This window comes from Barbus barbus (genome assembly GCF_936440315.1).
Source record: "Barbus barbus genome assembly, chromosome: 33".
Classification (NCBI taxonomy): domain Eukaryota; kingdom Metazoa; phylum Chordata; class Actinopteri; order Cypriniformes; family Cyprinidae; genus Barbus; species Barbus barbus.
In genome coordinates, this window is record NC_136761.1 from 21,110,128 (window position 1) to 21,216,993 (window position 106,866).

The following is a 106,866-nucleotide window of genomic DNA, read 5'->3' on the forward strand; positions in this document are numbered from 1 at the left end:
GTAGTGTAGAGCCTTTTGTCCTTTCTCCTATTTTGTGCTTTATTCTCAATGTCTTTCTGTCTAATCGCATCAAATCATCAGGTTTTACACATTTTAGATTTTCTTGGCAAATGTCAGCAGTTACGTTGTCATGATAACATTTGATCATTTGTGGGAAGATTTTAAGTCAGAAATGGCATATTAGAATGATTTTCCACACTGTTTTTACCAATACAATATTTCTAGCAAATTATATAACAATTTTGGGTGAAAATTTCATAGTATAAAGTGAACTTTTTAGTTTTTTTTAGACTATACAGTACTATATCAGTAAGTAGTAAGTAAGTTTTTAAAAACAAATAATAATATTAAAAAAATATTTCCTAAGGATAACATGACACTGAAGACTGGACTAATGGCTGTTGAAAATTCAGCTTTTCCATTAAAAAAAATAAATAAATAAATAAAAATATTTACAACAAACACTGTGTGCGCATAATTGTATAGTATATGTATTCATTTGTATTCCGTATTAATGACATAACGTAAAAACTATGTAAATAAATAATGATTACGTGAAAATATTTAGGGTATTAAACATGTATTATTGATTATTATATTACCATTTTATCTGATAAAACTGTTTTTCTTTTATATTCTCTGCACTGGAGTAAATAAACTTTTCATAAATCCGAATATACAAAGATTACTGAAAAGAGGTGCTCTACCAACGAAAGAGGAGGTGCAGCCAAAAATCAAAAAGCCATGTGCAGCACTCACTCTTGTTGAGATCAAAACTTTATTGGTTAAAAGACGTTTTGGCCATTATCAAGGCCTTCATCGACATCAAGAACAGCAGTATCAAACCATGCTTTAAACATTCTTGTAATCAGCAAATAGTGTGTCACTCTGCCAATTAGGGGAGTGGCTTCCAAACAAGTTTTAAGTAGAAGAAAAAAAAAGGAAAACAGAGAATCAGTAAAACATACCATAATCAATTTCTTGATTGAGACCTCTGGGAAATAATGTGCCTAATGTTGGGTACACGATTTTTATAAGATCTTATAAGATCTTCAAAATGTAAGAGACCACAAACATGAGGACTAAAAATCCTAGATTTAACTGTTTTGCTCCTACAGTGGATTTCCGATTCACGATCGGGGCGCCTCCGAAGTTCTCCGAAGCAGATTCAGTCACACTTAACACACCTCACACCACAGGAAAATCTGATAAGATCATCTTTAGAGCCACCAAGATAATCGGGACATTACCTAGGATTGTCGGAAGGGGAGAAATCGGCCCAAAATCAGCCCGATCATCTTGTGGTGTGTACCCAGCTTAAAATAAAAGTCCAAAAAGTCTCCCTAGAGTTACGTTTCACAACAATATTACCCCCTTGACCTACTGAATGGACTTGTTCAATACCAAAGTAAAACAAAACTCACAAATAGAATGTGAATATTCTTTAAAATGCTGTGCTACTGGATTGCTCATGTCCCCACATCTTATAGCCCTGCATAAATCGGAATATTACATCTCATATGCTAAGGTCTCGAGTCAGTTTTGAGTAAAAATGTTATGTAGAAATTTAGCCTACAACTTAGTCATCATTAAACAAAGATATATAGCCAGTTAATGACCAATCGGGGACAAGTATTCCAGGCAGACATCCAATGTCATTACGCGATTAGTTTAATATTAAACCGTGTTTCTTCAATAACTTTTTTTGTTTTGTTTTGATGAAATGCATTAGCAGCGTTAGCACTCTTCACAGCTAGGTTTTAGATTACTGTGTTTCCTCTCTTGCCACCTCAGCGAGGGGATAAAGCCAGCTGCCTCTCCCGCTAATCTCAGCCTCTGCGGAGGGAGACGCGCTGCCTGCGTTTGTCTTATTACCAAACGCACCCTGAGACTTGAAGTACCAAGGCTCTGATATGTTTACCTTTACTCTTTTGCACACGCCATTTGAAGCTTCATCTGTGTATTGACACAGGGGGATTAGGTTGGTGTGAAACAAGGCTTCTTTATCAGTCCCAGCTCCGCCACCCCTCAGACGCTCCATAATCCCTACAAAGAGAACCAAGAGACAAACAGACATATTCGGTATCGTCTCATACATTCGCCATTTATCTCTCTGAAGTATTTGCATTTGACACTGCGGCTCGCAGACTAAACAAACAAAAGATTTTGCGCGTGCACTTGAAAAGTTTATTTTCAATTAACTAACGTTAGCTACTTAAAAGTTTTATTCTGCCTCTTACCTAGGCGACGGTTTCCATGGCAACACGGGGCATTTGTTTGACATGCGGTGACGGGCGTAATCCCCGCTGCCCTGCATCATCTCCTCAACGCCCTCCATCTCTGACTGGCAGTGTGGAAATTACATTGATTTCATCCCAAATTAATTGCCACCGTTTTGACACACCACTTCATCTGTCTACTCAACACACCGTGTAGATTTCATCAGCACGAGGATGTCCTATGCAGGTTACCCGCAAACGCACACACATTTGAGCATAGCGCCAGCAGCAGGTTCTTTGTAATGACTTAAGTACAAAAAAAATGTCTGTCTACCTACTCGAAAAGCCATAGGCATAGTTGCATCTGGGTGATGGATGAATTTATCTTACCGTAACGTTACTTGTCTCCTGCCTGTCTGTTAGGGCTTTCGTGTTAGCATTGAGCTACATCACAATGACGTGTTCAGATCCAGAGCTCCCTATCAAAATAGTCACTTAAAATACACTTAAAATCGCCTCGATGTTATTTACATACTGTTGGTGTGGTCACATCAGCCAAATTTCTCGGCACGCGGATAAATTTCGCGCGAATTCCTGTAAAATGAGTGGATTAAATGCTGTATGTCATTTTTTACTGTAGCCTACTAAAGCATAAACATGTATGGTATGTTATTATATTTAGAAATGTTGGACGTTCGTCGAGTATTGGGGAAATATGATCGCACTTTTCGACTTGCAGCAGTGATTTAATGTCAAAACTAATTCCCAAATTATGAAAAAAAGCATAAACTAAAATAGCACAAGATGTAATTTGTGTTAATGACATCTCCAACACCACTACATTCAATAGGGTCCAAAGAGCATGGTCAGTGTCACTAGTTAAGTTATTTATTTATTTTTTTTCAATATTTGTAATACATTTTGATGTCAAAAGTTGTATCTGTAAGCATAATTTAATGAACCTTATTGCCCATTGTTAGTTACTTGCATTAGCCTAAATAATGTATTAACCAACATGGACACTGAAAAAAACGATTCATTGAATTTACTAATTTTTTTGTAAGTGGTTGCAAACTATTTATTTTAGCTACATTTAAATAAATTTAGTTGACTAACTTTCAACAAAAAAAGGTTATTTAAATGTATTTAATTAAATTGATTGCAATCACTTACCTTAAAAATATTTAGTAAAATCAATGAATCAATTGTATTTATTTATTTTAGTGAACGAAATGAGACGTTCTCCATGTTTTGTCTATTCAGTGAAAGTCAAAACAGACATATTTTTATATATCTTAACAGAATTTTAATTTTGGAGTGAACTATTCCATTAACTCTTTTAGACCAGTCTGCATGGAGGGGAAAAACACACTAGCGTCTTTACCTTTTCAAGAAATGGAAGATGCTGATAAGCGCTAATACATCAGACATGCCTATCATTTTGTGATTGCATGCCGCCATCTAGTGGTTGCATGGTACTACAAACTAGCGATAACACGGCTTGATTAGAATGTTTTTGTTGTTGCTGTTGTCTGATTGATTTTTGCCAGTTCCAGTGCAAAGCAATGATATTTTGAATGATTTATTTTTATATTACATTTACTGTATAATGTGTATCTCATAATTCATTAAGAGTTAAAGACAAATCTCTCAAAAAAAATTACTGATACAGGTCCCTAGATTACACCAGGGAAAACTCATTTTAAAATAGTCTGCCCGAAGACTGCCTTAATTCCAAACACATCAATATATGACATAAAAAAAATAGACAAAAAAGAAAGAAGAAGTACTTTGCATCAGAGTCCACTGATCATTTGAAATAAATGAACAATCATCATTTGCCATTGAATGGAAATGATTGCTTTTCAAACAATTTTACAAAACAAGAGGATATAATCTTGATTAGTGATTCTGATTTGATTAAATTTAATCAAAGTCTTTTTACTTACACAAGACATTTGATTTGAGGGCTATAGTAGCATCCTTCTCCTTTTTTACCAGACTGTTAGTGAAGAATAAAGTCACTCTAAATTGCACTTTTACTATCCCAAAGCAACACCACAGGATCTGCCACTTTCACATACGAATAAACCAGAAGGGTGAGAATTTGACATTGTCAGGCTTACCACCACAATGCTGAGAAACTACAGACAGATGAAGCAACAGCATTTGTAAGTGATTTTTCAAGCCCTGTATCCTGAGGATGGAAGGTATTAGACATCAAGAGTGCACCTTAGATATGTAACAACACATCAGATGCATCAATCAGTAAAGTCTTAAATTACTAAAGCAAACCTATTCTGATTTGAATCCCTTTCATTAATATTTGTCTCTCTGAATCACTCGATTGCGGTCATGCGATCATGGATATTGTGTGGCTCAGCATGACTTTGACCATGGAGGTGTGATCATTTAAAGCTGTGATGAAGTGTGAAGTGGAACATAACTGAGGCCTCTTTAAATCTCAGTTTTTGGATGAACCTTTTTGTGTCCAATCTGTCCTGCAAAAGTTCCCAAATTTACACTTCTTCAAATAAGACAAAATCTAAAATCAGTACATTTAGGTATACTGCATTCAAAACATGGTTGAAAGAAAAGCACCCACCTGTTAGTAACTGGTTTCAATATGGCAAAATGACAGTAATCTTAAGAGCAGTGCACAATATATCAAATATGAAAAACCTAAAAATAAATTAACAGTGCAGGTGGGTGCATGTTAACCCTTGGACATCCAGACATTAGGAGCTAGACATGTATGAGATTTAAAAAAAAAAAATGCAATGGCACAATCACCAGAGTGTGAACAAAATCAGTTTCAAGCCCATATAAGTGTTACATCACATGTAACATTTCAGTGCCACATTCCGAGGAATGTTAAAACTGCACAGAAGAAAGGAAAATTATGAACATAACTCCGCAGTCCTTAACCAAATATCTGAAACCAGATTAAGGCCCATCACAAGGCACAAGCACACAGAAATAATCCAATATGATTGACACAAAGAGGTTTGGAGAGCTACAGTGATCAACCAGATAGCTAAAACCTTGACAACACCACCCACAATAAGAGTATTTTACACTACCATTCATACGTTTGTGGTATGTAAGATTTCCTTTTTTTATGTTTCTGAAAGGCTGCATTTATTTAATGAAAAATACAGTAAAATATTATTCAAATTTAAAATAACTTTTATATTTGGATATATTTTCAAATGTAATTTATTCCTGTAAAGGCAAAGCGGAATGTTTTCATTACTCCAATCTTCGGTGTTACATGATCCTTAAAAAAATCATTGTAATATGCTGATTGTTTTTGTTTTTTTCAGTATTCTTTGATGAATAGAAAACTAAAAAGAACAGTTTAAAATAGAAATCTTTTGAAATATTCATTTTCAACTTTAAATCAATTTAATGCATCTTTGCTAAATAAAAGTATTAATTTCTTTTTAAAAAAATCTTACTGACCCCAAACTTTTGAATGGGAATCCCTTCCTCGGTCCTCTCTACTATCATGCCAGCAAGCTTGCAACACGTTTAATACTACAAATGAAACTACCACAGCTAGCAGCTTTCATTCATCGAAAAAGAAGTGCGTTCTCCTCATCTGTTACGGAGGATAATATTATTTCTGATTCTACTAAAACTTGTGGCTGGAATTGTGAGATTTTGGGGCTGTAGTCATAAGTGTTTCATTCATGCATAATCAATGCGCTCCTATTCAGTCATCAGTCTCTTGGGACAACTGTTTCCCTCTAGGCCACAAATGCGAGCTACGCATTTAAAAACAAATCCTGGCTAGGGCCCAGTACTACTGGAAACATCTCAAATGTATGTCAACAAAGCTAGCTGCAGCATTTGGCATCCACTCTGATAATGTTTAAATGAAGCGAACAGCGTGAACCAATAAACCGCTGTTCTGTGTAGAAAGAGTCCTTGATTCTTTGGTGCTCGACTGAAGTAGGAATTAGTTCAATGACTAATTCAATGGTTGTACAGCCATTGGAACAGGTCATCTCATTTTTAAACCAACCCATATCATAGCTTTCCAAGCACAAAAAATCTTGTGTATGGATTATGATCAGAAAAATATTCAATTCTGTAGCAAGAGCAAACAAATTGCTCGGTTTAAATCAGAAGAAAGTTCAAGAAAATTCATGTCTCCCGTGGTGCATGCATGTGATGTGATCAGATATATGGGCACATAATTTGTCTCCATCCTAGCTCTGAGAGAAGTATTCTAGTACGATACGTAGATGACCCAGTCTGTCCTTCAGGGAGGTCAGAGACAGAACGGTGGTCTGATAGGCTGGATCTAACTGCAGCACTGACAGAAGCCACCAGCACCAGGCCGGCCCATTAGCAGATGCCTGCAATGCACAAAAACACATTCATTCTCGTTAGGGAGTAACTATTAAAATGCACGATCTGTAGTTTTGCTAATAAAGCAATATTCTGTGGGCTCTGACCTGTATATCGTCCTCTTTCTCGGGCATGATTCCGTACTGCCGACTGATCTGCTCCTGAATGCGGCTGTTTAGACGGTGGTACCACTCTCTCGCCTGCTGATACACACTGTCATGGAGACGCTGCAGTAATTCAAGCTCGACACCTTCGACCTAAACACAAATGCATGCAAATGTCAGGTGGACAAACAAGCAGAAGTTTTACTTCAGCTTCAGGATTAAATAACGCTTGTGTAATCATTATGTAGATGGGTTTGAAAAGAGCTTGAATTTGTTGACTAACAGGCAGTTAATCACAAGCTCCTCTTCCTACTCTTGCACTTAACTCTAATTAACATTAAGTATTTACTTGATATTAAATTTGCAGTACTAACAAAAGGTTTGTATTTACTGTCATTATAAGCAATCCATCACAGGCTCAAGCTTGTGATGGCAGTAATAACTCTCTCTCATGAATCTTTAATAGATGCTTTACATTAAATGCTTAATCATGACACCTTATTTAGGTGGTTAATACACATAACCATAGGGAAAATGACTAGAAGATTAAAGCGTTTAACATAACAGAAAAACAGAATGCCACATTTCATTAATGTTTTAAAACGTTTAATTGATGGAGTCATAATGAATTCTCAATATGATCCACCTTTATGCAAACAGTATTTAAAGCTTCTTTACTAAAATGTTATGTTTTAATGTAAAATACTGAAATATTAACTATAAATTTTAACTATAGAATAAAATTATAAAATATAAAATTAACTATAGTTAATAATATACAGTACACTGTACTATAATATAATTAGTTGTGATTGATAGTTATTATGACAGGAAAAGCTTACTATTATCACAGTTTACTGTGGGAGAATACAATACTGAGTTTTTAGAGGAAGTACATAGACATTAGGGTAAATGATAGAATGGAAGTGTGCCACGAGGAAACATCTCAGGTAAACACGTGCCAGATCTCTATTATGACAGGAACTATAACCTTTAATGCGAGAGGTGCAATTTCCTTTACATCAAGGGCTGTTTTACAGAAACAACTGATCTTAAGTTTAATCTTAAGCTAAGATCTGACTAAACTAACTGAAATCATCATGATTACTAAACAGATGAAGTAGAATTCTTGAATTTCAGATGTCTCTGTAATAAAGCCCCATGAGAACAATTTGATTTACATTACAGACAGCAAATTGTTGTATAATCTGGTTATATGGTTTAGATTTTGAATATCTGCCATACAGTCTGACTTCATGCGTATTAATACCACCGTACTGCAATAAAGACTTTTCCAATGTCATTTTTCTTGGCCTTAGTTTTGAGTTAGGGCAGTCTGTAACCTCTGACCTTATGGTCCTCCAGGTACTCAATATCAGCTGTGTGGTAGCCATCTCTCTGTCCCCTCCTGAGCACTCGGAAGCGACTTCCTCCCACTGTTTCCACATAGGAGCGACCATCAGGAAGTAATTCCAGATCCAAAATGTCCAACATGCAGCCATAATCTGCAAAGCTGTGACAGGGAATTCTGGGATCAAAACACTTCCATATTTATTCCATATACACATATATACACTACTAACCCCAACCTTTTGAAAGCAAAAGTGTATATATATATATATATATATTTATATAACTTTTCTTAAAATCTGTAAGGGTGTTATGATAGACGCTAACTGCATGATCTTTTATTTGTTTACCCTTTGCCATGCTCGTAGCTGCACATGCCAAACTTTTTGGTGCCTGTCTCCATACATCGCCGCATCATCAGACGGTAACGAGGCTCAAAGATGTGCAGCGGACATGGGATGCCAGGGCACGCCACCGTGCACACAAAGATCGGGATATCCTTAGTCAAACTAGAGATACGAGAGGGCAATTAATAAATAATTCTGCTTTTGCATATCTTTTCCCAATTTCAAACAACTTCTGGACTACTAAAACCACTGCTAGACATTTCAACCATCTCATTTTGTCCCATCATTTTGCAGATACTGGAGTTGAGCAGCATAGGAATGCGAGTTGATAGTAATGTATAGACAGGACCGCTGTTTTTTGTTATCACTGAGAGGGGCACTCACTTTGAGAGCTCTGCCATCTCCGCCTCGTGCACCTGTTTTCTTTCTGCCAACTGCTGGGGGAAGAGGCGGGACATGATCTCCTGCAGCAGCACGGTGGGGTTGTACTTCCTGTTCTTAAAATACTGGAATAGGAAGTAATGTGGTGAGGCTTAAGCTTCTATACAACATGATTTATTCTGAGGCATGTTTCTACATGCTTATAAATGTTAGAAACATGTAATCATTGTAAGAGTCTGTGTTTTAGTAGTACCTCCTGCAGTGGTTGTTTACAAAGTGGGCAGCGTAGATTATGGTCCAGACTTCTCTCAATGCAGTTTTTGCAGAAGGTGTGTCCACAGGGTGTTGTCACCGGCTCATAGAATAACCTTTTAATCAATCCATCATGACAGGAGCAAAGATAAGAAGTAGGAAATTAACAAATAATTCTGTTTATGCACAACTTGTGTAAGTGATGTACAGTAAGCTGAGAGACTGTTAGACATTTTAACCACCACCAAGAGGATCATTTTGCAGATGCTGACCCAGGCCTCTACAGCGGTGGAAAATTCAACTGATAGTAACCGTAATATTTTGCAATACATTTGGAGAACCCCAAAACAAGAGTAAAATAGCGTTATTTACCCTATATTGAATTACACAGGATTTAAAGTATTACAAAAGTATTGTCTTGAAATAAGCAATTGCATGCTGTAGTCTAACATTTAAATACTATAGCAAAGCTAAAGGAAATGAAAGTGTCAATTAGCAGGAAATAATGCCAGTGAAGGATGCAATATAAATCTCCACTGACCTGATGCAGAGAGGGCACTCAAAATCAGTCACTGTCAGAACGCTGAGGCAGGACTCTCTGCCCACACTGCACATACCTACAGAATCAAACAAACTAAATCAAGCTTGAATAGATGTTATTTTGATTTGTTGTCGAATCATGCTAATGAGGGTGTAAAATTAAGAAAATAGTTTGGGCCTTGATTATGAATTCAAATGTAATACTATTTATATTAATAATATTTATCCATCCATCCATTCTCCAAACCGCTTATCCATTGTAGGGTTGTGAGGATGCTGCAGCCTATTAATAATAATTATTATTAACCATTTAATAATAATCTAAATGCATAGGCCATTGTGTTTACCTGTTACTAAACAAACAACTTACAAAACCCTAAGTAATCTAGAAAATCTAAATGAATATCATGTTTAATATGATTATATACTAACCACATATTATTAGCTTATTTTATACTTGAGCAATAAAGTGCTCAAGGCTGTGCTATTTTGTTCATATAGCTATGCTAATATGCTATACTATGAATGCAATAAAGTGCCAAACCAGTATCATAAAAATGAATGAAACCAACACTTACATACATTATCATGTATTCTTTATTTAATGCTACAAAAAAAGTCAAAGTAACTAAACTACAACCTTTCCGCATTTCTGGACTGGAGCTATACATTTTTAAAACTGTGAAATTATTATTGAATTATATTTAATCCTAAAACAATGTTCTAATATTCCTAAACGTTGCATGTTCAAATGTAAATGCATTACATTTGTTTTGTAGTAGTGATTATGATATCTTCACCTCGGTTCTGTTTCTCTTCTCTCTTCATCATCAGTTCCTCATCATCCTCAGCCGTGGGGAGGAAGGACACGGCCTGACACAGGCTCAGACAGCACTCGCCGCTGGTGCCATGCTTCACTTTAGTTGCATTCTAGCACAGAACAGGAAAGAGCATGAGAGTGAGCAAAAACTTGTCCTAATTGATGAAAAGCATACGAGCGGATTGCCATGCTGTAAAACCAAACAGTGAAATGAATTAAATGAAATGAGTTAATTTCACTCAAATAATAATGAAAGTCCATTGGACTTGATTGAAATACGTTCTATAAACTCAATGTCATTGTAGTAAGATGAACTTAAAATGATTGCGTTTTTTAGTTCCCAGCATGCTTTGCATCAGACAACGAGGAAAATAAATGTAGGAATTAAGCGTTATTTTGTGAGTTTTTGCACAAGATTAACATAGAGAGACATAAGTTAGTACTTAAATGTTGTGTTATGTTAGGATTTACATAGGTTTCTGTTATGTTAGATTTGTAGTGTTACCATTGTGGTGAAGAGAAGAGCCTGTGGTTAGGTTGATTTGGTTTAAAACAAGTCAGACTGAAATAAGCCTTATTTGGTCAACTTGTTTTATGAAACAGACCCCAGGTTTTACAGTGTAATAAATATTTAGAAAATCATTATAATAATAATATCTTTCTGTCTGATATTTGTTGCTCACTTTACCAATGTTACATTTCAAAAGTGTCATTACACAACAGCATTAGTGCTGTGCATAAACACCTCACCTGCCCAGGATCACTTTGACCTTCAGCGTTGTAACGCTGACCATCTGGACACGAGGAGCTTACAGAGCTGGTGATAGGACAGGGATTTTGCAAGTATTCAGACACAACATGCAGGATCCGTGGAACTTCTTCTGGTACAGCCATGCCCTCTGCTTCCAGGATCTGCATACGAGTCAGAGAGTGTATCATTGAAACATTCATTTATGTTTTTAAGCAGAACATGCTCTCTTGATGCTGAATCACTCAAAAAGATTCTATAGTATAAGGTATCTTCAGGAAAGTATTTAGCAGTATATGAACTGTTCGTCAAACGTGATTTCTGAAAAAGTCACCTTCTTAATCTGATTTTTTGCAGGGGCAAAATCAGGATGCTGCTTCAGGCAACGGTAAAACTGGATGAGGGCTTCAGGCTGTTTGCCCATTTCAAGAAGCACATTCCCTTTACGAAAGAAACCCTACAAAATTCAAACACAAATTATCTCAGGTAACACTAATTTATTAAATATTTAATAAACAACAGCAAAATTCTCAGGTAGAAATGTAAATCTACTATTTTACATAAAGTTTTCAGCAGTGTTTTATTGTGCCATTATATACCATTCAAAAAACTGGGGTCAGTAAGATGTCAAATATGAGTCTCTTATGCTCATCAAGGCTGTAATTATTTGGTCAAATATACAGTAAAAAAGTAAATATTATTACAATTGAAATAATAATTTATTCCTGTGATGGTAAAGCAGAATTCTCAGCAGCCGTTTCTCCAGTCTTCAGTGACGTATGGTCTTTCAGAAATCATTCTAATATGCTGATTTGGAGCTCAAGAAACATTTTTGTGGTACTTTTTTTTTTTCAGAATTCTTTGATAAATAGAAAGTTCATAACAACAGCATTTATTTCCATTTAACTTAATTTTCTGAAACATTATAAATATAAATTGAACAGAGGTGTATGCCAGTATACTGCTGTGAGAATAATGTCAAATCCCACAATGTGCTCTGGCCAGACCAACAGATATTTCATAACCATAATATCATGTCATGAGAACGCACAGACATTTTAGAGATCTGCCGTGAGTATGCAGAATAAATAACAGGAAATAAAAGCAATAACCCTAGATGCAAATGTGAAATTGATACTGATTTTGTTAACACTGTTCCTAAACAAAAGTCTTGTTCCTATATGCAAATAATCAGCACAGTCAGCAAAGACAGCCCTCACCTCAGTCCAGTTGGGTCGCACACAGCACAGGTCATCCAGGTCACGGAGGGCATCAGAAAAGCGACGGAGGCCCATGCAGGCCTCAGCGCGCCACACTTTCAGACTCACATCTTCAGGGGCTGTAGATATATATGAAAAAATGGCCCTCAGTCTAATTTCAAACATAGACTTTTATCTGTTTTGAGCATTTTAAATATGCATAAACAAAAAGGGCAACCTAAATACACATTTTTAAAATAGGAAAAAGTAATGGAAAAAACACTTCCGGAACCAACGCAGCTAAAAAAGAAGGGGGAGGGGGGGGGGGGGGCATTACTGGACTATATGCCAGTCCATGGCCGTCTAATAGCATAATCCAAAAAGAAGGAAAAGAAAATGCCTGATGCTTAAAAATGAGATGCAACGGATGAAGTTCAACTGCTATAAAATAAGCAAAGGAAGAGGTGGATGAGCGTGCATTAATCAAAGATTAATCAAACACAACTACAAAGGGATCTGACAATGAGTGGAAATCCGACATTTATATGAATTATTGCATAAAGAGGAGGAAAATGTATTTACGTCACTTACATATGTCCACTCTGACAGATGAAATAAACAGGTTGTTACCCATACAAAACCAGATTATGTCATAGGATCCTTGGTTACACAACAGGGAAAGTATATGTGCGGCAGAATGCTGAGTGTACGGAAACTGCCTCTAATTGGATTCAAAGAGTTGACAGACATCTTGGGTTTCCCTTGTAGGGTTTATGTTACCAGACAGATAATTGCAGTCATTAAGTGGCTGTAAAATGATACGTAATTCACTAAAGGGCAAATGGTACTGTTGCTGTTAAGACTAATGCTATATCTACAAGAGAAGAACCTTACAATATTATTAAACTACACTAGCTCAAACCGCCACAGAACACATTAATTGCACCCGATTCTCCACAACTGTATTTGTGCTTCTTACAATATGTCTCCTTTGTTTAGATTATATACCTAAGGGGACTTGTTATTTCACCAATGTGTGCCCTAGAGGTGTTTTCATAGCCTTATTTACCCTAGGCTTCTCTGTGTTAAAGACATCAGCCACTCACAACATGTTTTAACCCTCTTTCTGTGCTGCTCATTAACCCTTTAGAAGACCTGAGATTATGAAATCACTGTTGCTTTCAACAACCACGGCTCTCCGCTCACTTGTGTGTGAGTAGGTGGATCACAAAGACAATATCTAACAGTCTTCAACTAACCCACGCTGTGTTAAAATGCTGCAATCTAGGGCAAATATTTCTAGAAACAACAGATTTCAAACTCCTGCTGCATATGGCTTTCATTATCTCTGCCTACCTGTGTTTATAGGCTTCAAAACATGCATTCAGTGTATTCATTACGTCATTTCTCTGGTGCATTTTATGAACTGACATGGTTCATATACTATATTTCAGTTACTTGTTCAAATATCATTCAAATCGTCATACTTCTGGAGGTTTTCCATTACATTAAATGCATTACTTTTTCATTAGTGAGTGTGAGGTTCACAAACTCATTGACCTACTTTATCAGAATGAAGTGTGCTGTCATAAATGTCCTATAAAAAGCAAGTGCCAATTATTATTATGGGTTATAAATATCCTGTACAGCAAGAACAAGATTACAAGGTTACAGTTTGCTTTGATTTGACATATAAGCTGTCTTAAAATCTAGGGAGCACCCTATCTAGACTGTACTAACTAGGAATCTTCCATGTCACCTAGCGCACTAATGAAACAAAAATGCTATTATGCACCAAAATACGTGTTTAATTTTTTATGGTGATATAAATGTAGCGCAATAACTGACCCTAACTATACACTAAATCATAATAAATTATTTTGCAGAAAATACTGATCTGTTGAATAATAATGTCTATTTACACTTTGTCATATGAATAAATAATTATTAACGCTAAGTCCCGCGAGTCTTAAGTACAACATGCTACAATAACAATGTTTTGGTTTATTTGGAGCCAGACATGATTCGTAAGTAACTTGCTGTTCAGTGAGTCAAAATTCAGTAGCCGCTTCGGTTATGTTTTGGTTTATTCAAATGAACTGGTTTATAAGAATCATTCTTCTGATACTCTGATTCGTGCTGTATGTTTTGATTCACACACAAAAGACTCATGCGAGTCATTAGTTCGAGTCATTAGTTCGCTGGTTTTGCTGTATCTTTTGATTCACAAAACAACAAACGACTCATAAGAGTGATTCGTTCAACAACACTAGTCGCACTAGACGTTTCGAACGCACGTTAGAGCACTGTACATGAACTAAACATGATAAAAAAAATCACTCTGTTGCCATTTCATTCATTTTTGAAAGAAAATGAGTGAATTGATTCTCAGTTGTCAACCTTAGTTTTGAGACACGGAGCATCTGCATCTTGCAGTTTGCATAACCGAAACGTGACACAAAACGTTGTATAAAAACACCAGTGTGGTTGCATAAGGTTAATTCCCCCGGTAAACGGAGTTTGCAATGCATCCTTACCCATCTCGATCCCTTCATCAGCAATACGCAGAGCTTCTGTAAACTCGCTCGTTTTCAGTTTCTCTTGAATGTGACATTTCATCTTAGTCTCTTCGGGGCAACATTTCTCAATGACGCTGAAGAGTAACACGTTGTTTTTGATGTTTTTCGCATCTCTCTGTTTCAGTCGGTCTTTGCATGTGGGGCATCGCGGGGGCAGGAAAGCTCCCAGGCATCTCCTGCAGAAAGAGTGACCGCAGCTCATAGTCACAGGCTCGCTCATGAGGAACAGACAGATCGGACACTCCAGCAGATCCATGCTCGACTCTTTCATCCGGTGACACCTTCAGAGTCGAACAGCTTGGTGGCTTTTGTCAAGTTAAACAGCTCGATCTTTTAGCATGAAAGGTGACATGATTAAAAAGTTAAACGACACGGGTAGTTTTAAAGCTCATTTCGTGAACACTGCTTTTATAAGCTTCCAAAGGCCAATGAGTTTCTGCGAAATTGTGCCAAGAGCATGCTTTAGGATTCCCTCTCCGACTTTTTTATATGGCAATACATTTAATATGTATGATCATCCATTGTCAATCATATCTCAGTCTTTGTTGTGAGAATAACGTTTTCCCTTGTTGTGCATGATGAATTGCTTCACCCCTCTTCAATCCGATCAACGCGACTCCTCCGAACTCCATCAACGCAGTGCAAGGACAAAATAAAAAAAGCAACCGATGGATCTGTTTTTCTGATTTTACGCTCGCGAGACCAACATTTTTCTCTTGTGTAGCACGCAGATTGTACTGGGTTCGCTTCTGACACCATTACATTACATAAATAAAAAACACGTGACACGTTGTGGTGCTTCCCATTGGCTCCCGCTCCGCGTTCCACCCTGTTGTGAAACAGCAAACTCCGCGTTTCATAACAGAGAATCTCTCGCACTAATTCAATGACAGACGCCTTCAAAGCAAAATGCATGGACATATATGGGTGTTCAATAATTATGATTTGATAAAGAATTGCTTTCTTGCGTATTTCAGCTTTTGTAGGAAGAAGTTTTGCTTTAGAGATTTAAAAAGCATCCAATACTACAGTCGTAGTCACAAACCATTACATTAATATAATTAAACATGAATCCTAATTTGTTTACATAAATAGTTCTACTATTCTTCTACACAAACTAACTTTATTTTAGGAAATCCTTTCATACTAAATTAAATTAAATCTTAATCTTGCATGTGCGCATATATGTTATAAATGTTTAGTGGTATATTGGCCAGCAAAAAACAAAAAACATGAATTTACTAGCCAAGGACATGGAAACAGCTTATTAAAATGACTCTACTAATACAGAGGCTTTGTGATGACTTGCCCAGGATACAAGTATGATTTGGTTAAAATGTTTGTCACTCATTAGACTAAAGTGCATTTACACAAGATTGCGTAAGTGCAGTAAAGGTTTTATAAGTTTTAGTTTTCTCCAACTAAGCTGTATCATATAAACGCGTGACGCTGTGAGTGGCTAAATCACATAACAACATCGCATAACACAACATATTTTTGTAATTATCTTTTGTAAGGCAGTGGAACAGGTTCTGTACCAGTAGTTTGATTAAATCGTTAAGGTTAAAGCTTATATACATAAAACACGTGAGCAGAGGTTAGTTATATTACAGTATTATGTGACAATAATAATTTTTAAAAAATTATCTTTCTTTTCATTATATACACGCACATAAATGGGGAGGTATTATGCATCCAAACATGCTTTTTTTACAGTTGCATGCGAAAGTTTGGGAACCCCTTGCAGAATTTGTGAAAATGTGAATAATTTTAACAAAATAAGAGAGATCATACAAAATGCATGTTATTTTTATTTAGAGCTGTCCTGAGTAAGATATTTTCCATAAAAGATGTTAACATATAGTCCAAAAAACAAAAAAAATAGCTGAAATTATTAAAATAGGTGGGTAGTAACGAGATACATTTACTTCGTTACATTTACTTGAGTAAAGTTTTTGGGTAACTAATACTTTTAGAGTATATTTAAAAATGGGTACTTTTACTCTTACTCAAGTACATTTTTAGTGAAAAAACGGTACTTTTACTTAGTTACTGTGGGCGACGCTCCTCTCGTTACTTTATCTTATTGCAATACGTAATAATAAAGTTAAAAATGCTTCAGTTTATTCCAAACGCGCCGTCTACTTTTCTCTGGTCAATGAACGATGCCCGTTCGCGAATGATTCATTCTTTTGAGTCAATTCTGTTCGAAGGCTCGAACAAACCTGTTGGCAAACCAGTGAATCGGTTCGTGAATCAGTTTGAATGATTCGTTCAGTGTCGCCTGAAGCGGTTCTCTCTCAGATAACAGAAAGTTTAAGAACATCAAGAGCGATGAAGACGTGGCTTTGGATCTACAGTCAGGATCCTGAAAAGGCTATGGTTTGCTAGCTATGAAGATCTTTATTAGATGAACAGTGCTGTCGGTTCCACAGGAATAGATTCGATTGCACTGACTACACGATACCACTACCAGTTAGTTATAAATGTACCTTATACATTAAATACAATCCAGAATTTATTCATTAAATAAGCTGTCACAGAGTATGAAATGAACACCCGCCAAACCCGCGTTAGTTCCAGGAGGAATGCCTTTGCTTAGACACAATTAATATTGATATTTTCACAATATTTACGCTTGCAGAAATAAAGGCCACATTTGTTTACATTTTGCGGAACAGACGGAAGAAGATCCATCATATGCATTTATTTCGTTATGTTCAGATGTTCTGTAGCGGTCTTGTGAGGAGATTTCTCTATTCTCCGTGTCAGAGGTTATATACATATATAAGTAATACATAATTAATAATTCATTAATAACAATTAATATACTTAATAATATAATTTAATTCAGTGATGCAAATCTGAATCTTTATCAGCTGTTACTCCAGTTTTCAGAGTCATATGATCCTTCAGCAATCATTCTAACATATTGATTTATTATCAGTGTGGTTGAAAAAAACTGCATATGCTAGTTAGGTATGTTTTGAAGCTGGGATGCTGGTTTATGCTGGTCATGTGCTGGTCTTAAACTGGACCATTAAACCAGCTCAAACCAGCATCCCATGCTTCAAAACATACAGCATATGCTGTTTTTTTTTAACAGGGATTTGCAGGTTTTTTTGGAACGTGACATTTTGTTAAGGATTTTTTTTTATGAATAGAAGGTTAAAAGAACAGCATTGATAATAAATCAACATATTTGAATGATTTCTGAAGGATTATGTGACACTGAAGACTGGCGTAAAGGCTAATAAAAATTAAGATTTGCATCACTGAAATAAATTACATTAAAAAAATATTTTGAACGGCAGTGTGTATGTATATGTATATATATATATATATGTGTGTGTGTGTGTGTGTAAATTGTATCTAAATATCTATATATCTAAATAAAAATAAACTATATTCAGTATATGATCCAAAGTAACTAGTAACTAGCCACTTGAGTAGTTTTTTTTATCCGATACTTTTTTACTCTTACTCAAGAAACTACTCAGACTATTACTTTTACTTGAGTAAATATTTGAACCCTTTCCAGCAGTGACTGTATGATTTTGAGATCCACCTTTTCACACTGAGGATGATTGAGGGACTCAAACACAACAATTAAAAAAGATCTCAAAATCATACAGTCACTGCTGGAAAGGGTTCAAATATGCAAAAGATGCTGGAAAACTGAAGAGTCTGCAGGACCTGGAGGATTTTTCTGAAGAACAGTGCTCAGTTGAACTGTTCAGAACAAACAAGGGACTCATGAACAACCATCACAAAACAAAAAAACAGTCGTAGATCATCCAGGTAACCACACACAGTATTAAGAACCAAGGGTTCCCAAACTTTTGAATGTGGTTATTTTAATAATTTCAGCTATTTTTTTTGTCTTGTGGACTATATGTTAACATCTTTTATGGAAAATATCTTACTCAGGACAGTACTAAATAAAAATAACATGCATTTTGTATGATCTCTCTTATTTTGTTAAAATTATTCCCATTTTCACAAATTCTGCAAGGGGTTCCCAAACTTTCGCATGCAACTGTATATAGTTTACAATGTGCCTGTTTTATTTATGTGACAAATTAACACAAAAATACAGTGAGAGATATGAACATAAAAAGACCAGTAGGCCTTTATTATTTTACACATATAGTTCTACTTCATCGACTGTGTAATCTGGCAATTTTGTTAAATAGTAAAAATGTCTGTAGTCCAAGCCAATTCCAAGTTTTGTAACAAAGTCAAAGAGTTGATAATTCCTGAATGACAACAAAAAATCCTTAGACAGCTCAAGTCATCTCATCAATAATACTGCACATTGCAGCATCCTTATCCCACACTTTGTCCTTCTTACTGGGCGCATTCTTGTCCGTTTGTGCAACCATGCAGCTAACACCCTTCTCATCTACATCCATAGGCTCAGTTTTCAGTCTGGATTCTCCAGCTGACGCCACGCCACCAGCCTCTCCCATGCTGGAGCTGCTGGGTTGTGGCAAATCATCAGGCAGCGAGGCAAGACACCCCTGGATCATCTCCACCACCCGCTCCAGATGCTTCTGGAAACGCTCAGCCGTCTCCAGCCTCTGTCTCTTCTGAACCTCCATCATGACCCGTAGCGTCTCTCTGGCCTGGTGGGGACGGTACTCGTTGATAAGGTGATGTATGTGGACAAAGAGGAGTTTCAAGTCCTCCAGCTTCTCCTCTCGCTTAATGCTGCCTGGGCTTTTGATGAGGATGTCCAGAAGGTCCAGAAAGTTGACCAGGATGGACATATTTAGTTTCTTCAGCTCTCTTTTGTGGTCAAACTGCATAGGGTGAAGGCGCTCGATGCCTTGGCTCTCCAGTGGTCGAATAATGAGATCATCGCATTGGAACTGATTGCCAAACATCATGTAACTGTCTCGAACAGGAGGAGGGGGTTTGGGGGCCAGTCCTTTTCGCACATTTTCATCCGTGTACTCCTTGATGTACTGCATCGGAGGCGGTGGAAGAGCACTGACCTGCTGTGGCTCCCCCATTTTGAAACGCTAGTCGAGAAAAACGAGAAAAGAATCATTAAGTTAACCAGTAACATTATTCAATAATGCTATTATTTGTTAATAATAGCATTTATTGGGGATACAAACAATCATTTGTTATAAACAAAACTTGCTTTGAAAGAAAAAAAAAAAAAAAGATCAAATTTACACATTCGCTGTCCAAGAATATACTACAGTAAAACAAACATATCGGAAGACTTTGGCAATGCAGTAAAAGAAAACATAACTTAGTTTGTCAACAATAACTTACTGGTTTAATAACCGCTAACAGTTTACAAGCTAAATGCTACGGTTCGCCGAATAATGATTCAGAGATTAGCAAAGCGACTGATTTTGCGGGACTCATCACTAAAAATACTCACCGAAACTACTGGCTTATTGAACAAAAATACTGTCAACTACGTAAACAGATCTTCAGTAAACATAAGCAACGCGATCAAGCCCTCTTGTCTTGCATGTCTCGAGTTGAGATTTCTTCAGGTCTAAACATGAATGGATTTGATTGGTGCACAGTCCCTTAACAACGAGGTACTTCATTGGTCAAAGACGGATCAGGGCGGTCCTAAGCGAAGCGTATTCAATGACGTCGTGGTTTGAACCCCTCACTGCAGAACGAACAAAGATCCAGGGGGCGGGGTTTAGGTAAATGTAATGTGGGAGGAGTTTAATCGGAATCTATCCACGCCCCCTGGACCTTGTGTTCTGCAGTGAGGACCATAAATAATCTCATAAATAGACCAGTCTTACAAAAAAAAAATTTGAATGAAATAAAGAACAAAATAAATAAAATGAACAAAATATTATATATATATATTTTTTTTTTTTTTTTTTTTTTTTATTATTATTATTATTTATTAAGGGTGTAATGGTTCACAATATTTATTAAAAATCAAAGAAATTTCTCTGGCATTTCTTTCTGGAATTTCTTTGGCAATTTCTTTCAAAGTTTTTATTTATCAAAACTAATTTTTTACTTGAGCAATGATGGAGCTATACTGGACCCATCTTCGGCGGTGTCTTCTAAGCAGCATATAAAACAAAAACAGCTCCGGTTTGAAGTATTTCAGCTGATGTAGCCTATTGTCATGTAGCAGAGTAATCTTTTCCAATAAGTTTAAATGGATTTTTACCTTTTATGAGCATTTTATAAAGCGTTATAAGCTTATTATATAGTTTTATACCTTTATAAAGCCTTTTTTTTTTTTAAAGTGTGCATCACCTCTTGAGTAATTTTTTTACTCAATAAGACATTTGAGCTGTTACCAAGCAAATTAAGTCAGTATTGACAAAATTAATCTTTTTAGATAGATGAATGCAACATAGAAGTTGCATCTGAAAGTGGTGACCCATACTCGGAATTTGTGCTCTGCATTTAACCCATCCAACGTGCACATACACAGTAGTGAACACACACCCGGAGCAGTGGGCAGCCATTTATGCTGCGGCGCCCGGGGAGCAGTTGGGGGTTCGGTGCCTTGCTCAAGGGCACCTCAGTCGTGGTATTGAGGGTGGAGAGAGCGCTGGACATTCACTCCCCCCACCTTACAATCCCTGCCGGCCCGAGACTCAAACCCACAACCTTTGGATTACGAGTCCGAATCTCTAACCATTAGGCCACGACTTCCCATTTAGATGCCTTTACACACTGTTTAATGCAGCTCAGAGGGACATGTAATGCTTTAACCCGCAGTTACAAATGCATAAATAATGTTTTGATATTTTAAACATAAAATGTTGACAAATGATGTTTGAAATTAATTAAAAAATGAAAAGATACTTTAAATGTGAAATTAAAACCGCCGGTAGGTGGCAGCAAGTCACTGTTAATAAATAAGTCATTGCTATTGAACCGAATGTTGTTCAGAGACACAAAACAGTTCTGTGGCTGTGTTTGGAATCATTTTTGTTGTCGAAATTGAGCAAAAACAGGCTAAATGCTGTCTAAAACATATGTCTATTAATTAACTTCTTGCTTATTGAACTGTTGTAAAAATCATGTGTAATCATGCTGATTTTTGGAGAGAAAAAACGGCATTCTCCAGTGATATTGATTAAGTATAACGTACCGTTATAGTATATGTACTATATGTACCGTTACTCTCAATATAGGCCTATGTATGTATGTATATTACATTTACCTATTTAAAAAAACATCTTGGCGTTAATGAGAGAAGATTGATATTGTACAAGGTGATGGTGATTTTTTTTACATTACTTAAACTTCTTGTTTGTTCATTTGTTTTTTGACAGTTTGCCTATGATGGACATTTGCTTCAGGCAAGGACTGCAGGTTACAAAGGTAGCTCTTAAATGGGTGAGTAACTGTTAAAGTGATTCTTGTTTTATCTTATATGTGCGGTCTTTTATTTTATCTTATTGTGTGTATGTGTGTGTTTCTTTGCATTCTTCCTGGCATTTTCTCCTTTATTTTTGTATAATTTATTTTTGTAAAATTGTTTTACTTTCTTGTTTATTAATTATTGTGTTGTATATAAGATTTTTGAATATCTGAAAAAAATTGTATATTAGTAGAATACACTAGTAATAGTATATATAATAGTATAATGCTGATTAGGTTGGTTGGAACTCAGCTTATTATTTATATATAATATATATAGATATATACGCACACACATTGGTCAGGCTCATGCACCTCCTACAAAAAGTCAAGAAAGCAAAAGAAAAAAATCATGTATGTTTTTTTCAGAAAAAGAGGGGTAATCTATAAGATTTTTTTTTAAAGCTACCTGTAAATATGTTGGAAATTTTTATCCTTTCTTCGCATAATTTTATACTCTTTTAACCTACACAAAAACTCTCATTTCATTTCATGCTTTGTTGTAGCCTATAGCAGATGTGTCCAGTAATTAAGTTACTTTTTAAATGACTGTTTATTTCACAGTGATGCGGTTTTCTTATTAATGTTTGTGGTTAGAGAATTTTTCAACCTCTACCTGTAATGTCAAGTTTCAAGTTTTTGTCTATTATGTCTATTCTTCAAAAATATTATATATGAATATAAAACTCAATTTTTTTGTAGGATAACATATTAATGTTTCTTCTCTTTCCACTGCCTCCATGAAGAAATGTAAGCATAAATGCTCAAGTAAATCCTCCTTTTCACGTTTGGATTTGTTTACACAGTGTGCCAGTTAGAGAGAGAGACATATGGATCTATATGCAGCTCCTTTATTAAACAAAAGGGACACAGGGAAAACTAAACACAACTTCAACCAGGAACAGAAACCAAACTAAGCTGGCAGTTACAGATGCTCTCACACAGATAGTAACAATTTAAATTACCTACACCGTTTAATATTAAAATGCAAACCGCTTAATAAACATTCTAAATAATCTCTTAACAAAGGAGGAGAAAGAGCATGTGTGTGTGTGTGTGTGTATATATATATACTGTGACGAGTCGGCTGCCTCCCCCCTGTCCATCATCACCACCCCGTCCCGTATTCGCCGCCCTTCACCAGGCTCCCGACGCACCTGACGTGAATGGAGCCTCATCACCGCCGCCGTTTAAACGCCGAGCGCGCCTCTCCTCGAGAGACCGGTCTCTTCCCCGTGCATGCACGCTGGTGTCCTCGTGGGTCCAGGAAAGGGAGCGTAGAGGGAACTACCTGCCGCCGCCAGAGACGCGAGCGGCCGGACCCGCAGTCCGGCCGACACTGCACCCGCGATACGGCCGTCGGGCAAGGACGCCGGGCCGTGGAATCCCGTCGAGCACCCGGGGATGAAGGAGTTGGACGAAGCCGCCACAGAAGCCGCCGTCACCCGCGCCCCGGGACCTCCAGACGGGAGCGCGTGCGGCCGCCGGACTCCGCCCCTTACCTGGACCCTTCCCTCCTGAACACTGCCCTCCTTCACGAGCCCCGCAGCACAACGAGGACACCAGATCCCTGTTTATTTTGGACACTTTTCCCCCTTTGGACACTTTATTTTGATATTGTTTAATAAAAACCTCTCCGAGGCTTGACGCCACGCCCACTGTGTCTGTCGTTGGCTCCTCCCGCCACAATACATATATATTTTGGGGACAAATTTGTACCCAAAAGTGAGGTAAACCTGACAAAATCTCCAAAAACCTCCCTTTGGGGGCGTCCTCATTTGTAAAACGGGTTTAAAAATAAACTAAACAAAGTTTTTTGAAATTGTAAAAATGCAGAAAGTCTCCTGTGAGGGCTAAGTTTAGGTGTAGGGCAATAGCACATACAGTTTGTACAGTATAAAAACCATTACGCCTATGGAATGTCCCCATTTAGATAGCTAAGTAAACATGTGTGTGTGTGCATGTGCGTGTGCGTGTGTGTGCGTGCATGTGATTGCTTGGGAGTTTAACTTGTGCAGTCTACCTCAGGAAGTGGCTTACCTAAAGTGTCAACTCCGGAAACCTATGCTTTATACATCAGTGTAAACTCTACAAGTGTATAACTAGTGATTGCCACACATCATTCGCCATGAGTCAACCTTCCATGTGGTAGTTAAATATCCAGATTTCACCATGTACCCAAGGGTCATCCTAAAGGAAGCACTGTACAAGAAATCACAACAGAAGAGAAGAACGTCACCATGCAATTACAAAGAGAGGACTTTTGTGCTAAACACACAGGATCTGAAATACTTCGAAAATCGTCCAGGGGTATGTAGTCACACCTTCTGGAGACATCACTGTAACTGTTACTATTTTGATTTGTAGTATTTGGAAAGTTACTGCTTTTTATTAGATGCAAAATTACTTTTTACACCTTTTTAATAAGTTAAGAACATGTCTGTGATGAATGAGCAGTACAATAATGACATTCCTTTGTATTAGAAAAAGCCAACTCAGAAAGGCTGCATCGAACTGTCTCATATCAAGTGTGTGGAGATCGTTCGCAGTGATGTTCCCATTCCCTGTGATTACAAGTACCCTTTCCAGGTGAGAATCAAGTGGAGTTTTGCTTTAAGATTTTGTTGGAGCAAAACAGCTCATATAGGAGGAAGTGTCTGTAAATGTTTTCAAAATCATATCTATCAGTGCTGTTTTTTTTTACATTGCTTAAACGTTTTGTTCACATATTTGTTTGTTGACAGGTCGCCCATGACAGCTACTATCTGTATGTGTTTGCTCCAGACAACGATTGTAGGTTAAAATGGGTCAGAGCTCTGAAAGAAGGTAAGCAGCTGTTACAGAAAGTGACATGCATCATGAAAAGAAAAGCAAAAAAGGGTTTTAAGTGTAGAGTAGAATATGATCTTGGTCTGTTTTCAATGCTTTTGTTTAAATGTGTACTTTATCTTTTGTATTTTATGTTATTTCTTCAACCTATGAAGCGACACAAAATAACAACTTGTTTCTGAAGTACCATCCTGACTTCTGGGGAGAAGGGAAATGGAGATGTTGTCATCAGACCGAGAAGCTGGCGACGGGATGCAGTGAATACTATCCCAATGGAGGTGCAAACTCTTTCACGTTAAACACTTTTAAACAGATGCTTATTTCAAATCAACATCATAGTCGCTCCACCATATATGAATGTAGTAATTATAATGTGGAGAATGATGAATCTCAGTCCATTTCTATCAGTTTCATAAATTTATAAGTGTTTCATTTCATCCCACAGCCAAACCTCTTCCCCCAACTCCAGATCCCACGGTCTGTCATTCATTCTCTGTTTACAGTTTCTGACTCCTATGCTTTTGTGTGTTTTCATATTTTAAACCTCATTTTTAGGATTGAAATTTGGAAATAGCGTCAAATATTTAAGATTATTCAAATGTTTCTGTTGTTTTTGCTGTTTAGTATAATCAGGACAGTGTTTGGATGAGATGTTGTAAATTGAGCTGTCTTTATTTATCCACTAGCGCCGATCTTCAGATCCGGAGGACAGGATTGTTGTGGCTTTGAGGAATTTCAACCCTGTAGAAGATACAGACCTGCCTCTGCATAAAGATGAAGAGTATTTTGTCATTGACAGTGCAGAACCAAACTGGTGGACTGTGAGGGACAAAAACGGGTAAATATCTTAAACAATTTTTGCAGTTAAATGTATTATAATGCTTTCTAAAATAGTCCCTCAACTGTGAAGTTTGAAAACATTACATTAATATGTTAATGAATAAAAGTTTTTAAGTTTGCCAAATTAGATCGTTAAACAAAATGCCACACCCTTTCCGCTCGCCGTGATGAATATCAGACACAAAAACCCATTCGATAAATAGATAAATAGATGTGAACCATTTCAGCACTGAGTATCAGTTCCTCTACAAATAATGATTGCATCATTTACCTGTAGCATCATTCCTGGTGTATTATATAAACAACATGATAAAATTGCATTATTTACATGATCTGGCAGATAACTGATTTGAGCTGCTTAATTGACATTTTAACTGTTTAGAAATGTTACAATGATATATAAAGGATCAAGTACTTAAAAAATTACAAAAAGAATGGTTAGTTCTAGTTTATATATGGAAAGCGTAAGACCCCCATACAGTTATTTGGATTTGAAAAGGCAGACAAAGGAACCTTGATATTTAGCATTAAACAATGGCAAGTGGCCTTGGTGGAAAGTTGTGTGAATTATTTATTTTATTTTATTGTATTTTATTTTATTTTTTATATTATTATTATTTTTTTAATTTTTTTTTAGAAATGCCTCAAGATGTTGCCATTATACTAAAAAATGCCTATAAACTTAAAAAAGGTACAAAAAATGTTCTATATAATATAATATTATTCATCCAAGATTATGTGTTAATTAACTAAAAAAAACATTTATATAAGAATAAACAATGACGGCAATATTGATTTTATATAGCACTTCTTCTATGAAGTTAATAAAGTTTTGTTCAGCATAATAATGACAAAAAAACAGGCAAGAAGCACAGAATTGTGGGAAAATAATGTTTTTTTAATTAAAACTCAGTAGGAAATAACAGAGGCTTTTAAATCTTACAAGTAAAGTTTTTTGTGCTCTTTTCTCTCCTGTTACAGAAATGTCGGCACGGTGCCGTGCATATATATTGCAGAAAAAGTATCAAACAACATCGATAAATTTGAGTAAGTTCTAATCCGTATGTTTCAAAATAAAACATTTGATGTGAAAGATTAAAAAAAAAAAAAAAAAAAAAAAAAAAGTCTTGAGTTCATAATCTAAGCTTAATCAAGCATACAGTAATGGTTTTGGTTTTTCCAATGCTTTGTGGTTTTATAGATGGTACAATAAAGACACAACTCGGACCGAGGCAGAGGGCTTACTAATGAGAGAGGTAAGGCAACCAACAAATGACAGTCATAATGTCAATGAATGTTTCCATTTCATTAATCAGATAACCGTAAACTTAAACTTTGTTAAACACTTATGTCATGCCACTTCAGTACATTTTCACAGTTTTTTGGCATTGCAGAAAGTTGAGGTTCTTTGCAAACCTGCATGAGCAACGTCTGCAGACGGTGCAGGCAAAAGCATGCAAAGTTCAAACAAAATCTACAGCCCTTAAACCAGAATGTGGCTGCTGTGTTTCCTGTCAAGACAATCTTACATGTTATGTTTTAAATATGAGAGATCTCAGACATACATGTGAGATTTGAAACAGTTCAATATCTGTCACAACCATTATCAGTAACTAGCATAAACAGTCCCTCTACCAAATACATTGACACATTTATCTATACCACTTTATTTGTCAGAATGAAACAGAAATCATAATTCTGTGTATACTTTCTCATTTATATTGGTAAGTGTTGATATTTACAGTTGAATTTATGGTTAACATTAAAGGTTTTCTTTTCAGAACAAGGACGGGGGTTTCATGGTTCGTGACTCTAAACACCCAGGTGTATACACCGTGTCAATATTTTCCAGAGTTTCAGGGTAAACACTTACTTTGCTATGAAATTAATGTTACTTACAATCACTTACAAAGAAATATCTAACAGTTTTATGTGATCATTATTTGATCTTACACTGGTGTTCTGAAGTTTTTAATGAATGTCATTCATCTGTAGGACTGATGGAGAGAAGTATCCTCTAGTTAAGCACTACCAGATCAAAGTACAAAGAGAAGGTGAAACGGTCATGTATTACTTAGCTGAGAAATACGTGTTCCCGACCATTCCAGAGCTCATCCGCTATCATCAACACAATTCAGCAGGTAAGTTGGGAAAAAATCCATGTAAAGAGTTGCAGTATATTGCATGCCAGTATTTTGAATAGCGTTCGTTACGTAATATCTCGTTAGAGGCACTGTCTTTTGAAATCTTAAAAGTTGGTAAAGCTTTAGATTTTAATGTCTCAGTTGATTCTATCATAAAACTGAAGAAAACATGCATAAGAGTCTTCACTTTGTCCTGTGCTTGTGTTTGTGGCAGGTTTAATAACCAGATTGAGGCATTGCGTGTCTAAAAATGTCACAAACCCAAGGATCAAGGAGTTGTCATCAGGTAAAACACAAGCTGTCATGTAAAATTATAGTTGTGCTGAAGTGTATTTCTATTTCAAATAAATGTTGTCCTTTTGAGCTGTTTAACTATCACAGAAAAAATCACGGTTTACAAAAATATTAAGCATTACAGCAGTTTTCAATATTGATTATATTAAGAAATGTTTTTAGAACACCAAATCAGCATATTAGAATGATTGCTAAAGGATCATATGACTCTAAAGATTGGACCAAAGCCTTGGTCAGCATAGGAGACTTCTTACAAAAAAAATTTAAATGAATTTTGTTTAAAAAAATTAAATTTGAACTGTGTGTGTGTGTGTGTACCTACTTAACCATATTTTGGGGACAAATTTGTACCCAAAAGAGAGGTAAACCTGACAAAATCTCCAAAAACCTCCCTTTGGGGGCGTCCTCATTTGTAAAACGGGGTTTAAAATAAACTAAACTAAAGTTTTTTTGAAATTGTAAAAATGCAGAAAGTCTCCTGTGAGGACTAAGTTTAGGTGTAGGGCAATAGCACATACAGTTTGTTCAGTATAAAAACCATTACGCCTATGGAATGTCCCCATTTAGCTAAGTAAACGTGTGTGTGTGTGTGTGTGTGTGTGTATACGTAATCAGATTACTTTTTTCAAGCAACTAGTAAAGTAACACATTCATTTTTAATTTACAAGAAAATATCTGAGTTACTTTTTCAAACAAGTAATGCCAGTTACGGTACTTTGTTTTCCCATTTATTGACTGACAAGTCCTCCTGTCCCCATGTTGAGAGAGATCGGAAGTACAGAGGCTTTGTGTGTGCTGTGTAAACATGATGTTACTGTAGTTCTAGACTAAATGTGAACATGCATTAATTCATCTTACTCTCCAAAAGACAGATTCAGTATTCATCAAAATGAATTAAAACAGTGAAATGCAAACTTAGAATATGATGCAAACCTGCTATAATTAAATATGTTAAATGTATCTAATCCCATTTTATTAACCAGATGTCTTTGCCGCTGACCTTTGATGATCCAGTTCAACCATACTAATAAGCAAAAATGATTTTAGATAAATTAACATTTGTGCTTCATTGTTTTGTTTTTTTATTACTAAAGAGTGTTGAACCTGCTCCTGCGTTGTACTGTATGGATGTGAATTTACTTTTCCTTCAGCCTGAGGCTTATTCCTTTCACTTTTTGGTGTGAAAGAGCTTTTACATTTGCTGAAAATATAACTTTTTATATTAAAAACAAACAAGCAAGCCCTGTCCAGATTTAAAAAGTAATGCAAAAGTAATGTTACTTTTTATTTTACTTTACTACTTTTTACTTTTTTAACGTTACTTTCCATAAAAAGTAACTAACATAATTTTAAGTAACTTCCCCAACACTGATACAGTATATGAAGGGTAACCACTTCTTTGTAAGGTGTAACAAAATCCGTCTCTTTTACAGATAAATGGGAGATTCACCCTGATGAATTGACATTAAGCGAGGAACTGGGCAGTGGGCAGTTTGGCTTGGTCTGGAAGGGAAGCTGGAATGAGCTGCAGGTGGCAGTTAAGACTGTACGAGAGGGTTTCATGTCAGAGGAGGAGTTTAAGGAGGAAGCACAAGTGATGATGTGAGTAACTCATGCTGTGTGTTTCAAAGGCCATGAAGGATCAAAAGTGTACCATCTCTTACATAAAAAACAAATAAACTTAACATGTGCAATCATATGTTAAAATCACATGTGAAACATATGAAACTCGTGTGAAACCCGTGTGATCACATGAGAATAAATATGGACGTGTGGACAATATGTAATCACGTAGTCACATGTGATCACATGGGTTTCACCCATTTAGGCCATGAAAATATTCCAAAAACGTGTGTTTTATATGTTTCACATGAGTTTCACATATTTCAGTCGGGGTAGTCGTGGCCTAATGGATAGAGAGTTGGCCTTGTAACTTGAAGGTCGTGGGTTTGAGTCTCGGGTCTGGCAGGGATTGTAGGTGGGGGGAGTGAATAACCAACACTCTCTCCACCTCAATACCACGACTGAGGTGAGACCCTTGAGCAAGGCACCGAACCTCCAACTGTTCCCCGGGCGCTGCGCCAGGTGTATGTTCACTACTATGTGTATACTTGGATGGTTTAAATTCCAAGTATGGGTCACCATACTTGGCCACACACCACTTCCCTCCCTTTTCACATGATGTGATTGCACATGTGAAGTTCATGGGTTTTTTCTGTAAGGGATGAATTTATTACATTGCTCATTGTCTGTCTCCATAGGAAACTGTCCCACAATAAGCTGGTCCAGTTGTATGGTGTGGTCACTCAGCGCTCACCCATCTATCTGGTATTTGAATTCATGGAGAACGGCTGCCTGACAGACTACTTGCGTGCCAGAAAAGGCAGTTTCTCCCAGGAGGTCCTGCTGGGGATGTGTTTGGATGTGAGTGAGGGGATGACCTACCTGGAGACCTCCAACTTCATCCACAGAGACTTGGTAAGTGTGAACACGGTCTTTAAAGTATCAATTCCTTGCTTTTTTGGGACAATTTGTTCTAAAATCTTCCTGTTTAAACAGGCTGCACGAAATTGTTTGGTTTCTGAAGATAATGTGGTGAAGATATCAGATTTTGGAATGACAAGGTGAGTAGCACCGCCTCAGTATTGCGGATTCCCACGTCACTGCTTTTTAAGACCTCAGCGTAATGGAAAATGCCCACCTGTATCTTCAGGTTTGTTCTAGATGATCAATACACCAGTTCTTTTGGGTCCAAATTTCCAGTGAGATGGTCCTCTCCAGAGGTGATCAAATTCGGGAAGTATAGCAGCAAATCAGACGTGTGGTCATTTGGTGAGTCCATATTAATGCACTGAGATGATGTTAATCAAAATCCACACATTTGATCTAAACACATATTGACGTCTCATTTGCAGGTGTGTTCATGTGGGAGGTGTACAGTGAGGGCCGTGTGCCCTATGATAACCGTAGTAATGCAGAGGTAGTGGAGACCCTAAATGCAGGACTGCGGCTCCTGAGACCCCGGCTCTGTCCACAGAGTGTGTACGAGTTAATGCAGTGGAGCTGGAAAGAGGTGAGTCCTGCATTAAATGCATCATAAACCTTCCGGCATATAAATCATCCTTGAACCATAAGTTGATTTGAATATTTATAAAATGTAACGTCATCCCGTAAGGGTGGTTTTACTGAGAAATCCTGTTCTCGTGAATAGGGGCTTCTGAGGAAGTTTTTTTTTTCTTTCACAGTTTTATATGTGGATTATGTAGGGTATTTTTGCACACAATTAATGTGTTGTTTTATTACTAAGCCTTCCTACTGTGTGTCTTTTGTTACTCGTGTAATTCAAAGCAGGTAATGTTTTTGTATCCTGATCTGTTTATTTAGTTATTTGTCTATGCGTCTTGTTAGTGGCATTATTGCCACGGCAACATAAACATAACAATGTTTGTTTAATAGAAACCTGAGGATCGACCCACGTTTGCTCTGCTCCTGCATGAACTGGCCTGCCTTGAACAAGAACCTTGATCCTGATCACACCCTTCCCTGTACTGGCTTATAGGGATAGTTTATTCAAAAAAGGACATTTTGTCATCATTTAATAACCGTCATGTCATTTCAAACCTGTTTTTTGTGGAACACAAAAGGTGAATTTTGAAGAATCTTTGCATAGCAGTTTTCCATATTTCCATATATTTGACCAAATAGGAAAAAATGCACTTTAAATTGTGTTAGGTTTTGACTTGTGAGATTATTTTGGGTGTTCAGATCGAAGCTATATGATATAAAAAATTAATTAATTAATTAAATGAAAAATTAAAACTCTAGATGTGCCTTACTTTGCAGCTTGGAAAACTTGACAGATTATGCCATGTTGTTGTATGAAAAAATAAAAAGCTGCTTAAAAAGTCTTCTTTAACATTTAATAGGTTTGAATGGCATGAGAATGAGTAAATAATGACAGAATTCAATTTTGGGGTGAGCCGTCCCTTTAAATGAAAATACTGTATATTGTAAAAATCACATGTTGTATTTATTTGTATATTTAATTTATTTCACAGATTTTTTGTTTTCATCATTTATTCCACATTATGTCACTGAATTGTATTTTACCTGTGTTTTTATACATGCATGTCTTCTGCAAATACAAATCTGTCCCTTAGGAGGCACACATGAGCCATATTTTTTCACCCCCAGTAAAAGGTTGCTTATTACTTTTGCAGTGTATTCAACAAAACACCACATTTACATCTATGTACTGATTCTGTCAGTGATACTTTCCTTTAGTCTAAAAATACTAAACTCACAATTTAGTTAAGTAAAAGTTAGTAATACTAATCTATTTGAGATGATTTTTTGAAAAATGTAATTATATTAAAGCTACCTTACTAACCAAGTCTACAGCCTGTTTATTATAACAATCATTGCATGTTTAAGCACATGATGCAGACCTGCTGTTAATGCTGATTGGTGCATAGTAACACAAATGCCTTCACTGGTTACTGTGACAACGGCACTGAATAGAAACACTCCAGCATGCCAGTGTTCACTGTATGTGCAGCCTTAGGCCATAGGCACCAAATAAGTGCATATTTATTTAATGAGTTTCCAGATAGAAATACATTTTATTTAAACTAATGCAAAGAAATAAAGAAACAGGGCCCGGGCCCAGTAGAGGACCTTAGTGGGCCCCTCATCACAGACCCTTAGTCCTGGGATCAGAAGATTTGAATTTAATTGATTCAGTTTGTCATTTGACATTCTATGTTTATCTTTTTAATAAAATACATCCTCATAAAGGTAAAAGTGCCTCTGAAAATCAATTCCAGGAGGCATTGCCTCTTAATAAAAATGTTATCAGTGAATTCACCTTAGTATATTTCTAGATTATTTGTCTCTTTATATTCCTGTAAACTTAAAACATTGTTCATGGCATAATATAAATCGACCACAGAGATAGAGTGCTAAGTGGGTCAGAAGTACAGCACTCGATGCAAATTTATGACCATGCACACTAATAGAAAACACCCTAGAATTTGCACTTCTCTTTCCCTCTTTGTTCATAATCATATTAAAATTAATGCACGACTTGAAGAAATTTAAAAATCGACTATGCAAACTGATGACTCACACCAGAGATGCTGTTTTAAATGGGTGCCTGTCTCTTTAAGAGCATGCACTTGCAGCCATTTTCTGCTCTTTGTGTGGGGTGGATTAGCGGATAGAGACCGAACTCAGAGCATCAATTCTACTACACCGAGCGAACGCTGTTCCTCAGTTCCTCCCCGCTTTGCACTGACCGCCCGTTAGTTTAAGAGCGGACATGCAATTAGCAGGTAGGTAAATGTGATTATTTTCATGAATTACAGAGATGAGAGCGCTCGCTCGACGGTGCGCGAGAGATGATGGCACCAACCTGCGCGTGTAACGTTATTCCCCAACATGATGCTCAGTCATATTTTCACAACGAAAACGGCTTGGCTTTTATGTTGTTTCAAGCCAGCCGCCTTTATGTGCGCGTTTGGAGGCGTTTGACACTAATTTGGTGAATATGGTTCATTATGATGGAGGTGCTGATAGCATCTCTCCGCTTTATGGGTGGGGTGAGGGGGGTGCGCGTGCACGTATCTCTCACACATCTCATATGTGATATAACGCGCTCTATCTTTATTTGTTTACATTAGTTCACAGTTAGATTACTTAACTGTCAGTGGCGTTTCATTCCATCATAAGCACATTTTGGCATGTTTTATTCATTCTCTCCGACCGCTGGGGGCTGTTGCTAGGTTATTGCCAACAGAACCGTTATTTTGACGCCTTTGATGATTAAGAAATGCTCAGTGTGACACATTAAATGACTGATTCCAGCTTTTTCCTTTAAATGCGTTGATGGGGTTTGCTTGTGTTATGATTAAGGACTCATATTTTGAGTTTTTATGTTGTAGAATTAGGTTTAGTGAACGGCCAAGTTAATGTAATTTTATAAATGATAATTTGCAGCCTGGCGGCCAAAATAAACGATATTGTGAGGTAATGACCAGCTTATTGTACGATTTCCTGCTTATTATTATACTACTAGTTATGAGATAAAATTCTACCGACATAAAATACTGATATTATTGAAAATATTTTAAATTAGTGTCAACCTTCCGCAAAGAAAAATAGGCCATTACAACATAGACTGCTATTGGCCAACAACAAGACCAGCACTGCAACAATATTATAATAATATATTAATCTGCAATACAAGTTAATTTATGTACATCTCTTTCTCTGTTTTTCTTCCTCAATCAGCTCTGTATATCTTTTACCGGTTTGTTGTTTTTCTGAGTGACGTTTTCATTTTCTTTCTTTATAGATATATAATCTAGCCATCTATCAAAGTTTTATTTGCATAAAATTTAAATTGTCCCCAGGGCCATTTTACCACAGTCTGAAGCTGTTAACCATTTTGCAAAAATAATTTTTAGACTGCGGAGTGATACTAGACACATGAAAGTAGTACCAGTATATTTGCCTTGGTCAGCTGTACAATATCCAGTTTATTGGTCTTTGTATAAACATATATGTTTACTGTTCAAGTACTCTTGATAGAACTGTGTAACTGTTAGATAAATAAGTTCATTGTCATCCAAACCTTAAAGTTGTGATAAAACTGAAGTAGCGACAGATTGTGACATACATCCAAGTGAAAAAATCAAAAAATGTAAGGTGGGATTTGGTTCTGTCCATCGGTAATCTAAAAAATGAAACTCATTTGAAATAAGATCAATAACATTTATCTAGAAAATAGGGTAAATTTTAATTTCATGTTGACTTTAACTGTAGCTTCCTGTAGAATCTGTTGTCATTCATTAAAGCATGGTCATATTATGCACAGGTTCTTTTTAAAGGAAACAAGGAACCACTAGCTTCCTGAATACTAATGAAAAACCATTCGCATTATTTTTACCTGCAAATGTAATCCGTGTTAAAATGCGTGGTGTACAGCACTCATAATGAGACTGTTTCACCTGCTATCGGATATGATGCATGCCTAACTACATCATCAACCACATTTGCTTCATTTTTTTCTCATCTCAGGAAATTACAATTGAATGATGCAATCATGAACAGTCTAGAGTATGTGGAGGGGTTGTTTCAGTGCATCTCATCTGTACATAAGGGAGAATCTTTCAGTCAGCCATCAATTACACGTCCCACCTGCCTGTCTAGTAATTGTAGCTCAAGACTTGCAGAGAGGGCGGGAGTATGATGTCCCACCGAGTGGTGTGACCCAAATGTGATGCTCTTTCAGCACTGGAAGCTCTTATATGACCTTTTTGATGTCTAGACCTTATTTATGTGGCTAGACCAGTAATAGTCAGCTACAGTGCCTCAAGATAACTTTAAATTATTTAAAGACAAAAGCTGTGTTTGTGTGTGTGTGTGTGTGTGTGTGTATAAATGTTTATATGCAAGTATAAACTCACACACATTTAAATGAATTGAAACTAAATCCTCTAGGTGTTTCTATGCATTTTATTAATATATATTTTGTAATAGTCTTGTTAATTTCTAAAAAATGTTATGTATCAGGTAGAAATTGTGAGTAAAATGTTTTTAAATATCTTTATCCTTAAAAGGATAGTTTACCCCAAAATTAAAATTGTCATTAATTACCCTCACATCTTTCCAAAGCCGTAAGACCTTAGTTCATCTTCGGAACACAAATCAAGTTATTTTTGATGAAATCCGAGAACTTTCTACACAAAATGTATTCTTGTAGCTTCATAAAATCATGGTTGAACCATTGATGTCACATGGACTATTTTACAAAAAACAGTCCAAGAGTGTACATCCAATAGGCAAAAAGCTCAATGTGGGTGCTCCACCACACAAGAATATGAACCAAAAAATCAAAGTGGGCACACCATAGCTCCAGAAATAGAAAAATATTTATGTTCTCACCACAGGTGACGTTTTGAGCTTAGATGCTCTTCGTTAGACGATAAATTGTTTGTTTTAACAATGTCCTTCCTACCTTTCTGGGCCTTGAACGTGTCAGTTGTGCTGCTGTCTATGCAGGGTCAGAAAGCTCATAAGTTTGGAACAACATGAAGGTGAGTAATTAATGACAGAATTTTTATTTTTATGTGAACTATCCCTTTAATCTCTATAGTCCATACAGTAAATCATAAACAACTAGAAAAATCATGAGGCCTTCAGATATTATTGTGGGGTGCCTTGGAGTCAAAAAGGTTAAGGTAACCCCTAGGATAGACGATGGAAAAGGATGGATTTTAAATCCAATTCTTCTGTTAGAATTGGTACCCTTAATCACATGTTTGTAGTATCTCAGTGAAAGGCATGGCTCATGCATTTATGACAGTGGTGGTGCGATTTTGTCATGCTCCCATAACGTATAGGAATGTAGACAGTGCACCCCACCATACAATGGCAGTCAGCCAATGTGGGAAAGTTTATTCTAGTATCTCAGCATCCTTTCCCACAGGCACAGTCTCTACCTCTCTCTCTCCCTGTCAGATCACTTCTTCCACCCGGAACGTGGTGGTGTCATGGAAGATTTTTTCCAAGAGTCCCTTTTTGAATGACAAAGATTCAGCTCTGAGGTTGTTATCAGTCTGAACATGTCTCACACTACCTCACGTGATCCTTTTCAGCAGATTAAAATGTGCAGGAACCCCCAGGGCTCAAAGTGCATCTGCTTTTTTATTTTTGTTCTGATGCAGACCCGGTCTGGTTGTTAAATAAGACACAATTAGATACAATCACATTTATGAAGTGTGACTATGACTTTATTCCAGTTAGGGTATAGCCTATGTGATTAGCCTATGTGTTCAATTGTGAGGCAAGTCTCTCACGCAAAGTATTTATGTGCTGCTGCCTGTGTAGAGCCTTCCAAATGAGTCACTTGAGGTTCATGATGACTTGAATGCTGCATAGTCTTTAAAAAAAAATAGTCTGTCAACACTTTTTGTTCTGTAGTTTATTTTTCTGTTGTAAAAGGGGGAAGATATTTGAATTACTTCCACTTTTGGATGCTTTGGATGCACAAATTGTTTATTTTTGTCATTATTGTAGTGCTTCAATCCTATTCAGTTACTTTAGATAATTACATAAAAGACTGTTGTGAATATGTGTAGGGCAAGTGCAAATGTGTAGTGTATAAGCTAACAGGCTAATTTGTTAGTACTTAAGCTAAATAAAACGGACATAATTGGCCGTTACAATGTATTTCTAATGGCATATATTGTAGGAATTATACTCAGGCTGTAGAGAATGGGACCGATTTGTTACAACAACACTCCTAGATTTTGGAGAGGAGCTTAAGTTTTCTTTCAGGCCAGAACCTGAACAAGCTTTGCAGAAGCTGCTCGGAAGAATAGGAGCTTCACATATTTTAGAGTTCCTGCTGTTGTCTAGATAAAAACTCTTGTAGTACATAGTTGCACAACATTGTGAGATACAGTACATAAATGCTGAAAGGAAACCCCACCCATTTTACAGGAGCATAGATGAATCTGTATTGTCAAAGTGCTGTTGAGCTTATCTGCATGCATTTGTTAGTGACAAAGAAAAATGGCAAGTGACATATTAACAATGGGCTGTTCCATTAGGAGCTGTTTCTGGTAGCTTTCACCACATACTAGCTCAGTAACATGACTTTGACTGATTTGACTTGGCCTACATCCCTGGACTAGATTGTGCTTGTGAAGATCTGATGTTGCCCCTTCTGGGGCCTTCAGCATTGTGATCAAGCACTGTTTCCACCCTGACCTACTGTGAGAGGTCTGAGACCTGAATTATTCTGTCATGTGATTCTGCTGACCTCCAACCACCTGAAACTAACATAGGGTTCAACCCACCAAACCTTTTGAAAGTGCAGTTTAAAGTTGATGATGTGTGTAATTGTGATGTTAAAATAATTTTATCCCAGCTTAATGTGGACAGATAACAATAAGTAACCCTTTTATAATTTGATTTCCCCCAAAATCTGTTTGAAAAGTCATTATTTTTCAAATTGCATTTGACGGTGATTGTAGAGCCTGCAGACATATTGTAAATTATAATTTTTGGTCAATTTGCTATTTGTTATTTTTGGTCATTTTGTTTGCACAGTGAGTAGCCTTTAATCTGAGTGTTGTTGCTGTGATGCGTCATCATTGTTCTCTTACTGAATGCTGTTCACACTTCATAAGTGCCACTTAGCTCCTTTTTGTTACTGTTACTCACCACAGGCCATGTTTTTTCCTGCAATGTGCCATGTTTAATGGTCAAACTAACACCGTGTTTCCCTGCTGCTCTGTCAAACTTTGATGAAGGTAAAGATTGAAAATCGGCCTCCTCCTTGGACAGATGGCTGACAGGCCACTTCTTATCATCTGTTCCAGGACAAATTAATCGTGTTTATTATGCATAAACATTCTAAGACCTATTTTTTTATTTATTGGCGCTGTGGAATAATAGGTATGTTGGACATGTGGACAACCTAAGTTTGAATCGCCTTTCTCTCTCAACATTTTTTCATCCTCCAGAAATAAATATTCTTTTGACAGTTTTGCCCAAGATTGTCCTATGCATTCTGCACAGGAGCAATTGAAGTACCATCTAATTCAAAGCATTGGTTTTGTGAGGCAAAAGTCAAGTCAGCTTTGGGTCAAAAATAGGCATTACACCTCACCAAACCACACTTCCTGAGAATGCAAGGGTCTTGAGATGCTTTTGTAAAAGTTTTTAAAACTATTTGTATCTTGACACAGCATTTCAGAAATGTGTCATTCATGGTGTTAGGTACTAAAAAAAGAGAGCGACGCACCCGTAAACAAAAAAACAGAAATAGTATCAAGACTTCTAAAGACACTTTTTGTGGCTAACTTTCTGTTGAATGATAATCTTCTATATAACATAGTAATTTAATGTCATGAATTACTTAGTTTTTTTTAGGTTTTGTTATATTATGTTACATTGAAGTGATTTTAAACTGTCACATGCAGTAAACCATAAAAGAGAGCTCAATTCGTTATTTGTAGCTTATTACGCGTGTACAGTCAAATTCACAATTTAAAAAAAAAAAAAAATGTTGGCTTATGTAAACACCTTAAGTCAAGTCACCTTTATTTATATAGCGCTTTTAACAATACAGATTGTGTCAAAGCACTTAACAGTATCAAATTGGAGGATAGAGTGTCAGTAATGTATAAACACTCAATTTCAGTTAAAGGCATTTCATTATTGAATTCAGTGATGTCATTGTCTTGCTCAGTTTAGTTTAAATAGTATCTGCGAAATCAAATTGACGCTAATCGCTAGAATTTAAGTGTCCCCAACTGAGCAAGCCAGAGGCGACAGCGGCAAGGAACCAAAACTCCCTCTGTGACAGAATGGAGAGAAAAAAACCTTGGGAGAAACCAGGCTCAGTCGGGGGGCCAGTTCTCTTCTGGCCAGGAGATTGTTTATTTGTTTACTTATTGTTTTAATAAGATTTTAAATGTATAAATGCATTATATTTTATATTGTTGCAGTTTCTAACAATAATAGTATTATGTAATTAGGTATTTTATTATATTTTTAGTTATTTTCTTTTATTTTTATTGTATTTAAGTCGAGGTCTTCACTGGGGATATGTCCCCGGGGCTCATCCAGGTGTCCCGGCCCCCGCCGACGATCAGGGAGACATCATCTCCCGGCACCGATCCACCATCTGATCTGGACACGGACTGAAAAACAGAATAAGAAAGAAACAGACAAATATTAGCAGTGTTTCCCCTGCCATTATCTTAGGAGGGCGTCCCACCCTCCCAACGGCACCCCCCGCCCCCCTTGAAGGTCAAGTTCATTTTATTTAATTTTATATTCTCTATAGCGCCAGATCACAACAGAAGCAAAACGACAATTTAAATATGACTTCTGCCTGTCTCTGTGTTAATGTATGGCGCAGACGCACGGTTTTGTTTGTTACTCGTACAGAAGCACGCGAGGCTTGCAGTGATATTTACGTGTGCCACCTCACTAAATGAGGACATGAACAACATCTCCAAAACTGCTCTGAGAGTCGCTTCATGAGCATTTGACCGTTTCATTTGAGTAAAACTATCCTCATATCATATTTGAGTGTATGTAATAGAATGTATGTAATAGCCTACTAAAATGATTAAAACCTTATTTTTAAGGAATAATCATAAAATGTCTTCAGTGTTTTAATTTTAATATTAAATCCTCTTTTTTTTTTCCAAAAAAAAAAGATTAGTTTAATATTCATTAATTAAAAGATGAATTAAATGAATGTTTTTATGCTGGAAAAAAAACAAAAAAAACCTTGCCCCCCCAAAGCCATAAACCTAGGGGAAACACTGTATTAGCGTAGATGCCGTTCTTCTTATTATGATGTAACGAGTACATCATGTGTTATGGGGAGTGTTCCTGGTTGCGGTTGATCTAATTCAGGGGTTTTCAAACTGTGGGGCGCGCCCCCCCAGGGGGGCGCCAGCACCTGTCAAGGGGGGCGCGAGCATCAATTAATTCAGAGACATTGCCTTGAAGATTTATGAATACGAGCTTTCAAATCTTCAAATCTTGGGTGTTGGGGGGGGCGCAAGTGAAATTAGACAAACTTGGGGGGGGCGCATGTCCTAAAAAGGTTGAAAACCCCTGATCTAATTAATGCAGCCTAACAATCCTTTAATGGATTTGAATAATAGAAGTGTATTAGTGTGTTATGTGTAAGCCAGGTTAAAGAAATGTGTCTTTAATCTAGATTTAAATTGACAGAGTGTGTCTGCCTCCCGAACAGTGTTAGGTAGATTGTTCCAGAGTTTGGGCGCTAAATAGGAAAAGGATCTGCCGCCCGCAGTCGATTTTGATATTCTAGGTATTATCAAACGGCCAGAGTTTTGAGAACACAGCGGACGTGGAGGACTATAATGTGATAAGGCTAATACATTAGGCTAATACACAGGGCAACTTTATCAGCAGTTTTGCCCGACAACTTTTTTTTTTAGCAATATTGTTTGGACATTTTCCCACTGAGAATGGGTAACACATTTCTATCTGGATACTTTAGATTGGTCGTGGGCCCTGTGTCTCACCTGCCCGTTGACAATAATATTAACTAAAGTTGCCTGGCAACATTGCTCAAAAAGTTGCCCCGTATCATCAGCATAAGGTTATGTCTTAAAGGTGACATTTCATGAAAATCTGACTTTTTCTTTGTTTAATTGCCGTAATCGGGTCTAATATAATATATAGATCTAATATAAACATGCAATTTCTTTCCCACTTTCCAACTGTTTTTGTAACTCGTGTGTTTTTAACATGAACTTGTGTGTATTTGACAGTTTAAGCGCAATAAAACATGAAAGAGAGCTTAGTTTAATACTCACTTGACGTGTGACAGCTGCTTCAGAAGCGTGCACCTAGAAAACTCTATATATCAGAAGTTAATATAGTTTAAAACGCATGATTTCAGTGGGATAGACATGATAATCAGAACCAAACAGATGTTTTTTAGTAAAGTATCTGAGATACAAGCTGTAACGGCACAGCCCTATTCTGGAAAAGGGGGTGAGGAGCAGGAGCTCATTTGCATTTAAAGAGACATGTACGAAAACAGCATGTTTCTGCTTCCACTCAAAATAGGCATTTTCAAAATTACATAAATGATCTGTGGGTTATTTTGAGCTGAAACTTCATAGACATATTCTGGGGACACCTGAGACCTATATTACATATTGTAAAAGGGGACATAATAGGTCTCCTTTAAGACACGTGATGTTTAAATTACTGTAGAGGATTATGAAATTTATTGATACCTTAAATATGGTGATTTATATATCGTTATCGTGAAATAAAATAACTCCTATCAGGATTTGGTTCATATCAACCTGCTTTATATTATTTTAAATATTCATTTGATTTCAGAATCTGAGGCTCTAATTAATAATCATTTTTTAAATGAATCAATACATTTCTTAAGTAATAAAGTTAGCACAACATGCATAGCATGTAAAAGTTTCATTAATTATTTTTCTTGGAATTTGCTGGCAGTGCTTGTGTTTGGAGACTAATTGAATTCCTCCAGTGAAACCGAGTGAAAGACTTTAACTAGAGAGATTTCTTCAAGGTCATGACTTTTTTTTTCTGTTTCATAGACTGTGTTTCACTTAAACATGGAGTTGAGTATTCTTGTCCAGCATCCTTGTCTGATGGTGTTGAAGCTCATTGTCTATGTTTGTTTCAGATTGGGCTGTTTTGTGAGTGAACCTGTGTCGCCATGACAACCCACGTGACCCTGGAGGATGCGCTGTCCAATGTGGACCTGCTGGAGGAGCTTCCCCTCCCAGACCAGCAGCCATGCATCGAACCCCCACCGTCCTCCATCATGTACCAGGTACATTTAAACAAATCCATTTTGTTATATTTGTTGTTGGATGTAGAGTTCACAGTAAATTTGGACATAACTGGACTGACCTTCTGTCTGTTACTAGGCAAACTTTGACACCAACTTCGAGGACAGAAATGCATTTGTCACTGGTATTGCCCGCTACATTGAACAGGCCACTGTGCACTCCAGCATGGTGAGTAGAAGGAGGACTTTGTGTGAAAGCACATTAGAATTGCTGGTCATGTGACCAGAGCAGCAATAACGAAAGGATGTTGCATTATAACAAAGCTGCTCTTTATGGTTCTTTCTGAAATCTTTATCAGAAGGGCACTGAGAAGCAGAAACAGTCATTCAGTTTATCTGATGTAGGCTTTTCTTTGTTACAGCAAAATTTAAATCAGCCCAGATTAGGGATGGCTCGATACCATAATTTTGGCTTCGGTACGATACCAGAATGTAGTACCTCGGTATCGATACCATAGGTGACAAATAACCAGCCTCAAAAGATAAGTGAATTTAAAAAAATATATTATTAATAATAATAATAATAAAAACAGATTCATATGTTAATACCTTTTGTATCAAACTGTAACAAAAAACCTAAAGGGAACATAGGTTACATTTTGATGTTGGAGAAAAAAAAAATAGGCTAACTGAAGTAATAAGATGAAAATATATTCAAATCTTATCTTTTCAGTGCAAACACAGTGCAAACTAAATGTCTCCTAAAAAAAAAACCTACCGGAAACATAGGTTTCATTTTGAAGAAAAAAAATAGCACTGAGGTTGTGCAATTGATGCAACAAATGTTGCTTTATTGTAAAGTGTTATTCTAATGGTGCGTTCACACCGGACGCGACTTGCGTGAATAAATCGCGCTATTCGCGCGTAGTTGGACGCGTGAACATTTTGGGTTTACTCGCTTCATTCGCGCGTGAAATTCGCTTCATTCGCGCGTGAAATTCACTGCACAACAGATGCGAATTCGCATCATGGGCGGGGCTTCTGCCAGGCGCACAGGTATGACTGCCACAGAGAGCATATGTATAGAATTTGGCAAATAAAATCACCTTTATGTGCTATGGAAACACTGGACGTGTGTATTTCAGCCGAGAATGTAGTTGTTTAAAACTCAAATCTGCGGTTTATTTATAAAAACAGCCCCTATTTGAAAATGTGCTTCGCCGATTTCGGAGCCGTGAGCTCCAGGCGATCACCGGACGCTCGTGCTCATGTATGCCGAAGAGAGGAGCATAACCTCGGCTAGTCCTTCTGACATTTGCCGCTGGCTCTGATGTCTCTGTAGTGGATAAACATAAGATGTCCTTTATTGTTGTTTTGATTTCTGCCTCCGCTCTTAATCACGTCACTACTAGAGCAAGCTCCTGATTGGTTGGCGCGGCGCGAAATATCCGCCAAAGTTCAGTCAAACGCTCGAAACGCTCAATTCGCGCCGCGCCATTCGCGCCGCCTCATTCGCGCGAATCGCACCGCAGGATGTCTAATCGCGTCTTTGCATTGACTTAACATGTAAATCACTCGCGCTTAACGCTTCATTCGCGTCTGGTGTGAACGCACCATAACAGTCAAAGTAATGTTCAAAATCATGTTATTATTTCTCTCTCTCAGATTGTTTTCAGATTTCAGACTCAACCAAAGAAAAAGCATTAAATATAAATCTCACTCTCTCACTTGCTTCATATTAGCGGTCGGCAGCGCGTCAGAAACATTCCCTTCATATCATTGATACTAAAATTAATATAGCAAAACTCTTGCTCAATTCATATCCAATTAAAATTTGATTGTATGAAATGCAAGTGTATGTATTACGTGACCAAAACTTCATTGATTCTAGCGTGTCTCGCATGCACATTTGCGCTTACTGTATTACATCTGAATGTGCGTTGATCAGATGTAAATAAAAGATCAAATCTGAATTTATGAATGATGCACTCACCTGTCGATCTCTTAATTCTTTGAAAAGATCAGGATGAGCAAGCGACAAATGCTTAAAAAGATTTGATGTGTTCCTGTGGCAACATGATTTAGGCCTATAGCAACGCTTGCATACAGGTGCAGTAAGGTCAGTTCCTTCACCTTTGTCATCTGTTTTTTATCCAAAGCAATGCCATATTTCACTTCTACTGTTCTCTTTATTTATTAATTTTGGGTGCGCTGAGTTTCATCTGTTTGATCCATCGCGTTGTTCTGTTGTCACATTTACCAGTTGCGCAGCAATTTGGGAAGCACTGCCACCTACAGGTGCATTTTGCAACAGCAGCATATGAAATACCGAATTGAGCAAAATTATGATATCGTACCGTTTGAAATATAATATATACCGGTATTTTTCCAGTATCGGTATACCGCGCATCCCTAGCCCAGAGCAGTGCAGCTCCCTTCCCAAAGCTTTTACTTGCAAAAAAAATGACCATGACATTACCATATTCAGTGTTGGGGGTAACGCATTACAAGTAACGCGAGTTACTTAATAATATTACTTTTTCCAAGTAACTAGTAAAGTAACGCATTACTTTTTAATTTACAAGAAAATATCTGAGTTACTTTTTCAAAAAAGTAACACCAGTTACTTTTTCCCCATTTATTGACTGACAGTGCGCTGTGTGAACATGCTGTTACTGTAGTTATATACTAAATGTGAATGTGCATTAATTCATCCCACTCACAAAAAACAGATTTAGTATTCATCAAAATGAATTAAAACAGTGAAATGCAAACTCAGAATATGACGCAAACTGCAATAATTAAATATGTTAAATAACACAAATGTATCTAATCCCATTTTATTAACCAATGTCTTTGCTGCTGACCTTTGATGATCCAGTTCAACCATACTAATAAGCAAAAATGACTTTAGATAAACTAATAATTGTGCTTCGTTTTTTATTGCTGAAGAGTGCTAAACCTTCTTATCCTGAGTTTTACTTTACAGATGTGAGTTTACTTTTCCTTCAAGATACAGGGCTTTTACATTTGTATTAATGTAATTTCTTGTATTAAAAACAATCAAGCCCTGCTCATATTTAAAAAGTAACGCAAAAGTAACGTAATGCATTACTTTCCATAAAAAGTAGCTAAGTAACGTAATTAGTTACTTTTTTAGGGAGTAACGCAATATTGTAATGCATTACTTTTAAAAGTAACTTTCCCCAACACTGACCATATTGTGAGGTACTTTGATAAAACCATGTTCTTTCAACATGTAAGCTGGCAGTGTCATGGTGTTCTGTGAAGCACCTTGAAGTAACAGTTTACAGTTAATACGTTTTCTTTTTTGTCTTTGTTAATAAACAACCTAGTCTCATGCCTTTTCTTGACATAGTTACTAAATTTTAATCTATTGACTCGTGTTCATAGACACGAATTTGCCCTTTTTTTCATGTCACTCAGCACGATGTGTAATGTATTTCAATAGGGATTGTCTCGGTGCAGGGTACCCCTTCAGTGTTTAAATCTTCACATTTGTAAAAGTAAAAATTATTTTTATATTTATTATTTTGGAGCACCTAACACCACTCCTTACTAGAGCCCTGCATTTCAGCGCTGGCCCCGACTTCTTTACGCCCCTAGGGCCGGGCTTCTGGCCAATTTTCACATCATAGTTTAGACGCGGGCCGGGCCTCAGGGCTTTTTTAGGCTTCTCCTTATTTTTATATTTTAGACATCCATAAATTAGTGATGAAAAAAATTGCAGTGCTGGTGAAAACAACACGAGACCGTGCTACTGCGACTGTTGAGAGCGGCTCAACGGTGTTTGGTGTCCAGCTGAAGAGTTCTGCGTTCAAACACATGCATAGGCTAAAGCTTGCCACAAAGCCAGAGCAAAAGTACTTACCATGAATGTGTCTGGGGGAAATAGTAAGGAGATATTTTAATTGTTTTCTGAGTTTGTTTTGCAAGGATGAAGCTGCGATCCTGACTCGCCATCTCCTCATTAGACGCGCCTTTAGAGAGAAGTGCATCTTTGCAGATTGTGATTCTAATGAAAGGGTTTTTGTTTTCGATTTCATTTCATTAAGTAGTAATTTTAAAGCTTTCTATAGATAGCCTTTATGATGTCTGTGAGGCATGTAGGCTATTCACTGAGTTTTTGTGCTGAGTTTTGTGAAGCACACCTGTTCAAGGCGAGACGGCAGAAAGCACATCATGTTTGTTTTCTTTATTTTATAAAAGCACAACATTTTGTTGATTTTGTGAGTGCACGCAAATTAAAGTAGACCCTTTACAGTTCAGAATGATGTATTACTCTTATCTTTTATGAGCAAAAATGACGGCGTATCCACTGAAAAAAATGTAAGTGATTGCGCTGGCGTCTCCGCGTCTTGCAAAGTGCGCTTTAGCTTTTTGTACTAACTATTGGATATAGCGCACATTTATCTAAGTTTAACATTTAAACATTATCATATGCCTGAACTGTTTTATATTTTTATATTTTATTTTAGGCAAGTCGTGATGATTTGAGAAGGCTAAATTGATCAAACACAGGCTACGATCAGCTTACTGTATGCCGCTGGCAGCTTGGTCGTTACTTTAAAAAACAAAAACTTATAACGAACCAAAATGCTCATTACATACAAAACTGAACTATTTTAATAGCTGAAACAGTATAAGCTGTTTTGGGAGAAGGGGGAAAATAGTCGGGCTCGGGTCGGACTCGGGCCGGTTATTCTGATAAGCTGTCAGACACGGGCCGGACTAGGGCCTGAGCGTCTCCGGCCAGGGCCGGGCTAGGGCCTAAATTTGAGGCCCGTGCAGGGCTCTACTCCTTACCCTAAACCTAAACCTACCCACTTCTCAACAATATAAAACACAAGCAAATGTAAGTACAGGCGCACATATTAATGGCAAAAATTGACAACAAACAGTATAAAAGTATTACAAACATGTTGCTGAATTCCAAATCTTCCGAAGCCATGCAATGTCGTTATATGAACAGACTGAGTGAAATTTAAGGTTTTATCACTGAAATAGTCTTGCTCCTTGAACGCACGCTGTCACGTCTCGTTCAAAAAATACACATGACGCAATCGGTCACGAGACACAAGATCCAATGCCATTTCATGATCAAAGTTGACGTAACGCTTGCTTTCTCGGGCACCAATTTTGAATGTGCACAGTAAACAGGCAGTATTACTGCAGATTGCGGATGAAGGCAGTAATCGTTTTGCATGCGTTCTTCAAACAAATCAATTGTTTTACTTAGGAACACTTTTTTAAAAAATGTTTTACTTTTAAATAAATAGCGTTTGTTGTCATATCCTGTTATATCTTGTGTTTTATATAATATACAAATGGGTAGGTTTAGGGGTGGAGTTGTATTACGTGCTCAAACGTGTAAATTGTGTAGATTAAAAATAACAAAAAATGAATAAATGTAAATATTATATGGTGGCTGATTAAATAGAAATCACCGAACATGTTGCAGTGGCTGAAAGAAAAACGTGGTGCAGGCACAAAAGTTACTCCCTATTGAAATGCATTAGATTGAAAATCATTTTGAACGTCAAATTAGCATATTAGAATGAATTCTGAAGGATCATGTGACACTGAAGACAGGAGTAATGATGCTGAAAATTCAGCTTTGTATCAAAGGAATAAATTACATTTTAAAATACATTCAAATAGAAAACAGTTCTTTTAAATTATAAGAATATTTCACATTATTAATGTTTTTACTGTATTTTTAATCAAATATATGCAGCCTTGATAAGAAAAAAAACGAATAAATACCATGGTATATGAATGATACAGTGGCAAAGAATGAGTACCAATTGTTATTATCTGGTTCTGTCATGGTATTGAAACAGTGCTTTTTTTTTCTTAGGTTTTGTGACTTTTAAACTTGTATTTGACCGGGGAATTGGGAAAAATTGGAATAGTTGATAAGTGGATTTATTAAATCCATAACTATTAAATGGTTTACTACAAAAAAACTTTCCTATTCCAAATCCTTTTTGACTATGACACATGAGCACTTTTAATTGTATGTCAAGTCAGTCTAAATTTGAACTTTGCTTTCATTATGCCAAACATGGATTGCTATGTGTGAATTTCTGAAATGAACATCCGTTTATCAGAACATCTCAAACCATATCAACAGATTTGCAACAGTAATGACTATTTAAGGGTCAGGCATGTGAAAGCTGGGCTTTTTTTTTGTGCTATATCAAAACCCCATCAGTTTCAATTCTCTTTTAGCAGAGGCGTGAGGTAGAGAACTCAGGTCAAACACCTTTTCACAAAGACACCCTTGTTTATGCTTGTTTTGTACAGTTTTGTTTCTGTGGGGGTTTGTGCTGGATAGAAATGGTATTGAAGGAGCTACTCCACCTCTTCCTCTCACAGCTCAGTGGCTCATGGATGTGCGTGGACTGCCAAACAGGAGTGCACATTACTCAGTAAAATAGAGAAGTCCTCAAGAACTGGAGGTCCTCCTGTTTGCTTCAGCTACCTTCTGCTAAAGCTCTAATGAGCGCATAGAAGTGGACTTTGTATGCTATACATAAGTGGCTGGATGAATTTAGATTTAGGAGTAAATTTGGATTTAGGAGTAAATGCAGTGTTTGCAAGGTGAACAGTGTAGGCCTGTACTTTCCTCACACCTCAAATTTTCCTATGTTCTTTGTCTCGTCTCACTTTTATACATTTAAATCAACTTAACATATAGACTGCATTCAGATGTTTTGTAGATGATTAATTAGTAAGGTCGACACGTCCAGTGCTTGCAGTGATGAACAAAGGACCACAAGGGGGTTCGGGAAAAATTCAGAGAAAAGAATTCTAAAAAATAAACTATTTAAATAAGTTAAATTACCAAATTAAATTACCATTATTTCACATTTTATTACGTATTACCTTATTACAATTCATGCTTCTTTCTATATGCTAAATGTGAAATTAATCAGTTTTTTTCTCCAAAAAATTCATTCATAATCCTATTGACATAAAATGCAATAAATAAATATTGTAAGTAATATTTAATACAATATTTACAATTTGTTTATATGTATATATATATATATATAAGTGCTGTCAAATGATTAATCGCATCCAAAATATTTTTTTTGTTTTATGTATGCTGTGTATATTTATTATGTGTATATATAAATACACACACATGCATGTATATATTTCATAAAAATGTTATGTTTATATATTAAATATATTTATTTATAATACATGTAGTACATGTAAGTATTTTCAAAATATATGCTGTATGTGTGTGTATTTATATATACATAATAAATATACACAGCACACATTTATTATGCAAACAAAAACTTTTATTTTGGATGCAATTAATTGCGATTAATCGTTTGACAGCACTATATATATATATATATATATATATTACAGCTGTTTCTGAGAAATACAAACTTGTGCGATCTATGATCAGGGTCAGCTAAAGCTGCAACAAGAATAACCTTTCAAGGCTTCCTCAAGACTGTTGTTGACTAGTTGTTTAGGCAAACCACTCACTAGTTTTGCAAATATCTAGTTTGCAAAGCACTTATTGTAATACTTGCTGAATGCTACTGAATTGTGATTGGCAGAAATCCAGGTTACATGATATATTAATGGAAAGTAGAGCATAATTAGGGACTCTTATACCCAGTCTACAATAAAATGTATGCAGCACGACATGACAAAACTGAATTGCTGCCACTCTAATCAGCAGAACGGTCTAGACTGCAAGGGCTCTGGTGATTCTAGATTTGGCGTCTCTATTTCTTCCTCTGTCTGTAAACTTGATATACCATCATTGCTGCCTTGCAAGTGCTGATAATTCCTGTAAGAAACCCAGATATAGCATATATATGGAGCAATAATGGTCACTTCCAGCAAAAAAGTGTCTGATGGATCGTTGTTTCAAAGCATGAGCTCAGAAGAATTATTTACCGCACATTTACACAGAATTTGCAGGAGATTATATGGCTGGTTCCTGTAAAGTTGTTGTTCATTTTCCTCTTTTTCAAACTGTGTTTTTCTTCTCAGAATGAAATGCTGGAGGAGGGGCACGAGTATGCCGTCATGCTGTACACCTGGAGGAGCTGCTCCAGAGCCATTCCTCAGGTACACAGACACGCACGTGACATCCAATGCAGTAACAGTGCTCCGATGTGAGGTGTTTTCTCAAATGCATGCACGATTTGGCCTACTGGCCCACATACAATTTTACTATCAGGTGTGTCATGGTGGAGAAGAGGAACTCGATATGAATGGGCTAGAGTATCATCTATCACGTTTTATTGAAGTTTGTGAATGTTGTTGCCAACATTCAAAAGACTATGTGTGAAGCCTTGTCTTTGTCTTGTCTAGTTTTTATTTTATTAAGATATGCTCTCAGTCTGAAGAGAATCTGAACCCTTTTTCGATTGTTTAGCTAAAAGATATGATTGAAATGACACAGTTCAACAACACGATTGCCCTGCACTCGCTGCGGGGAAAAGGCTCATTATTCATTATCCGAGTTCTGAATCCTGCCAGTTTAATGACGCCCTCTTGTGCATATCAGGTGAAGTGCAACGAGCAGCCAAACCGAGTGGAGATCTATGAGAAGACTGTGGAGGTGCTGGAACCTGAGGTCACCAAGCTCATGAAATTCATGTACTTCCAGGTGAGCGAGGACTAAATCTCTTTGAATGTCATGATTATTCATCAAACAACATCTCTGATAAGAAAGAGGGAGAACCACTTAATTGCTCGTTATTTATTTCTTATATCTTTATTTTTGCCTTTATTTTTATTTACTTAAAGAAAATAACAAATGCTTGAAGGCAACATTCCATTTAATTTCTTAATATTTATATTCATATTTAACTTTTCAAATAAAGGAGTGTATTAAATAAGTAGCATAGCATAGTTTTTGCTGTGCTTTCAAAATTGGAGTTGTGACGTAGCTAGTTCATGGCTTTAACATTGCTATCCCTCCTTCTAGCGCAAGGCCATTGAACGTTTCTGCAGCGAGGTAAAGCGACTATGTCATGCTGAGCGCAGGAAGGACTTTGTGTCTGAGGCGTACCTCCTCACTTTAGGAAAGTTCATTAACATGTTTGCTGTGCTGGACGAACTGAAGAACATGAAGTGCAGTGTTAAAAATGACCACTCTGCTTACAAGAGGTATAATAGTCATTCTTAAATTTAAAAGAGTTACTAAAATACTGTGACATACATATGCATGCAATATTTCAAAAACTTCCATATTTCTTCTTTCTTCTTTACAGAGCAGCTCAATTCCTGAGAAAGATGGCTGATCCACAGTCCATCCAGGAGTCCCAAAACCTCTCTATGTTTTTAGCCAATCACAACAGAATTACACAGGTACATTTAACTTCCGATATGGTCATATTTATGTTAAAGGAATAATCAATAAGAACTAAAAAACACCAAAAAGGAACCATAAAAGTGTTCCATACAGCTTCTGTAATTATACGTTAGGCTTGTGTGAGGAACAAGTGATTTTTCATGGATAGTCTTGACTTCCCCCAAAGCTTCTCTGTTCATCATTCATTTGGACATTTGCGTGCAGTGTCATGTTTTATGTGATGTTTGTCCAGTGTCTGCACCAGCAGCTGGAGGTGATCCCAGGTTATGAGGAGCTGCTGGCTGATATTGTCAACATCTGTGTGGATTACTACGAGAACAAGATGTACCTGACACCCAGTGAGAAACACATGCTGCTAAAGGTGAGCTCATCTGTTCCTGCTGAAGCTTTTTAGACCTAGCTGAAAGATCTTTATAAATGAAGGCATGGCTCTGTGTTTCAGGTTATGGGTTTTGGCCTATATTTGATGGATGGGAATGTCAGCAACATCTACAAGCTGGATGCAAAGAAAAGGATAAACCTTAGCAAAATCGATAAGTTCTTTAAGGTGAAGACAAACGTTCTTGTTCTCTTGAAAACTGACAGTTTTTTGTCACAATCCTCTGATTGTAACATTTGTTTGGGTTGCCTTCACAGCTTCAGGTCGTGCCCCTGTTTGGAGACATGCAGATCGAGCTGTCACGATACATAGAAACAAGTGCTCACTATGAAGAGAACAAGTCCAAGTGAGTGATTGACTGCGTAAGATAAAAAGCACTTAATGAACATGATCTTGTAACCACAAGTGCATTGTTTTTCATCTGATGCTAGTTTTGGCTTACTTTTTCTTTTAAATATATTGATACTTTTATTCAGTTTCAAGAGTTGCATCAAAAGTGACAGTAAAGACATTTATAACGTTTTATAAAAGATTAAGATTTCTATTTCAAATAAATGCTGTTCTTTTGAACTTTCTATTCATCAAATCCTAAAAAAATTGTCAGTTTCTACAAAAATATTAGGCAGCACAGATGTTTTCAACATTGATAAATGTTGAAATAATAGAAATGTTTCTTGAGCAGCAAATCAGCATTTTAGAATGATTTCTGGAGGGTCATGTCACACTGTTTTTACTCATTTGGAATAATTACATTTTCAAATATATTAACATAGAAAAGAGTTATTTTACATTGTAATATTCCACAATATTACTGTTTTTACTGTATTTTTAATCATTAGGGACTTCTTTCTAAAAGTGAACATCTTTTTAGTAGTGTCTTTTTACCTCTCTCTCTCTTTTTAGTAGTGTCTTTTTACCTCTCTCTCTCTCTCTCTCTCTTTCTCTCTCTCTCTCTCCTCTCTCTCTCTCTCTCTCTCTCTCTCTCTCTCTCTCTCTCTCTCTCTCTCTCTCTCTCTCTCTCTCTCTCTCTCTCTCTCTCTCTCTCTCTCTCTCTCTCTCTCTCTCTCTCTCTCTCTCTCTCTCTCTCTCTCTCTCTCTCTCTCTCTCTCTCTCTCTCTCTCTCTCTCTCTCTCTCTCTCAGGTGGACCTGCACTCAGAGCAGCATCAGCCCACAGTATAACTTGTGCGAGCAGATGGTGCAGATCAGAGATGACCACATCCGCTTCATCTCTGAGCTGGCGCGCTACAGTAACAGTGAGGTGGTGACTGGATCAGGGCTGGACAGTCAGAAGTCCGATGAGGAATACAGGGAGCTTTTTGACCTGGCACTCAGAGGACTGCAACTTCTGTCCAAGTGGAGCACTCATGTCATGGAAGTGGTACGTTTGAGATCATATAAACAGTTTTAAGCATTCCAGTTCTCCATCTATCTCACATTTGAACTGTCTTCTCTTCCTCTAGTACTCTTGGAAACTAGTCCACCCGACTGATAAGTTCTGCAACAAGGACTGTCCGGGCACAGCTGAGGAGTATGAACGCGCCACACGCTACAACTACACCAGTGAGGAGAAGTTTGCCTTGGTGGAGGTCATTGCTATGATCAAGGGTCTTCAGGTCCTGATGGGCCGGATGGAGAGTGTGTTCAACCAGGCCATCAGACACACAATATACTCTGCCCTGCAGGACTTTGCACAAGTGACCCTGAGAGAGCCACTCAGACAGGCTGTGCGCAAGAAGAAGAACGTCCTCATTAGGTAAGATGTACACCACATAAAAAATACATACTTTTTTGGGCATTACTTATCTCCTTGCTTCCATATAGCGTACTTCAGGCAATTCGTAAAACCATCTGTGATTGGGAAGGAGCAAGAGAACCTCCTAATGACCCCTGTCTGAGGGGAGAGAAGGACCCCAAAGGAGGATTTGACATCAAAGTTCCTCGTCGCACTGTTGGCCCCTCGAGCACACAGGTCAGTTAAATTGTGTTTGCAACATAGATGATATTTAATGCTATTTGTACAGATTGTTTCTGAGTAGTATGTGTTCCTCCCTGTCCTGTAGCTCTACATGGTGCGCACCATGCTGGAGTCTCTCATCGCCGATAAAAGTGGCTCTAAAAAGACTCTTCGCAGCAGTCTGGATGGCCCCATTGTTCAGGCCATAGAGGACTTCCACAAGCAGTCTTTCTTCTTCACCCATCTCCTGAACTTTAGTGGTGAGACAATAGCAACAGTGTTCTATATTGCAACCGTATCATCTTTATAAATCAATAGTATGTTAGCAACAGAGAGTAGACTGAGAAATGTTGCATTAGTTTCATGATGTTCTCATTCTCTCCTGACTGGCTATCAGAGGCCCTGCAGCAGTGCTGTGATCTGTCCCAACTGTGGTTTCGAGAGTTCTTTCTGGAGCTCACCATGGGCCGTCGCATCCAGTTCCCCATTGAGATGTCCATGCCCTGGATCCTCACCGACCACATTCTGGAGACCAAAGAGCCCTCCATGATGGAGTATGTGCCACACATACAGTTTATACTGGTTATTAAGCTACACTAGCATTCAAAAGTTTGGAGTCAGTCTTGTATTTATTCTGTAAGGATGTGTTAAAATGATCGAAAGTAACAGTGAAGACATTTTATAATGTTACAAAAGATTTCTGATTCAAATAAATGCTGTTCCTTTGAACTGTCTATTCATCAAAGAATCCTGAAAAAAATGCATCACAGTCTCCGTAAAAATATTATGCGGCACAACCAATTTCAATATTGATAATAGCAAGAAATGTTTATTGAGCATCAAATCAGCATATTAGAATGATTTCTGAAGGATGATGTGACATTGAAGATTCAGCTTTGCCATCACAGGAATAAATTACATTTTAAAATATATTCAAATAGAAACCAGTTCATTTAAATTGTAATAATGTTTCACAATATTGCTGTTTTTACTGTATTTTTGATCTAATCATTGATCCTTAATGGACGTAAGAGACTTCTTTCAAAAACAGAGAAAAGTCTTGTTGTCAAACACTGACGAATTGTGTCTGTTAGATTATAGCATTTTTGAGATTAATCTTTTTTTCCCTCAGATATGTGTTGTATCCGTTGGACCTTTATAATGATAGTGGTTATTATGCCCTCACCAAATTCAAGAAGCAGTTCCTCTATGATGAGATAGAGGCCGAGGTAGAGTGTCACAGACTTGTTTATTATTGTCCTCCATTCAAAAATATTTTAATAAAAACTGAAGCAATCTCTTTTTCATTATAGGTCAACCTGTGTTTCGATCAGTTTGTGTACAAGTTAGCTGACCAGATATTTGCCTACTACAAAGCAATGGCTGGAAGGTAACAATATCCCTGTCTCATCTTAAATGTTTCTCAAGTTCAATTTCAGAGGTCAAATCAAAGCAATTATTCTGCTATAGATCAGCTGTTTCTTTCTCTTCTTCACAGTGTCCTCCTAGACAAACGCTTCCGTGCGGAGTGTAAGAACTACGGTGTGATCATTCCATACCCGCCTTCAAACCGCTACGAAACACTGCTCAAGCAGAGACATGTGCAGGTGAGACATTATACCGATTACCAATAAGAATGGGCAACTCTGTTTTAATGTTGAGCAAACTTACTATCACTGAATACTCTGTAAATGATAAAACATTTTTGTGCTTTTTCAGCTGCTGGGACGCTCCATTGACCTGAACAGATTGATAACCCAGAGGATCTCTGCAGCTATGTACAAATCCCTGGATCAGGCCATCAGCCGCTTTGAGAGTGAGGACCTCACTTCCATTGTGGTGAGAAACTCATGCTTTTAGACTGTTTTGGTATTTGTTGTCATCATAATCAGTATTCTTAGGTATTACAAACATGCAGACAATTTTCTTACCCATTTGGACATCTCAATATTAAAATAACAAAGGTGTCTTGATTTAGATTATCAAAGACTCTGAAATTGTTTTGTTCCTGTGTGTTTCAGGAGCTTGAATGGCTGATGGAAATCAACAGGTTGACTCATCGCCTGCTGTCAAAGCACATGACCCTGGACAGTTTTGACGCCATGTTCCGTGAGGCCAACCACAACGTGTCTGCTCCATACGGCCGCATCACGCTACATGTCTTTTGGGAACTCAACTTTGACTTCTTACCAAACTACTGTTACAATGGCTCCACCAACAGGTCGGTGAACATAAGTTGTAGATACAAATTCGTACTAATGTGGGTCAATATAGATGACCATGTTGACAAAAGTGTTGAATCTCACGGAACAGGTTTGTGCGGACAGCTATTCCCTTTACCCAGGAGCCTCAGAGAGACAAACCTGCCAATGTTCAGCCTTACTACTTGTATGGCTCCAAGGTCTGTAAGCAGCATGATTAGCTTGTGATACTGAACCAAAGACTTAAATGTGTTACATACAGTGTGCTGATGAACATTGATGTCTATTTCTAAACATCTCACTCTGTTTTTCAGCCTCTGAACATTGCCTACTCCCACATCTACAGTTCCTACAGGAACTTTGTGGGTCCTCCGCATTTCAAAACAATCTGCCGTCTTCTTGGTTACCAGGGCATCGCTGTGGTGATGGAGGAGCTGCTCAAGATTGTCAAGAGCTTGGTATTTTGTCTCTCTGTTTAGTGTACATGTAGTTTCTCTTTCATGCACTCCTCACTTTTTTAACATTTCCTCCATTGTATTTGTCCTGTTCATCTGTCTTTTCCAGTTGCAAGGCACCATCCTGCAGTATGTGAAAACCCTCATAGAGGTGATGCCCAAGATCTGCCGTCTCCCTCGTCATGAGTACGGATCACCAGGTGAGATCAGAACTAATAACACTCCAGTTGTGTCACAGTCTAATAATGAGTACAGAGAAGAAATATATTAGCTATTATATTTTGGTGCAGTATTGTACCATCAAAGACCCTCTACCTCCCCTAACTCCACCTGTCTAGATCTACTACAAGATTTATGTATTTATGTATGCCTATTCATGCAGCAGCATATCTTGCATGCATCCATCAGAGTGTAATTAGAATAAATACAAAGAATAGGATAAAAACAAAAAAAAATAAGAATATAAAATTGTGCACTGTAAGCCTCTTTTGATAAAAGTGTCTGCTAAATGCTTGAATATAAATGTAATTATATTAGAGCTGTCAATTTGGTATTAATTTGTATAACACTTTGTAAAACATTTTATAGCTTGTTAATGTTAAGAAGACTGTAACTGTAGCATATGAATGTCAGATCCTAGCCTGGAATGGTTTTGATGTTATGTAATGTGGAACATTTGTCAGGCATCCTGGAGTTCTTCCACCATCAGCTGAAGGATATCATTGAGTACGCTGAGCTCAAGACAGATGTGTTTCAGAGTCTGAGGGAGGTGGGCAATGCCGTTCTCTTCTGTCTGCTCATCGAGCAAGCTCTGGTGAGACCCCCTCTAACTTACTCTTCCTTTTTGTATGACGTAGTGTAAATGCATAGTTGATCGTTTATCACTTTACTCCTAATTAGTTGGTCTAAAACTTCATCTCAAAGCTGATTTCTATTTTAGATTTAGTCTTTCAGACCTGCCAACCTGTACACATTTCGTGCCTTTTGACCTCAAAGTACAATTATAACATTTGAGACTTTTTTTACTTTACGTTTCATTATACCCTTATGCTCAAATTGACTGTAACAAAAATATTGCTTTCTCATAGGGTTATCCCTCTTATCTCTCTTTATTGTTTTCTTCATGATATGGGGTGTATATGGGAAAATAAGTGCAAAGCAAAATGGCGTGAAAGAATATGAACTAACCTTTGGACTATTGCGGTTCTCAAAATACTTTGCCAAGGTTGGTAGGTCTGATCTTTCATAAAATGGCTTGTTTTCTTCCAAATAATTATGATTTGCTCTATGCAAATAATTTTTGTAATGAAAGCATCCGATTGGTGCACCAAAATTCAAGGGCCAATCCTTAATGTGCCTGGCTTTGCTAATCAGCTGCATAAAGAGGCAGATTTGAATTGGTAGAAAGTGTGTATTGTACGCTGATGTGTGTGCGTTTCTGGATCTGAATATTAATGAATTACTGTGTGTATGTTAACGAGTGTGTGGGTGGAGGACACTGCTGCCATCTGCCCCTAAAAAGCAACTTTATTTCTCATTACATGCTGCAACAACTACAGGTGGTAAGGAATTAGGCCTCATTCATGTAACCGAACCACAAACTGACTGAACGCACACTCTTCGTGGTTTTATACTTTTTCTTTAGTCACTTTTGTGCCTGCCGTGTTCTGCCATGGATTCAAGGATGCTAGTGTCACCTGGACGAGAGAATAAAACCCGAAATGTAATACGGAGCTGTGAACTTCTGGCACTGTCGTGACGTTTGGCCTCTGCACACTCCCTCTGGGTTAATATTAAGAGGCTTGTTTAAGATCATTTCCTCTAAAGGAAGTCTTCCTTGCTTTCATGGCAGTCACGACTCATATCTGGCTGCCTGTGACGTCCCGTGCAGGTGCACATCTGCTTCCATACACTTCTTCTCTTCTTCTGACTGTAACTCTTCTGATGCCTGTTTCTCTTGTGTTTCTGTTTTGGTCTCTCTCTCTGAGGCATAGTGAATGTGTCGGATGATCATTGCACGCTGATCTCTCATTAACATTGTTTCTGTCAGGATGCTCTTCTGGTCATCTCTCTCTTGTTTGGGTGTTGTTCGGTGCTTGTTTTATTCGTGTGAATGAAGTGATTTTTGCTCAAATATGTGTACCTCATTGATTTGAAGGTCATTGCCATAAGACCTTTATAGTTTCATTTTGCATTAGGGTTTACACCACCTGCCACAATAATAATTTATCACATATTTTTTTATCTTTCTGGGTTTATATTAGTAAATATTGATGTAGAGATTTAATAAAATGCATATTAATAGTTAGGGATGTGCAAAACTACTTATCTACAGTTGGTGGATTGGGCATCCACATGACCAAGTTTTTTTGTTCCGAAACATCTAGATGGAGTACAACAGACTGAAAAGTAGAACATGCAAGTCTCAATAAATTTTTTTAAGTTAACATCTTAAATGTTTCTCAAGGCATAAAATACTGACGGAGAAAGTGGGGCATGTCGCAACAACCACAGACAATCTGCATACATGCACAGACCGACTTCAAAAAATAGTTAAATGAATAAAATCAAGAATATGCCACCCTATAACCAACATATATATGTAACATAACATATATTCATGTAAATATGTTTTTTTTATTGCACAAAACTATCAAAGTTCTCACAGAAATATGTATATGTATATATTTGTCAATATTTATTTATATAAATATTTGTCTTTTATATAAATAATATAATATCTAATAAATATGAGACTATGCCTGATAATAGGAATGCTGTTCACTGTAGGTGATTTTAAAGGAAATGTTCTGAAATAGTTTCAAGTTGTTTTGAACTGTTTCGAACTTTCGAGCGGAATTAGAAAGTGCTATTTATGATCCAATTACTGTATGAGATCCTTTTATCAGTTCTATAATTGGTATAATCAGTTACCAGCATTCAGACTGAGCTTCTCAGTCAACATCAGTTCTACATAAATATCATCATATTTAGGATCAAACTGTTTCATTTTCATACATATTACGACTAACCCATTTTCACACTGATGTGTGTGATGTTTGTGCTATGCAAAGCTTGGTTAGGATTTCATTTAACAGTGTGATAAAGAAGCGTTTTTCATTCATTCCTCATGTTTTTGTGTTGTTTGTTTGAACTCAGTCACAGGAAGAGGTTTGTGACTTGCTTCATGCTGCACCATTCCAGAACATTCTCCCAAGAGTCTACATCAAAGGTGAAAAATTACATTAAAAACTACAAGATTATGTTCCTCTTCAGTGCTTTCTTATTAAGAGGTCTTATAGATACATATATATATAAACTTTATACCTGCTGAAATCTTCCTTTAATGATGAATTTTACAGAGGGGGAGCGACTTGAGGTGAGGATGAAGAGGCTGGAGGCAAAGTATGCTCCTCTTCACCTGGTGCCCCTCATCGAGAGACTTGGGACCCCACAGGTGAGGCACTCGCAGATAAGAATGTCAGTAGCAGAACATATTTAACACTGGCGCATTCAATTTTTTTTATATAAAAATGTTTTGTAACATTGTAAATGTCTTTACTGTCACATCTGATCAGTTAAATGCCTTTTTGCTGAATAGAGTAAGAAAAAAAAAAGAGTCTTACTGACCCCAAACGTTTGAATTGGTAATATAGGTTTATGCATCTATTTGGTCTCCATTTTAACATGCGTTTTTTTTAATAATCTTTTTAGCAAATTGCAATAGCACGAGAAGGAGACCTGCTGACGAAGGAGCGTCTGTGCTGTGGTTTGTCTATGTTTGAAGTCATCCTGACGCGCATTCGCAGCTTCCTGCAGGACAGTGTGTGGCGAGGCCCTCCCCCCACCAACGGCGTCATGCATGTGGATGAGTGCATGGAGTTCCACCGCCTCTGGAGCGCCATGCAGTTTGTGTACTGCATCCCTGTGGGCACGCACGAGTTCACTGCAGAGTATGCATATACATTAAACATGGGTGTTTTTTTTATAGTAAGCAAGCACTTGATTTACGTTTACATCAATAACTGAAATGTTTTGGGGGGGTTTTTGTGTTTAGGCAGTGCTTCGGTGATGGTCTGAACTGGGCTGGATGTGCCATTATTGTGCTATTAGGACAACAACGTCGCTTTGACCTCTTCGACTTCTGCTACCACTTGCTGAAGGTCCAGAGGCAGGACGGCAAAGATGAGATCATTAAGAATGTGGTACGTTTCTGATTTCATAGACTTGAACTATTAAAAAGTTACATAAATCAGTGCAGGAAACTCTTTAACAGTCTGCAATGCAATATACACTAATGTTAGATTAGTGTACCCCTTTTACCCCTTTTTTTTCTTTTTCTTTTTTCTTAAGAAATTCATTTTTATTCAGCAAAGATGTATTTAACTGATCAAAACTGGCAGTAAATGCATTTGTAATGTTATAAAATGTATGTTTCTGCTTTTTATTCATCAAACAGTACTGAAAAAAATGCATCATGCTTTTTAATTATTAAGCAGCACAAATGTGTTCAAAAATCAGTGTGTCTTGATCAGCATATTAAAATGTTTTCTGAAGGATCATGTGACATTGAAGGCTGCTAAAAATTCAGCTTTGCCATCATAGGAATAAATAACATTTTAAAATGATTAAAATAGAAAACGGTTATTTTAAATTGTAATAATATTTCACAGTATTACTGTTTTTACTGTGTTTTGATCAAATAAATGCAGCCTTGGTGAGCACGAGACATCATCTTTCAAAATCATACACACCCCAAACTTTTGAAAGCTAGTGTAAATGTTCCAGCTTGTAGATATGGGCTTCTGTATTAAATGTTTGGTCGTGTAACTTTCAGCCCCTGAAGAAGATGGCAGACCGCATCAGAAAGTATCAGATTCTCAACAACGAGATCTTCGCCATCCTCAACAAGTACATGAAGGCTGTGGAGACAGACAGTTCTACTGTGGAGCATGTTCGCTGTTTCCAGCCTCCTATACATCAGTCTCTGGCCACCACATGTTAAACAAACTTTATTTGACTTCCAGCTATCATATTCTTCCTCTGGTGTGACATTGGTCTCAAACGTAGTCTACAGGGCCTTAGAGCTTTCAAGATTGCCTCGGCTTTATTTAAACAAGAGACGAACCTCCAGTCTCGCCACATGGTTAAAAAAACAGTAGATTTCTCAGTCTGCCCCAGCTGTTATCTAACCCTTATGAATATCAACACTCACTATCTGTTTTGAATGAGATTTGAAGTGAACCACTTTGAGAGATTTAGGACTGCCGAAAATATTTCCAAGTCACCAGAGGAAGTTTTAACAAATGTTAAGTTCTATAAAAAAAAAAAAAAGTAAATATAAATGACTTGATTATAAATAACTATTAAGAGAAAACATGATTAATGTCTTGTTTTGTTTTTCTTTTTTTAACCTCATGCCCATACAGATTTAATTTATAATAGTATTTGCACGTACCTCACAAATTCCATATATCCTAATATTCTTTGTACTGTAATATACAGACCAAAAAGCAAGAGTACAGCTATGGATACAAATATCCATAATAATTTCCCCGCTTTTGAATTCTTTTATGGCCAGAATTGTTTACAGCATTCTGTTCTCTTTATTGTATTACAGCACTGGTTTACAGATCTTTGCATTTGTAACATCACTGTAAATATTGCGGTTTGAAGCTGTCAAGAATTGCGTATAGTACTCGTTCTAATTTTATTGGTACTTAAATGGTATCAGTATTTGCCTCAACTATTGAAAAGTAACCTCACTTATCTTTTCTGTCAGTTTAATCTCAGTCTTTGGACTTTTAATTTGATCTATTTTCTACACAATAACCATGTGTAAACTAGTGAAGCAGTTCTGAAGTACTAATAACTGGATTTGTGCTGTGATGACATCTCTTTAATCACCTCTTATTGTTACAGACTGCAGTAATACTGCATTACCTTGACCAATAACGGACAAAAAGGGAAAGCATTGGACATCCGCTGTTTAATATCAAGGTTACTAAAACTTGCAGAAATATTTCAGTATTTCCCCTCACAGGCCCTTTGCTTCAGCAGTGTTAGACAGATTGGCAAGCGTTCTGTTCAGTTTTGTAATTTTATGTGGCTGTTGTAAATGTAACCTCATGAATGCTCATCATATTCTGTTATTTCCTTTTTTCCAGGAGATTGATTTTAATCTGTTTTTAAATAACTGTTGAATTAAATGGGTATTTTCCAGTTATCTATTTATGCATAAGTTGATTTTTTTTTTTTTTTTTTCTTGCTATTGGAAGGATTAATATGTGAACGATGATGGAAAAAAAATGTTTTGACTTTAAGGAAGTGCTGTTTTAAAAACTCAAAGCATGACCGGTGTAATTTATTGTCATCATGGATCTATTTGTGACATGAGATTTTTGTTCATGTTGTACAAGTGATCATGTTTTGAAATACAAAAAAGGAGAAAATAGTACAATGTACAACAAATGGTTCTGAACAGGAATTATAATTGTTGTATTTCCATGAAATAAAAAAGATCTAACGGAAACTGGCTTGTTTAATTTATTTGCATTTAACTTCAATTATTTAGCATTTCATATAAATCCTTGAATTGCCCCAGTATTATATAGACTTGTGCTCTAGATAATCACAATCAAGCATCTTTCAGTTTAATTAAAATTCCTTTTAACTAAATAACCATGGCTTTCACAGTATTTTATGCCTGCCTTTGATATTTTTGTTACCAACACGTATAAAAGTAGAGAACATTGCAATGCTCACTTAATGTATTAGCCTCAAACTTCTTTTAGTCGTTAAGAAAGAGTCTTAAGATATGACTGTTAATGCCCAATTGGTGATTTAATCAGTAAGTTCCTGGCTTTTCTCACACCTTGGGTATGTCTGAATAGGACGTAATGAATTGCCTTGTTTTTAAGGGCATTTCATCTAATGCAGGAGGCACTTAGCACTAGATAAACATTTCCTCCACATGGGAACGATGGCACAGCTGGAAATGTGAGGAATTCAGAGTGTTTTTTTGTTTTTCAAAACTGTCTCTTCCATTTTTGGAAGTTTTAAGTAGCCTACCGTATGAATATTTTGGTCTCTCCTTTGTCAATATGCATACGCAACTCATAAAGTCTGTTTTGTAAGAGCAGGAGTGTTTCTTGAGGCCTCTGATTGGCTGAGCTGAACTGGCAGGCAGATGAGGGTGGTGCTTTTAAATGGCACACAGAGTAAATGTTTGCTTTCCATCAATAAAGATGACACCCAACACCCCCAATCCGCCAAACAGCTGTCTCCCACAATGGAGAGGACCATGATGTGGAGTGAGAGAAAGGGAGAGGGGCGAGCTGTGACCACTGAATGAGACACAATGCCATCCTTACAGACTGAAAAAAAAGAGAAAGAGATGCACATGAATATATTTCTAGGTCAAGGGTCTTTACAGTCTAAGAAATAGATTTGAACATTATTGCTCCCTTAATTTCAGGAGCTTTTACCTCTAAGAAAAGACAAGTATTTTTTAATCATAGAAACATATTAGGTGTGATCATTTTATGTCACATCACATTAATAGATGTATTTGAGAATTTGTATTAAGCATAAAAACAAATCTTATTTAGTTGATAATATATGTATATCTAGGCCTAGAATATAGGTATTTTTGTCAGTTTTGTCTTTTAATTTGCTGCCAATTATTCTGTTTCCAAATATAATTCCACATATTAGTTTTTATCAAGGTATCAAGGATGAAGAAAGATTTATCAAGCAAGAAAGAAAGAAAGAAAGATTGTAATTTTACATTTTCAAGAGATAATCTGGCCATTGTTGTGTAGTGTTTACTTGTTTAAGTCGTTTGAACACAATGTTTTGGGCTAGGCCTGTAAACTGGCCATTTTGTGGTAGTAATATTCGAGATGATGTGTTTATTGAAGGCGTGTAAAGTGAATAAAGCAGTGTAGTAGTGTTCCGAGGGCAGGAGGTGGGCAGGACGCTGGTCAGAGGGCGGGAGATCAGTGCTCATATATGGGACTCAGTCCGTGAGGAGCAGCACACTTCAAACTTTCCCGACTGGACACCTACAGCAGTTTATACTGTGGTGGCTTTCCAAATGCTCTGTGATACTCTTTGAGATTTAAATATCGAATTAATCTACTCTGTCATTTTGCATTATTAACTAAATAATTATTTAGTTGAATAACAGAAGACATGATTGAGGAAGTGAAACGGGAGAGAAGCAATCAATGGATGTCATATTACTCCGGCGAGGTATGTCCCTATTTGAGAAAACATTTTATTCAATTTAGGCTACTTGTAATATATAATTTATAATAAATGATATTTAATAATATTCTTAACTTTCGTATTATTATTATTATTATTATTATTTATTTATTTTTTTGCTGACTCTCTAAATAGGCTATTTAAATTATCAATATTTATGTATTCCCCAAAACAAGTTACTAATATTTGAGTTACTAATATTTTTACTAATATTAGGAATACCTTAACTATAGCTGATGTAACAAATTTGCCTTTAGTGTAGGCTAAAATGAATCTTAAACTCATCAAACTTTTTTTCTTAACTCTAACTCATTCAAACACAATTTTCAGCTAAAACACAACAGATCAGAACAAAACCTTTTACAATATTATAGTCTAGAAACAGGAGACACGGTCACGTTAACCTTCGTGTGTGTGTGTGTGTGTGTGTGTGTGTGTGTGTATATATATGTAGCCTATGTGTGTGTGTGTGTGTGTGTGTGTGTGTGTGTGCGTGTTTATGTGGTTTATGAGGACACAAATTTGTATAATGACATGGGTATGACAGAGGTATTACAATATGAAGGTGGGTTATGAGGGGACTGCCTATGTCCCTGTAATTCAAAAGGCTTAAAAAACATACTAAATGGTCTTTTTTTGAAAATCTAAAAATGCACAAAGTTTCCTGTGAGGGCTACGTTTAGGTGTAGGGTTGGTGTAGGGCAATAGCACACACAGTTTGTTCAGTATAAAAACCATTACGCCTATGGAGAGTCCCCATAAACCACAAAAAACCAATATGTGTGTGTGTGTGTGTGTGTGTGTGTGTGTGTGTGTGTGTGTGTGTGTGTGTGGTCTCGCGGCAGTTAATTGATTGACTCTGTGATTGTGTTGAATGTCTCACGCTTTGACACTCGTGTATGACTTATACAATCGGCCCAGCACGGGCTCATAACCAGAGGGGCGTCTCGGAATCCGAAACACGAAAGCGGGCTTCTGACTTGAAAGCGCCGAATTATTACGAACGCTGTCCATCGGGAAAAAAAGATCAACTGAAAACAGCAGTCGCGCCCCCAAATACCCCTCTGTCATGAGATAGAAAAAAGGCGGACGGTGAGTGACTTAAAAAGAGACAAAACAAGGGTGAGAAGAATAGCCGGATAATGGGGTTATCGGCTGGGTGGGTGGTCAGAATACATTTACATGGCGTTACCCAAAGCACCGCTAAGGTTTGGTTTGGTTGGGAAATAAGGGATAAACAGGGATCTATGGACGCCGACCTCAGCATTAGGTCAAAGGTTTTATTTCGTTTCTACTAAACAGTTCCATAATCTACAGAATTTTACTAAACGAAAAGGTTTTACCTTTTTTATTTGTCACTTTCACAAGTCCAAATGATGTCGAATATTAATACGCTTAATATTAATATTAATGCCCCAAATAATGCAAAAAAAGGTCAAAAAGCAAGTAAATTTGCACTATAAAACAAATTTGCACTTTTCAAAATTAGTTGTTTTTTTAACACTTAGCCTATTTAAAATGTTTTTTAACTAACTGTATTAAATTTGATTGCTGTTAATTATAAAATCAAAATAATGCACAAGAACATAACATTTGTGACCCTGGACCACAAAATAAGGGTAAATTTTTTAAAATTGAGATTTATACATCATCTGAAAGCAGAGTAAATGCTTTCCATTGATGTTTGTTAGGATATGACAATATTTGGCTGAGATACAACTATTTGAAAATCTGGAATTTGAGGCCTCAAAAAAAAATCTAAATATTGAGAAAATCACCTTTAAAGTTAGCAATGCATATTACTAATCAAAAATTTTGTTTTTATATATTTATGGTATAGGGAATTGACAAAATATCTTCATGAAGCATGATATTTACTTAATATCCTAATGATTTTTGGCATAAAATAAAAATTAATATTTTGACCCATACAATTTATTTTTGGCTACAAATACCCATGCTTTTTAAGACTTGGTTTTGTGGTCCAGGGTCACATTTAGTGAAGTTATTAACATAATTTCGGGAGGAGTACACCCATCTAATCTTCCAAATAATATCCAAAACTGCTTCTTACCACTTCTGTTGTTAGTCCTTTCGGCATCCCTCCTCCTCCCCATCTCCTCCTTTTTATGCATTTTTATTTATTTATCTTTCTGTCTATGGGGGGCTATCGGAGCTCGAGTAGAATAGTCTCTCTGAGCCCTCCATTGCAGACATCTAGCCAAATCTGCTTACCACTAATGCTAAGATTATATGGGCACACGAACTCATGAAATATTATTGGTGAGACATTTTGTTAGATATAGTTCTCTACTATCACTGTTTTAGTAGTTTTTGGTCAAAGAAAAACCTATTATATTAGTGACACATTCAACAATAACTGCATTTGATTGAATATTTTTAAATATATGAAATATTCAATAACTGCTTTAAAAAAAAATCACTGCATTTTTAAAATCTGAGCTATTTTTTCCAAATTTTTAATGTTTTTTTAGGACCAAGGCTTTGGTTTACTTCTGACTGTGGTCCTCACTTTACAATAATAAAACAATAATACAATTATATATATATTGTTGTTGTTTGTTTTTCAAATCTAATGTTAATTTCTCATATTTGTAGGTGTTCTATGGAGCAGACAACCTGCCATTGGGCCCCAGAGGATATTCCCCCCCAGAGCGTCACTACCAGAGTTACGGCCCACCGTGTGATTCAGCAGCTGTGGGAAACACCGGGAGACTCGGAAGCCCAGTGGGAATACTGCCTCCACCAAACCCCAAAGGATACACTGAGAGCGTCTCCAGTGACCCTGAGTTTCCGGCACTGAAATCAGTTTACAGACGAACCTTAAGCCATGCCAAGCCACCATATTCCTACATCTCTCTTATCTGCATGGCAATCCAGCAGTCGCCAGCCAAGAGACTGACTCTGAACGAGATTTACGACTGGATCCGCCAACTCTTTCCTTATTACAGACAGAATCAACAGCGATGGCAGAACTCCATCCGACATTCCCTGTCATTCAACGACTGCTTCGTGCGCGTACCGAGATCGCCAGACTCTCCAGGGAAAGGCTCGTACTGGGCCCTGCACCCCGACTCCGGTAACATGTTCGAGAACGGCTGCTACATGCGTCGCCAGAAGCGCTTCAAGTGTCAAAAGGCCATGTCACTATCGAAAACCTCGGATGGGGAAGCTGTGAAATCGGAAGGGAAGAAAAAAAAGGCGGCGGTCAAGTCAGTCACTTCTTCTTGTAAATCGCCTGTACCACCTCCAGTTGATGCCACAACACAGCATTCAGTCATATTACCAGTGTCCTATTCCACAACCAAAGCACCTTCTCCTTCCTATCATCCTCAGCACCTTACTCCCTCACACACTTTATTTCCTACCCAGCCTCCAGAGATCTCAACACACTTGCCTTCTCTGAACGTCCCGTTCCCAACAATGCCCAGTCCCAGCCTGCAGTCTGTTCCACAAGCCACTATGGAAACCAGCTTGCATTGTGAACCAACATCCCAACACCACATTTCTGTCCCACGACTTGTGGACTTCCAGTACTGCGAGACTCCTGTGAACTACCCGGTTTACTGCCAGCCTAATTCCCATCCCAACTTCACCTCGTATGCTGGAGACTCTGTTTACTACCCTGGATTTAGCATGTGTTCTGCTCCTCTTCTGAGTTCCTCCTGATCAGCCTCCTGTAGTGTATTAAGGGCTGTTAAAATGGTATTCATTTCTGCTTAGATGCTTATAATTGCTGTATATATTAGTTGATGGACACCTCATAGCTGGAGAAATACCTGTTATCTGATGCTGAAGAATTCTTTGATTCTGTGGGAATGTGAATTCAATTGAATCGAAGGTGTTTTAAGATACATATGAATGTGAATTCCTTGCTGTAAAATTTTGTAAAATTTCAAGTAAAATTTTGAACGTTCCAAAAGGTGTTAATTCTGTTATTTGCGTGTTTGGTGTGACGTGCAAGATTATAATCACACTTTCAGGCTTTCACATTATTTTACTGCTGAATTTTTATAATTCCTCAAGAGAGTGTTTGGGGAAGAATCAACTCAACAGAGGCATTGTCCTGCTCACATTGTAAAAGATAAACATCATTTCCTGTCCTGACATTTCTCACACTAACCTGAACAAGACAGCCACACTGAAAACTAGTAGCCCTTTAGTAGTAGCCTCCTTTAGAAACCAATTATAAAATGCACAGTTTGCATGAAATAGACCAAACCCTGAACAATAATAAATATGTTGTTATGAAAAATTATGAAAAATAATTATATAATATAAAATAAATTGAAATATATTATGTATATAATTTTACTTGTAAATGTTTTTTTTTTATTTATTTATATTTATGGCATGAAAATAACACAATATCAAATAAATAATACAGGATCATAATGCACATTCATTTATGAGTAAATGAGTTGGAAATAAAAATTCATATTTATGGCACTGACATGTCTTAAAAGGCAGAAAAAGAAAACAAAAGGCATATATAAACAAATATATGGGGATTATGTATATTAACTTACTAATGAATGAGTTTGAAATAAAAATGCATGCGTATGAAAAAATGCTACATAAATTACAAATAAAAAATTAAATGATATGATAAAATAATTGATCAAATTAATTCATATAGAAATTAATTTACAAGTAAATTATATCAAACCATTTATGACACTAATATGTCTGTAAACAGGCAGAAAAACCTGCGTGCTGCATGAACCCATCAAACTACAGATTCACTGATGATATAGGATAGGTTGTTGGTTAGTGTCCAGACATGGCTTGACATTTTGATTGTTTAGTGTGGTTGGTGTGGTGTCTCATGGGCTGAATGCTAGCAGTAGGAAGGTTGCGACCCCCTTCATCCCCTCCTAGCCTAACCTTTGATTCCTGGGTAAGCAGGATTGTGTTTGAGTGTAAGAGAACAATAGGAAGACACTGGTCTTAATGGTGGACCTCCCCAAAGCAGTGTCTTCTCAACAATGGGACACAGGGACACCCACAGCGATCTGAGCAGAAGCCACAGACCCCTCAGTGTGTGTCCGAGATTCAGAGAGAGGGCGAGACGTGAGGAGTTCATGAGCTTTCGGGGCTGTGATCTGTTCCTGCGCAGATTATTGTCTTCTTTAGGAGTCGGCCCGTTGACAGATTCCGCTGTATGATGATATATGATGGATGACTGTGCCATGACTTTCTAAATATCTGAAGAGTCTGGCTATGTGTGTATTCAGTTCTTAGCATTACAAGGGTGTGAATGTGGATCTGTAGGGTGTGAAGATGCTGTCTGCAGGTCATCAGCAGGCCAGCTGTGGATGCAGACTGTGAGGGGGATGGGGGCAGGAGGAAGGGATCTGCTGCCAGGTGACTGTTGCTGAAAAGGTTTGTCAAATTCAGTTCAGTTATTCTGATTAGTCTCATTTATCATAAATGTATAAAGTGTTGAATTTATGGCATCAAAAACATTATATTTATATTAATTTACAGTATTATAATTAAAAGAAGACTGTGAGATAGTATCTGCCAAAATCCATGTATATTATTGAAATGAAAAGCGTTCAGAATTTTGGGGTCAGTATAAGATTTTTCTCTTTTTTGAAAGAAATTAATCATTTTATTCAGGAGGGATGCATTTAATTGATGAGTTACTGTACTGTAATGCCCTTTATAATATATAAATATATAATAATTAAAAAAATATGTATTTATGAGTAAACTAATTGGAAATAAAAATACATAATTATAACACTAACATATTTAGACAGGCAGAAAAAATTAGATTATTTAATTAGAAAATTAGATATAATAAAATAATTAGATAATATAAAAAGATAAAGGAGTATATTTAAAGAATGTCTCTTAACAAGCAGAAAAAAAGAAAACAAAATAAATTATTTTTAAAAATATATGATAAAATAATGATATATTATACATATTAATTTACTAGTAAATGAGTTTAAAAATAAAAAATATATTATTAACATTAAATTGATTGGTGACAGTAAATAAATATATAAAAATTAATATAAAATAAATAAATAAATAACAAATAACATAAATAAGCACATTTAAATTAAAATTTAAAAAACTGTTATTTTATTGTTATGTTTATTGCACTAATATTTCACAATACTACTATTATTATATTTTTATTCAGATAAATGCAGCCTTGGTGAGCATGAGAGACTTCATAAAAAAATAAAAAAAAATAAAAAAACATCTTACAGACTCCAAACCTTTGAAAAGTAGTGTGCATGAGAAAGAAATGTATAAAAAAAATCTTAAAGAAATAATTTAATAAAATTATGCATAGTTTCTAAATAAAAAAATAATAAATTTAATTCAATTCTGTGCATATTTATACACTGGTCATGATTCCTTTTAAGCTTCACGCCAATTCTAATGACCTTTTTGCTTTGACTTGTTCATTTTAAATGCTCCTGTGTTGTTACAATTTTTAAAAGCACAAAATTCAGAGGTCATAAAAATGCGCATGCACAATAATTCTGTTTAAAACAGTATACAGCATGTCATTCTGCAGGACATGTTACATCCCAAAAGTATCAACGAACCAAATGCAGAAGATAATATTTTATTTTATATAAGCATTTAATCAATGGCTGCTTAAAACATCTGATGGGGGTTTTGTTCCGTTTGTCAAAAAGCTGGCATGTGATTGGCTGGAGAGTGGAAGCTGCCCTGTTGGCATGGCAGCGGCCGAACAGACTAGGCCATGTTGTTTACACAGTGGCCAGCTTTTTATTGCCTGTCTGTGCCTGCACGTCTCCGTTAGTGTCCCTCCGTCTCCTTTCACAAGGGCTCGGGTAAATATGCCTGTTCAAATATCCATCAGTCAGAGGCAGTGACAGGCCTGTACTTCTTCCCACTTCCCCCGAACCCCGACTCATCCACCTCGCTTCAGGCCACGCTCCCTATCTGAATGAGAAAGCGTTCAAACTCTTGCTACATTTAAATTAATTCCAAAGAACTTGGGGCAAACACTTTGATTCCCTATAGGACATAAATAAAACATTGATTTAGATTTAAGAAACACTTTCTGTTTTAGAAAAGTGAAACCGTTCCAGCTATGCGCTTAGAATAAAATCTATAACTTGGCTTCTCTCGTTTAACGTCATCCACTATTCATCTCCTCTATTATTCTCTCTTCATCTCTGGATCCACCTGTGTTTGCAGAGTGACAGTGGTGCGGTTCTTTCAGGACAGTCAGATAAGCTACCAGCAAATAACAAAAAAAAGATGAGGGACACCCAGCATCTATTTATCCCTTTCTTTCCTCTTTCATCCCTTTGTAATGTGATTCCTCTATTCATTGCTCGGCCTTGTGGCTCTTTGGCCGATCCGAGCTGCTGTTTAGGGTGTGCACCTTGCTCATTTTCTGAAAGCATCGAGTTATTGCAGCTTCTGTCCAGCGTATTCATCCATTGTTGGTTTTCTCTTTCCATTGTTTCCCATCTTTATGTTCTAGTTTCTGGTTTAATCATAGAAGTGGTCAAACTCATCATCAGACTCCACTATCTCATTTGTGGCTGCAGGATGGCTCTTCTGTGGTAGATTTTCCTCCTCTGAATCAGAGGGATGATCTGGATAATAAAAAAAAGATCATTAAAATAAAAATTTCACAAGCCAAATCTGAGTAATATAACGATGGATAGATAATAAGGATAGTAAATAAAAAATAATGCATGTTCCATTTTTTGTTGAGGGACATACATCCAATTCATCTGTTACTTAGTAGCTAGTCAGCCTGACAAGTCCTCAATCTCAAAAACTATGAATAGTACCATGCAAGGTTAAACTCAGACTGCATTAAATATGAGTTACATTTGATTTACTTGAATTTACCCTATATTTTGCAGGTTTTTACTGCAAATCAGCCATATTTAATGTGATTAATTGTACAAAATTGTGCAATTTTTTAAATAACTTGTAAAAAAAAAAAAAAAAAGTACAAAATTAAACATACCATTTGTTTGGTCTGTCTCCTTCAAATCATCCTCCCTATGGGAATAAACATCTAACAGGTTAGAGTCCCAATGAGCAAAACATACAATATAATACAGAATAAAACAAAACTCACTGCTGTGTTTGGGAGTTGACAGGGTTAAGAAGACCTTCAATATCATCCTCATCATCCTCAGGGCATTTTGTATGATCCTCAAAAGGGTCTCTTGACCAGGGGTATGCTTTCTCAACCACAACCTCATCATCTTCCTCTTCATCATCTTCTATTTCTTGATTGTAAACCTCTTCCTCTTCAGACTCCTCAAGACTATGCAGAAAGTCAGTATTAGAGCAAAGAGTAGACGATTCATATTTAAAATAAGTGATGAATATTCAAGAACAGTGATATTTGCATTTAAATACATGCCTGTTGGGAATTTCTCTGTCATCTTCTACATGTCCTTCAGTCTTTCTAGACTCTCTTTTATTTTGAAAACTGTTATCTCTCTCCTCTCCCTCTATTGTCTCTCCTCCTTCTCCACTGTCTGGTATGTCCTCTGGAACATCTTCTTCCCTTTCCATCTCTTCTCTATCACTGGGTTCAGTCCCATCTCTCTTCTCATTCCCTTCTTCATCACCTCCCTGTGCTTCATCATCCAATCCTGCTTCCTCATCTCCATCTGTGCTTTCCTCATCCTCTTCTTCAGCTTCTCTGTGACTTATTTTCTCCTCTGCCACAATGATGTCATGACTGTCATCTCCTTCATTAGAATCTTCTTCCTCTCTAATGTTGAATTCTTCAGATCCATCTTTCTTCTCAGAGTTGACTCTGCTCTTGCTTTCTTCTTGTTCGTCTTCATCTTGCATCACTGCATCAACATTCTTCTCAGCGATAACGGATTCTTTGCTGTTATGCTTCTTAAATGGCTTTTGCTGTATTTTGCAGATTTTTGTGTCCGAGTGACTATCTGAAGCATCTTGTGACGTAGTGGAAGAGCTAAAACAGATAAATGTTGAAAGATGTTATAAAAATACATGTTTTGACACCGTTTCCAAATCTTAGGAAGATCTATCTCTAACATGTGGATGGCATTGCAAATGGAGAGAAAATGTAAAATTTTGTCTGCATGGACTAATAAATTTGTGAAAATGATTCGGTTTATGTGGCATACCCTTGAGATTCGTTCCTAATTTCTGTAGAGTTTGATTTTGTCCCATCTGTTTTTTTCTTTCTCCGTTTTTGCATCCCAGAAACTGTGACTGTAGAGGTCACAGCGCTACCTTCACTACTTTCTTCATGGTTGATTGATAGACGCACTTCAAGAATAAACATACACAGATTGTTTATATTAGACTAATATCATACAAGATTTTTCCCACAGAGAAACAAATCAATGTAAAGTCACCAAATTTCACAAAACAACTAACCTGGTCTACAGTCTAGCTCAGAAGAGCGATCACTCTCTTTCCCATTTCTCCTGTGTTTTGGCTTTGGTTTTGCCAGCTTTTCCTTGTCTGTCTCACTGCATTGGATTCTTTCCTCACTGTGGTCTGGTATATCCATCATACCCCATGCCATGGGGTTCAGCACAGGAAGTCGTGGCCAGGAAGCAGCAGGAGGAGTGAAGTGAGCTGTAGGCATAAACCCTTGCCTTATACCAGCCATAGATGGTCCATTGATGGTGGCTGCTGCTGGACTGGAGAATGTGACTGATGGACTAAATCGCCAGGTAAAGAATAGTAAGGTGGCAAGGGATGATTTAAGGCTTGAGTGTTCTGAAGGTTTTTGTAATCCTTTGGGATATTGTTTTGGGGGAGTCCGGAAATAGAAGGCTGTGAGCCAGTTAACCAAGTGGGTGGAATGTAAGGATGATGGTTGCATCTTTCAGCATTTTGTTTGGTGTCTAAAGTAAGAGGACCTTGTTAACAGTTTTCTCAAAAAAAGTTGATATGGATCATGATAAATTGCTAAGCACATTACCTTTCACTGTCTGAAGAGTGTTTAGCATGGTGTGAGAAGGCTGAGATGGGTCTGGAGAATTGGAGGACAGAAGGTGGGCTCTATAGTCAGACCTGTGTTCAGACTTGATACCTTCTTCTTCTTCCATCTGCTGAATATAGCTCTTTAAGTGCTGTTGTGGATAAAAAACAGACATCGCAACCAATACAAGTGGCCTGTTTTCCATTCACTTATCAGTAACATTCAGAAAAGACCCATAACCTACAGTTTTGCTCATGTTTGTCATGACTTGATTTGACTTTTCAGACACTCTTATGTCTTTGAGCCTTTGTTGCCATCGTGGGAAGTTCTCTTCAAGATACTGTTCATACTGAACCTTTTGAAGAAAAAATGTGTAGTTTTGTTCAGCACAAACAAAATACTCATGTATATGCAATGCAAAAATGTAACAAATCAATTTAGAGGACAAAATCAGGTCATATGATTGATCTGATTATCAATGCATAATAATAAAGGAAATGTACAAAAATTTGACTTTTAGGGGTGCAACAGATTGTCACCTTATTTCTCCCTAAAAGCTGCAAAGTACCTTAAAATTGATGTGAATTGGAAATTGCATAAATCTTTTCTTCCTTATTGTAGCGTATATCCAAGTGAAACGGCTTCTTGATAAGATTAAATGTAGGGTGGGACTTTTTGGATTATTGTATTGTTATTGTTTGCTAATTGCCAAAAAAAAAAAAAAAAAGATTTTTTAAATTTCAGGTTGACTTTAAGGTTAAATATGACTACTCTAAGGTACTAATATGCACCTTTCAGAGCAAGTATAATGTCAATCCTTTAACGGTACTACTCCAGTAACTGGCAAGCCCCTTAAAGTACAGTTTTTGCACTTTTTCCCCCCTGACAATGCATTTATAATCATGGAAGGCAGGGAAGTTTTGTGTGTTAGCTGACCCGTATAGAGTTCATGGCTTCGGTGCGGGCCACCATGTCACTGAGCGTGTCTTGTGCTCTCTGAAAGTCCTGCAGCAGCTTTTGGTTCTTGATCTGAGCCCTGCGCTCCTGCTCACTGATCTCCAACCAGCGGCCCTGCAGCCAGGCTGCCCTGCTCCTATCACAACAAACACATCATAAACTCATTCACTGATGAAAAAAAAAAATGAATGCCAGAATCTTCTAAAATCAAGAATAATCTTCAAAAACAAAATACAATTATTCTGATAACCTGGAAAATTCAGTTTATCCTATAGGATAATTTTTTTTTTGACGTTACATTTCAGCACAATAATAGCCTACCATATAACAAATTTAATTTATCCTCAAATTCTGACCTGAACAAATATCAATGCTATAATGTTTAATGAATGTATGGTTTCTTACAGGCGTTGATTTCGCTGCTGTGCTTGAAGATCATTCTGGAGCTGCATTCTCCTTTGCTGACTGTAGTATTATTAGACAGAGATAACCATGAGTGATGTTAAACACACACCCAGACTTTTCTTAAAAGAGCAGCTTACTGTCATTTTGTTCCAAATCTGTATGGTTTACTTTGTTGTTCTATAGGCCTATATAATGCACTTTCATTGCATCTTTTTTACTGAATGGTGGACTACCATTCTATCTACATAACCTACATCTTCTACAGGTAATGTTGTTTCTTTCTTATAGGTTTCAAACAACACTGAGGGTGAGAAAATAATGAAAGAATCAGTCAACTGGATTTTTTTACAACTCTTGTGGACAGGCAATAGCGCCCTCTCATGGATTTGAACGGTACGGGAGAACATTAACACAATTAAATCAGAATTCACTGTACAATATCATGGCAATGTACACCTCGACATCACAAACTAAATTATTCTTAATAGAGAACTTAAGTAAAATAATATATCCGAGATATCTTTAAACAAATCTGGGACTGGGACGAAACGAATCAAATAAAGTGCAAAACTACCAAAGTAACTGATCACACGAGCACTCACTTGTGTTGTAGATTCTCGTATACCTTTCTTTGGTGCTCCTCCTCACCCTTTGTAAAGGATGTCATGTTAAACTCGCTCTGAATGGCAGTCTGCTCTCTCAACAACCAGCAGTGCGGATTATGAGATTAGGGATTATTCTTTACGAAAGGGGGTCAAAATGAAATGGGTGGTCAAAGGAAAATCGTGGTAGTCAGTATTTAAAGATTACGTCTTACTACTCACCTCAAGGCTTTTCACGTTATTTTACAACCTTCGATTATTTCACAGATAACACTGAAAATTATAATAAATGTTCTGAAATCTGTTCTTCAAACTAAAATTCTAATATTACTTAAAAAAAAGCGTGTGAGCCTGAACGTGCCCCAGTTCTCAGAAGGACAAGACACTGGAATGCAAGATGCAATGGTGTGGATGATTTTGTCAGGGAAAGTCTAAAAGCTCATATTTATTTAAATAGTAAAAAATAATGTATTTTCCACCTCGTAGCCTATTTTATTTATTCATAAATGCGATTTTTATATTATTGTCTTTTTAAAATATATTTGCACAGTAGTCAGCTAGATACGGTGGAATTTTTAAGGTAACAGGGAATGTATAATAATATATAAGACTTTCATATTCATTCATTCATTCTCCCATTTGCAAGGCGTTTCTGTCTCTTATCTCCGTGTGGAACTCTTGTACAGTGACATGTGTGTTAGAGGGACTGTTTCAGGTGCAACACAGACCTGCCAGTGCCAAATGTTGGTAGCCTGCAGCACTAGTTCATTGTTACAGACAACAGCCAGTCAGCAGGGTATCGTTTGTTCCGCATTTATGGTCAAAAAGATATTCTGAATGGAATGACAGGTCAGTATGAATTAATAAAAATAAATCGTCCTAGCATTTTGTAGTTTCTAATCGATAGCTACTGTCAGTGTTACCTGTCAGTTAGAAGTGTCCCATTCATTACTAGTTTCAATTCATATTTCTATTTGTTGCAGCTTCTGTACATGTCGTGTAATGAAACAGGCTTTTGAAGGATTTTTAATGCCTTTCTCAATTGGTCATCTTTTTGTTTTTGTGTTCAGATTCGAGCAAACGTGAATCGAGTGGATTTACAGGCAGGAAACAGGTTGAGCAGGTAGAGTCTCACGCAGCGGATGATTTAAAGCTGAAGACATGGCAAGGTTCATGAGTAGACTATGGTGTAAGGTGGAGTCATCTGGTCGTCATCTGCCTATCGTTCTGAACGCCGTGCTGGTGTTCTCCATCACTGCAGAGGTCAGTTACCTGGTGCTGGTGGAGGCTCCCCTTGAGCCAGAACAGAAGAAGACTGACTGGTCCACCATGTGGAAGGCCCTGCATCTCTTCGCTCAGTACTTCATGTTGGGAAATATAACCTGGAATGCATCGTTGTTTGTCAAAACTAACCCAAGTATTCGCGGAGTGTTTCTTGGAGGGGATACGTTGGGGCAAGGGTGGAGGTAATTGGCTTGTTTATTTATCACTTATTTGGGCTCTTAAATCTTTGTTTGAGCTTTTGTGCTGTTCATCAATTCAAGAAGGGTCAGTAAACCATTATAATTTGCTATTTTCCTCTTTTATCACAGGTATTGTTACAACTGTGAGATACACACTCCTCCACGATGCTCACACTGCTATGACTGCAACGTGTGTGTACTGCGGCGTGATCACCATTGTGTGTTTTTTGGCCAGTGTGTCGGTTTCCACAATTACCGGTATTTCCTGACCTGTCTACTCTTCATGTGGGCAGGGCTGCTCTATGCAGTAGTCATGAATGCTGAGGTCTTCATTGTCATCCTGAAGGAGGGTGTAACATTTCACAGCATCATGCTTTTGCTTGTGCCCTGGATAATGCTTGTCTCTGGTAAGTATGAGATTTCTAATCAGAGTTTGCTCTGAGAAATGAGTAATGTCATGAGAAGTGAATTTTTCCTCCCATCTTTTGAAATGAGAGTTGAGTGTGCTATGGAAATAATACTGTAGACTTTCTTACTCAGAACTTTCAAAAGGCTCAACAATAAGGATGGTCTGGGGCCAGTGTGAGAGAGTTTCAAGGGCTAGTGCTTTTCATTTGTTAATTATTTCATACTCTGTGTTGTGATTCCTTGCAAACCTAAATACTATCTGTAGTGTATTGAACAGAGTAATGTTGTCGAATTGTGCTGAGTTTAATATTCCAACATGGTAATATTATCTTGGCCAGTGTTTTTGATATTGCTCATTTAGAAGTCGCTTGCATAAACACATCTGCTTCATTAATAAATTTAAATAACATAAATGAGGATATTTTAAATGCAAGAATTAATTTATAGACTTTGGAAAAGGGAAAATGTCAATTTATTTAGAAATAATGTAATATTTATATTCAGCAAGGATGCATTAAATTGATCAAAACAGTAAAGACATTTATAATGTAGCAAAACATTTCTATTTTAAATAAATCTTTTTTATCATAGAATCCTAAGTATCATGGTTTACACAAAAATTTGAAACAACACAACTGTTTTCAACAATAATAATAATAATAAATCTTTTAAAGCTGCAAATTAGCATAATAGAATGATTTCTGAAGGATCATGTGACACTGAAGACTGGAGTTATGGCTACTAAAAACGTAGCTTAGCGATCACAGGAACAAATTACATTTAAATAGAAAATTGTAGGAGATCTTACTGTCCCCACATTTTTGAATGTGCAGCTGCTACAAAACATTTTAAACTCTAAGAGCCATAAAGGTTGTGGAATTGTGATTTTGGGAAAAAAATAAATTCTATTTAAATGTATTATATGACCCCCTTTTAAATTGTAAAACAAATAACAATTAACATCTGTTTTTCTCCAATAACAGGACAGGTGACGGCACGAGCGTTTGCCTTTGCATTCATTGCTGACACTTGTGTAGTGGGATTCCTATTGGTTGCTGCATTCCTCTTCTTTCATGTGGCTCTGATGTTGAGAGGACAGACCACACGTGAGTGGTACTCCACACGGCAGCCGTACAACCTAGGAGTGCTGGCCAACATCAGGGAATGCTTGGGCAAGTACTGGTACATCAGCTGGCTCTGTCCTTTGATACCTTCCCCACTGCCTGGAGACGGCATAAACTTCAAGGTGACTGGCTCGCTAGAGCCCATGAAGTAGGGTGTGCACTGATAGATATTTTCTCATTGCAAATTTAATACATTGGCTCAGCTGATGCAGAATGGCTTGTTGTTGAGCCTGAAGCAGCGGTTGCATGCTGTGCTCAAACCAAACAATTAGCAGCTCTTACCAGCTATTTTTTATCTGAAGAACCAGATTTCTGATTTCACTTTACAATTGTTTTTGCTCATCAGCAGTCTTTAAGTTTTTAATTGGTGTTAATTTGGTGTATGTAAAGTAAATATTTTATTATGCATTTTTTCTTCTATTCTCTATATGTTCTATTGTGTAATATTTGCTTTTGTGAAGCAAACACTTTTTTGCAAGGGGGAGTATTTTTTTCTGAGTGAATTTTCTGTCATTTTCTTTTGTCCTCAGTTATAAAACACAAAAAAAATTTATTGTATGGAACTGAATATTGGTTATCTTTAGTCTTATGTTTGTATTTGTTATTTTGAATCATATGCTTATGTTATTTTTCTTTAAAATAAATGCCATTTGGTTTTATTTTTTGTTATCTAATGCAGTGTTTTTAATTTTTTACTGTAGTTCAGGCCATTCAATATAGAGGAGTCTGCTTTTTCACCAGAACAGATTTGGAGAAATTTAGCATCACTTGCTCACCAATGGATCCTCTGCAGTGAATGGGTGCCATCAGAATGAGAGTCATATGTCTATTTAATTTTGTTTAGTGTTAATTGAATGAAATGCAGACGTTGCATCACTTAGATGCACTTAGATGCTACATTAGAGTTACTACTACTGTTCCCACTCATGAGGTAAAAAAAATAAATAAATCAATTTAAGAGTTGCTGGCCCCATTATGTATCGTATTCGTGGAAAGTATCCTAAATACTTTTGAGGTCGATGTATCTAGTCTTGAACCACTCCTCTGGGCCGATTAACCCTAGCTGGATAAGGGTGGTGTTATTATTGTGAACCCTGCATGAGGGCGCAGTTGTGAGTCTGGGAAGCACCCTCAGTGACGGAGCACAGCGCCTTGTGGAGGGAAGGAGAGAGCGCGAGAAAGAGGGACATAGATGGAGATGGGGTGGATGTGATTAGAATGCTTATAAGCTGAGACAAAATGTGAAAACATTTGAATCATTTCGCGCTCAGTGACAGTGGAAGATATTTTCGTTGTATCCTGATATTACTAAAAATCCGGAAGGGGTAAATATCGATAGTGTGTCTTTATTGAAGCGATAGGATGCTGAGGCGACAGACGTATGGCTGAATTTAAGCAAGCTAGTCCGCCGTATGTTGAAAAGAAAGGCCAATATAGGCGGTGTGAATGAAAGAAGAGGGCTTCTCTCTTGGATGGACATGTTTTGAGAGGTGTGGTGGAGGGATGAAGGCGGTGTTGGCATCCAGACGGCAGCGGCTCTTCTATCGGCTCTTCATATGTGCTGTCGGGCTCATCGCCGTCTCCTGCTTCGCTCAATTTCTTCATGTAACAGGTGCGTTTATTCATTAACAAGTCTTTCCGCTGCTAATACTGATGTATATTTTGTTAAATGTTTATGCGTATTTCCCGTCTTACCGCGGTGCATTATATAGGCTATATTCCTATATGAATAGCCTATCATCCTTTTGAGTGTTTTTCATTGTCGTGGAGATGTGGAGCATTCATGATTAATTGACGAGTTTCTATTATATTAAGGTGTTTATGCAATATGGCTGTGAGCAGCAATAATAGTGTGCATGGTGTGTCTATCAAAAATAGGCATTTTCTTTTTTTTCTTTTCTTTTTCAAAACCTTTTAAACAACACACATTTAGAAAACAGTGAGCGATACTTCGTGACCCTGGCCTGGACCACAAAACCAGTAATATAGCTCGGGTATATTTGCAGCAATAGCCAACAATACATTGCATGGCTCAAAATGATCGATTTTTCTTTTATGTCAAAAATGATTAGGATATTAAGTAAAGATCATGTTCCATTAAGAATAAATGACCGTAAATATAGCAAAAGCAAATTTTTGATTTGTAATATACATTGCTAAGAACTTCATTTGGACAACTTTAAAGGCGATTTTCTCAATATTCCGATTTTTTTGCACCCTCAGATTCCAGATATTCAAATAGTTGCATCTCAGCCAAATCTTGTCCTATGCATACATCAATGGAAAGCTTATGTACTCATCTTTCAGATTATGTAAATATCTCAATTTAAAAAAAAAATTACCCTTTTGACTGGTTTTGTGGTCCTGTGTCATATATAAGTAGGCCACTGGAATATTTGTCACTTTATTGCATATTTACATAAGTAAAAAATAATAAAAAAATTGTTTAAAAAAAAAATCCTAAATGTTTGTTCGGTGCTTGGGGCGCCAAAAATACAATTCGTTTGCAAACAGATTGCTCATTGTCAGAAATGTACTAAAAATGTTTATTCCCCTAAAAGTAACGGAAGTGTTTGTGCACTTACAAACAACATAATACTAATTACGTAGAGCATGATTACTCAATTTCTTGGTGTCCTTGATTTTAAAGCATCACACACTGAATCCCCAAAAGCAGTAGTGGAGGAGGAGCAGCAAGGACTAAGTGAACTGCAGGGGTGGCAGACCATGGCAAGCATATAATTGGCTGTCTCTAAAGGGCATGACTGTGACAGCTGCTTCAGCCTGACATATTTCACATTGACCTCCCTGGAACCTCTACATTATTACCTGGACATCACACCTGTGTCTAGGCTATTACCCATCTCCAGAGGTTGAAGGGTTAAATCAGCAGGGGTTTAGATGTTCTTCAGACATCAGAGAAGATCTGTTCTGATGAGTCCATTTAATAACATTGCATTTTTTATTTAGAGATACCACATTTAGTTGTAATTAAGGTTCTTACCTGGAGCACTTAGAAACTTCAAATGGCTTTTTATGACACCTAAATGAATATAAAATCATATAGGAACATGTTTATATATGAATTCAAGGGATAATCCAACCAAAAATTAAAATTCTGTCATCATTTACTCATCCTCTTTTCATTCTAAACCTGGAACAAAAAAAAATATTTTTAAGAATGTGTCCACGTTATTTTTCTTCTTCTTCTTCTTATTTATTATTTTTCATGAAAGTCATTAGCATACAATTTTGTTTGAACCCCAAAATTCTTCAAAATATGATTATTTTCTATTGGGTAAAGAAGAAAGAATGATTGATTATAAATTATGATTAATTTTTGTATGACTGCCCAGCAAACACAGAACGTTCCCCTAACGTTAGTTTTTGGTTCCCATTTGGTTATATTTTTGGGAACCAAATACTTATAACCTTCTGGGAACATTATAATATTGTTAGGGGAGCGTTAGATTAATGTTAGAATAATGTTCTGGCAACCATACACTCTAAAAATAAATGGTGCTATATAGCACTAAAAGTTTGGCTCGTAATCATGGGGGAACCACTTTTGGTGCTGTATAGCACCAAATCTTGGTGCTTCAGTGGTTCTTCAGCGGTTCTTTGGGGTGATTAAGGTGCTCTATAGCACCACTGCCATACAAAGAACCTGTTGAGCCCCTTTAAAGGTTCTTTACGAGCTAAAGAACCACGGTTGGTGCTGTTTAGCACCATTTTTGTTGAAGAAATACAATGCAATATGGCACCTCTTATGGTTCTACATAGCACCATTTGACAAAGGTTGACCTTTAAAGATATGGTGCTATATAGCATTAAATGTGGTTTCCCTATGATTACGAGCCAAGAACCACTTTTAGTGCTATATAGCACCATTTTTTTTAGAGTGTAAACTAATGTTATGGGAATGTTATACAAACTAGAAACGTTCTCTTTCCATCTGTTAATGATGTTTATGGTAAGGACTGTTACTTGATGCATAACATATCCATGGCTTCAACTTGTCACCTCTCCCTTTTATTTTTGTACCATTTTAATCACCTTTTTGCCTCCACTTGTGGTCACAAAAATTTGATCTCACAATTAACATGAGCTAAAAAAAAAGCTGATATGTAATAAAGGTTTGAATAAAAATTGTTTATAACTGAGAATACACTCTTTAAAATAAAGGTGCTTCAAAAGGTTCTTCAAGCGATGCCATAGAAGAAACATTTTTGGTTCCACAAAGAACCATTCAGTCAAAGGTTCTTTAAAGAACCATCTCTTTCTTGCCTTTTTATAATCTGAAGAACCTTCTTTCACCACAAAGAACCTTTTGTGAAACAGAAAGGTTCTTCAGATGTTAAAGGTTCTTCATAGAACAATTTAGACAAAATGGTTCTTCTATGGCATCGTGAAGCACCTTGTGTAGCATGTCACACCTCAGGACATATCAACTACCGAATGAGTTGTACCAGAGATGACATTTCGACACCCTGTCAAAAAGCACAAACGGATGCTGACAGAGATGAGGAAAAAATATGTACAAACATGTACAATGTGACCTGCTTCTAAATCATCATTCTCTGTTGCTTAGAATTTGTTGTTTTCACAGTGCCTTTAACTTTTCCAGCTTTGTCTGTGTGAGTAATGAGTTCCTCTGGGAGGCTGTGTCTGAATGTTAAGCAGCTCCTAAAAAATGCCATTGGAATCTGCAGCTGAATGAAACGAGGGTGAATTTTTAGCAACTGGAGCTTTAGTACACTTTAATAATAGACCATAACATCACCATGTCAAGAACAATGCAAGTTTAGATGTGGATCTATACGTCAAAAACCGTAGATGAAATAGATGTAGATACACCTATGGTGATCGACAATTGACCGCTCTGTACTTGGTGATGATCACAAAAAAATTAACAGGCAACCAAGCATTGAAAATAAAATGAATTATTACAATTTAAGTAATTTTCAAATATATAGTTTCCTGTTGTGTCAATCACACGCTCTTGAATTTTATCCATCACTACTGTGCCATTGTCTACATGTTTATATTCTGTCTACATATTCTAATATGCAGGCAGTTAGCCTATTGCAGTTATATTTGGAACTGATTAGTTTGCATATGCAAATGAGAACCATCTTTGCCATTTGTTTCTTGGGTAAACCACACCCTCTCTGGGCTCAAATCCAGTTCCACACCACTCATTAATCACTGCTTTTGGATCAGGTTTCCATGGGAACTTGAGAGGAGGGAAGGAAGCATTCTGAGTGGGTCTAAAACACAAAAAATTCCATTAAATTAGAAAAGAATGCAAAAGCATTTTTACCAGACATTTGGACGCTGTATTGAACTATGCTTATATATAAAATGTCGTTTTTTCTTTATATATATATATATATATATATATATATATATATATATATATATATATATATATATATATAACTGTTGTGAGCAGTAGCATTTGTGCCAATGTAATTCCTTTCACTAAAAAAAAAAAAACCTGGACCACTAAAGATCAAAATCTATGTGTCATGTGTTTTATAGCCCATTCCAAAGAGGATTCGGCCCTGACTTGGGCCCGGCGGAAACTAACCCAGCAGATCGTAGAGGAGAACCAGACATCCAGTACACCCAGAGCTGGTGAGTGAAACCCTCTCTCTCTCTCTCTCTCTCTCTTATTATTCGCCTGTCTCTCTGTATCACATCTCTCCATATCTCACTATCTTTCCCCCCTGCCTCCTCATTCTGTGAAATGATGCAGACAGGTGCCCCCTTCATAGTCAACCCCCTTTGAGGCTTGTGTTACTAAGCAACGGAATCCCTAATTTCAGAACAGAGGATAGGCTGTTTTAAGCATTCAAAGTGTGCCACTTTAGAGAGATACGTCATATGCCCTTTTTTCCTTCAATCAACTCCACAAATCACTCATCCCCAGAGCTGTTTCTCTTTTTCATTCTCTTTTTTTCTTATCCACTCTCCTTCTCACTCACTTTCTCCTCTTTAGAAATGAGAGATTTCACAGGTTTTAGTGATATCAAAGTTGTGACAGTTCTGATGTCCTACAATCCTTGTGTGGGTCACACCTTTCTGACTTTTATACATGATATTATAGTCCGTGATGTTAATTCCATTGCAATAATTTTTCAGACCGCATATGATTAAGTTTAATAATGTAAAACATTTGTCATACTTTAATGCAGAGGAAATATTGCCAATGGTTATTTGCTTGCACTCCCTTTTTTTAAATTGACATTTAATAATTCATCTGTATATATTATTATCCATGCTTATATATTATTTAGTGAAAGTTGTTTGCAATGCTTTTTGGAAAATAAATATTTAAAAACAGCTAACTAAGATGTCAGCGGTAGTGTAGGCTGAGCAGATTGATTTTGGAGGACAAATGTAATAAAATGTAATGCTCTAAAATCTCTTTGTCATTACACCCCTTTAATTATTTAAAAATCCTTTTGATTTATAAAATTCAATAAGGAAGTCCGTGGTAAATTTAATCATAAACGTAACTGAGCCGCTATTGATTCCAGCTATGCATCAAGATTACAGATGTAATAGTATTGCTTAATCAAGACAAATTTTCCATTGCATTTGACAGTATCTAGTGAAGTAGCATTTAAAAATAAGCAAATTATATGTAAATTATATATGAGAGGACTTTAAAAACAGAAAAGCTGTGATTGTTATTAATCTGTGCATTTAAAAGTGTGTCATTTCCTCCCTCTTCTCTTTGTTTCATTGCTGTTTATTAGACAGCTGGCCTCTTTAAGGCATGCAGTCAAAGCAAGAACCGTCTTTACGCTGATTGCATCTCAAGAAGCTGTGGGTTAAAGTATAACCAGTCCTCTGATTTAACTAGGCCCACTCTTCCTGGCCTCTCTGCACTATTACAGATTAGCTAAAAGGCTGGTCAGTTCAATTCCCACTTAGTTACCATAGACAAAAGCTTCTTAACAACCTTAAGTTAAATGGAGCACATTGCCTTGATAAGGACTACATCAGTGAAGTAAGAAAGCACAACACTAGATAGATCAGTGTTCTCATAGATTAGTTTGCTTTGCCTTTTTTGATTGTTTGTTTGTATATTTGTTTTTCCCCTTCCACAATATGCATCTGAATATGTGGTTAGATCTTACCATGTCAGTCACAATTTTTAGGGCCATAAAAAATGCTTTGTAAAACAGAATAAGGTTTAATAGCATCTGCGCTGTCAGATGTGAAACCTTTATCTTATGTGACCTTTAATGTAGGCATTAATGTGCTAAATGTTATTACCACCAGAGCTGTCAAGTTTGTCTCATAGTATTTGAAAAATGCGCAAAGTGTTAGCCTTGCTTTATTGATTGCTCTTAATGTCTGGTGTTCTCTGTTCACAAAAATGTTCACTTTTCCAGCTATCCATGAATTTCCAGCGGACATCTTCACTAAGGGACAGAGGAGGCATGGGGCAATTCTACTGCATGTGTTTTGTGTAAGTATACCACAGTACAGTGAGAAATATCTACAGAAATGTATGATGCAGGGACTGACTAAATAATGCAAAGTGCAAATTTTAGGGTGAATAAGTTTTTTTAAATTTAATAAATTTAGGGTGAATGTTTTTTTTTTTTATTTGAAAGACATCCATTTTTTTATTCAGCAAGGAAGCATTAAATCGGTCAGACATTACTGTAAAGAAGATTTCTGTTTTTAAAAAAATCCTTTACTTGGTACAGTATATGTACATGTAATATGAGTTGCAATAAATAAATAAATAAATATGCAGCTATTTTCAACATTAATATTAATATGAAGTGTTTCTTGAGCACCAAACCAGCATATTAGAATGATTTCTAAAGGATCATGTGACACTGAAGACTGGAGTAATGGCTGCTCAATATTCAGTTTTTGCTAAATGTATTAAAATAGGAAATAGTTATAATTCATGGTATAATGGTATGTTTTTATGACAATATTACCATTATCACTTTTTTATCCAATAAATCCAGCCTTGGTGAGCATCATAGACTTTTAAAAGAGTTAAAAAATACTTTAAAAACTTTTGAACGGTAGTGTACCTTCTTATTTTTAGGGGTTTTAGTAGAAGTTTTTAGTTTTACTTGATTTCTAGTTTCACTGTAGAATTATTGTAATTTGATTAGATTTGTTTACTTGTAAGGATGCATAGCAAAATTCTAAATAATGATATAACTAAAAATGAAAGACTTCATTCAGTACAGTCTTTGATAGCACTTTTAATGATATCTTGTCAAATTGGTGTTTGTAAAGGTTAAATAATGATTCTCTGCTGCACTGTGTGCTCTTGTGACCACAGGCAATTTACATGTTCTACGCCCTTGCTATTGTCTGCGATGTCTACTTTGTCCCCTGTCTGGAAAAAATCAGTGAGGTGAGTGTTTTTTGTTCCTACTGTTCCTTACTGTGAAATATTAGAGTATATGCTGAGCTTGAGTTTGTATTTTCAGAATCTGCACCTCAGTGAGGATGTTGCAGGTGCCACTTTCATGGCAGCAGGCAGCTCCGCCCCTGAGCTTTTCACATCTTTGATTGGTCAGGCCTCTAGCAATGTTTTTCAATAAGTTGTCGCTGTAAATAAGTCATCAACAAATAATTGTGTCTTCATATCAGGTGTGTTCATCACCAAGGGGGACCTGGGGGTGGGAACCATTGTGGGATCAGCTGTTTTCAACATCCTGGTCATCATCGGAGTTTGTGGAATATTTGCTGGACAGGTAAAATATGCATATTTATTACATTAAATATGAAACGTTACAGATTCTCGTGACTTTCCACCGATCCTGCTTCACAGACCATCACTCTGACCTGGTGGCCGCTCTTCCGTGACTCTATCTACTACATCCTCTCAGTGTTGGCCTTGATTCTGGTAAGCAAGTGTATGACTGTGTCTGAATATTGAATTTATAATCACACTTTATTCATTTTTGTGTTTGTTTTTGTGCATTTCAGATCATATATGATGAAAAAGTAATTTGGTAAGTTTGCTGAAATCATAAAGGGAGTGTAATTATGCTCATTGACATTTAAGTGAATTGAGCTTATAGCATAATCATATAAAATCCCTGTTGCAGGTGGGAGACTATAATGCTCATATCAATGTATGGAGTTTACATCCTTATCATGAAGTGAGTATCTAACATGTTTATTTATTATTCACAATAACAGACAAAGTGTAATTTATTTTAATATGTATATTATATATATGTATGTAGATAATCATTTATTTCTTTATTTTTTAACATACTTGCCTGTAATTTTCTCATGATATAATATGAGTTTGTGTCTGTTTCTTTCAAGGTTTAACAGTCAGATTTGGGGCTGGGTGGAGCAGAGGTTTGGTATTCCAGGTCAGCCGTGTTTGGTGAGCAGTCTGCGCAGAGATGTGTCAGTAGGAGAGGCAAGCCCACACTGTGACACCTCCATGATCCTCTTGAAGAAAGGTGTGTGTGGGTGGAGGGTGGAGCTGTGTGGATCATACTGAGCGCTTGTGCATTATAAAGTATCACGTCTCTCTTTTTCTCAGGTCAGAATGCGGGTGGCCAGGACTCCCCGGTGGTGATGGTGGATGAGTTGATGAGTCTACACCCTCATCAGTTCTCTTTCTCAGAGGCAAGCCTCCGTGTCATGATCACGCCCCACTTCTCCCCCCGCACTCGCCTCAGCATGGCCGGACGCATGCTCATCACTGAGGTACTGGCTGGATGCTTGCTCGCTTTGTGCACGTCTGGATGGGACAGCACCACCTCTGTTTCTCAACCAAGAATATAAATTATCAGGCTAGTTTGATGTACAGTATGGACTACAGGAAGCTATTAGAGTTCCCATACATTCTTTATTAGTGTATCAACTTTGATTGATTATTATCTTGTTTTTCAGTAAAAATATTTCAGTGTCCTTAAAACAAAATTAAATTAAATTTAGAAATAAAATGTATAAGATTTTAAGACTAGAGCAAGAGAATACACTACCGTTCACTACTGTTGTTTGGGGTTGATAAGATTTTTTAAAATGTTTTTGAAAGTAGTCTCTTATGTTCACCAAAGCTGCATTTATTTGCTCACAGTAAAAACAGTAATATTATTAAATAAATTGACATTTTAAAATAACTGTTTTCATATATTTTAGTGTAATTTATTCCTGTAATGGCAAAGCTGAATTTTCAGCAGCATATTTTCTCTAGTCCTGTGTCACATGATCCTTCAGAAATCATTTCTTCTTTCTTATTATTCTTCATTTCAAGAGTTATCTTTTTACATTTCTATTATTATCAATGCTGAAAACAGTTGTGCTACTCAGTTCATTTAAAAAGAACAGCATTTATTTTAAATAGAAATATTTTGTAACGTTATAAATGCACTGTAGTAAAAAAATCATAAAATAATGGTCAAATGACTGGCAGCTACAGCTGCCAAACAAAAAACAGTAAAAATATCTTACAGTAAAATTTCTTAATTGAAATAAAATGCAAAAACAATAATTTTACAGAAAGTTTTCTTAGTTTTTACAGGAAAAAGCTTATTTGGCAGATTTTTCCTTGTGTCAGTTACGATAATTTACTTTAATTTTACAGTTTTTGTTAATCCAACCTTTTATTAATCCTTGCTGAGTATAAGTATTTCTTTAATAAAAAAAAAAAAGCTGACCCCAAATTTATAACAGTAGGTTATATCTTGAATTTGTACTTTCTCCATTAACAAATAGTTTTTCTTGTTTTAAGCATAAATCAAAAGGTTTGAGAAAAAAGCCTCTTGAGGTTTATGCTTAAAATGAGAAATTATTGGCTTTGAGATAGGAAAACTTAATTCAATAGACATTCTCATTAATTCTTACCTTACACAGTTTTTAATCTCAAATAACTTATTTCTTGTTTAAATTATGATTTAAGAAAGACGATCAGTGCTTCCAGAATAAGGAAACATAAAAATAGACAGAAATGAGAATCGATCACATATGACTTATAATTTTTGTTCTCAAGAGAAAAATGTGAGAGGACAGTCAGTTTGAGGTCCTTTAATGTCATTGCATTCTTTGAGAATTATTAAACAGATTTCATTTATGGTTTCTCTTTTCTATGGGTCCTTTAATACGACCCTTCAGCTGTAACTTCTGCAACAGGTAGGATTTGTGACTGATCCAATCCTTAGATCATCTGCTGTCATTGTATATCTGCTGTCCTGTATAACTGAAAGTTTACTCCTCAAATGTCAGCAATAGTTTCTTCCTAGGTGTAGACATCCTCAGACACTACTCCTGATTTCCTTTTTGCTGAGACCCCTTTAACCTTATGTAACCATTCTGTTGTTTGTTTAAGCAAATGCTTTATTCCATCAACAGTCGTTCACATGACTTGCTTGTTGGCTTGACTCTTGCAGCTCCTGCATGTCATCTCTACAACACTCTAATGGACTGTGCTTTACCTTGGTCTTGCGATGTGTTCAGCAAGCTTGATTCTGAAACTCTGTCCTTTCCATTTCTCATCTAACTGAATCTCATTCATTTCTCAGTGTGAAGGGGTTCACACTGGGTCTCAACTTCTCCAGCTCTGCATTGTCTGACTGCACATCTCTCACATCTTCTGTCTGTCTTCAACAGAGGCAGAGACTGATTAGAAACAGGAGCCCTGGAGACAGCAGTGGCAGCGGAGCAGGGGACACTCCTGGCCAAGATTGTCCAGGCATGGAGGGGGTTCCTTGGGGTCTGGAGAATGGAGGGGCCCTTGAGAGTGAAACACAACCCCTGGAGGAACCTAGGCAGAGGGGCCAAGGAGGGGATTTAGAACAAGTAGCAGACATAGAGGACACACAGCCTAAAGATGATGAGGAAGAGGAGGAGGAAGAGGCAGATAAAGAACAACCCTTCAGACCTCTTACTGTGCCAGGTGGGTGAATATTAAACAATTTTGGATCAATCATAAAAAAAAAAAAAAAAGTCATAAATATTTTTAATAAATTAATATTTTTACATACATATATATATATACACTGAACAAATATTACACATACATATACAATTTAATGCACAATTTCTTAAGAATTTTATGTAAAATTTCTAAACAACTGAAACAGTATTTTCACTGCAATAATCGTTATGTACAAAACCGTGTGTGTGTACATGTGGAATCTTGCCGCCACTCTGTACTGCTGCTGAAAAATTAGATTCATCCAGAATCAATTTAGAATTTGATTAGGACTCTCTGATTCAAAAACAAATTGTATTATAAGGGGCATAAAATCTCCCACCCTTAGTGGATATGTTTAGAAATGGTTCCAAAACATGATATTAAACCATTATTCAGAATAACAGGACAACACATTGAGTTTATTGTGGTTCATTTGTCGCCAATTTTTTTCCACATCCTGATTAGAAGAATGGCTCTCATTTTTGGCCCCTTAAGGACCATAATCCATTAGTCTGAGAGCCATTTCTAGATAATGGGGGCATGCATTTTAGATTCATGCACTAGTGTTATGATTATAGAAAAGTGATGAGAGCTCTCAAACCTCTCGGGGCTGATGTGGCTTGCAATCAAATGAACTTCATCACTGATGAACAATTGAACATCTCACTGAAGATGACATTAAGGGTGAAAATTGCAATTTGAAGAGCACAAAAGGAAAACATTTGAATAACAACAGCCAAATAAAGAGAGATCATGAATACTGAATTCAAGTATTATTCATCAGTCTTTGTTCTGTTGGGGATATTTTGCATGTATACTCACAGAAAAAAGGTACAGAAGCTGTCCCTGTGGCAATACGCAAATGTACATTTCCTTTAGTGTACATATTAGTACATAAATAGTGCATTATTAGTAGCTTTTTGAAAGGGTACCGCCCTAGTGAAGCTTTTGTATCTTTTTATGTATATGTAATACTGTTTTTGTCCTGTAGGTGGAGCCTAGTATGAAGTGTGGTAATGATTTAATGAAGTACTTTTACCCACAGAGGGGCGCTGGGAGCAAATCAGGTGGGTGTTTTCATGGCCTTTAGGCTGCCTTCTGTACTATACTGTCCCCAACTGTGTTTTGCCTCGCTGGGAGCGCTGGTTCATGGTCACCTTCGTGGCCTCAACACTCTGGATTGCCGTGTTCTCCTACCTCATGGTGTGGATGGTGAGATCAATGCTTCATTGTCATGTGGAAATGTCTCAGTATATGATATGATGGGCTGTTAACACACATTATCTTTGTTGCAGGTCACCATTATCAGTTTTACACTGGACATTCCAGATGTTGTCATGGGTATTACGTTTCTAGCAGCAGGCACCAGTGTCCCAGACTGCATGGCTAGTCTCATAGTTGCCCGTCAAGGTGCTAAGATCGCCCTACTCTATCTTTTCCTGAACACATATAGATTTAAAAGATCATTGTGTTTGTAAAGTTGAGTTGATTGGTCAGATGGATGAATGTGTCTGGTGATGCAGGTATGGGAGACATGGCGGTGTCCAACTCGATTGGCAGCAACATCTTTGACATTCTGCTGGGTCTTGGCTTCCCATGGGCTTTGCGCACTCTAGTGGTTGATTATGGGTCAACGGTGAGTTTGTATTTATTTGAACTAGGGATTGGTCAGTTATCACTGATTCCAATTATTTCATTTTATTAGTGTTTTTAAATATTAAGTTTAGGTTTAATTTATTTTTATTTTAGTTTTCTAACGTTTGTGATTCAACTTCAACCTGTTTATGTCTAATTTTCTAATCTTTGTTTAAGTTTTTTATTATTTCAGTTTTATTATTAATGAAAAATAGTAAATTAAAGCAAATTAAAGTTTAATTAAGCAAATAAATATTATATTTACACCACTTATAAAAATCATGAGATAAATTCTGTTTGATCCCTTACTTTAATTGACCATTTCTTTCCTTTTATTTTTTATCTGTTTTTTTTTTATTGGCCTTATCAATGCACCATTTGTTGTGTTTTATGTAAAGTGTTATTTTGGTGTCACTTATGGAATTTTTTGTCATATTTATATACTTACAGTCATTTTATTAATATTTTGTTTAATTTCAGTTTAATTTGTAAAAAAAATATCAGCTTTATTAGTTTCTTTAAATATTAAGTTTGGGTTTCATTTATTTTAATTTATAGTTTTTTATCTATTTGCAGTTAATTTTAGTGCTTCAATTTTTATCAGCATATATATATATATATATATATATATATATATATATATATTTATTATTATTATTTTTTTTCTTATTTTAATTTTAGTTAAAGGCATTGAATCTGGTTCTGTGTACTAAATTCAAGTGGCACCAAAACATTCATTTGATTCTTACTAGCATTCTCTCTTGGTCTTCCTCCAGGTCTTCATTAACAGTAAGGGGCTGGTGTACTCAGTGATTCTTCTCCTTGCTTCTGTTTTTCTCACTGTAAGGTTATAATTTGAGAACTCGATCTTGATCTTATATTTATGCTTGTACATATTTTGTAATCTTTGACTCATGGCCTGTTTTCTGTCTGTCATTGTATGCACAGGTACTGAGCGTGCACCTGAACCACTGGAGGCTGGACCGGAGGTTAGGCCTCTGGCTTATTTTCCTGTATGCCATCTTCCTGCTCTGCTCCATCTGCTTTGAGAAACTCTAGATCCCACTTTCCATGTTTTGCTTAGCTGTAGGGTAGATCTAGACCTAGATAACCATATTTTACCCCCAGTCACTGCCTTATTAGTAGCGGTTATTTCAGCCATGGTTTGAGGCCAGAGTAGTGAACATTACATTTTGAATTGTGACTCTGCTCCGGTCGGTTCTACACACGGCTTTAAGCCAATTACTTGCTAGACAGTGCTGCCAAACTCAAGGAGACTCTACTTCATACTGTACCTCTGAAACATTTCTACTTAGCATACAGAGCTTCTTTAAGAGAACAAAAATCAGTTTCAATTACAAGGTGTGATGAATTTATACAAGCGGTATTAAATGTTTACAGCACACAGGACACTTCCTCTAGCCTCGCCTTTTGCATATTTCTATTCTAAAATCTTATAGTCACAATCAAGCATGATATGAAGAAAAATATGACATTGCAAAAGTGTTACTACTAAAAAGAGTTCTATTAACTCTTGTAACAGATATCACTCAATTTATTGCATTACTTTGCCTTATTTATTTTTTGACTTTAGGTCTGTAAAAATTTGTGCTTTAGGGTTCGTTTCCTGTTTCAGTATATTTAAGAGCAGTTTGTTCATTTTTGTGTTGTTCCTTGAAAAAGAAAATATTCTGGTATTTTGGAAAGCATTTCTTGTAGTATTACTGATCAACCAAAAACCTCCCCTGTCTTTGGTAAGTGTTTACATACCAAACATACATAGTTTTATATAAAGTCCCACTTAGAGGTGTCTGCTGCACATTTTGATATGTTGTAATGAAACGACTTTTGTGCCCTGCTGCAACACTATGAATATGAACATGAGAAAGTAACAATCAATTAAATCTTTAACAATGTGTAACCATTATACATAAAAATAACTGCTTTATACACAGGCCTTTATCATGTTAAAAGCACCAAATGAAGATGTTTGGAATATCAATATAGTTATAATATATATATTTTTTCCAATGATCATATATTGCATACTGTCTACAGGACAGATAATGAATTATAGTTAACATCATTTAAATTCACAATCAAAGTATTTGGTACAGCAGTGTTTTAATTGTTGTAAAGTTATCTTTAAAGTTATTTTTGACATCTTACCCTGATTGATTATGTGCTTATGTTTTAGTTCTGTTGTATATTTAATTTTTTTAAAGACATGTATTGCTTAAGTCCCGCACACAAAAATTGTGTTGCTTGTGGTTTGTAGTTCTCTTAGTACTAATGAGCAAATTGTAAATTATTTAATTTGTCCAGAAGATTTTCATTTTACCACTCACAATAAAAAGTATGTGTTAATTAAATGAATGTGAGACATCAATTGTAAACGGCAAGTTACAGCCTGAGTAAACATCTTATGTTCCAGTTCAACATCTTCCCTGATTGTTTTCATTTTAGAAGTCACAATCAAGCAGCTCAATATCTCACCGTTTGTTACAGTTCTGTCTATATTCTTAAAGATATTTGTATGTTGTTGAGTGCAATAAAACAAGGTCTGTGCAATACCCCAAAACATCACTGTAATGACTCATTTGCATTCTTCCCCTTGAACTTAAGGAAGTGGCACAAATAAAATTAAATTTTGTGTTCTTTTTAAGAATCATTTAAGCATCAATTGAGAAACATTTTTTGTCATTTTTACATTTACAATGGATTAACATTTTCTATAACAGCTTATATCTTCAATTTGTGCTCTTCAGTCTAGCAATGTGTGTTGACCTGGTCCTTAAACTTAAATAAAAAAAATTTTTTTTTTGAATTTTGAACTTCCTATTCATCAAAGAATTCTAGAAAAAAAGTTTCCACAGAACTTTAATCAGCACAACTGTTTTCAAATTGATAATATGAAATATTTCTTGAGCACCATCAGCATATTAGAATGATTTCTGAAGGAACATGTGACACTAAAGACTGAAATATTGATGCTTTGCATCACAGGAATAAATGACATTTTAAAATATATTCAAATAGAATACATTTCTTTTAAATACTATTCACAATTTTACAGTTTTTACTCTATTTTTGATCAAATAAATGCTGCCTTGTTGAGCATAAGAAAAAAAAACATTAAGAATCATAAACTTTTGAACAATACTGTAAATTTATTGACATTTATTAACAAAACCAATGATCACACCAACCATTCACTGATATATAAAGGTTAAATTTAGTATAGAAGAATTTCAGTTAGCTTAATAGTTTGAGGAAACGTCATCAAAATATATGTTTGCTTTTCTCCAAAGTACACCTGAAATAAATGATGTTCTTTACTCTGTTCTTGTTGTTTTGTTTCTTTCTGTTTTTGAACACAATGTTTCATCAAAGACGGTGGAAGATGAGAGATGTAAGTCCTATACTTCCACCTGCAATTTCAGGAAAAACAGAGACACATAATCCATCACCGTGCTACACTGTTTGTTCATTTGGCACCAAATCTTTGTGTCACATTACATACCTTTCACTTTGATAAATACAGCAAGAGAGAAACCAATAGCACTGTTCCAGGACACACGTCATCTGGTGCGTAAGAGGGCTTCTTGAGTATTCATGGATTGCTTTGCATGTGTGACAGTATCTAACTTTGAACATCACTGAGAACAGAATTGTCCAAAAAATAAACAAAATCAGATGCTTGTAATGCACTTAGCGTGGTCCACTTAATAAAAATGCACCAATTGGGACTGAATAAAACATCAGACCAAATTTAGATAAAAAATAATTCAACATTTTTTTTTTAAATACGTCATGCAACATAAAATGTCAGACATAAAGAATCTGAGGCAAAGCAGTCACTGATGGAAAGTGAAGAGTAAACATTTGTTAGGGGTCTCTGTGCAAGCAGAGATAGGCTCTGTCTGAATTGACAGCACAGCCTTAATTGTGTCTATGACGAGGGAACCATCACATCAAACCATTAAGACTGGGATGGGGTGACACGAACAATATTGATCCCTTCAGGATAGATGGCCTCTGAAGATATAAAACTGAAGATCCTGGCTGGGGTGAGAGTACTGGAGACTGGAGTCACCTGCCAACCTCTCAACATGTTGTCACTGGCACTGCTCTACATTCTGGCTGTGGTCTGCTCTGCGTGGGGAACTCATGCACTGCCTCTTTATTCAGACACAGCACTGCCACAACAGGAAGGTAAGATTAGCAGTGTGCTCTTGATAAGTTGGCAAGCTCATGGTTTTTGTTAAGGCTGAACATCAGGCTAAATGTATGGTGAAACCCATGTGTAATAGACAATGGGCTTATTGCTCAACATCCCTTCTGCTTTCAATGTAAATGTTAATGAGAAAGTGGCGAATGCAGTAAGGGAAGGATTTGCGAAAGACCCATGAGTTTGATCACTGCATGATAACTCAATTTTTCTGCAAACATAAACATTTAACTTGGAAACAGAGTTTTTGGTGAATAACACTAAAACATGTTCAAAGTTGTAAATAAAACAAAGATTATTAGAATGTTTTTTCTTTTACAAGAAAATAGTGTTTCAGTATTTCTAGTTCAATTCTATTGTTTTTTTTTTTTTGGTGATTGTGAAATTGACTAGCAATTTCTCTGAAAATTGTTTCACCACCAACGTTTGTTCAGAGTAGTTTTCAAATGTAATGAGTTTTGTAGTTTATAAATGTATTTTTTAATCTTTGCAGAACTGATTCAGAAACTGGTGGCAGAGGTGGAGGACAGACAAAATAACGACTTAACGGAGCAAAGGGACATTAAAACTGTGCTCCCTGTCCTGCTTCAGAGAGGTGAGACTCTTGGGTACTTATTATTACATAACATTTGTCATGTTATTAGAATGGATATCATTTTCAAAACTTTCTGTAGCCTAATCATGTTTTTTTTTTTTTACATTCCTTCAAGGTGCAAAGGAGACTTTGCAACAAGACAAAACAAATAACATGGTATAAGCCTAGTCTTTGTTATAAATGTACAGTTCTTTCTTTCTTTCCCATAATTAAAAATGATAATGAATGAGTATGTTCTGTCTTTAGGTGGATGATCTAAAAGCAGTCGTCTTGAAACTCGCAGCAGCTGATAACCTGCGTTCTCAAGGCTATCTACGATCTGAGCAAAACTTACCCAAAAACAATAAGAGAGGTGAGCAATTAAAGTATCTAAGCAGAAGTTTTCATATATGTAGTGCAAAATTAAAAAAATAAATTCTGTTTTAATTAATGTTTTATTTTTTTATTGTAGACAAGTACATACAATTATGTAACGCAGATAAAAAATGTCAAAGACAACATTTCTTATATCGCATTACTAAATCAATTTTTTGTCCTTCCTTTTACAGCCTGTTTTTGGAAATATTGTGTTACAAACTAGGAATTAATCTGCTGAGATGGACAGAGGACCAGCCTAACACACCTTATGTACAAACCTAAAATGTATGCTTTTGTTTTCCCCCATAAAAAGTCCACCCAGCTGCTGTTTGTGACATTGTGAATATTGTTTTATATACAGTAATTTAACAGGAATATGAATGTATTTTTATCATGAATGAAAACTGACCTAGAACTTCAACTGTAAAATAAAAATATAGTCTGGGTAAAACAGATGAGTTGTAAGATTTCTTTCATCAAAGCTCTGGAAAGACAAACGTGTGATGCGTATGATATTAATTTTTAAGTAAATTCTGAAAGCAGTTTAATCTCTTTCTTAAACAATCTAATAATGGCGTCTGTGTGACTCATACATCCATCACAATAACCCTTAATACAAAACAACCATTACCGCATGACTCACTGACTCCAGTTCTGCGCGTGATTTGACTAAACTTTTATCTCTACAGTGTTTTCAGCTCATTCTTACAGATGATTAAAAACACATAGCCTTTTTAGGTATACATTACATATAACCGAATGCACCCTAATGAATGTAAAATACATATATACACACAAATATGCACAAAAAGGAAATGCAGTTAAAAGCACAACTCTGACTGTTGTGCTCAAGATCATTTGCAAAGGATCCTATAACCTCTAATACTAGCCTCTTTGACAGTAGCAGTCACTCAGAAGTATTCTAGTGTATCTAACAGGCTTTGAGATCACAGGCACAATGAAAGTACATTAGCAAACTGTGTGTGGTGTGTGTTTTTTGGCTTCACTGTTATAGATATGTAGATGGCTTTAAACTTAAGAACTTGTATTTACACTATTTAAACATTTTATCACAATCTTGCTTCATTAATCTGAAGTTCAGTTCCTCTTGACCACACTCAGATAGGCTTTCTCAATTTCAATGTCAGCTGGACAGGTCTGGCTGAACTCTTGTCTCTCATACGCATTCTGCAGGTAACGCCACACTCCAGTGAACTGAGCAGGAATCTCAAAATTACAGTACTTTTTGGCAGCAACCTACAAAACCAAAAAACAGAATGAACACATTTATAAATATGTATTTAAAATGAAGTAGCTTTATTAAATCGCACAGGCCTGTGAATGTATAAACCACAGAGGCGTATTACCTTGATGACGTGCAGCTTTGGTAACAAGTTGCAGTCTGCCAGTGTCAAGCGGTTTCCATCAAAGAACTTTCTGTTGGATACGATGATGTTTTGATCTAGCTCGTCCTGAAGCGGAGAATTCAGATAGTCATTCAGGCGCTTAAACTCCCTCAATAGGGCTTTTTCGTGGACTGAGGAATGAAAAAATAAAGAGAAAACATTATAACCTAATTGTGAAGCCACAATGTCTATATGCACAGGAATACTAGCCTACTCAGTTTTTGTCTTCATATCATAAATGGACAATATACTTCAGTTACTCTTTTACTGGTCAAATCGTTACAAATTACATTCTTTATGAGTAATTCAATCATTCATTCATTGTACCGATTCGCTTCAAAAAGCTGACTCTTCTAGACTGTTATTCTGAACGAGTCATTGAATTATTCACTGAACTGATTTGCTCAAAATACTGAATCATGCAGCAGGAACAGAAGCACTTCAGTAATGTTATAGGGATGCTACAGCTGTGGATGTGTTTGGAACTGTCTTCTCAGTATTGTGTCTAAACTGTATGTTACTGGATATTTGACCTCTTATGTAATGAACTACTATATAAAAGCAATATCACACTATGGAGATTTTGCAATGGTATTCTATTCTTCGGGTTGACCAATAAGCTGGTGACTTATAAAAATGTGATTCATACTATCACTATTTGCTACTGAAAGTAAACAATAAACTTTTTTCGCTAACGTTACACCTTTTGAACTAGCAAACAGCATCATGAATGAGTTGTTATGGCTGTGTAAACAAGTATAAGGAAAACCTTTTTTTTTTCATTTGATGTATGTCTTGGTTGTGAATGAAACTTACAAGCATTGTTTGGGCTATTCTTGATGAATGCTGAGAACTTAGCAAAAATGTCAGCACCAACATCAAAAGACTCTTTGTAGCGGGGGCTGAGATGAGGATAGCTGATAGGATCAGAAAGAGAGAAATATTTATAGCCAGTCTTCACACAACCAAAAGATAGACATCCAACAATATTCACACAATAATGCTGACATTCAAAAAGTGCTTAAACTTGTCTATAATACGTACATAATTACATAATTTAATGTTAAATATGCCATAGGGTTTTATTTTTACAAATATTTTGTCGTAGGCACACTATTCAAAATTTTTGAGACTTTTAATGTTTTTGACAGAAGTCTCTTATGCTCATCAATATTGTGTTTATTTGGTCAAAAATACAGTAAAAATACAGCTATTTGATCATAACTACAGTAAAACAGTAATATTGTTTCTTTGATTAATAGAAAGTTCCAAAGAACAATTTCATGCATGCTTTTCTTTCAGTGCTGAAATTCTAGTATCTTTGGAACCATAAAGATAAAATAAGTTCGCAAGAACTATTCTGAAGTACTGGGTGGAAAGTCTTTGACGTGGATGATTTATTACAGCTATGTCAATACATCAGATATTACTTAAATAACTGCAGCCATTTGATTTATGACAGAATAACACTAGAATAATATGTTTAGGAAACGTTTTGTCAAAGTGAAGATAATATGTTTGATATGGCATTACATGAGCTAACAGACATGCACAGTACCGGGGAGGGGCGAGGGTGGTCTCCAGGAACTCTTCGATCTTAATGAAGTCAGTCTTCAGTGTGCCATTGTACAGGAGGAAAGGAGGGTTGGTACCTGGAGCTAAGTCTTTTAGCTCTTCTGGCTTCCTAAACAACACACGGTGGAGCAAAGCAGAGGGAGTGTAAACCACAGGGTGCGGACATGGTCAATATGAAGTCATTTATTGTATACAGAGAGCTTTTGAATGAGACCTAAAGTGATTAATGCTGCTTTAAAACAATATTAAACAGTTTAAACTCAGTTTAATCACTCAAAGCACACGGATATGGGAGTGTCCCGCTGCTAAATGGGTGAAAGCTGCATTTGCTTTAGAAGATTTAGGTGGGAACAGTGCAATTGTAAAGTTCTCACTGCCTTGATCATGTTTGTAGTACACTGACCGCCCCCACCCCCAGTGTTATCAAATTCAGTCCGGTGCTGGCCCACAGTTCCTCAGATTTCTCTATTTGTCTACTGAATTCCATTCCATTATCATCATGTTTCAGAGATATGAATGCTTAATTTGACACTCACTTCCTCATGTCAACAGTGGTTACTGTGAACTTTACTCCTTTCAGCCAAAGAACCATGAAGAGTCTCTGACAGAAGGGACAGTTCCCCACATTCTCTCCATCATGACCGGCCTTGAGACGAAAAAAAAGAGAAATCCACAGTCACATATGCACAGACTAGACACTAAGTCCCATACATGTAGACAGAGAAGCATACACTGTAGATTTCCTTAACCCTCATGTTCTCTTTAGATTGACTTACTGTTTTTTTATGTTTGGAATCCAAGAGACTCATATGTATAAAAATAGCATAACATTTATTTTCCCTTTAAATATGATTTTCTGATTTAGATCACCCAAAAAATTAAGTCTGTTGTCATTTACTAACCCTCATGTGATTTCAAACCCTTTTTATTTAAGACTTTCTTTCTTTTGTGGGACATAAAAAACATGTTAGTGCACAAGAAGAATGTATCACGGTCAATAAACCTAAAGTCAGTGGGGTTCAGTGCTGTTTCATTGTTTTTCATATTCTGGAAAGACATAAGGGTGAGGGTGAGTCTCACATGATCCTTCACAAAGGTTTATTAATATCAATGCTGAAAACAATTGTACTGCTTAATATTTTTGTAGAAACTGTGATTCTTTGATGAATAGAAAGTTTAAAATAACAGCATTTAACATTATAAATGTCTTTAATCAATACATCCTGTCTAAATAAAAGTATTAATTTCCTTAAACTTTTAAACAATACTTTGGTTTCTCCACAACTTTCCATTTCTTTAGTTGCAGGTTTTAGCCACGCACGTGTACTCTTCGATAACGTGTAAGAATGTCTTACATGAATTTACATGACAGAAATCAAGGTACGTGTCAGGATCCTGGACTGTTTTGTTGTGTTTTTTTTGCTCCTCATGTGTTCCCTGTGACCCAGTTTCTCCCCAGTCTGATTGTGTTAATTTGCTCCAGGTGTGTCTCGTCGTCTTCCCTGATTACCCTATGTTTAAAAGCCCCAGCCCTTCTGTTAGTGTTTGTTGGTTCCTGTGTCTCCAATGTGTGTGGCCTATTAAAGATTGTGTTTGGAAATACGCCTCGCGCCCTCGTTCCTTGCTCCTTGGTGAAGTGTGACAGTATGTTAAACAATCTGAAGAAAAACAAAGTTGTTGGCAGGTACTGGTTTCCAGCTGGGACATTATTCGGACATTAAGTTTAAGGTAATTTCCTTTAACCCTAAAACACAACACCATGCAATTCATAATTCAAAATACTTGTAAAAAACCTGTGAAAAATCAATACAGAATTTTTTTTTTTAGCATTTGTGCTTACATAATGTTTCAGACTACTGCTTTTTTAAACAAACCATTTTCTTAAATGTACATAAATGTAGTCGGTGTATGTTCTTAAGATATTTTACCACAATTGGGGTCTCTGAGACCCCCAGTAGGCTGTTATTATTGATGGATATCTTTTATTTTTAACTAAATGTGTCCCTCCCTTCAAAAAGAATAGGACCTAAATATCCCATGTATTGTGTGGGTGTGGCTGGACCATTCAATAGCTTGATCCAAATAGAGGAAAAGCAGGAATTGTCTAAAAGAGGGAGATAACAGATCTGCACAATGCTTCTATCGCACATGATGCACATCTTTTCAAATAAGAACATAAACAAGTGAATTATAAATAACTTGGTGACCATCTTCAAAGCTTTGATGATCTTTGGGATCTAAAGGTCACCACTTATCCATATCCTACTCATTTAGTTCATGAAATGTATCTAAACTGGTAAAGCATGGTAATGGGATCTACAGTATAGGAAATATAAGCATGTTTATGGGTGTGACGACAGGGAGCCAAGAGCTGTCAGTCTTTCTCTGTGTGTGTGTGTGTGTGTGTGTTTGTTGATAAGATGGCCTCAGTCCTGTCTGTATGTCAGATAAAGAGCAGCGTAAGGGAGAACGGTTATATATCAACCATACTACCCAGTTTTCAGTAGTCAAGTCACCTTTATTTATATAGCGCTTTTAACAATACAGACTGTCAATGCAACTTTCTAATATCAGAATAGGAAAATAGTGTCAATGTAAAATTACCAGATTAAACAAGCAATTTTCAGTTAAAGGCATCTCATTATTGAATTCAATGATGTCATCGTCCAGTAGTACATGTTAAATGAGTTGATTGTGACGCCCATGTCATCCTGATTTATGGTGCCAAAATGAAAACCTTCCCTAAAGGAAAGCACTGATAGAGTCTAAATCCACCATTAATCCAATTTTGCAAACTGGCTCAAGAAGTCACAAGCAATAATTTTTATTTAGTCTATAAGAGTGTGAATTACTTTTTTCCCTGGTCAGTCAGAAATAAATTACACTGATCTCATAAGTGAACAATAAGTGGCGAGATGTACATAAACAATTTTATTAACTACAACAATTCAATAAGTTAGTAGCCTATAATTCAGTGAGTTTAACATTTATTATTCCAACAATGAGGATTACATAATAACAGACATAATCACAGTTGACACGTGCTCAGTTGACACGTCCCCACCTCAATATTCAGATTTAAAATTCTTATTATTAATAAATACGTTTTTATTTTCAAAATAGATTTTTAAAAATATTAGATATTATTTTACATTTATATAATATCATTTTACATTATATAATATTTATATTTAATATAATTTGAATATTATTTTAATTTGCAATAACAGTATCTGACCGACTAAAAGTTAAACAACTGACCTTTATGAAGAGCTCAATTCGTGGTTCTTTATCTGAGTCTTGTCTGAGTGCCATTTTCTTCAGCAGGAAAAAGTTAGTCCAGACCTCCGTCAAAAGTATTCCACAAATTACCAGAGAGTTGAAGATCCCTGAAAGATTGGCAAGCAGTTGTAATGTGTGAAAGTTAGTCAGACTCTTGCTGTTTTCTGTCTCCCTCCGGCTACAGACTTTAAAAGTCAGGAGGGAGGGAGGCTAGAGAGGATGGGCGTAACCCCAACTATATAATGCTGCTGCCAGAATGTGACAGAGCTCAAAAATAGCTTTTCATTTTATCCAACATGCATTTACACTCGGGAGAAACATCAGTGTTATATCAGACGTGAAACAGGGGTCACATTCCATTTGTGTAGACTATTAACACTTAACAGACGTGTTTCTGCTGGAACTGACCTCTTTCTAACATTCCTCCCTCCCATGTGTTCAATCACAATGTGTTTCTTTCAGCGGTGTAATGTAGGGGCTGTTTTACTATAAATCAGTTGATCCACTTTAAAGAAAACGTATAATTGCTTTCAGATAGCAATGCCACTTTCTTTTCTGTGTTTGAAAGATTCGGTTCAGATCAGTTGTTCAATTCTGACTCATACTATTCTTATCTTCTCTGGAATTTTTCTAACTTCCAGTAACCCCTGGTAAAACTTTCAAAAACAACCTGATTTCACTTTTGAAATCAGTTGAGACACAGGAGAACGTGTGACAAGTGTTGCAATTTAAAATGTAAACTACATCCCTTGGGGAACATTCGAGGACGTCCTCAGTTGGAATAATGATTAATAATACTATATATATATATATATATATATATATATCACACACACACACACAGTGGCAGTAGGGTGTATGGTACAGTTAGTCTATACACTGTAAAATATCAAAAGTTGAGACAACTTAAAAAGTTTATAGCAAACTTGTTGTATTCAGTTTATACAACTCAAAAATCTCCTAGAAAAATAAGTTGAGAACTTAGAAATCTGCTGAAGTCGGTTGCCTTAAACTTAAGTTTTGTCAACTTTATTTACAGTGTAGTTTATATTAAACAACAGAAGTCTGTTGCTAGGATACACACTGTTGTGTGTTAATGGACAAATGAGGGAGTGGGTATGTGATCACTCTCAAGGGATTGGTTCTTTTTAGACCAAAAGGTAGTTCCCCTCATTCCCTGTGCAGTCCTCTTGAGTCACAGACGCGGTTTGAGTCAGAGGAAACCATTCTGTCATCTCATGCCTTCCCCTCATAACTGTGCATCTTAACATAGAAACACTCTCAGAATAATTTACAGCATAAAATTCATCTCTTATATCAACTGACTAAAAATTCATCTAACTTATAGTGACAGACATTCTTTAAAAATGTTACAGATTTTTCAACCTCTTAAATAAACACTAATGGGAAAGAGTTTCGTTTCCTCATTCAGCACACAGATGTTATATTAAGGGTATGTATTGCATCATTTTGGGGAATTCAGAAACAATTTGAAACAGTTTGAAACAATATTACCGTAAAAAGCAGACGCCTAACTATTTTATGAAAATAAGACCTC

The 106,866-nt window shown here is 36.5% G+C and overlaps 10 protein-coding genes across 12 annotated transcripts; 6 read left to right on the plus strand and 4 right to left on the minus strand.

Annotated features, from left to right (window-relative positions):
- Positions 1-3,508: 3,508 nt before the first annotated feature.
- LOC306853631 (LON peptidase N-terminal domain and RING finger protein 1-like) lies at positions 3,509-15,682 on the minus strand. Its single transcript, XM_079391180.1, has 12 exons — positions 14,857-15,682; positions 12,341-12,459; positions 11,455-11,577; positions 11,123-11,284; positions 10,353-10,482; positions 9,554-9,629; positions 9,014-9,128; positions 8,764-8,885; positions 8,383-8,541; positions 8,033-8,195; positions 6,686-6,835; positions 3,509-6,586 (listed from the first exon to the last, which is right to left on the minus strand). Exons 1-12 carry the CDS (start codon positions 15,167-15,169, stop codon positions 6,437-6,439), a joined length of 1,782 nt encoding a protein of 593 aa, XP_079247306.1. The 5' UTR covers positions 15,170-15,682; the 3' UTR covers positions 3,509-6,436.
- A 3,262-nt stretch (positions 15,683-18,944) lies between these two features.
- On the minus strand, positions 18,945-23,910 carry LOC306853165 (mediator of RNA polymerase II transcription subunit 7-like). Of its 3 annotated transcripts, none has more exons than XM_079390368.1 (2): positions 23,433-23,910; positions 18,945-19,925 (listed from the first exon to the last, which is right to left on the minus strand). In XM_079390368.1, exons 1-2 carry the CDS (start codon positions 23,451-23,453, stop codon positions 19,188-19,190), a joined length of 759 nt encoding a protein of 252 aa, XP_079246494.1. In that variant the 5' UTR covers positions 23,454-23,910; the 3' UTR covers positions 18,945-19,187. The 3 variants fall into 3 exon arrangements, with proteins under 3 accessions (XP_079246494.1, XP_079246495.1, XP_079246496.1); XM_079390369.1 differs by lacking the exon at positions 23,433-23,910 and adding an exon at positions 20,300-20,421; XM_079390370.1 differs by lacking the exon at positions 23,433-23,910 and adding an exon at positions 20,188-20,421.
- A 438-nt stretch (positions 23,911-24,348) lies between these two features.
- On the plus strand, positions 24,349-32,773 carry LOC306853213 (tyrosine-protein kinase ITK/TSK-like). Its single transcript, XM_079390456.1, has 17 exons — positions 24,349-24,585; positions 24,760-24,864; positions 25,020-25,101; positions 25,260-25,382; positions 25,550-25,581; positions 25,791-25,942; positions 26,926-26,991; positions 27,146-27,200; positions 27,726-27,805; positions 27,940-28,085; positions 28,303-28,374; positions 29,816-29,984; positions 30,644-30,860; positions 30,942-31,006; positions 31,096-31,214; positions 31,298-31,455; positions 31,839-32,773. Exons 1-17 carry the CDS (start codon positions 24,448-24,450, stop codon positions 31,905-31,907), a joined length of 1,848 nt encoding a protein of 615 aa, XP_079246582.1. The 5' UTR covers positions 24,349-24,447; the 3' UTR covers positions 31,908-32,773.
- Positions 32,774-33,563: 790 nt separating this feature from the next.
- LOC306853675 (cytoplasmic FMR1-interacting protein 2) lies at positions 33,564-63,628 on the plus strand. The gene is made up of 29 exons (XM_079391258.1): positions 33,564-33,715; positions 42,619-42,768; positions 42,866-42,955; positions 50,779-50,856; positions 51,299-51,400; positions 51,722-51,903; positions 52,008-52,104; positions 52,341-52,469; positions 52,551-52,655; positions 52,745-52,833; positions 53,629-53,866; positions 53,949-54,241; positions 54,310-54,457; positions 54,549-54,702; positions 54,840-54,996; positions 55,575-55,671; positions 55,756-55,832; positions 55,941-56,049; positions 56,162-56,281; positions 56,464-56,663; positions 56,756-56,843; positions 56,958-57,101; positions 57,208-57,298; positions 57,782-57,912; positions 60,258-60,330; positions 60,461-60,555; positions 60,813-61,051; positions 61,156-61,303; positions 61,936-63,628. Exons 2-29 carry the CDS (start codon positions 42,652-42,654, stop codon positions 62,101-62,103), a joined length of 3,759 nt encoding a protein of 1,252 aa, XP_079247384.1. The 5' UTR covers positions 33,564-33,715; positions 42,619-42,651; the 3' UTR covers positions 62,104-63,628.
- Positions 63,629-65,294: 1,666 nt separating this feature from the next.
- On the plus strand, positions 65,295-69,059 carry LOC306853283 (forkhead box protein A4-B-like; the record flags this gene model as incomplete). The annotated part of the gene is made up of 2 exons (XM_079390567.1): positions 65,295-65,354; positions 67,989-69,059. The coding sequence occupies 2 exons, from the start codon at positions 65,295-65,297 to the stop codon at positions 69,057-69,059; spliced, it is 1,131 nt and encodes a 376-aa protein (XP_079246693.1).
- A 4,787-nt stretch (positions 69,060-73,846) lies between these two features.
- Positions 73,847-77,406, minus strand: LOC306853295 (uncharacterized protein). Its single transcript, XM_079390598.1, has 8 exons — positions 77,301-77,406; positions 76,699-76,758; positions 76,273-76,429; positions 75,581-75,691; positions 75,337-75,487; positions 74,784-75,259; positions 74,528-74,672; positions 73,847-74,352 (listed from the first exon to the last, which is right to left on the minus strand). The coding sequence occupies exons 1-6, from the start codon at positions 77,363-77,365 to the stop codon at positions 75,009-75,011; spliced, it is 795 nt and encodes a 264-aa protein (XP_079246724.1). The 5' UTR covers positions 77,366-77,406; the 3' UTR covers positions 73,847-74,352; positions 74,528-74,672; positions 74,784-75,008.
- Positions 77,407-78,004: 598 nt separating this feature from the next.
- LOC306853435 (putative palmitoyltransferase ZDHHC24) lies at positions 78,005-81,228 on the plus strand. The gene is made up of 4 exons (XM_079390835.1): positions 78,005-78,149; positions 78,371-78,766; positions 78,893-79,170; positions 80,155-81,228. Exons 2-4 carry the CDS (start codon positions 78,462-78,464, stop codon positions 80,445-80,447), a joined length of 876 nt encoding a protein of 291 aa, XP_079246961.1. The 5' UTR covers positions 78,005-78,149; positions 78,371-78,461; the 3' UTR covers positions 80,448-81,228.
- A 513-nt stretch (positions 81,229-81,741) lies between these two features.
- LOC306853397 (sodium/potassium/calcium exchanger 3-like) lies at positions 81,742-94,921 on the plus strand (the record flags this gene model as incomplete). The annotated part of the gene is made up of 17 exons (XM_079390766.1): positions 81,742-81,907; positions 85,840-85,935; positions 87,705-87,781; positions 88,625-88,699; positions 88,776-88,860; positions 88,939-89,042; positions 89,120-89,194; positions 89,278-89,303; positions 89,400-89,453; positions 89,626-89,768; positions 89,852-90,018; positions 91,921-92,206; positions 93,273-93,439; positions 93,523-93,637; positions 93,751-93,863; positions 94,639-94,704; positions 94,811-94,921. 17 exons carry the CDS (start codon positions 81,742-81,744, stop codon positions 94,919-94,921), a joined length of 1,926 nt encoding a protein of 641 aa, XP_079246892.1.
- Positions 94,922-97,974: 3,053 nt separating this feature from the next.
- Positions 97,975-99,268, plus strand: LOC306853210 (uncharacterized protein; the record flags this gene model as incomplete). The annotated part of the gene is made up of 5 exons (XM_079390450.1): positions 97,975-98,077; positions 98,587-98,688; positions 98,804-98,844; positions 98,935-99,040; positions 99,237-99,268. The coding sequence occupies 5 exons, from the start codon at positions 97,975-97,977 to the stop codon at positions 99,266-99,268; spliced, it is 384 nt and encodes a 127-aa protein (XP_079246576.1).
- Positions 99,119-105,498, minus strand: LOC306853209 (chloride intracellular channel protein 2-like). Its single transcript, XM_079390449.1, has 6 exons — positions 105,288-105,498; positions 102,563-102,672; positions 102,010-102,135; positions 101,268-101,368; positions 100,413-100,582; positions 99,119-100,302 (listed from the first exon to the last, which is right to left on the minus strand). The coding sequence occupies exons 1-6, from the start codon at positions 105,339-105,341 to the stop codon at positions 100,144-100,146; spliced, it is 720 nt and encodes a 239-aa protein (XP_079246575.1). The 5' UTR covers positions 105,342-105,498; the 3' UTR covers positions 99,119-100,143.
- Between the last annotated feature and the right edge of the window lie 1,368 nt (positions 105,499-106,866).

What these genes read in the sequence shown, in the direction of transcription:
- LOC306853631 (XM_079391180.1), bottom strand. Translation starts at nt 15,169, where the DNA reads ATGAAAGAGTCGAGCATGGATCTGCTGGAGTGTCCGATCTGTCTGTTC. An exon ending in AGAAGAGAAACAGAACCGAG is followed by an intron (nt 9,630 to 10,352) that starts GTGAAGATATCA and finishes TTGATTCTGTAG; the next exon opens with GTATGTGCAGTGTGGGCAGA. An exon ending in AGCTACGAGCATGGCAAAGG is followed by an intron (nt 8,196 to 8,382) that starts GTAAACAAATAA and finishes TCCCTGTCACAG; the next exon opens with CTTTGCAGATTATGGCTGCA.
- LOC306853165 (XM_079390368.1), bottom strand. Translation starts at nt 23,453, where the DNA reads ATGAGGCTCCATTCACGTCAG. An exon ending in TGAGGCTCCATTCACGTCAG is followed by an intron (nt 19,926 to 23,432) that starts GTGCGTCGGGAG and finishes TTTCTCGACTAG; the next exon opens with CGTTTCAAAATGGGGGAGCC.
- LOC306853213 (XM_079390456.1), top strand. Translation starts at nt 24,448, where the DNA reads ATGTACCCAAGGGTCATCCTAAAGGAAGCACTGTACAAGAAATCACAA. An exon ending in GAGGAAGCACAAGTGATGAT is followed by an intron (nt 29,985 to 30,643) that starts GTGAGTAACTCA and finishes CTGTCTCCATAG; the next exon opens with GAAACTGTCCCACAATAAGC. An exon ending in ATCAGACGTGTGGTCATTTG is followed by an intron (nt 31,215 to 31,297) that starts GTGAGTCCATAT and finishes TCTCATTTGCAG; the next exon opens with GTGTGTTCATGTGGGAGGTG.
- LOC306853675 (XM_079391258.1), top strand. Translation starts at nt 42,652, where the DNA reads ATGACAACCCACGTGACCCTGGAGGATGCGCTGTCCAATGTGGACCTG. An exon ending in ACTACTTGTATGGCTCCAAG is followed by an intron (nt 56,844 to 56,957) that starts GTCTGTAAGCAG and finishes TCTGTTTTTCAG; the next exon opens with CCTCTGAACATTGCCTACTC. An exon ending in TCAAGATTGTCAAGAGCTTG is followed by an intron (nt 57,102 to 57,207) that starts GTATTTTGTCTC and finishes TGTCTTTTCCAG; the next exon opens with TTGCAAGGCACCATCCTGCA.
- LOC306853295 (XM_079390598.1), bottom strand. Translation starts at nt 77,365, where the DNA reads ATGACATCCTTTACAAAGGGTGAGGAGGAGCACCAAAGAAAGGTATAC. An exon ending in AAGCCATGAACTCTATACGG is followed by an intron (nt 75,692 to 76,272) that starts GTCAGCTAACAC and finishes TTTCTTCAAAAG; the next exon opens with GTTCAGTATGAACAGTATCT. An exon ending in CACTCTTCAGACAGTGAAAG is followed by an intron (nt 75,260 to 75,336) that starts GTAATGTGCTTA and finishes CTCTTACTTTAG; the next exon opens with ACACCAAACAAAATGCTGAA.
- LOC306853435 (XM_079390835.1), top strand. Translation starts at nt 78,462, where the DNA reads ATGGCAAGGTTCATGAGTAGACTATGGTGTAAGGTGGAGTCATCTGGT. An exon ending in ACGTTGGGGCAAGGGTGGAG is followed by an intron (nt 78,767 to 78,892) that starts GTAATTGGCTTG and finishes CTTTTATCACAG; the next exon opens with GTATTGTTACAACTGTGAGA. An exon ending in CTGGATAATGCTTGTCTCTG is followed by an intron (nt 79,171 to 80,154) that starts GTAAGTATGAGA and finishes CTCCAATAACAG; the next exon opens with GACAGGTGACGGCACGAGCG.
- LOC306853209 (XM_079390449.1), bottom strand. Translation starts at nt 105,341, where the DNA reads ATGGCACTCAGACAAGACTCAGATAAAGAACCACGAATTGAGCTCTTC. An exon ending in GAATTGAGCTCTTCATAAAG is followed by an intron (nt 102,673 to 105,287) that starts GTCAGTTGTTTA and finishes TTTCGTCTCAAG; the next exon opens with GCCGGTCATGATGGAGAGAA. An exon ending in ACCACTGTTGACATGAGGAA is followed by an intron (nt 102,136 to 102,562) that starts GTGAGTGTCAAA and finishes TGTGTTGTTTAG; the next exon opens with GAAGCCAGAAGAGCTAAAAG.